The sequence below is a fragment of the Prenolepis imparis genome, unplaced genomic scaffold (genome assembly GCF_030444845.1).
Source record: "Prenolepis imparis isolate NDT839.2.m4 unplaced genomic scaffold, iyPreImpa1.0 SCAF_14, whole genome shotgun sequence".
Classification (NCBI taxonomy): Eukaryota; Metazoa; Arthropoda; class Insecta; order Hymenoptera; family Formicidae; genus Prenolepis; species Prenolepis imparis.
The window spans coordinates 9719968-9864146 of record NW_028141172.1 but is presented as its reverse complement, the minus strand read 5'-3'; the positions used below and the strand labels follow the sequence as shown (position 1 = coordinate 9864146).

Genomic DNA, 144179 nt, shown 5'->3' with positions numbered 1-144179 from the left:
AATCCAATCGTTGCTGCCAGAACAGAAATACTTAGTGTATGTACGTGTGTATCCAACCAACTACACCAATCTCTATAATGACAGTTTGAGCAAAACCGTGTACACGTACTCGGAACCGAACAATATAACTTTGAGCGAAGTTAGCATAAACAATATGAATATTTCGTGGATTCCTAGCGTTAATCTGACGATACATTACATACTGGAATACAGAAATGATGCGATGCAAAAGTGGCAAATCGCAGATAATTTTGAGACGAATAATAAGAAAGTAACGTATTATATAGAAAACTTGCTACCGGCAACTTTATACAAGTTTCGTTTGATACTGACATATCCTGAGTACGAAAACTTTACATGGCCATCTGATGAAAGATTTATTTTTCAAACACTTGGTAAGCAAATATGATAATATGTAGATATTTTAATATGATCTGTTTATTTGACATGCATATAAATGTATTACAGAATTTTAAGAATTAAATATTTTTAATGATAAAATTATAAGTAGAAATATTCAAATAAGACAAGAAAATTAAAACTATATTTTTATGTAACAAAGGTGATAATTCGATAATTCGAGCTACGCAATATAATCTAATATTGATGTTAAGCCTTGGTGCTATCGTTATTGTAACCTGCATCTATCTTATTTATTGTTGTAAGTATTTGATACACATTTTTTTAATTACAAATTATGATTAATGTAGTAAGTAGAGAGATTTTCTAAAAAAAAGTTAACTTACTTGTTAAAAGAGCAAAATTTAAAATTTGCAATGCATAATATAATTTAAATATATCATAACTTATAATAGTATACCGACAACGCAAAGAAGATAACGAGCAGGCTTTGACTAGGATTCTACATGAGGTACCTATCGGAAACGTTCAGTTCAATGCGCTATACAGTCCTGCGTTGCAATTTAATCCAAATAAATTTATGCTGACTAAAATCAAACGTGAGCAAATCACACTAACAAAACACCTTGGAAGGGGCGCATTCGGAATAGTAAAATTTTCGTAATGTCATATTTTAAGTCATTAATATTTAGATGTAGAAATGAAAAATACACATTTCTTAGTAAATTATACACCAAAAAAAATTGTTTTCTTGAAATGCGTTAATAAGTCCTCTTAATAGATATTCTTAATGAATAAGAATATTTCCATCTTTTATATTAAATTCAGAATATATTCTTATTTTTTTTGCAATTTCAGCGCCGCAATAAATAAATATAATAAATTAATAATAAATGTAAGATAAAAATTAATAAAATATTATTTAAATTTATAAGTTTACAATTAATATTAAAAATAATAACATAATAAGCAAAAATGTGTATTTAACTATGTCAAACACATAAAAAATATTTAATTATATGTGTAATTAATATTTAAATATACATGTAATAAGTAACAAATGTCCATTTGTAAGACTGTTTTTTGTTATATCGATTAATAATTTTAATAATACACGGATAGAAAAACATCTCATTAAGTATATATTCTTGCATGTTAAGAATATCTCTTTAGAGAATTTTCCTCCTAAATTAAGAGGATCCTTTTGGCGCCTATTTTAGTGGAAGATATTATAAAGATAAGTGGCATATACTTAAGATGAGAATACAATTTTTTCGGATATATAAATCAACTTTTTAAAAGAATTAGTAATACATTAATTTTTATGAGACATACATGTGCACTTAATATTTTTTCGTTGAATTATTTAAAATAAATTAAAATATATATGTATAATGTTATATAAAATTAAATTATCTTTTCTTGTTTAATAAAAGTTACATTAATTTTCAATATTTTGCAGGTGTATCAAGGGAATGTCAAGGATTTAGAAGAACCGGGATCAGAGACATTCGTTGCCATAAAAATGTTAAAAAAGGGTGCTTCCGTGGAAGAAAAAAAGAATTTCTTGCAAGAGGCTAAGCTTATGAGTCACTTTAGACACGAACATGTGTTAAGATTACTAGCTATCTGCTTAGACGGGGATTCTCCATTACTCGTGTTGGAATTAATGGAAACTGATCTGCAAACATATTTGAGAGAGTGTCAAATATTACAACCTTCTGATTTACACGCTCTGCGTCTACAAGACTTGCTCGCTATGTGCGAAGATGTTGCGCGAGGCTGTTGCTATCTAGAAGAGCTGCGCTTTGTGCATAGAGATCTCGCGTGCCGAAATTGTTTAGTGTCTGCGAGAGATCGTGAGAATCGTATCGTCAAAATCGGTGATTTCGGACTTGCTAGAGATATTTGCAGGGATGACTATTACCGCAAGGTAGATATAATTAATTAAAAAAGATGAAACTTTTTGAAAGTGTTTTTCTATTGTAGCGTTTTTTTATATTATTTTATATTATATCTGTAAGTCAAATAGAATTTAAGAAAAAAGAAGACTATGCATATATTTTCATATGTCTTTCTCCAATATATAGGGTGTCCCATTTTAATCTCCCCAGATAAAGATCTCGAAAAATATCGAAGATACAGAAAAATGTTTCAGACAAAAGTGGTAGAACTTGAAGGGGGACAGATGATGAAAATGTGGACTTGACCTTGAGTGACCTATTGAAGGTCAGGTCAAGATCATCGATGTTTTCTTAAATGGAACCCCCTATTTTTTATTGCATATTCTTGTAGCCCTTGCCGAGACGTTTTCAAAACACTACCTATTGATGTCTCTTACACAAGCCGTTCCCAAGATACGAAGCTTCAAAGTTGACATATCATCGGCATTCGCATTATCCAATGTACACCGCGGGGAGGTTGTTCAAATTGTGTATGTGTGTGTGTGTGTGCTTCTGTAGTTTAACTTTTCTCTAATTATTTTTCTTCTGGTTATTTTAATGTAAGGGAAAGAATAAGAAAATGGTAGAGAAAGAGAGATAAAAGTTTTACTAAAGAAGCACACACACGCACACATACACAATTTGACTGAACAACCTCTCCACGGTGTACATTGGATAATGCAAATGCCGGTGATATGTCAACTTTGAAGCTTCGTATCTTAGGAACGGCTTGCGTAAGAGACATCAATAGGTAGTGTTTTGAAAACGTTTCAACAAGGCCTAAAAGAATATGCAACAACAAATAGGGGGTTCTATTTAAGAAAACAACGAAGACCTTGACCTGACCTTCAATAGGTCATTCAAGGTCAAGTCCATATTTTCATCATCTGTCCCCCTTCAAGTCCAACAACTTTTGTCCGAAACATTTTTTCGTATCTTCCATATTTTTCGAGATGTTTGCCTGGGGAGATTAAAATGGGACATCCTGTATATGTATAATGTATAATGCAAAATATTAGTAAACGTTTTTTGCTTAAGAATACTTATTGCAAAAATGGATAATTAGAATAGAAAATATAACTTTGTTAAAATTATATTTTAGGAAGGAGAAGGTCTGCTTCCTGTTCGTTGGATGGCACAGGAATCCTTAGTGGACGGAATATTTACTTCTTATAGCGATGTTTGGTCATTCGGAGTACTAATGTGGGAGATTACATCGTTAGGTGAGCAACCTTACTCTACCAGAACTAATCTCGAAGTGATGGATTATGTACGCACGGGAGGCAGATTGCAGATGCCTCTGAACTGTCCATCCTCGTTATACCAACTAATGCAGCGTTGCTGGAGTGCAGCGAATGAGAGACCAAACTTTAAACTTTGTCTGAACAATATTATAGCTCTAAGAAGCGACACAGAAGACGCAATAGTGAATCCGACGCATCAATGAATATTATATAGCCGGCAATTAATTAATTGTTTGTATATATATATGTTAAGAAGAAACGATGAGTTTTACATCTATGGGATATTTGAAATTATACTGTCTGTATTATACGTTTATATATATAGGTATATCTGTATGTGAACTTATCATTTTCATTTCATAATTCATTTTTCAAAGATAGGTAATAAACTATATATTTACTAGAAGTTGTATGACTGCTCGAATGCAGATCCATCGTGATCTGTTACAAAGAGAAATCTTAATACGTAAGAGAAAGATATAACTTGCGATTCGTAAATTAGCTTTAAAGAATTTACCGAATGATAAATAAAAAGTATATCATTTTAGAGATTAAAATTTTATATATTATCATATTAATTCAGTATCATAGCACGAAAATGACAAACGCTTTTTAATTAGGCCAAGTCAATGCTTTATTAGAAAGTGGTAGAGAATTCCGTACTCCGTAAATTCGCTAGTTGCATAGATGTTATCTCAGAGAAGAATCAAATGACTTCTTGAAATAAGATTCCAACTTATCTCATTATGGCATTGCATGTTTATTTAAAACTTTAAACAAGTAAGAAACTTTTTTCTCTATTTTTTCTCTAAGTAAGAACTATTTCTCTTAGTAAATAAATCATGGGAGCTTGACTTTCTTCGATTGTTGAAGGAATTTTGTCTCATAATTCAGTTTTTATATTAGTTTCAAAATAATTAATTAATTTCTTCTAATAAGTAACTCTATCTTAACTTGACTTTCTTTTTCACGAGTGCGTTTGTTATCACTAAAATTTCAATAATGTTTATATTTTAACATATATATAAGATATATATATTTTTATTATCATTTTCTTCATGATCATAAAAATTTTATAAATTCCTGTATTTGAAAACATCTTATGAAATATTTTTTAATGCAAACGAATTTTCTCGAGAGCGCAATGCTATAAACTTTAGATTTATATCTGATAAAAATATGTACATACATATATAACATATATATATATATATATATATATATATATATATATATATATATATACATTAAGTGATAAATAGTGTATATAAATTCTCACATATAGCAAAAGTGACAGCTTATTGCGCATATTATTCATAGATTGATTAATTGTCCCCAATTCGAAGTTCAACTTCACCAATCTTTCACTTCGATGTTTAGTAGCCGTTGAGCATGCGAATTATTTTAACTAAAATTTTCTGATTTTCTATATTAATTTCGTTAAATAAAAAATAAATTACCCTGCAAGTTTTAAATAAAAATTAGTAAATTTGAACATATCTAGAGAAATAAAAATGTTTTAGAAATTACAAACAATTTATGTAAATGTGTCACAAACTTATTAAGTAACAAAAAAAATGAAATGAAAATTCTTTCTTTTAAATCTAACAATTATATTATAATAATACATATTGCTTAATAATTTTAATATATCGTCTGAATTAAATTTAATTTTAAGTTTTAATTTGATTACATAACATTGATTTTTGAATGTGTGACGTAAAATTAATAAACTTTATATACATTTTTTTTTAAATTAAAACTCTTTAGTTTTACGTATTATACAGTTTTAATTACACAAATAGTGTATTGTCTGCAATATATAACATTCAATTTTCTTCATGAAAAAATCTATTATTAGCGTAAAGTATATAAATTAGAGTATACCAAAATACTTTTCTTTGTAACTTCTTGGACCGGAGCTTCAAAGATTTTCCAGAATCCCTAGATTTCCTGACGAAAACATTATGGTCATTTTCGTTAGCATTAACAGTTTTAGTAAAACACATAACGTTTGTAACGTTTTTAACATAACAATTTTCTCTTCTTGTAGATATTTTTATACTCGATCGGCTTTCATACGATTCTCGACTATGACCAATGTTCCATGTAATCTTCACAATGATTTAAATACCACTAATCGAATTGATGTTCTCCCTTCCATGTATCTCGATAAATTTTGAGTTTTCTCTTACTTGATAAAACTATTTCAAGATCGATTATAATGATTTATATAATCAAGCTATAAAACTATATAGTATATTTTCTTCGATTAATCCCAATGTACAATGTAACGATTGTAGTATATTCGATTGTATCAAAAACAAAAATATAAACATAATTAAATTTCGCAATTTTTCAAAATTTTTAAGTGGAAAAGCGATCGAATGAAAAAAAATATATATTATTATTTTACAACATATTACTATCTTAATATTTTTAATATATTATTATTTCAAAATTTAACTAACAAATTAATATTTTTTGACAGAAATCTGCTATTTAAGACGTTTATTTGCTAATTAAATATTTATAATAATAATATATGTTACAGAATCAAAAATAATATTTTTAAAATAATGAGTTATAATACTTTAAACTCGATTAATATTTTTGACAGTTATCAGCTAATTTCTAGGAAAAAAATATTATAATCCAGAATAAGATATTATAACATATTATTTACAACATATCACTATTTTAATTTTTTTAACATAATATTTTACAACTTTATTAGCAAATTAACTTTTTAAAGCTTAATTAAGACTTTTTAAAGAAAGCAGCTATTTGAGGCGTTTATTTGCTAATTAAATTTTCATATTAATATATTACATAGGTAAAAGTAATGTTTTAAATAATATGTTACAATATTTTAAACTGGATTAATATTTTTGACAGTTATAAACTGATTTCTGTAAAAAAAATATTATTTGCGAATAAGATATTATAGCGTATCATTTTACAACGTATTACTATTTTAATATTCTTAATATATTATTATTTTAAAATTTAATTAACAAATTAATTTTTCATTAATATTTTTTGACAGAAATCAGCTATTTAAGAAGTTTATACAGATTTAATGAACGTATCAACGACGCATAAAAATCCAATACCTTAATTATTTATTAATTAATTCGTATTGCATAATTCGTATAGATTAATTGATTCGTATTGCATAAAAGTATTCAAATGGGATCTGGAATCAAGAACCTACGCTAATCTCTTTAATCATGATTTTAATACGATGTTCGAATTCGATTGTTCGATACCAGAACACAAAATTTATTGCAATAAAGTAAGCTTGTAGAAGTTTTTGCTTATAATAAATTATTTTTAAATGTCAAGATCTTTTTTTATTTTAAACCGGACCTTACTTTAAAAATGCGCCTCATATAAAATATATATATATATGTATAAATATAGATATATATATGTATAAATATATATATACAGGGTGTCCAGTAATAGTCGCATCAACCGTCGTGTGCAGGTAGAGCTAGTTAAACCGAGTAGAAAAGTCCTCTACCATTTTGTGATATTCTCAATAATAAGAGAGAAATAAATTAAAGAAAATCAGCCAATTCGAGCGATGATAAGCGTTTAGCGAGAAGAGACAGCCCACTCGGGGATCCAGAATTAGCGCTACTCGTATGTAGTTACTGTCTTTTGTAAAGCGCTCCTCCCCGCTTCATCGCGCGCCAAGCAACCGTGTAACATTATACTGTTTCTTTTTGCCGCATGCTTAGTAACGATATGAAACTGGGCTGTCTTTTCTCGCCGTCGTCACGCGAATTGGCTGATCTTCTTTAATTTATTTCTCATTAATTATTGCGAAAATCGCAAAATGGTAGAGGACTTTTCTATTCAGTTCAACATGCTCTACCTGCAACTGACGGGTGGTTCACGAATTATGGGACACCCTGTATATATATAGAATATAATTATTCGTGAAAGCTGTTGGAATAAGTAACTGTTGGAAGAAACACTGACAATGAGTGTCATCGATCAAGCAGAGAGAAGTGAATCATAAACAGAGGGCAGCAAATAAAGCATGATCAGATCGGTCTAGTCTGCGGAGTCAGTTACGATTGCGATTGCCACGAAAAAAGACAATGTTGCGCGTCATTTGATTCAAATACTGTCATATAAATATCACACAACAATATGCACAAATAGTGGATTTTAAAAACGTGCATAGTATACAGTATACAATATGCATAAAAAAAGTAATCATAAGTGTTTATATTTTTAGTGAAACAAAAAATATGACAAATATCAACGTGGATAATATTTTATGCTTGAATAGCGGTGAAAGTGATAAAAAATTAAAAATTCTATCATTTTTGGATTACTTATAAATTGTTCAATTATCTTTTTATTGATTATATTTTTACGAAATATTTAAAAAAAATTAGAAAAAAGATATATTATTATCTTCGATACAATCAGGAGTGAATACGTGTCGCTTTGTATTGTTATTGGTTGTCATCGAAAAATTATAAAAATTACCTTTTACTTACTAGAAGTTCTCATATGATCTAAGATATATATTAATAATAAAAAGATACTTTTAAAAATTGGAAGATAATAATGCGATTCGCAAACTGGATTCTAAAGAATTCATCGAGAACATAATAAAGTATCGATTAGATCTGAATCATCCACAGAATAAAAAGAAAAACAACACTGGTGACTAAAAATTGAGCGCCATCATTCACCGAAATTATTATGTTTAAGTTGAAATTATACGTTTTATTGAAAAGTTTAATGCTGGTGAAGGCAGCTATCGCGATTTTGACACAGAATCATACCGTTCTGGACAATCCTCACACTGCAAAAAATGGGCGTGTTCGATGTGTGTTCAACGTGTGTAGAAATAAGACATAACACACTTTGCTCACGTGTACTGAACGGCTGCTGTGTTGATACTACACACTCTGAATAGAATAATACGTGTACAATACACGTAAATGTGTAGTTTTAATATGGTTAGGTGTTATACACACTTCTCGATTACAATTCGTTAACAACACGTTAATTCAAACACACTTAAAGCGTGTTGATATAATACAGAAAGTACTATCACTGCAAAAACAAGTGTGTTACTTTTACACATTTTAAGCGTGTTATTCTGTAGACACTTTTTACACGTTTCATCGTGTGTAAAATAAGAACACACGTGTGTTGAATGTATGCATCTATGCGTGTTGTTTTTACACGTTTTACGCGTATTCGTTGCATTATGTGTATACGATGTACATGATGCAACATTTTGCACGTTACTTCTACGGCCGTCGAACACCCCTAAAATTGTTTTACAGCGGGATTTCTAATTTTTTTGATTAATTTTTCGTATGGATTTTCCATAGGATTAATTTATTTATATGTTTATATTAAATTTTTATTTCTTTTATACGAATTTAAACACAAAATACAAACTTTTAATACTGATCTGATCAATTATTAATGATTTTATAAATTATAATATTTTGTTATACATATATTTGTATAGAGTTGTGTTTACATATATATATTTTAGTTAGGTAGCATGTTATATAGATAGGTCTATATATTAGTTAGCTTATATATTATACATTTTTATTACATGGTTAGTCACCCATTACAGAGTTAGTCATTATATATTTTCTTTAGTTCTTTGTATTTTTTTTCAATTAATTTTTTTACACACTTATAAATGTGTTTCTTTTTTCCGTGTTAGTTTCGCTCGTGCGTTATTATCAACGTGTGTTGTACCGTACAATATGTGTAACATAGTACTTTCTGTATTATATCAACACGCTTTAAGTGTGTTTGAATTAACGTGTTGTTAACGAATTGTAATCGAGAAGTGTGTATAACACCTAACCATATTAAAACTACACATTTACGTGTATTGTACACGTATTATTCTATTCAAAGTGTGTAGTATCAACACAGCAGCCGTTCAGTACACGTGAGCAAAGTGTGTTATGTCTTATTTCTACACACGTTGAACACACATCGAACACGCCCATTTTTTGCAGTGTGTGTGTCCGGATTTAAATTTCACGCAGGTAAGAGATTTTTTTCGCTTCATTAAAAAACAATTAAATTTTATTACAAGTAACAGTGCAGTTTATTTGAGTAACTAAAACGTGTAATATAATAATATTACATACTGTATAATATAATAAAATAAAACTATACAAAAAACTAAAAAGTATGATGCATTGAGAAAGGATGTATAGAACTTGAAAATTTTATTTTGCTTATAAATGGATGTATAATTTGTATTGTAGCAGGTATACTTTGCGGGATGAGGAATGCAGTGATAAATAATAACACTTGGTTAGACTAAAAAATATAATCACAGGGCAACGGACGGAAAATAAGTCAAGACAGGACAAAAAGACATACGCTAAAGCTATATAAGAGAGCGCATACTCGATACATAAGTTACTAGGGGCAGCACTTGATATAGTACTACCTCAAGCGCCATATATGGATTTATAGAGATATAAATTAAATTCTAACAAATATAGTACAAAATTAAACTTAATTAAGACGAAATATTAAAATTTGACTGTATTATGTTTGTGTTTCTATTGCTATTTTTAAGAATAATAATGATTAATATTAAAGAGATTCTCTGTTAATTTTTCACTATTTTGATACATACATACATACTGTATATGACACTTGAATTGAGTTTTATGATTTTTCATCAATTTGTAAAAAGATCTTATTTACTTTATTAAATATTTATAATAATTTAATGATATATATATAATAAGACATGTAAAATAATTTTTATTTAACTAAATTAATTCAAAAAGTCAGCGTCATTTTGATGTGTCAAGTATAGTTACATTTGTGCTATTTACATATAAAGGAATGTCGACTATATTGGTATAATAAAATTCAAATTGTATCAATTAACTTTATAGGGCCAATAGTTAAATGAACAATATACGTAACAGCAATCTATTCCAATCTAACTAGAAAAATGTATATATATATAACATTCATAGTATATCCATTTATATAGCCATATGAATATAGATATCCATTTAAATAGTTATATGTAGAATATGCACATATTCTTATATAACGTGATAATGTCAATCGAAAGTATATGGTATCCTGTTTTCTAGAATTTGTTTGCGTTAAAAGATATAACAATAATCAAAAAGAATTTCGAAAAAATTTTAAGTACAAAAATTAATATAATTTGTATAATCACATATATACACATAAAAGACAATATTTTAAACATTTTTATTCTTGAAATACAAACGTTATTATTGAAATTTTAAGCCTAACTGACGGATTATTAAAAAGTAAACTCGCTTGTTCTAAAAAGTTAACTAACAATCGCTAAAAGACTAAATCATTAGCTCTAACTATCAGCAAAATTGCTTCAGGAATCGAAGAGTGTAACATTTTCATATATCATTTGTTAAAATGGAACCAATTATGAATTCTTATTAAATAATCGTTATTCTGCCTATTCTGCGTGACTTTTTTATTAATACAAGAATCATGTTTGATATATTGCAAGAAAATATGTTGAAAAATAATAGAAATAAATATTTTAGAAATGAAATTACATAATATTTAACACATTATAAATGAGGAATGGAATTATAAATAAAAATATCATGCTTATATTTTTCCAAAACAAAAAATTTTATGCTCATTTTAGTTATTTCGACATATATGTTATTTTTTATGGTAATCTTATTTATATATATTTTTATATTTACTATTTTATTTATCATTAATGATACCGTGGAATTTCTGGTCTAGCTGCCTTACTTATTTCTTTTTTATGTTATGTTTCATTAAGGATATTCCAGTGCCCGAAAACAACAATCATCTCATTTTACAAAATCTCCAGCCGGATCAGAATTATTCTGATAGCGTGACTATAACACTGCAAAAAATGGGCGTGTCCGATGTGTGTTCAACGTGTGTAGAAATAAGCCATAACACACTTTGCTCACGTGTACTGAACGGCTACTGTGTTGATACTACACACTTTGAACAGAATATTCGTTTTACAATACACGTAAATGTGTAGTTTTAATATGGTTACACTGCAAAAACAAGTGTGTTACTTTTACACATTTTAAGCGTGTTATTCTGTAGACACTTTTTACACGTTTCATCGTGTGTAAAATAAGAACACACGTGTGTTGAATGTATGCATCTATGCGTGTTGTTTTTACACGTTTTACGCGTATTCGTTGCATTATGTGTATACGATGTATATGATGCAACATTTTGCACGTTACTTCTACGGCCGTCGAACACCCCTAAAATTGTTTTACAGCGGGATTTCTAATTTTTTTGATTAATTTTTCGTATGGATTTTCCGTAGGATTAATTTATTTATATGTTTATATTAAATTTTTATTTCTTTTATACGAATTTAAACACAAAATACAAACTTTTAATACTGATCTGATCAATTATTAATGATTTTATAAATTATAATATTTTGTTATACATATATTTGTATAGAGTTGTGTTTACATATATATATTTTAGTTAGGTAGCATGTTATATAGATAGGTCTATATATTAGTTAGCTTATATATTATACATTTTTATTACATGATTAGTCACCCATTACAGAGTTAGTCATTATATATTTTCTTTAGTTCTTTGTATTTTTTTTCAATTAATTTTTTTACACACTTATAAATGTGTTTCTTTTTTCCGTGTTAGTTTCGCTCGTGCGTTATTATCAACGTGTGTTGTACTGTACGATATGTGTAACATAGTACTTTCTGTATTATATCAACACGCTTTAAGTGTGTTTGAATTAACGTGTTGTTAACGAGTTGTAATCGAGAAGTGTGTATAACACCTAACCATATTAAAACTACACATTTACGTGTATTGTACACGTATTATTCTATTCAAAGTGTGTAGTATCAACACAGCAGCCGTTCAGTACACGTGAGAAAAGTGTGTTATGTGTTATTTCTACACACGTTGAACACACATCGAACACGGCCATTTTTTGTAGTGTAGGTGTTATACACATTTTCTCGACGCAACTCGTTAACAACACGTTAATTCAAACACACTTAAAGCGTGTTGATATAATACAGAAAGTACTATGTTACACATATTGTACGGTACAACACACGTTGATAATAACGCACGAGCGAAACTAACACGGAAAAAAGAAACACATTTATAAGTGTGTAAAAAAATTAATTGAAAAAAAATACAAAGAACTAAAGAAAATATATAATGACTAACTATGTAATAAAAATGTATAATATATAAGCTAACTAATATATAGACCTACCTATATAACATGCTACCTAACTAAAATATATATATGTAAACACAACTCCATACAAATATATGTATAACAAAATATTATAATTTATAAAATCATTAATAATTGATCAGATCAATATTAAAAGTTTGTATTTTGTGTTTAAATTCGTATAAAAGAAATAAAAATTTAATATAAACATATAAATAAATTAATCCTACGGTTGTCAAAATCGTCATGGGTTTGCTGGCTACATATTATATTTGGGACACAGCGTATCCATTGGCGTACGATAATGTAATGGGTTTTATTGACCATAAGGTACTTGGAACCGACATTAAAAATCACACGATCCACAAATTCATACGAAAAATGAATCAAAAAAATTAGAAATCCCGCTGTAAAACAATTTTAGGGGTGTTCGACGGCTGTAGAAGTAATGTGCAAAATGTTGCATCATGTACATCGTATACACATAATGCAACATTTTGCGCGTTACTTCTACAGCTGTCGAACATCCCTAATTTTGGCGGCAAATATCGTGATAAAAAATTCAGGATTTAGATTAATAGGTGTAAAATATATATTTATCACATAGTTTATCATATTATTCACATAACATAACATCCACAGTGTATATATACATATATATATATACATATATTATTTATCATAGTTCGCTTCATATATGTATATTAATCATTGGCACACGCTAATGTAATAAAATATGTATTAATATAAAGTGTATATATATATATATATATATATATATATATATATATATAAGACCCCAGATAACACCCCTAAAATTTTGGCGGCAATTATCCAACACGAACACGCGTAAAATGTGTAAAAACAACACGCATAGATGCATACATGCAACACACGTGTGTTCTTATTTTACACACGATGAAACGTGTAAAAAGTGTCTACAGAATGACACGCTTAAAATGTGTAAAAGTAACACACTTGTTTTTGCAGTGAAGAAATGAAGTCGATGAAGACGATGAAGTTACATTTGCAAATATGTCCATGAACCCTGAATCTATTGGTAAGATGCAATGAATATATAGAACGTTAATAAAAAATTAACAAAAAATTTAAAAGTTGTAAGTATAATGTAAATTTAAGAGGGAGTAAAAATTAAATTTAAAAAAATATCAAACTATTTTCTAATAACAAAGGTAATATAAAATTTATTTTCGAAAAGAGAGAAAAAAATGTATACACTGTATGTAAAATAAAGCAGAATTTAGATAACACCATCAATTTCATTATTTTTCTTGTTTGTTTTAAATCTGTCGCAAATAATATACTTCTGATTTGTGAATAAATAGGAAATTTTAGAAAAGTATTTAGCACTTTATTGGAAGCTTTTTTGTTTATAACTTAGCAATTACTTCTCTGACATAAATCTTGAAACACATACATACACACACACATTCACAAGGATTGTATGTCATTTCATTATTTTAAAAACTTGCTACGTTAATTTTGTTATATAAGTTTTTTTTTCTTTTTTCTATATTTTCATTGCACGTTAAATTATTATTATTGTTTTTAATTTACCGAGATAATCAACTTAAAGATATTAATATGTACCATCTTAAAATCTGTAGGAAAAATTCCAAGCAAGCCAAGAGCATTCGTAGAGTTCAAAGGATTTCTAAATGAAAAAATCAACATTTCTGTAACATTCAGGTGAAGAATCTAACTTCTTAGTCTATATCCTTTTTCTCTCTAAAATTTAACATATAAAAATATTAATTTTGTTAAAAAATGTTAAATATGAAAAGACTAAAATTTATCTTACAGATGGAATCGACCTAAATTTGGAAACAAAGTGATACAAGGATATACAGTACAATGTTGGTACATCGAAAACCTAAAAAAGATTCAAATCTGTGACGACAAAACTATTTTAACTATAATGGAGCACAGAACATAATCTAAAACCTAATACAACGTACTATTATCGAGTACGAGCGCATACTAAAGCTGGTGCTGGTCCTTACACGGATTTAATGAACGTATCAACCACGCATGAAAATCCGATACCTCAATTATTAATAAAAACAAGGAGAAGTATCAAAATATGGGACCTAGATTCAAGAAACTACGTTAATAACTTTAATATCCCTAATGACAATTTTATTACAAGAGATGTCGCTTATTCTGTAGCAGAACATAAAATTTATTGGCTCCAGTCGATTATTAATGTGCTTGAGTATACAAAAGATTTAATGATATGGGATATGAATACAAATAATATTACAAAAATAACTAGCCTTAAAATAAATTCACGCAATCTCTGCATCGATTGGATAGGAAGAAATCTATATTGGATGGAATATGACGACTCAGCAAAATCCATTATAAAGCTGGACTTAACAATGTGGCAAAATGGCATAGTCAAATATGATAAGATTTTGAGCAGAGAAAATCTTATTTATTTAACTAAACAGCCGTCTATGAGGTACATTAACTTTTATTCACTTGAAAAAATGAACATTTTTGTCTCTTTCAGTTAAGAATTTATATTATTTTCCAATTTTGCAGTAATTCACTATGATTTTGTAATAAAGATAAAGAATCATAAAATTATTAATTATCATAAAATTGTAACAACCTAAGCTTATTATTCTTTTAACTTCATGATTAAAATTATGTTTTATAATACACATTTAGAATAATATATATATTTTCCAGATTTTTATATTGGATAGAAGAGTTTTTAGATATGCAGTTTGTAATAATGAAATCGGATCTTGACGGAAAAAATGTGCAACCTTTTTTAGAAACCAATACGACCTTCTGTGCATACGATGTATCATTCTCAAGATTTTATTATGATATGATACTTGACATCACAAATACAGAGGAGCCGCTAATATACTGGCTAGAAAGACATGAATTATTTGTGGCGAACATTAAAATAAATAAATGCAATTCAATTTCAATCGCTGAAATTGGCACGATGTTTACGTCACATTTGATAATTTATAAAACAAACATTTATGCAAATAGATATAATGTAAATACATCATCAGGTACTTATCTTTATATTTTAAAAAAGAAGTATGCACTTCTCGACAGTGAAAAAAACGCATCTAAACACGTGCAAATAATAAAAAGCACGGATCACTTTGCTCCCATAATATCGTTTGGTAAATCATCCTCCTTACAACCATATCCTCGGACGGAATGCCTTACGCCTGATGAAAAGAATTATAATATTACAATAGTAAAAATAACAGCGCACAGTATTGTTTTGAACTTTACAAAACCAAATCGCAAGCACAAATGCAAAAACAACATACCTACTATTAAATAAATCATCTACGTAAGCTGTTTGAATAATAATCTTCATAACAAGTTCGATGAATTCTATATACAGACATACGAGCAATATTATGATATTCAGAATTTAACACCGTTTACAAAATACAAGCTGAAGCTAGCTGTGAGCAATTTTTACTCTGATCAATTATCGATGGACCTGCAATTCCGATCGGAAGTCATACTAAGAACTAACGAAAGCAAACTCAATGCACCAGAAAATGTGAACGTTCAGGTTCTGACGCCGACTATAGCGGCAGTTTATTGGATGCTACACACGAAACTGAATTGTGCGACAGTAACTTATAGAGTATATTGGGAGTCAATTAACTTGGTGAACAGCACGCAACCGATAGAAGAACCATTTATTAATAATAAAGTAGACAACACATTTTTTACAATATTTTTTATAATCCAACCGTTGCTGCCAGAACAGAAATACTTTGTATATGTACGTGTGTATCCAGCTAACTACAGCAATTTATATAATGACAGTTTGAGCAAAACTGTGTACACGTACTCGGAACCGAACAATATTACTTTGAGCGGAGTTAACAAAAACAATATGAATATTTCGTGGATTCCTAGCGTTAATCTGACGATACATTACATACTGGAATACAAAAATGATGTGATGCAAAAGTGGCAAATCGCAGATAATTTTGAGACGAATTATGATGAAACAGTAATGTATTATATAGAAAACTTGCTACCGGCAACTTTATACAAGTTTCGTTTAATACTGACATATCCTGAATACGAGAACTTTACATGGCCATCTGATGAAAGATTTATTTTTCAAACACATGATAAGCAAATATGATAATATGTAGATATTTTAATATGATCTGTTTATTTTACATACATATAATGAATTACTGAATTTTAAGAATTAAATATTTTTAATGATAAAAATATAAGTAGAAATATTCAAATAAGACAAAAAAATTAAAACTATATTTGTATGTAACAAAGGTGACGATTCGATAATTCGAGCTTCGCAATATAATCTAACATTGATGTTAAGCCTTGCTGCTACCGTTATTGTAATCTGCATCTGCTAATTTATTTATTGTTGTAAGTATATTTAATACAAATTATTTAAATTACAAATTATGATTAATGTAATAAGTGGAGAGATTTTTCAGAAAACATTAACTTATTTGTTTAAAGAGCAAAATTTAAAATTTGCAATGCATAATATTATTTAAATATATTATAACTTTATATAACAGTATACCGACAACGCAGAGAAGATAACGAGCAAGTTTTACTAGGATTCTACATGAGGTACTTATCGGAAACGTTCAGCATAATGCGTTATACAGTCCTGCGTTGCAATATAATCCAAATAAATTTATGCTGACTAAAATCAGACGTGAGCAAATCACACTAACGAAACTCCTTGGCAGCGGCGCATTCGGAATGGTAAATTTTTCGTAATGTCATATTTTAAGTCATTAATGTTTAGATGTAGAAATAAGAAATACACATTTCTTAGTAAATGTTACACCGAAAAAATTGTTTTCTTGAAATGCATTAATAAGTCCTCTTAATAGATATTCTTAATGAATAAGATTATTTCCTTCTTTTAAATTGAGAATATATTCTTATTTTTTATGCAACTTCAGCGTCGCACAAAATAAATATAATAAATTAATAATAAATTTAAAATAAAAATTAATAAAGTAAAATTATTTGAATTTATAATAAATTTATAAGTTTACAATCAATATTAAAAGTAATAACATAATAAGCAAAATGTGTATTTAAGTATGTCAAATACATAAAAAAATATTCAATTATATGTGTAACATTTAAATATACATGTAATAAGTAACAAATGTCCATTTATAAGGCTGTTTTTTGTTATATTGATTAATAATTTTAATAATACACGGATAAAAAAACATCTCATCAAGTATATATTCTTGCATGTTAAGAATATCTCTTTAGAGAATTTTTCTCCTAAATTAAGAGGATCTTTTTACCGCTTATTTTACTGGAAGATATTATAAAGATAAGTGGCATATACTTAAGATGAGAATACAATTTTTTCGGATATATAAATCAACTTTTTAAATTAAAAGAAATAGTAATACACTAATTTTCATGAGATATACATATGCACTTTATTTTTTATCGTTGAATTATTGAAAATAAATTAAAATATATATGTATAATGTTATATAAAATTAAATTATCTTTTCTTGTTTAATAAAAGTTACATTAATTTTTAATATTTCGCAGGTGTACCAAGGGAATGTCAAGGATTTAGAAGAACCGGGATCAGAGACATCCGTTGCCATAAAAATGTTAGAAAAGTGTGCTTCTGTCGAAGAAAAAAAGAAATTCTTGCAAGAAGCTAAACTTATGAGTCACTTTAGACACGAACATGTGTTAAGATTATTAGCTGTCTGCTTAGACGAGGATTCTCCATTACTCGTGTTGGAATTAATGGAAACTGATCTGCTAAAATATTTGAGAGAGTGTCGAATATTACAACCTTCTGATTTACACGCTTTGCGTCTACAAGACTTGCTCGCTATGTGCGAAGATGTTGCGCGAGGCTGTTGCTATTTAGAAGAGCTGCGCTTTGTGCATAGAGATCTCGCGTGCCGAAATTGTTTAGTGTTTGCGAGAGATCGTGAGAATCGTATTGTCAAAATCGGTGATTTCGGACTTGCTAGAGATATTTACAGAAATGACTATTACCGCAAGGTAGATATAATTAATAAAAAAAGATGAAACTTTTTGATAGTGTTTTTCTATTATAGCTTTTTATAATATTATATATATCTTTAATCAAATATATATATATATATATATATATATATATATATAATTTAAGAAAAATGAAGACTATGCATATATTTTTGTATATATTTCTCCAATATATATGTATATGATGTATAATGCAAAATATTAGTAAACAAAATGTATAATGTAAAATATTAGTTTTTTGCTTAAGAATATTTATTGCAAAAATGGATAATTAGAATAAGATATTTATCTTTGTTAAAATTTTATTTTAGGAAGGAGAAGGTCTGCTTCCTGTTCGCTGGATGGCACCGGAATACCTAGTGAACGGAATATTTACTTCTCAGAGCGATGTTTGGTCATTCGGAGTACTAATGTGGGAGATTACATCATTGGGTGAGCAACCTTACTCTACAACAAAATCTAATCTCGAAGTGATAAGTTACGTACGCGAGGGAGGCAAGTTGCAGATGCCTCTCGATTGTCCATCCTCATTATATCAGTTGATGCAGCGTTGCTGGGGTGTAGCAAATGCCAGACCAAATTTTAAACTTTGTCTGAACAATATTATAGATCTAAGAAGTGACGCAGAATTGCATCCAATATGAATATTATCTAGTTGGCACAATTAATTAATTAATTATTTGAACATGTGTATATTAAAGCGAAACAAATTTTTGCACATCTATTTGAGATATTTGAAAATATGTCTGTATTATACGTCTGTATACATATTTGCATAAAAAAAATTTTAAACTTTATATACTTTGTTTACTAACACTGAAAAATAAAAAAAAAACAAGTAGTTATACCAGTGTTCAAATAGATAAATACTTTTGATTTTAGTTATAAATGGCATTTAGAGATAGGTGAAATTACTATAAAATGTGTAATGTACTAAATTCTATACAAATCACATTTTTAAAAAATCTGTTTTTATATATCTGATCAAAATTCTTCATGCATATCAAAAATATTTTGTATGTCAAACAGGAAATAAAGAAGGACGCGAGAATGGGTTAATAAAGGTTAATAAAAATTTACATATATCTGTTTCTCTTAGCAAATAAGTCATGGAAAGCCTGACTCTTTTGTTGGATTAGCTTAGTCTAATAATTCGTCTAATAATTATAATTTATATTCTAATAATTTGGTTTACGTATTAGTTTCAGATTACTCAGTTAATTTCTTTAAGTAAAAGTGGCTCTATCTTTATTCAACTTCTTTTTCCATGAATGCGTTTATTATCACTGACACTTTTAACAATATTTATATTTCAACATTAAACGTTTTTATTATCATTTTCTTTATAATCATAAAAATTTTATTTTTCCTGTATTTAAAAACATCTTATAAATATATTTTAATGTAAACAAATGTTCTGGAGAGCACAATGCTATGAACTTTTGACAATGTTATGACTTTCGATTTATGTCTGATGAAAATATGTACATACATATATGACATATATATGTATATGTATATGAATTAAATCAGAGCTGTCCACGTTTTGCACTTTTCGGCCGATTTCCGAGGCTCACCGCCTAGCGGCCCTCACTATGGTTATCGGGCGACGCGTTGCTAAGGTCTCGAGCGTTAGTGGGGGCCGCTAGGCGGTCAGCCTCGGAAATCGGCCGAAAAGTGCAAAACGTGGACAGCTCTGAATTAAATATACGAGGGCGGTCCGATAAGTACTTAGCCTACAAAAGAAAAACGAAAATTTTGGAAAAGTGGCGATTTATTTCTCAACATAGTCTCCTTTTAGCTCGATACACTTGACCCAGCGATGCTCCAACTTCTTTAACCCATCTGAAAAATACGTTTTCTCGAAGTCTGCAAAGTAGGCCTCCGTCGCGGCGATGACCTCCTCATTCGACTCAAATTTCTGCCCGGCGAGTGACTTTTTCAAGTTTGGAAACAAAAAAAAGTCGCACGGGGCCAAATCTGGAGAATACGGTGGATGGGGCAGCAGTTCGTAGTGCAATTCGACCAATTTGGCCGTGGCGACGGCGGAGGTGTGAGCCGGTGCGTTGTCATGGTGGAAGAGCACTTTTTTCTTCGCCAAATGGGGCCGTTTTTTCTGCAATTCGGCGTCGAATCGGCCCAATAATTCGGCATAGTAGAGCCCTGTGACCGTTTTGCCCTTCTCCAGGTAGTCGATGTAGATCACACCTTGTGAATCCCAGAAAACTGTGGCCATCACCTTTCCGGCCGATAGGACGGTCTTCGCCTTCTTCGGAGCACGGTCGCCGGGTGAAGTCCACTGTTTCGACTGTTCCTTGGTCTCTGGTGTGTACCAGTGGATCCATGTTTCGTCGACGGTCACGAAACGACGCAGAAACTCCTTCGGATTGCGCTTAAACAGCGTCAAACACTGCTCTGAAATGGTCTCACGGTTGCGCTTGTTGTCCGGAGTGAGCAAACGCGGCACCCATCGCGCCGACAGCTTTCTCATGCCCAAAATTTCATGCAGGATATGACCCACGCGGTCTTTTGAGATGCCCACTGTTTCAGCTATCTCGCGCACCTTCAATCGGCGGTCTGCCAATACGAGATCGTGGATTTTTGTCACGTTATCCTCCGTGGTAGCCATTTTCGGGGCACCTGAGCGTGGCTCATCAAAAACCGACGTGCGACCACGTTGAAACTCGTTAAACCAATTTTTGACGGTCGCCATCGAAGGAGAAGAGTCACCGTACACAGCATCCAAGCGCTCTTTGATTTCGCTGCGCGATTTCCCTTCCAAAAACAAGAATCGAATCACCGACCGATATTGCTCTTTTTCCATTTTTCTAAAATCCGTGGACACGCTCGCTCCCACACGCGGTCAAAACAAAACTACGAGTCCGATTCGGTTGAAATTTTGACAGTAGCCGTCTACGAGAATGTACTACACGATAGTAAATCTCTCTTGTGATACTGGCACCATCGGGCGGTGAGGCTAAGTACTTATCGGACCGCCCTCGTATATATATATATATATATATATATATATATAATTTTTTTATAGTCAAATCAGTATAGAAGTGGTATTAAATGTGCTTATTAATAATGCATATACTGGTAAACAATTATTTGGCGAGGTAAATTTTATACTTGTTTTATTATAAAATTTTCGTTATAATTACTTATTTTTTATCACAATGTATTACATATCATATATTGTAAATGATGTACGTATTTTTCTGTTTCTTTCGGAGATATCTTGTATATCAATATAATTTATGCTAATTATTTAATAAACTCGTTTTTCGTGATAATTAATTACAAAATTTTGATTGATAAAACAATCAAAATTAAAATAATATTAATTTTAGATACGTGAATTTGCGGGAAAAAATTAAGACCCTCATATTTAAAATATAGTATTCACTACAAGTTAATAACACGTTCTCATGAAATGGACGATCAGATGCAATTTTTTCACCGTTTGTTCGAATCAGAAAATCGAGAAGCTCAATACGTATATAATATAAATGCAGTAAAACACTCATTTTTATTAAATGTTCAATATTATATCATAAATATTTAAAATAATTTTTTACATATTTTAATGTTTTATATATTTATTATTTATTTATAAATTACCTGTTTCTTACGTGAGCACTTGATTTCAATTATTTTCTTGATTATTTCTAATTATATTGTATTATATTGTAAATGTGTTTAAATGTATTTAATGTTAAATTAGTTTTTATATATTATTCAGTTTTATTAATTTTATATAAACATTAATAATTTTTACGTAATGCTTATTATACATATATGCATATGTATGTGTATATGATATTATGTATATTAATTATACTTATAACACTTTATTAAATATTAATATAAAGATATGTCAAATAATATAATATAAATATAAGATAGAAAATTTAATATACATGTAGGATATAAACATTAATATTTGATTTATTATTAATATTTACTTAGTACATTCAATAACGTAATAGTTAATATTAATATTAGCAATACTATTTTATATTACTGTTTACAATAATTAATATTTTATTATTAATATCTTTATAATATTATATATTAATGGTGTTTATTTTTCTTGTAAAATAATGAAAATTTTAATAACGAACTTTAATGTAATTATAATTTCAACATGCCAAAATATATAATTTTACATATATGTTTATTTCGTATCTTTTAAAAAATTTTTCTACGACTTCTTAAATATATGTATGACATTGTGCAATAATATTAATTTTTTAATCATGGAATAAGATAAATAAAGTAAAATCAGAATGTATAAATGAATAAAATATGTATATGTATATTAATTACCATTAGTAATTTTCTTCTATCTTTCCTAAAGAGGAAGGTAAAGTACAAGAAAACAAAGAAAAATAAAATCACACCTTGAAAATATTTTTTAATTATAATTAGGTATATTATTTACTATGCGCGTTTTAATAAGATAATTATAGAAAATAGGAAAAAATCGAGATAATATAAAATAAAAAAATTAATCAAATTGTGTGAGTTACTAATTTAACTACAAACACACATTAAATTTCAAAATTAAAATTGTTTAGGGCTTTAAGAACTAAATGATACTGATTAAATTAAAAGAAAAGCTATTATTTTTTTTAAAGAAATTAAATAATTATGTACAAGTGCATAATTTCTAAAAATTCATTGTATAAACATCTCTTTATGTACATTATGTACATTAATAGAATTGTGAAAAAAATGTTTTATATTGAAGAAAAAAGAAAATCTTTTTTATAAAAGTATTGTGTTTCAAAATATGAATACGATGTTTAAATAGATGTGTTTTTACTATAAAACTTTTGTACTGCGTAAAAAGGTAATTAAATTGTGTTTCTCATATGAAAGCCACATTGATTTAATTTACTTGTAAAAAGTTGAATTTTGCATTACTGATTCCGTATCATTAGAACAAAATTTTTAATTCTTCTCACATTACAGTAGAATAAAAATTCAGAAAAAGATAGAAAAAATGTAAAATAATGTACTTATTTCATACATTATCCAATGAGTTGTAACAAGGAAAGAAATAATTCTTTATAAAAATAAGACAAAAATAAAAATTATAATTCTGTTTGCATATAACATACAATTTTCTTAATTAAATTTCTTGAAAATTATTTTATATGTATTAGACACAAAGTGTTTCTTGAAAACTCTAATTATGTATTGACTTTTATCGATTTACTAACGATCGAATAAGATGATTATTACGTATAACCTTGAGAAGCTTTTGATACATAAGATTATGTATTTCATATGTTATCATACCGCAAACGTCGTCAGTTTTCGGTGATCTTTCGAAGTGGTAACATCGGAATTAAGCAATTCATTTTTGGCTAAAGTGATTCGGCTCGTGATTCTACAAAGATAGATTAAGGTAAGTCAAATACAAAACATTTAGATATTCCTTTTAAATATAATCATGTAAAAATTAGTAAAGAATTCGCTATCTTAAAGTTTTCAATTTCTAAAAGATATTTTATGCAATGTTTAAGTAAACGTTTAAATGTTTTTTTATTTCTTTTAACAATTATCTTTATTATTTTGCATATTGCATATAACATGAAAATAGATTTAGATGTAACATCTTTTTATTTTTTGATCATTTTAATACATAATAAGAAAAATAAAAATAAAAAAATGGATTAAGCCTTGTTATATTCTTTCCCTAATAGATATCTAAAATCGATATTTTCTCATATATTAAATTAAATATGTAATAAATATAAAAAAAATATAAGCCCAATGGATATTAATTTACTTTCTTAGAGAAATGCTTATACAATAATAAAAGTAAAAATGAAAAGTTTGCATTATTTTGTTTGATTTGCTGATGGAACATATATCGACAAAATTTTAATTAAACTTAACATCAACATGTTTATTATCCGTTTCTTCAAAGTATACATTACTTACACGTGACACGTAAACCTGATAATAACTTATTGGTAACAAGCATTATAAACTCCAAAGAAGTGTTGTGTGCCTCGAACAAGGCACTGGGGTTGCGCCGAATTAAGGATGAGGATCTTCGGGTCGACCGGGACGTCGTAGGAAGATAGGAGGATTATTCTCTTTGGTTTTTTCTTTAAATATATTTTTATTTCGGATTGAATATGGTTTCACTTTATTTCTCGTCCTTTCTTTAAATATATATTCGCGTAACATTCGATGAGCGTATATTCGTATTCCTCTCAATAATTCAAGTCTTTATTAGTGAGTCTCGTTCTGATGTTCTTTCTTATTAGCGATTTCGTTACTTCTCATTCAGATCTTAACTTGCGACTGCCCCGCGGGCTGACTCTCGGTCTTTTATAATCTTTGTTTCTTGAATTTCTTTCGGGAGAGGCCCTTGGAAACAGGTCTCTGATTGGTTAGTAATATTCACGCGTTTTTATTCTAACTGCAAGCGAAGCAGGTTGAAGTCGCAGGTCTTCGCTTGCATCTCGCGGTTTCCGGTGCTTCGCGCGTGTCTCGCTGCGTTAGCGTTTTCACGCGACGAGCGTTTGTCGAGAGCGCTCTTTTATACGTAAAAATATCTTATAATATTCTAATAACTACTGGTTATAGTTCGGGCTATAACATTCTTCCCCCGTAAAAAAAAGAAAAACGGAGGTACGAAGTTTTTCGCTTCCTTTCTTATTTTATGTTAAAATTATTTCTAATGCTACGTACAATTATAATTCCCGTTTACAATGTAGTTTTATAATCGTTTCTTATTTCTAAAATCTAGTACTTTGACTCCTTTTTAATATTGATCTTGGTATGCCAAAGTCATCGACTATCCTAACTGATGGTCGTCCTTTGTTTCTATTTCTTTGTCGTATTATTATCCAAAATACTATAATGATTATAATAATTAATATTATTATTATTCCGCTAGATGTCATCGGATAGATAAATTGTTTCGTTGCGTAGAAGTTTTGTTCGTTGTTTTGTAAGTCGTTATCTATATCTGTTAATTTGGCTTTGAGGTTTGTTAATTCTAAACGATGTTGTGAGATATTTTCTAGCGTGTCTTCGTTATGTCTTGTTATATTTCCGTCTCCTGGAATTGTTATATTGATACTAGGTAGAAAGGTTTCTAGAACGGTTTCGTATGTTTTTTCTTCTGTTTCTATTATTGTGTCTGGTGTTGTCAGTTTACAATTTCCGTTTAGCGTAATTTCGCCGGTATTTCTTATTATTTTATTTTCGAGCTGACCGTCACATTGTATGGTTATCGTTTGTTCGGCGTCCGTCGAGTATAACCAAGTGTGCTCTTGGTGTAATGCTATCCATGTGGGTCGAGACATAGTGTCTTACATTACATTTGCTCTGATAATGTTGTCGCTGCGTATACATTTGAATTTCGCATGGTGCGTCTAAATCTACGCGGTGTATAGGTGAATTGCGTTTACATACATATTGTGTATTAATTTTATTACAATTTCGCAATTCGCTTTCCGTCATTGTCGCATATGTTAATTTTTCTTTATCTATAACAATTATTTGATTATCTATTTTGATATAATTGTATACATTATTATAGGATGGTGTGGGGAATTTTATTACTTTTACAATATCATAGGTCGGTTGCGCAATTAAAGGGAAACGCAAAATAGTATATATTGTTGTCGGATCACAGTACGCTGTTATCGCGGTGTTTTCTTCTATCGCTGACCAGTCGTCTGTGCGGACTTTAAAAGGAAAATATAATCCTTCAGGCAGTTGCGCTGCCGCTTCTTTTAAATGGATTACAATGTCATTAATTGGCATTAATTGAGGGTGCATTTCGCCTTTTCGTATATATGTTAAATATTCCATTATATTTTCTGCGTCCTTTACTAATTCGCTTATAATTGTATCTATGGCCCTGAAATGGTCACGTATTTCCTCTAAAGAAATAGATTCGGTTATGGTTTTTCGCAATATTTTTTCGTTATGTTCAATTATATTTTTTAATTTATCTAAATGCGCTACAGTAGCATTTACTAATTTTAATTGGTTTCTAATCGCGTGTTCTGTTACTTGTCGATTATTTTCTAATAATTCTAGCTGTTCGTTTATGCGTTTTTCGTCATTTGCGTCCATGGTCCCAAATAATGTTTTCGCTATTGAGCCTATTCCGTCTATTAGTCCTCGACGTTTGTTTATAGGTCTTTTGTATATAGTGTTGATTTGATTCATTATGTTATTTAAATATTTTAATTTTCGTTTCGCGATATTATTTGAATTGATACATATGTTCTTATAATAAGGAAGTCGCAAAATAGTTGAATCGCACATTATTTCTGTTTGTTTTAGATAACTTTTTATTTGTTCTTGTCTGTAGTTTAGGGGTGCTAGGTCTAATTTTACTACTAATTTCCATGTTTTCTTGGAATAGTGTAGTTGACCGATTTGCTCAAAGTATATCCCTGGGCTATGCTTGAATTCCGTTATTTTATACGGTCGATTCTTCTCGCGTTGATTCGCGGATGCTGCAGCGTTGCAGATTAAGAGTGTGAGTGTCCTGTAATAATATATTGAGTGTTTATTTTATCTTTAATGGTATTGCTTTGGTTCGCAACTTTTATCAGGTGAGAAAGGTGTTAGTTTCTTATGTGACTCTTGAGTCCTGGGATGCTTCTGCATCTCATCGCTTAGTCTTATGACAACTTTTGTGCCGCAAGGTTTAAAGGGAAAAAAAAAATTATAATGAGGTCCTTCGATCTTTATTTTAATTGCGTGGTTTGTGCCGATTTCACCCCGTGGTGGGAGCCTCTATGCTCCGGGTGTCGGCGTGCGGTGCGTCGTGCACCGGTGGTGGGACCGGAGCTACCCGCCACCCGCCTAGGACGGGCCCGTGCGGCTATCCGCCGGACCGCGGACACCCCATTTTCCCTTCGGGTGTCCGTGGACGTCGCGACGGGAGTGTGTACGGTGCAGGAGGTGGTGCCTGTGCCTCCGGAGGAGGCCTTTATGATTCCGGCCATGCGGACCATTGAGGCCCTTCAGCAGGGGCGGCCTCTACCATACGGTTTCGCTGGCCGTGACACCGACGAGGAAGATGATTAAGTAAGTATTAATTTTCTATAAATAGCTTTAATCTATTCGTATGCATGCGCACTGCTTTTCTTCCTTTTTTAATTGTGTAGTTTACGTCGGAATTCTTTTCGGTTATTACGTAAGGTCCTGCCCATAGTGCATCTAATTTTTTCGATCGTCCCCGTCGGAGCGTCTCGTCGTATACTAGTACTTTGTCGCCTATCTTAAATTTTGTTTCTTTCGCGGATTTATCGTAGTACCCTTTGGCTTTTATTTTGTCTTCTTTAATATTCTCTTTCGCGAGTTGATTTGACGCCCGTATTCTTTCTTTTAATTCTTGCGAGTAGTCGTCGTAACTATACGTTAGTTTGGGCGGTCTCGCTAGAGCTGTCGGTAGGTCCGCTTGATGCCCGTATACTAATTCGAAAGGGGTATGCCCCGTAGCCGTGTGTGGGGTCGTGTTATACGTAAACATTGCGTAGGGAATCCACTCGTCCCAATCTGTTTGGTCGGCATTTATATAGTGTCTTAAATATTCGGCTAACGTACGGTGTGAACGCTCTAATGCTCCGTTGCTTTCGGGGTGATAAGCTGTTGTCTGAATTTTATCGATTTTAAGTAATTTGCACGTATTCTTAAATATTTCACTTACAAAATTTGTTCCTTGGTCGGTTAGAATTTTTTCGGGAATTCCGTATTCGAAGATTATTTTCGTGGCGAATTCTTTCGCGATCGTGTTAGCTTCTTGGTTTGCGATCGGTATCGCTTTGCTAAATTTTGTTAAATTATCTTGGAAAGTTAGTAAATATTTATTTCCGTTATTAGTAATTGTTAACGGTCCAACTATATCTAGCGCGCATTTCTCGAATGGTTTACTCGGCGTGTCCGTAATAATGAGGGGTGCTTTTACTTGTCGCGATAATTTATTTTTCTGGCAGGATTCGCATTTCGAGATATATTTTTCGACGTCTCTTGTTAATCCTGGCCAGTTATGTTTTAATCGAATTCTTTTTATTGTGCGTTCGATTCCCTGATGTCCTCCTGTGGGTGCATCATGATATTCGTAGAGTATTTGTTGTTTCTCCTCTTCGGTATATACTCTTGCGTTATCGGCGAGTTTTTCTTCTCTCTCTTCTTCCTCTTCTTCTACTTTGAAGATTTCTCTCTTTCTTTTCTCGCTTGCATCTCGAGTTACGTGTCGACTTAGCGCGTCGGCGTTCGCGTTTGCTCGTCCGGCCTTGTGAATTATCTCGTTATCGTATTCTTCTAATTTTAATCTCCAGCGGATGAGTCTTGATCCGGGGTCCGTGACGTTAAATAGCCAAATTAGAGGTTTATGGTCGGTTATTATTTTAAATTTTGTTCCATAAACATATGGTCGAAAATGTTTAACTGCCCATACGATTGCTAACAATTCTTTTTCGGTCGTATTATAATTTTGCTCTGCCCGAGATAACACTCGGCTGGCGTAAGCGATAGGTCGGTCATTGCCTACCGGTCCCTGTGACAGCACGGCTCCGATTGCGTAATCGGAGGCATCGGTGGTCACGTTGAATTCTTCGATGAAGTCCGGATATTTTAACACTGGCGCGGTCATTAATTTTTCTTTTAGGGTGTCGCGATTTGTTGTTCGTTTCCCCATACAAAAACTTCCGTCTTTTTTGTTAGTTTTGTTAACGGTTTCGCGATTCGCGAGAAATCTTCAATGAATTTGCGATAGTAGCCCGCTAGTCCGATAAACGATTGTATGTCTTTTATTTTTTGTGGCGTCGGAAAATTTTTTACCGCGTCTAGTTTCGACGGATCGGGTAATATGCCGTTCTCGGAAATAATATGCCCTAAGTATATTACTTCTTTACGTAAAAATTCGCACTTTTCCGGTTGCAATTTTAAATTATGTTTTCGTAATCTCTGTAGTACTTCCACGAGTCTTTTGTTATGATCCTCTAAACTGGATCCGTATATTACGATGTCGTCGAGATAAACGAGACATCTGAGCCCTTGTATCCCTGTTAGTACCGAATTCATTAATCGTTGGAAGGTTGCAGGCGCGTTTTTTAATCCAAACGGCATTCGGTTGAACTCGTAGTGTCCATAAGGGGTTGAAAAGGCAGTTATATTTTTATCGCGCTCAGCCATCGGTATCTGGTGATATCCTGATGCTAGATCAAGCGTCGTAAAATATTTGGCGTTCCCTAACTGGTCCAATATATCGGTAATATTAGGCAGAGGAAATGAGTCGCCTATAGTTAAATCGTTAACTTTTCGGAAGTCTACTACTACCCTGAGTCTTTGTTTTCCTGACGCATCGGCTTTTTTCGGCACTACTAATAATGGAGCATTCCATTGACTCATGCTTGTTCTAATAATTTGGTCTTTTAGCATTCCTTGCACTTGCTTATTTACTTCTGTTTTATGCTTCTCGGGAAGGCGGTATGGTCTTACGTTGACTGGCGAGGTGTCGGCGCGCGTGTTTATCTCGTGCTTTATCGTCGCGATGCATGTCAGTGGTTCTTCATTTAAATGAAATATATCGCTATATTCTTCGCATATCCGTTGTACTGAGCGTTTTTCTTCGACGTTTAGATGATCCGTGCGTAATAATTGTCAGATTCGTTCGTCGCGCGTTGACGAGTTATGAGTGTCGCCCGTGTGTATCGTGTATACTTTGTGTGCGTTATCTTCACATATGTCTTCTACGGTTACGAGCGGCGTACTAATCTCTACGGTCTCGTCGGTCATATTAATTATACTGACGGGGCACACAAAATTTTTTGGTTCTACCAGGCATCGTCCGATATATATTCCCGGTGCTGTTTCTTCGGCCTTTATCACGCCTATCTTATTACGATTCGTTGCCGCTTGTATTATCGTTTCGCTACGCGGTTTTAATTGAATTTTATTGTACGGTCGTAATTTTAATACGGCGTTTCCTATTTGAATCTCCTGTTTTTTGTAATCGCACGTGACTTGTTGCTTTTGTAGAAAATCGATTCCTATGATCCCTTCGTATTCCATTGGGAAGTCGTCCTTTACGACATAAATCGCGTGTTTGATTTTTCGGCTGCCTAGATCGATAGTCGCGTAGAATTTTCCTATTGTTCGCGCTTTATGCCCGGTTATGCCGATCAAAGTAATTTTGTCGTTGTATATCTCGGTTTCACCTTTCAGATGTTTAACTTTTATTAAAGAGACAGTAGCTCCAGAATCGTAGAGCATGTTAATCTTGCCGTTCTTTACTTCGCGTATAGGTAGAGTTATTAAATTCAGGCTCGCTGCTCCACGAGGCGTCTGTCGCACGTGAGTCACCTGATATTCTATCGCGCGTGTCTTTTTATTCTTTTCTTCTTGCCGTTCTTCCTCGTCACTGCTATACTCGGATTCGGTATCTCTTTTTCGCGATTGCGGTTTCTTACGGTTCTCAATTTTATTTATGTTTCGCGATTTTTTATTATCGGTTCCCTTATCGCGGTCCGGTGTATTTGTTTTCGGCCTTCCATTTAGAGTCCAACACTCGTCGCGATTATGTCCGCGTTTTTTGCAATAATTGCAGAATTTCTCTACGGTATTTGCGCGAGGGGGCTTGTCCGGTTTTGGGAGCGCGTATTTACTGCGGCAATCGCGTCCGTAATGTCCCGATTTTCCGTATTTATAACATTGCGTGGTTTTATGTTGACCTTGTCGCGGTTGTTGCCCAGTTTTGCTTTGCGATGCATTTGTCATTCGCGATGCGTTAGATCCTATTAACTTTTCTTCTGCGGTTGCGCCCGTTATCGCTTCTTGGAGTGTTGTGTATCGTTGTGATCGCACGAGTATTTTCAATTCGTTACGTAACCCGAATTGGAAATTGAGTAATGCTTGGCTTTGTATGGTTTCTAAAATAGCACGCTTATATGTGCTCGAACGCTTTTCTCCCTCAATCATTGAGCTATATAATTTCCTGGCAAGTTTGTCGACGCGTTGTCCGAAACTCTGTTCGTTAAAGTTTTGCTTGAGCGAATTGAACTCGATTTGTAAATGTGCTGTACTCCGCTTACTTTGATAAGAATTTTCTAGTTGGTCTTTCAATTCTTCGAACGTTTAAATGTCTCGTGTCTCGAAATCTTGCATGGCTTTTCCCCGTAATTTAGTAAATAATATTCCTTGAATTAACGCTTCCTCGTCAGGGTGAATATTTTTAATTGCGTACGTACAGGAGTTTAAAAATTCTTGTAATCGGGTTCGCGTTGTGCCGTCGAACTCCGGTATCATTATTCGCGCCTCCTTTAGTGACATGTACCGTTGTGAGGCATTCCGCCGATTTCGGATGTCACGCTCGGTTCGTCCGTAAGCCATACGAGGCTCGTGCTCTTCGTCTGAATCTCGATCATAAGCGCGTTCGCGGGATCTAATCTGCCTATTGTCTAAGCGCCTATCCGCTCCCTGTTCGCGTGTGTGTTCGCGTAGATTCCGTCGATCTCCTGCGTCTCGATTTCGAGGGTAGTCGCGGTGATCACGTTGATTATTTCTGTCTCGCTCGGGAGTGAGTTCGCATAGATCTTGCCGACTGTCGCATCTCTCTTCCGCATCTTGATTACGGGTGTGTTCACGGAGATGTCGATTATCGCGGTGCCTATTTGCATCCCGTTTGCGTGCGCGTTCGCGGGAGCTTTGACGACTGTCGTCTGATCTCTCTCCCCGTGACCTCCAATCGTACATTTTATTTATTTCTGTCCGCATTTCGATTCGTAAGTCTCGTAGGCCTTGTAATACGTCGCGCATCAAAGGATTTTCCTCGTTCGCGTTATTTTCGACGGGTGTCCTATGTTCGGCGGGTGTCCTGTGTACGTCGACTTCTACGCGATGTACGTTTCCGCGCTCTATAGTTTCGCGTAGGCGACCAATTTCGCGGTTCACAGCACCCACGGATACGTCCGCTGCACCATTTGGTGGAGTGTGCATTACCGACATGTTATCTTCGTTAGAGTCAAAATCGCTACTATCGTACGTAGTTGACCATCCGCTTTTCTGTGACGCGTTGCTAGGGGTTTTGCTTGCGCGTATTTTAATTTCTTTTATATTTTCGTTATTACCGTCTGTTCGCGTCTTTAGTATACTTTCGTCAAAGCTATCGAAGGGGAACTCGCGCTTAACAATGACGTTCGCGGGTAATTCGTTTTCGCTTTCGCTTGAATATTCGTTCTCTAATTTTCTCGCTCGAGTCTTTCTACAGTTAATGGTAACGCTTGAATCGCTCGTTTGGCTGAGTCGCTATGTAGCCAAGATTTGTTCGTTATCGGTTTCGGGGATGTCTTGTTCCCTTCCGACATTCACGCAGAAATATTATAAGGATCGGACTTACAGTATTACGGTTCGCATCGTTACGCTCTTTATCGCTCGGTACGGCTTGGCTGCTGCTGCTGCAACTCGATCGCTCGTGGGCTGATAACGGCTGGCGGCTCGGTGCTCGTGATTGATACGGCAGGTCGTCGCTCGGTGATGATGCGTTGTCCGTGAGATTGTCGCAGGTCGGCATTGTCCTTGGGACGTTAGCGATCCTACTCGGTTCTCAGCTGCTTGCTTATCGCTCTTCGTATTGCTTGCGTTGTCCGTCCTTCACTTTCACTGCACTGTGACTTCTGCTTATTTCCGTCAGCTGTTTTTCTAACTGACGTGCCTGCTTCCACACGTTGTGTATGTGTGTATTGCGGGTCTTAATTTATTGTATGCTGCTTTCTGTGTTGTCCGTCGATTATTTCGACGTGCCTGATTTTTCTAATACTTTTGTATTGTTTTCAGGTCTTCAGGTTCCTGCTGGTCCTGGCGGTCCGTCGGCGCAATCCCACCGCTGCCACCAATTTGTTGTGTGCCTCGAACAAGGCACTGGAGTTGCGCCGAATTAAGGATGAGGATCCTCGGGTCGACCGGGACGTCGTAGGAAGATAGGAGGATTATTCTCTTTGGTTTTTTCTTTAAATATATTTTTATTTCGGATTGAATATGGTTTCACTTTATTTCTCGTCCTTTCTTTAAATATATATTCGCGTAACATTCGATGAGCGTATATTCGTATTCCTCTCAATAATTCAAGTCTTTATTAGTGAGCCTCGTTCTGATGTTCCGGTTTCTTATTAGCGATTTCGTTACTTCTCATTCAGATCTTAATTTGCGACTGCCCCGCGGGCTGACTCTCGGTCTTTTATAATCTTTGTTTCTTGAATTTCTTTCGGGAGAGGCCCTTGGAAACAGGTCTCTGATTGGTTAGTAATATTCACGCGTTTTTATTCTAACTGCAAGCGAAGCAGGTTGAAGTCGCAGGTCTTCGCTTGCATCTCGCGGTTTCCGGTGCTTCGCGCGTGTCTCGCTGCGTTAGCGTTTTCACGCGACGAGCGTTTGTCGAGAGCGCTCTTTTATACGTAAAAATATCTTATAATATTCTATAAAAATATTTAGTGAATTCTTATTCCTAATAACTACTGGTTATAGTTCGGGCTATAACATCTTATTATCTAGCAGATTCCACAATTTGGAGATTCCGTTTTTGGTCGTCCATCATTGAATCAAATCGCAAATGTCAGTACTGGTAGAGTCCTTTTTCATCTTCCATTTACTTGATTGTGAGTTTAATGAAGCAGGTAGGAACACAAACAGAGAGGTTTTATCGTCGTAGATGAACTCGCTCACGTGCATGCTTAGATCTGGACAGAAGACTAAAAAAGCATTAAGAATATAGCAAAGAACCGAAAGTGGTCAAGATAGATGAATGAAACCCAGAAATATACATTTGTCCTATCCGTATTGTTTTGAGAATCCACATTTTACATTCTCAAGAATGAAAAATCATTTGCGTAAACACATTTTGATCACATGTTGGACAATAAAAAATTAAATAATTTGTAAAGCGGTGAAAATCAGAGTATTTTTTTTCAAAAATTTTAAAAACATTTATCTGCAATTTTTACTAGTCTAAAATTTGACCCTTGAATGCATATTTATTCGCCTTTTCATTAATGTATGGGTACCTGGATACCAATTGTGTTTTTCGTTATATTTTAATAAGTTGTTTTCGTATAACAAAGCTCTGTATATTTTGTTTAAGAAAAATATTCCAACAAATTTTTAATATTTAAAATTTCTTTGGATACCCAGGTACACGTTTACTAGAAATAAAATTTACGCGTTGTGTCTTTTACAAGAAAAAATGTAATTACAAAATATTTTTTTGTTTAGTTTAAGATTAATTGAAAAGATTATAATATAAAAAAATTTATGTAAGTCAGATAAAATAAAGAGATGCTCACAACTATTACGCTTTCGTGTGTCAGGAATAGTCGATACTTTTCGTACGTTAGATGTACGAGTCGTTGGAACTTTCACTTTTTGAACATATATACGCAACGAGGTCATCAAAATAAATTCCATATCTTTCTTGACTACGGCTAATTTCACGGGATCATGAATGTGATAATCTATCGCTTTCTTTAATATTTTATTGATGTCATTTAATTTCTTCACAGAATTGCTGGATACATCTTTTTTGAGTATTTTGTCCAAAATAGAAAGTAATAGACTAGATAAGTATATTTGACGTTTAATCCAACATTTAAACATATAGTGATGGTGGTAATCGCAGAAAGCCACAAATGTATCATTCTAAAACCGAAAATATTGAACCAATATTTGTAAGATTCTTCCTAGATTTCAGATTCCTTTAATTTTAAAATTGCTTCATTCAAGTTTTGAGTCTAGCAGGCATTATTTTTATGTGTGTTTGCTATATTCTTTAAAAATTGTGATTACTTCATTTCTGAATGTAAATCGAGTCAAAATTGTAGAGATATTTCGATAGAAGTTGTTTCTGACATTTATTAAAAGATTTATCATGTTAAAAAAATCCTCACTGACAAATTTAACATATGTGTCAAAGCTTCGCGAATCTTTTTTCGCTAACATATATTTCTTTATTGTTACCACTTTATAAAGGTTGTGATCTGACAGAACTTTTCTTACATAATATGTTTTCATATGTTATTTTATACAGTCTGGCATGCAAATTTTGACTCTTTTACCATTCTAGAATCTGTCATTTAATGTAAAAATGCAACAGGAATATTTACCTTATTTATATATTTATATATGGCAGTAATTTATCAAATTAAATTTGCTGATTCTCGATAAATGAAGAATCTGTCTTAGGCGCTTCTCAATTGTACTTTTGACCATTAAACATATTATAAAAAGTCCATTATATATGCAATACGGATTGAAGGCAAAATTTGTTTTTAGCTTAATCTGCATAGTTTCATGCAGACATTTGATCGCAAACTGGAAACGCCCTTTCTTTATTATATTTTCTAGCGAATGAAAAACATAAAAAAATTAAATTTAAAAAGAAGAATATTAGAAATAAATAGTAATTTAATTATAATAAGTTACAATTTGAATTAATATATAGCTTAAATGAATCTTAACAACTAACAATATATATAATCAAGCATATCTTAAAATCAAAGCATATTGTATGAAATTAAAATTTATATGGTATATGTATATATATTCGACAATTATTTTAAATCCGTAAAGTTAAATTTTATATAGGTATTACATTTCATATTTAATTTTAAAACCAAAATACGGTAAAATCAATAACATACATATAAAAACAATCGAACCAAAAGAAAATAACTGATGTATTGTTACCAATGTTTAATAACATGACTACGTTTAAACATCATTTAATATACGAATTTAAAAACGATATTTTACTTATATTTAGAAAAATAGAATTAATGCAAAATTTTGATATCAATGTATTATATTATTATTGATAAAACTTAAAAGTAATATTTAATCTTTAACAATAAAGAAATTATATTCTGCGATGACTATCTAATTCTAACGTTTTTTGATGTATGTACACTATTTCCCGTGAAAGCTGAGGAAGTAATACTTAAAAATTGAATTTATTATGTATATGTTAAAGGCGAAAAAATGCACTAAAATATAGAAAAGCTTACAAGCTTACGACAAAATGTACGCGAGTCTATAGTATTTCAATCAAATCTTGCAAGACTTGCCATGCGATGGCCATTAAATTACATAGAAATATAAACTCACTTAACAACTATATATAAAATAATAACACAAAAAAAATATTTGCGTAACTAGATATATTTTATCATTATTTATTCAATAAATAGACTGACAATGAGAAATTACATAATTTTATACAATAATCGCTTTGCACTTACTAATTCGACGTGTCTCTCGATCTTGATTTAATACCATTTTATTTATAAAATAGCAAAAGCAAGGCCAAACGTGTGGTTTACGTGAAATTTGCAAGTTTTTTCAATTTAGTAGCAGCTTTAATAGCAATATTATTTAGCAATTGTAATCTGACTCGCGTATTGTTAATTAACGTTCCTATGTAATGTAAATTTTACGCTGGTAGTTGAGCCGAATGTGAATTTAATTTATCTTTTTGGTATACCTTCGTCTAAAATTCTTTTGTATGATTTTTAAATCTTTCCCTCGCTTGATTCTTTGTAGACTGAAAATAACTCTTTTATCAGAATTATAACATGCAGTTATACATACAAATACACACACACACACACATGCACATAAATATATATTTAAAAAAACATCAAAACATTTGATATTATTGTGATGTTCAAAAATTCAAAATTTATTTATAATTATATAAGTATTCGTTATCTCATACATCGTGATACAATTATAAATATATAAAGATATATAGACACCTATTTATATACATAGCGTACAAGTAAAATAATCAAAAATTCATCGATTCTGTTAATGTTGGTCTATAAAGAAAGGATTTAGATATATAATATTTTATCAAAAAAATTAAGTTTGCTATTTGCTACAATATTATAACAAAATTTAAAGAAATTTTAATACATTGCATAATTACAAACATTTTTAAGAAGATAATTTTTTTCCAATTACCATGCCACCGCACAATTAATATATTTAAAAATTTTATATGCATATAATGAATTCGCTGCTTTATCCAAATATAATATTATCATCAGACAATAAAATCGCTTACTAATGTAAATTACGTTTTATGTTTTTCTACTTAATAAAATAAAAGGCAGGAAATTATAAAACAATGAAATTCAAATGCTATAATAAATGAATGAGAATTAAGTAACTAATTATATTTTTAAAGAATACGAGCCTTTTTTCGAAATTTAAAAAATTTATAAATTTAATAGGAGCAAACATAAAAAAAATAACCAAAAGATTAATTCGTTGGCTTCCGAAATTTAAGAGAACTTGCTCATAGAGTATATCGCGCACGAAATATAATGCATATCAACTCAAATCGTCAAAGATTGAATAGCTTAAAAAAGAAAGAAAGCTTCGATAATTACATGTCATTTATCAATAACTACAGATCCGTTATATCAATCGTTTCAAAGTGTATAACCGACTCGTGTATCTTTGAACTAAATCTGTATCCGATTGGGTCTACTTTGAACCGGAAAGAGGTTTGGCGAATTTATTAAAAGCGCCGACGAAGAGGATTTCTTGACGTAGTTTGTCATAAATCAGCCAGACGAACGGATAATTGCAATTCACGTCGACTAGGTTGAGGTTTGGAGAGGACTCTTGTCCGGTGTAAAACATGGTGATTGTACTCGCGATGATGTCTTTTTCCGTGACATTGACATAAGTACGATGCACGGCATTACCGAGGTGCTGGAAAGATATGTAGCCAGGAACTTCTATTTTGTGAATCGCGCCGAATGATATTAATTCCTCGAGACCTAGATCTTGCAGCAGCTCACGGATTTTCAAATTTTGCTCCACTCGAAAAATCGGCCGCTTCGAGAAGTTTGTATCTTCTTGCGATGTCGCATCATGATGTACCAGATGGCGCAATTTGCAAATACCATCCTTGGTCGACAATCGTTGGACCATATTGGAAATGTCAGTGTCGGTAGCATCTTTCTTGATCCTGCAGTCACCTGATTGTGAGTCTATTGAAGCAGGTAACAAGATAAACAATGATATGTTATCATTCTGGTAGGGAAACTCGCTCACGTGCATACTTAATTCTTTACAATAGGCTAAAAAAAAAAAAAAAAAGAAGTTGAGAACATTATATAGAAAAAAAGTGATCAAGATTGATAAATCAATGAATTCGGAAATATATTCGTCTGATTGCATATAAAATATTGTGCATTGTTGAAAATTCCTACAATACTTGACATTTAAAAAAAATTGAAAACCATTTGTGTAAACATATTTTCAACAAATGTTGGAAAATTGAAAGTAAAATGAGTGGCAAATTAGTAAAAATCGGAATCTTGTTTTTCAACAATTTCAAAAACATTTAACAACAGTTTTTATTATTCTAAAATTTAAACCTTCTATCAATGCATATTTATTATTTATTATTTTTTATTAACATCCAGGTACCAATTTCCTGTTTTTTGTTCCGAGACATTTCTTTAGCAGCTGCTGAATATTCTTTTTCGTTATATTTCAGAGGGTTATTTTTAAATACAAAGCTAATTGTATTTTGCTTGGTAAAAGAAAAAGTTCGACATGTTTAACATTTAAAGTTGCTTTGGATATTTGGATTTCCGTTCCTTGACAGAAGGGTTAAAGCGTTGAGTGCTTTAGAATATAAAATATGTTTACAAAATATGTTTCGTTAAACAGCTTTCAATTAGTTTCGTTAAATATGATACAATTAATTCAAAAAATGCAATTATAAAAAGCTTTACATATACATATATATTTTATAAAAACAGATGAAATTACAAGATGATATTTTATGACATATATCAATGAAAGAGAAATTGTCTGTATTTTTCATGGAATTAGCCTGTATCCAAGATCGATACGAAATAGAAATATAATAACTAACAATTGTTATCAAACGATTGTTAATAAAAACGTCAAGATCAAGCAAAGCTTATAATTCTTTTTCCAAGAAAACCATAACAACAACGATATAAACGCATGAGCATTGCGAACAATTGTTAGCCACTAATTTTCTTTCCGCCATCGATTTTGGACACAGGCTCGATGATCAATTCTCTTTCCATTTATAAATGGTCTAAAGATTATATTTGCTCACATTCTCTACGCTTTCGTTTGTCAGGAATTGTCGATACACTTGGTGCATGAGATTGGCAGGCCGTTGAAATTTGGAATTCGACTGACCGAGAACAAAAGGTGTGCATCAAAATAAACTCCATATCTTTTCTGACTACGCTCAATTTGATAGGATGAATCATGTAATTCATTAAGTTATAACTTATATGTCTATTTATGATATTTATTCCCTGGATAGGAGAATAGTTATGATTGAATCCGAAATCTTCGTTCAAAATATGATAACGCGATGATATTAAGAAATTATCCTCCCTAAGCCAAAAGTTAGTATAATAATTGTAGAAGGGGTAAACCATATTACTTTCCTTCCATGACTGAAAATATCAAAGAAAATATTAGTAAGATTTTCACTCATTTCTTGATAAGAGACTTCTGTCATTTTTAAATCGCGTTATTCAAATTTTTATATTAGCAGCCGAAATCGTTTAAGTGCGCGTGTTATGCTCTTTTAAATCTAAAATTAACTCCAAATTGCGCAAAATTACTTTGTTTAAATTAATCAAAATAAAAAAGGTGTTAAAATTATAAAAATATTTCGATAAGTAAACTTTCTGAAATTTATTAAAGGCTCTATCATTAAAATATCGAATAGTGACAAATGTAAGATGTATCCAAGCTTCAAATATTTTAATTATAATTAAAAATATATTCTCTTTTTTTTGTAGCCGCTATTAATCTTTCTGAGTGGCAAAGTGTTTGTGGATAGATTGTTTTTACATTTCAATAGATAAAAAGTCTGCTATACAAATTTTGACACTTTTCTTATTGTTTCCATTGTTTAGTACAAAAATGCTTTATTATTATTTACTTGATATGGAAGTTCTTTGTCTAATTTTAATTTGTAGTATTGTAACAACTCATCTTTCGATAAATTTGTTAAATCAAGAATATCTTTCAGCCGCTCCTCGGTGTTACCATGGATTATTAAATAAATCATCATAAGTCCCTCATATATGCAATACGGACTAAAGGCTAAATTTTTCTTGGGGTTGATTTGGATAACTTTATGCAGACAATTGATCGTGAACTCAAAACGCTTCTCCGCCAATGTATCCTCTGGCAAATAAAAAATACGAGTAAGAAAAAAAACGAGCAAAATATAGAAGAAAAAAATATTCCAATTAAATAGTTACAATAAGTTATAATTGAAATTAATAAATTGATCTTAACAATTAATAACATATATAATTAAAGATATGTTAAATGTATATTGTATTAAAAACTTGTTCGAAAATTATTTTGTATGTTGAATATTTTTATTTATTACAACTCAAATTTAATTCTAGAATCGAGATACAGTATAATAAATTATATATAATAACAATTTGAAGAGAAGAAAGAAGAAATTCACGAATGTATTCTCATCTATGTTTACTAACATGATTATATATTCAAACTTTGTTTAATTTGTAAAAAATTCGAAAAACGGTACTTTATTTGTATTACCATTAATTAGAATAATCACAAAATTCAAAGTCAATTAATAATTATTGATATAAATTAATAATGATATTTATCAATACTGACAATGAAGAAATCCATTTTACAAAAATGCTATTTATACTTTACTCAAGGGTACTTTCTGTCATTTTTACGCTGACGAAGTTACACCTTAAATATAATCTTATTTTGTGTATATTTAAAACTTGAAACAGTTCGCTAAAATATATTAATACCGATTTCTAGCAAACTTTGAGAAAAAGTACTAGGATTTAGCTTATTAAAATTTAACAAATGGCAAAATTCTTCAAGTCATGGCCACTAAATTACATGGAACTATAAATACATTTGACATTAATATATAAAATTATTCCAGATTTTTATCTCTTCAACAAAAAAACTCGAAGAATTATATGGATTTATGCAAGAATATTTTAACTTACCAATTTGTGATATCTGTTCTCGATTCATTTCTATTTATAAAATAGCAAGAGCAGAAACAAACGTGTAGCATAGATGAAACGCAAAAGTCTTATATTTATTAAATATTGCTTTGATCGCAATATTATTTAGCAGCTTTAGTCTCGCACGCAAATTTTTGTAGTTGGCGTTATTATCGGATGAAATTGTTGCATAGATAGTTGAACCGAGTTTGAAATAGCTTTTTCCTCCCCATATACATTCGTTTCAAATTCTATTGAACAACTTTTAAATCTGAAGCCGTTCTCTAGCTTTATACAACCTTGACGGAAAAAAAACATTTCTGTCAGAATCAAAGCATGCGCAAATAAATACTCACACAAACACACACACTGGTACATATCAGAAATATTATTTGATTTTAATGTTAAAAATTTACAATTAATTTATTAAAATATTTATACAAATATGCGTTATCTCATATATCTTGACACATTTATGAAAATATACATAAATAAGTGTAGATATATATACATATATATAATAAATCAAATGAAAAAAGGAGTCAAAAATTTCTCATTAATTCTGTTAATATCTGATACATGAAGAGAATCATAAATAGAAAATTTGAATATTTGATTAAAAAAATAAAATTAATACTATCGGCTATAGCAATATCACAGCAAATTTACAAAAGAGTGAAGCACATTGCATGGTTATTCATATTTGAGATAGAAGAATACTTTAGTCTTTTTTCTTATATATATATTACTACCATGCAATTAAACAATTTTATAAATTTTGTAAACTTTATTTATATACGTATGTACACAATATAATATACAAATAATAAATTTTGACATTGTAAACTCGACTAATGTTTTAAAAGAATTTGCAAAAAATTATTTTTTGGCATTTACAGCAGCTATATTATGCATATTCATACAAACATGCATACACATATATATGTATATATACAAATAAATAAATATGCATATATGTTTCAGGGAACCGGACCAAAACAGAATTAGGGTTTGGTTTCGGTTACGGTTTAATAAAATATTTAACAACTATTCTGTTTCCAGTTTCGGTTTTTTTATCTAAATAAATTTAAATAAAGAAACTGAAACCGTTTAAATTACGATTTCTTCGGTTACGTTTTCGGTTTTTTTAAATTTTTACTTTTCGTTTTTCTAATCAAATTAATTTCTAAATTATATTACTTTAAAAAATTATTATTAATTTTTATGACATATAAATAAACAACACTTCATATTATACATGAAAATGTATTTAGTTATAGGTATATGTAATATAGATATATATATAAATATATTTTATGTATTTATGTAGAATGAAATATTCATGGATATGAAGTGTTGTTTATTTATGTCATAAAAATTAATAAAATAATAATTAGATACTTAAAAAGTCGCTAGTAAAATTTTAAAATAGGAAATTTTAAAATAGGAGAACGAAGTAAAGTCGACCCAACTAGCCAAAATTATATTTATTCAAAAAACACACAACGTTTCGACCATATGGATGTGGTCCTTATCAAGTGTAATACTGAAACAATACAGTTTTAAATCATAAGTGCGAGACGGTTTGATATGTCAAAAGTTAGAGATTTTTTACATACTTCATTAGTAGAGGTGCAGCCAAATTAACGATAACGTCAACTTTTCCATAATATAGTTACAACATATTTAAATAAACATAACATAAATTATTAAGTTTTTTAAAGTAATATAATTTATATATATATACTTTTATAAATAATTTATATATATGTATATATATATATATATATATATATATAAACGTGAAACATAATATCCTCACAGCTATAATTATTGCGATGGTATATTTTTTGTAAAAAATATTTCGACTCACCAATTTTCTTCTTTAGAATTTGTTGCTCCATTATAGCTATACGTAGCAAAACAGTGACAAACTTGCTTACATATTTATATCATATTATGTAGCGCACGAATATATTGTCACCGAATGAAATTTGTGTACGATAATTTAAACCGCGTGTTTTGTACATTATTATCATCGTCCAAAATTTTTTTGTACAAATCTAGAGCTGCCATTTGACTTGGTCTCACCATCCAACATAATTATATTGTAATAGAACAAGTTGTAGATTATTATCATCGCATCAGTAAAAGATAAAGGACAAAATTGTAATATAAGACAAATATGTAAAAATAAAGAACAAAATTAAGTTTTAAAAAAATGAAAATCTAAAGGACTGCTACTTGAAATAAAGGATTGTCTTTTAGAATAAAGAACGTATGATCAGCGTAATTATAGATCGTTATCTATTCGACAAATTGATTACAAAATTACACATAATTTTATAAAAGAATCTTTAAATTTACCAATTAATATTACCTGTTCCCGATTAATTTCCAATGTGTTTATAAAATAGCAAAAGTAGGAACAAACGTGTGGCCCACGTGAAATTCACAAGTATTTTTTCAGAAGCTTTGATCGCAATATTATTTAGCAACTATAATTTTGCTCGCATTATTGTTAATTAACATTTCTATCAGATGTAATTTTTGCTCTGGTAGTAAATTTTTTTTTCTAAGATTTTTATTTGTACAATTTTCAAGTTTGAAACTATTCTTTAGGGTGATTCTTCATTCTAGTCTGAAGGTAACCGTTCCTATCAAAATAATATCATGCACTTATACAAACATACTGATAAATGCACATTAACAAAACATCAAAACGTATTATTTAATATTATTATCAAAAATTCAATATTTATTATTATATAAATATACATTATCTCATACATCGAGATACAATTATAAAAATTTAAAAGAATAGATAGACACCTATTATAAGTATATAGCGTACGCCAAGTGAAAGGATGAGTCAAAAATACAATTCTGTTATTGCTGAACTTTTAAAAAAATAATGTAGATATAATATATTATTAAAAAATAATGTATAATGTAATAACAATATTATAGCAAAATTAAAACAGAATTAAGCACAGCGCACATTACACATATATGAGAAAAAGACAGTTTCATTTTTTTTTATACATTATCTCAGCATAAATAACATTTTTACAAATTTGGTAAACATTACCAAGAATTTAAAAAATGTAAAAATGTATATATATGTATATATATATATATATGTATACATATAATGTATATGTATGTGTATATACATATATTTATCATCGAAATTTAACATTGATATATTATGGGACAATAATATCAGCGCTTTTTAATGTTATAATTATATGTTCTTTTGTTCAGTTATTTAAAACGTCAAGAAAATTTTAACCAATATAATTAAGGCCATGGATGGGAAAAGGGCACATAGGCTTTTGTGCCCTTTTTCCGTAAATCATCTAAATCGACTTAGGTATGTTTCATATATATAATATATATATAACAAAAGACAAAAAAATTTATTATTTAAACCCTTAACAGAGAACAAAATAAAATATAATTTTCTACAAGAATCTTTCGACCAAAATATCTGCGCTTTCATTAGATTCGTGCGTCTGTACGCATCCACCAAACGTCTCGCGCGAGACTGACCGCAAGATTCTGAGAAGCGGTGTCGCCAAGCGCACCCCAAACGTCCTTCACGCTGCGCGTCTCGCGCCAGACTGATTCTCGATTCTCGATCAGTGTTCCGATTCTCGATTCTCGAGATGTTGCGATTGCGAGACTGACGATCAGTCTCGCGCGAAACGCGCAGCGTGAAGGACGTAGGGGGTGCACTTGGCAACACCGCTTCTCAGAGTCTTGCGGTCAATCTCGCGCGAGACGTTCAGCGTGGTGGATGCGTACAGACGCACGAATCTAATGAAAACGCAGATATTTTGATCGAAAGATTCTTGTAGAAAATTATATTTTTTTTTGTTCTCTGTTAAGGGTTTAAATAATAAATTTTTATGCATTGCATAATTAATTCACATATTTTTATGCATGCATTGCAATCAATGCATGAAAAATAATATATAATAATTAATTATGCAATAATGCATAAAAATTTAGTCTTTGAATCTAAAACAGAAAGTGTAAACAAAAAATAGAATTTTCTATAAGAATCTTTTGATAATCGAGATAATCACAACGTCGAGATTAATTAAAATTTTATTGACGAAAGGATTTATTTATATTTTTTGATAGGAATTAGCCACTTTAAATCGGTTAAATTTATTAGCTCAGTTAATATTTTTGACAGTTATCAGGTGATTTTTGTCAAAAAATATTATTCAAGGATAAAGTATCAAGATATTATTTACAACATATTACTATTTTAATTTTTATAACATGTGTGTGTGAGTGTGTGTGTGTGTGTTATTACTTTAAAATTTAATTAGCAAATTAACGCTTTAGTAATATTTTTTGACAGATATTAGCTGATTAAACCGTCAATTTGCTAATTAAATTCTTAAATAATACTATGTTTTAAAAATTAAAATAATAATATGTTTTAAATAATATATTATGGTACTTTAAACTCGATTAATATTTTTTGACAGTTATCAGCTGATTCTGTTAAAAAATATTATTTGTTTAATAATATCATTCTTTTTAATATAAAACCGAAGAATGGCGCGCGTGTAGTTGTTGTTTTAGTTTATATAAAAAAGAAACAAAGTTATATAACTCGATCAGCAAAAGATTACTCAGTGACATATTTAAAGTATCAAGTTTTGAATCTTTATTTTGCTTAAAAATATATATTTTTTGTTACCGCTTAATAAATATTTTAGAGTCTCAGAGTTTTTATTTAATAAGTATCTTTACATGTTATGTGTGTCATTTAACACAATGTGACCTGAAAATTTTGACTTATTTTCCTATATAATTTCCATCATTTAATTTAATGCAAAAATGCTCAAAAATTATTTACCTCTAATTGTAGATCACGGGAGGTTGATGCTTTGTTGATTAAATTTGCAAAATGTTTATCAAAATTAACAGTACCTCTCAAGTCATCTTTCGAGACTGCCGTTAAACAAAGGATTTGTTTTAGGCGATGTTCAATGGCACCACTGGGACGTAAGATAAATCAAAAATAGTGCTTCATATAAGTTATACGGACTGATGGCATAATTGCTCTTCGGCTTGATCTTCATATATTTATATGCAAACATTTTATCGAGAACTTGAAAAGCGCTTCTGTCATTATATTATCTGGCGAAAAAAAAAACCAATATGATGAAAAGGTCAAGCAAAATTGACAAGAGATATATATAGAGATATTAAATAGAAAATCATAATAAATTATTATTAAAATTAATGAATTAATTATAATAATATTTCATAACAATTTGAACATTATTTAAAATAAAAGAAATATTAATAATTACAAAGCATTAAATAATATAATATATTAAAATTTTTCTACAATTATTTTGCGTGTGTATAGATAAATATTTATTATATCTCAAATTTAATATTAAATTCAAAATACTCTTTAAATTCAAAAATATAAGTTTAATGATCTAATCGAAAGAGAAATAAAGAAAAAAAATTCGCAAATGTATTATTATATATGTTTACTGACATGTCTACATTTTAACTTCTATTATACTATTCTTCTATTATCTATCTGTACATAACGATCTCTAATTGTAAGAACAGTATTTTGGTTATATTTTCCGCAAATGTGTGTGTGTGTGTGTGTGTGTGTGTGTGTGTGTGTGTGTGTGTGTGTGTGTGTGTGTGTGTGTGTGTGTGTGTGTGTGGAATAAACGCATAATTGGAGATCGGTGGATTATTGATGATATTTAATAATAATATTTAATACTTAACAATAAAGAAATTGTATTCTGCAATAATACTATTTATCCAAGAAATTCTGATAATTATTTAAATATACTTTCTGTCGTCTACCCTGTGAAAGACGTACGTAAAAATTGTACTTAATTCTTGTATACCTAAAACGCGAAAATATACGCTAGAATATAGTTAATAGCATCAAATTCGAAATAATGTACGCGATTTTACACGAATCTAAGGAATCACGAGACTCGCTATGCAATGGTTACTACATTACATCAAAATAAAATTAGAATAGTAGGTATATTAAAAAATAATATGTGGCACGAAAAAAAAATATTAGCGTTGTATATCTTAATTATCTGTTTGTTAAATCGGCATCAAAATTATTTGATTTTGTAAAAATTCTCGACTCACCAATTTCCTTTAGAAGTCGCTGCTCCATTTTAGCTATATGGTAACAAAACAATGGCAAACTTGCTTCGTCTCTATCTCGATATTATGTAGCTGCTACTTTTATTTATTTATATTATGATAAGGCACACGTGTATATTATCGTTAAATATAATTTGTGCGCGAACAGTTGAATCGGATGTAACTTAAGTTTTTTGTACATTATCGTCGTCTAAAATTTATCTGTACAAATCTAGGAATGCCTTTTGACTTGATTTCATTACCCGACATAAATATTGTAATAGAACAAGTTGTCGACTAGAATCGTCAGCGTAAAGAAAACTGTAAAAAATAATTAACTTTTTTTTTATTCCTTATTCATGAATAATTTAACTCAAGATTAATTACTTTTCTCAGCTGTCTTTTTAAAATCGTTGAAAAATTCGCAGTTTTGTCTTATTGTTTATAGATAATCTTATATTTTATATTATATAATTATGTGTGTGTGTATAAATTCTATTTTATAATATATTTTTAATGCTAATTAAGCATTTAAAAATTTTTTTAATAGTATTTAATAATGAAGTTCTCGACAACTCACAATAAAATAATTATAAATTAATATACTCCATAAACTTTATACAATATAACAGAAATATAGCTGAATGAGATGTCAATGGTGAATATGTCTATATCTGTATTATTCTTTGCTACTGTACATCTGTACTATTGTTTAAATTAATAGTTTATATAAAACACATATATGACGTCTAATCCAATATTTAATGTCATGACTGTAATCGTAAGAAAACACAGAAAAGTTCTGGAAGTGAAAATATCAAATCAATATTTGTAAGATTTTATTCCTTCCATGATAACCGATTCCTATTATTTCTAAATTGCTTCATTCAAGCTCGTATTTTCGCAAGCATTACATTTGTCTGCTATATTTTTCAGAATTGTTCTGGTACTTTATTTAAATTAATCTAAATGAAAAACGAATCAAAATTATAGAAATATTTCGATAAGGGAGGTTTCTGAATTTTATTAAAGGATCTATCATTAAAACACTGTTCACTGAAAAAAGATGTGTCAAAACTACGTATCTTTATTCCGCTAAAAAAAATACATATACATATCTTTCTTCTTTGTCACCGCTATTATCTTTGTCATCCCATATAAATCTATCTAATTAGCAAAATTTTCGTTATATAATTATACTTACATTTCATTTTATACAGCCTGACATGCTAAATTTTGAATCATTTTTATCATGTAATGCAAAAATGCGTCAAAAATAATTATATCTAAATATATGTATATCTTATAAGATTTATTATATCTTATCTATATTATTATATTTAACTCTTAATATCTTATAATATTTAACGACTACGTTGAAACTTTGTTTAATATCTAACGAATTCAAACGGTATTACACTTATATTTTTAACAAGTAAAATTAATGCAAAATTTGAGATCTCGACGGATTATTATTGATCAAACTTAAAAACAATATTTAATGTTTAGTAATAAAAAATTTATATTCTGCAATTATTCTGCCAAATTCTGAGATTCAAGTATACTTACTATCGTGTAAGCTGAGCTATATATGATATACATATATATATATATGTATATACATATAATATACATACGTAAATGTAACGTAAAAGTATATGTAAAATATATGCATCTATATGTATGTATATGTATCTATATGTATTGCAACGGACTTTTCCTTCCAGTGCCGCGCAACTTCGTCACTTTTCTCGGTATCTCTACACACAAAAATTCGACAGATTGCTTGGGCGCCAGGTACGGTCAGGCCGCACCACTCAAAATAACACGATAATTAATTCTACGACAGTGACGGCTTAAGCTCGGTAACTCAGTTTCTTAATTGGCAGAGGGGCGGGATTCTTAATGCGGGGAATCGTACTCGGGGCTTCGGAGAGAAGGAGAGTCATTAAATCGGCACATTGACATAATTAAATAAAAGTTAAATAAATATATTTCATATTAGAAAAATGATTGCGGTTTCACATTACTTATTTACGGCCTCGTGACTCGGTAGATCCTCGTCACTCGAGGTGTTACAACACAATTATGGTTCGATATTTATCGCTACCGAGGGGAACATATCCCAGATTATATTTCAATCGAGGAGGCGGGGGAGAAAGACATTTCCCAAATTACAAGACTCAAATACTCGACACACGACAATCAGAGAGACGAAACTCGATAAATAATTAAACTAACATTTATACACAAAATTCTGGACTGTCGACTCGGTACGGCTCTCCATGGAGAGAGAGAGAGGCTGCGCAGTTCTTACTTTAATGGCGAATCTCGGTACGGGCCTCGCGTTTCGGACACTCCCGAGTGCTCGGTAACGAAAGTAATTAACAATGACATTGATAACAATCTTAACCGTTACTAGAGACGCGAGTCCCCGCCGAGTTCGCTCTTACCGAGACTTTGAAGTGGTGGCCTTACAATAATCTGTCGTCCGTCGGTGTCTCACGTGGTTCGCACGCCGCAGTCTCGTCGAACAGTGTACGACTCTGGGCTCACGGCACGCCGGTAGCCGGCGTCGGTGGCGCTGCGCGCGCCGCCTATAATCGATCCTGGATCCTCTGTCGACGATAGTCGATCCTTGTGGGCCTCGTTGTCCCGGTATTTTCGAAACTGCTCTCGGTATTCCTCGGAATGTTGGTGCGGATAATGTGGCTGCTCGCTGCACGTTCCGAATAATTGCTTCTCTCCTTCTCTACTGGCTGTTGACTTGCGGGGGAACCCGCCGAGAGGTGATCAGTCTCCGACGGTTCCGCTTTCCTCGGGACGGTGCCAGCGGCCCCACTGGAGCAGCCATCCCTGTCTCGAGATGTTGGTACCTTTTGATGTGCTCCTCCGCTTAACTCCGTCCGCTATCCGAGGCTGTAAAACGTATCCGGCAGTAACGGGCCCTTACGTATTTATTCTATTTATGGACAATAAATACCTTACTTCTCCGTGTTACCCGGCGTCCCCGAGCGCACCGCTTCCACCCAGGTCGTCCACTCTTGCTGCAAATTCCGCCATCCCACGATGGCTGCTCCCTTCGATACATCAGGGCCTTCTCTGACCACTCACTTCCACTCGGTAAATCTATGGGACTTATATAACTAAAGGCGAGTCGACGAAGAAAAGTTCGTCGCTCGCCGACCCAAAATTCGTCCTCTCTCTCGACCCTTCCTCGGCTGGGCCGTGCCGGCCCTGTGACGGGCGTTAAAAACGTCACGTCACAGTATATATATGTGTGTATATATATTAACTAGTTTATCGAAATTTAACATTTACATATTATGAGATAATAATATTAATACTTTCTAATGCTCATTATATGGCTTTCTATTCAATTTAATAAAACGACAAATAACTGTAAAACAATTAAATTAAAATGTGAAAATACAATAGGATTACATTTCCGAAATACTTTGAGAAATATTATAATTTTCTTTTTTTTTCAACTTTGAAAAAATTTATAAAAATAGCGAAGATAAATTTGTACGACACAAAGAACTGATTTATTTCATCGGTCTTAAAATTTTTAACAGATATTATAGTATATTTCGCGTTTGAAATACAATTCAAATTAATACAAATCGACAAAAGATTGACTGAGAAAAAAATATAGCTTCGATAATTACAACATTTTCCAATACCTACAAATCAGTATACAGTATACATTGGTTGAGGACGGTCGTGTTTTGGTTCGGCGGCCTGTTTTCGTTAAATCCGTATACCGCCTATTTCGCTGTTGCTGAGTTTTCTCTAGTTGTGATTCTAACGAAATGGATGGAAAAAAAATATGCAAAGGATGCGGTGTAGCCGTGGCAAAGCCTGTAACTTGTGGTGGATGCAATATAGCATCGCATCCAAGTTGTCTCGCACGTAGCGGTCATCCCTTCTTGAATGGTCAGTTCTTGAGTTGCCCTTCCGGAAGTTCGCCTCAAAGTTTGAATGCGAGTCCGCGGCTCTTAGAGGATATCAGAAAGGTAATACATGAAGAGTTTCTCACTTTCCGGAGAGAGATCGTGGAGATGCATCAGGCTGATATGGACAAGGTCAGAAATAAAATTCAGAGCATATCGAATAGAGTGGACTTACTTGAGGGCCGGTCGACAGTAATTCAACCATTGGACCCCTTGCGCTCAGTTGAGACGGATGTTATCGAGGAAATGGAAGATAGAGAGAGAAGATCGACTAATTTGATATTTTTCAATCTGGAGGAGTCCGATAACAATGGCTGTGGAGATGATGATCTGGTGAGGGATATCATTCGGACTATCCAGCCTGGCGTGAATTCCGCAATGCGAACGGAGAGACTGGGAAAGGCGAAGCGAGGTCATTCTAGACCGGTGCGTGTCTCTTTTTCCACAAAACGGGAGGTGCTGGAAATCCTGAGGAATAAATCGCGATACTCTGGTCCTGTCAACATCTCTCAGGATCAAACAATGAAGCAAAGACAATATCTTAGGGACCTGCGGGCCGCTCTGGGGCGCCTGAAGGACGAAGGAGAAACAAATAAAACAATTCGTTATATAAACGGTGTGCCGAAAATCGTCGATGTAAAGTCAAGTTCAAAAAACTAACTCGCTCTCCCCTTATTTATTATCAAAATGTTCGCGGTTTGAGAACGAAGCTTTGTGATCTGCGGTGTGCTGTGGCGTCCGTATCTGTTGACTACGATATAATAGTCTTGGTTGAGACGTGGCTGCATGAGGGTATATCGAGCTTGGAGCTGGGCCTTGATGATTTCACCGTGTTTCGCAATGATAGAAATATTGCTAATAGTGTTTATTCGCGCGGAGGAGGTGTGTTGATTGCTGTGAGAAATTCTATATTTAGTCGTGCTATAAATATCTCAGAGTCACGCGTCGAACAGCTGTTTGTTGACATTCGCCTTGATCATGTACAATTTATTGTCGGCACTGTTTACATGCCTCCTTTATCGGAGCCGTCTCTATACGAGGCTCACTGCCTCTCTGTTGAAGAAGTGTTAGTCGCGTTACCTAATGCTAATTTTCTTATTGCGGGCGATTATAATCTTCCGCATATTCAGTGGCATAATAATAACAATTACTTGCAATATGAATCAGATCGACACTGTAATATGTTACCGCATGCTAACATTATCTCACACTTCTTCAATGAATTTAATTTTTACCAGCACAATAGGATCATTAATGTGAATCGGAATACCTTAGATCTAGTGTTTTCCACACTGCATAGCGCTTCAGTGGAGCTAGCCGTTGTTATTTATGTGCGTGCGATCGTTATCATCCGGCCATCTTGTTGACTTTGCCACTGAAAACATCGCTGTCATCTCACATTGAACATAGGTGGAACTTTAAACGTGCGAACTATGATGCTATTAATGATTACTTGGGCAGTATCTCCTGGGATGAAGAACTAAAATTTCTGGATGCAAATGAAGCTGTGGATTTTTTGTATGGGCATCTTGATTATGTCATCTCTAATTTTGTTCCTACATATATGACCCGCAAATCACAGCATCCTACATGGTTCTCAAATGAACTGAAAACTCTCATCAAGGCCGAAAAGAGTGCTCACATCCAATTTAAGAGAACTAATTGCTTTTCGGATTATATGGAATTTTCGGGTCTGAGGGCTCGATGTAAATCCCTTTCATCGGCGTGTCTGCGGAGCTATGTGCATCGTACGGAGGAGGCTATCTCGAGTAATGTAAATGTTTTCTGGAGCTTCACAAAATCCATGTATACTTCTAATAAACCTCCAATGTCAATTTATCACAATGGCTCGTCTGTCTATGATGGATCAGCCATAGCAAATTGTTTCGCAGACTATTCTGTTTACTCCGGTTCGGATGTGCATGGTGGCAGCGATGTTGATGTATGTGAGCATGATCTGAGCCTATTGAATGTAGATATCTCCATCGGGGATATATTTAATTGCATAAATGCCACGAATTTGGCATCCAACTCTGGCTATGACGGCATTCCTCCGCTCTTTCTTAAAGCAACCAATTTCATACTATCTAGAGTACTTTGGATTATCTTCAATAAGTCTTTAGTAAGTGGCATCTTCCCGGAATCCTGGAAGCTATCCACCGTTACGCCAATATTTAAGGACGGTGATAGAACTTTGGTCTCTAATTATAGACCAATAAGTAAGCAATGCCTCATGCCTAAATTATTCGAAAATATAATAGCGAATAAACTTGCATCATTATTTAAGTATGTTTTGATTGAAGAGCAGCATGGCTTTATTGCCGGTCGTTCCGTCGTGACTAATCTGCTACTTTATCAGAATTTTATTAATTCAGTGGTGGAGGATGGCTCCCAGGTCGATGCAGTTTATACGGACTTTAGAAAGGCTTTTGATAGCGTTGACCATTCCCTGCTACTCACTAAGTTGCGGGCCTTTGGTATTGATGGTACTTTGCTGAAATGGGTATCAAGTTATGTAACAGACAGGTCACAGATTGTAAAGATCAATAATTGCCAATCTAGAATTTTTAAAGCATCGTCTGGCGTGCCCCAGGGTTCTCACCTGGGCCCGCTTCTTTTCAATCTATTTATTAATGACATTAACAAGGTCTTTAATCACTGTAAATTTCTACTATATGCGGACGATTTAAAAGTTTTTCGACGAGTAAATAACCTTGAGGACGCGGATCTGTTGCAGCTTGATCTGTTTCGGCTCGAGCGTTGGTGTAATGTTAATAAACTACAGTTTAATATAGCGAAATGTCATGTAATCCGCTTTAGTCGGAGGAGAAGCGTTTGCATGCATGAGTACTCGATAAACGGGGTGCGTCTCTCTGAGGTAGATTCTGTACGCGATCTTGGGGTCACCTTTTGCCCTGATCTATCGTTTGAGAAGCATATAATGAGTATCACGAACTGCGCGTATAGAAAACTGGGTTTTGTCTTGCGGACTGGCAAATACTTTAATAATGTGCACACCTTAAGATTGTTATACTGTGCGCTAGTACGGCCTCATTTAGAGTACGCCTCCATTGTCTGGGCTCCGTTTTATGCCAAATATGATATTCAGATTGAGGGAATCCAACACCGTTTTTTGCGTAGAGTGAGCTTCATAACGGATAATCCAATGCGCTTTTTCGATCACTCTTATGATGATATGCTGAATAACTTGCGGCTAATTACTTTAGCAAATAGACGCACTTTTCTAGATCTACTGTTTTTTTTCAAATTGATTAATGGGAGTATTACATGTTCGGAGCTCCTAGAGTATGTGGGGCTGCGTGCTCCGGCTAGGCCTCTCAGGAAGGGCGTCACATTTAATGTTGAGTCTCACCGTACCTCTTATGGAAGATACAAGCCCCTGAATCGAATCTGCATGCTGGCGAATGAGTTCTCTGATCGTGTGGATTTCTTTCAATCATCACTCTGCACCTTCAGACGAACGTTATCCCATTGTCTACGATAGACTTGTTATTTCCTTCCTGTGTTTTAGTTTTATTGCGATAGGCTCTTAATGTTATAAATTGTGCGTAATCATATAGCTATAACTTTGTACATTTTCTATGTTCTCAACTTATTTTATTTTAATTTGTTTTTAAAGGGATATCTCCCGTTTACCTGTACATAAATAAATAAAAAATAAAATAAATAAAAATCTGTTTCTAGTAGCCGTTTCGCAGGGCGCGTGTTCGATGTATTTGACTCTGAACTTAATTTCCTTCTCATCCTTATCCCATCTGTTTTTCGTGGCCGTTTTTTAAGTTGTATCATTTTATATAATTCTGAACTAAATTTTTTTGACGGACTATTTCCAGTCCGAAAAACAGATCCTCTGCAAGCGCCGATAAAGAGGATGTCTCGTTGTCGTTTGTCATAAATTAGCCAGACGAACGGAAACTTGGAATTCGTTCTGACCATCTTCGAAACCTTTGAATCAAATTCTTGTCCGGTGAACAAAGTCATCGCACCCGCCCAAGTGTTCTTCTTCGTGATCTTGACGTGAGTACGATGCGCAACATTGCCATAGCGCACAAACTGTTCGTCTCTCGTGAAGTAAGTATCCAGATTGATCGCGTTGGAGGTCAATAATTGCCCGACTAGAGCTTGTAGCAGTTTACGGAATTTCAGATTTTTCTCCATCTCGAAGACTGGCCAATACGAGAAATTATCAATATTATTTTTATTCTTATTATTATTTAGCAATTCGCGTAATTTGCGCATTCCGACGTCGCTCGACAATTGTTCGACCAAGTTGCAAAGTTTAGAGTTAGTACAGTGTATTTTGATATGATCGGTACGTGAGGTCCATGAAACAGGTATCAACATGAACAGCGACGCATTACCATTTTCATAGGGGAATTCGCTTATGAGTGCGTCTAATTCGTCACAGAAAACTAAAAAAAAAAAAAAAATGGCGGTGAAGATAAATGATTGAATAAAATCGTAAAAATTCGTTCTTTGTGTATAAAATAACGAGCATTTATGAGAATCCATATAATATTTCACATTTTCATTGAAAATAAAAATCTTTTCGTTAAAAATTTTAATTAGAAAGAATTTTTATTTTATTAAATTTAATTGTTCTATTAATGTATAATTTTTCCTCGCACATTTTTTGTAAAAGCTTCGAAAATTATTTTACATTATATTTTAGGAAATTTCCGAATACAAAGATCTTTTAAATTTTGTTTCTGGAGGGCAAAGTTACGACACATTTTTAACATTTAATACATCTTTGAGGGTATCCATTCATTTAAAAAATAAAGTGATGTGCTTTTTGCAAAATAAAATAAATCTATCAAATATGTTTTGTTTATAATTAATTTAAAAAATATAACTATGAAAAAATTGTTTGTATGTAAAAGCATATGAAATGAAAAGGTACTCACAGTTTTTACGTTTTTTTTTGTCAGAAACAGTCGATTCGCTTGATGCGCCTGGTTCAGGTGTCGTTGATCTTTGAAAATCTTGTTTATTGAAACGAAGTAAAGACGTCATAACAATATCAATATTGTAATTTCTCGGGGTTAATTGTAGCGGATAATAAATACTTTTTCAACTTCCATAGCTCCTCTTCTATTTTAAGATTTATTCCAAATACATTAACTCTAGTTTCGCCTTCTAAGACTATGAATTCATCTTTGAAAATTTTTTTCATACGTTCAGGGCTTGCGGAAAACTCACTTCCTCTAATCCAACACATACTTTTACCCTCGTAATCGCATGCAGCCTCATTCATCTAGAACCGAAACCATCAAATGTTTGTGAGATCTCATTCGTAAATAAGAGACTTCGGTTATTTCTCTAAATTGTTCTATACATATTTGTATTTATGTAGTCCTTACATTATATTCTAAAATCGCGTCAAGTTGCTTCATTCAAACTAATTTATATGAAAAAGATGCAAAGTTATATAACACGATAAGCAAGATTTCTGGATTTCATAAAAAAATCTATTCTTAAAAGATTGCTCAATGACAAATTTAATAAGTATATACCCATACGGCACAAAAATATTGCAGCATTATTGCAGAAATATTTCTTTGCAAGATTACAACATTGCAGAAATGTTGCAAAATGTTGCTGCAACATTGCTGCAATATTGCAGCAACGGTAAAATGTCCGCTTTCAGCAATATTGCAATACAATATTGTAGCAATATTGCAATGTAATATATATATTTTAATGTGCTTTGTAATGACATAATAATTGGTATTTTTACATTCTAACGATCTATTGTCCTATCTACACCTAATAACACTGAAAAAACAATTTTGTTGACATAACCAAAATTTGGTAAACCGTTCCAAATAATTTGGTTAATATATGATTAACCAAATATTTTATTGTTCCAACTAAAATAAAATAAAAAACATTTCAAAAACGTGTATAGTAACTATATATATATATATATATATATATATATATATATATATGTGTGTGTGTGTGTGTGTGTGTGTGTGTGTGTGTGTGTGTGTGTGTGTGTGTAAGTTGATAATAATTCCTTATTTTAATATTTTATAATTCACAAGCGCCCAGTAAACACAAAGTAACAGTAACATAACATCAATGTTATTATTTCCCACTCAACAATGTAATTGTTACGTACAAGGCATGTTATATTGCAGTTACATTATTGAGTGGGAAATTATAACATTAATGTTATGTTACTTTTACTTTGTGTTTACTGGGCGGTCATCACCCATCCAAGTATTAACCGTGCCAAACGCTGCTTACCTTCAGTGATCGGACGAGAACTGGTGCTGTTGTTGAAGCTGTTTAAGTTGTTTATTATGCCAATTTGAGTAACAATTTTTACAAAATTATATAATAAACAAGTTTTTACATGTATGACTGTTGGCAATATTTTATAATTTAAAATACTTGTATATAATACTTTTTTTTATGAAGGTATTCTAATTTGCACATAATATTATACATATATGCAATTAATAAACTGATTTTTTGAAAATATTTTTTAATAATATTCAAATTTTATATATATATATATATAACTTTACAATGTTGCTGCAACATCATTATCGCATTATTGCAGCAACGTTCCATATTTATATTTCAATAATGTTGCTGCAATATTGCATTGCAATATGCAAGATTGCAATATTGCTGCAAGGTCCTGTGCCTATAAGTTTCGAATCTTTAATTTGCATAAAAATATACATAATTTTTGTTACCGCTTAATTGATAATTTAAAATCGCAAAGTTTTTATTTAATAAGTATCTTCTCGTGGCATGTCATACAATGTGACCTGAAAATTTCGACTTATTTTCCTATATGACTTCCATCATTCAATGCAAAAATGTATCAAATTTATTTACCTCTAAATGTAGATTTTCAAGTGATGCAGTAATATTATCTTCAATCGAAAGTATACTTTCATTCTCGAAATCGTGTGCAGCCAAAGGTTCGGTTGCCTAGAATCAAGAACATCAAATGTTTGTGAGATCTCTATTTATTCTTAATCAAAAAACTTGGGTTATTTCTCTAAATTATTTTATACATATTTTTATTTATGCGGGCTGAATCTTTATTATATTCTAAAATCGCGTCAAGTTACTTTCATTTAAATTAATTTATATGAAAAAGAAACAAAGTTATATTACTCGATAAGCAAGATTTCTGAATTTTATTAAAGAATCCATTCTTTAATAGATTGCTCAATGACATATTTAAAGTATCAAATTTTCAAATCTCTATTTCGCTTATAAATATATATATATTCTTTCTTACCGCTTAATAAGTATTTTAGAGTCTCAAAATTTTTATTTAAATGTACTTTTACATGTTATGTCATTTAATTGTGACTTGAAAATTTCGACTTATTTTCCTATATAATTTTCATCATTTAATGCAAAAAGCATCAGAATTATTTACTTCTAATGGTACATCATGGGAGGTTGATGCTGAATTTGTTGAATTTGAGAAATATTTATCAAAATTAACAGTATCTATCAAGTCATATTTCGAGACATCCGTTAAATAAAGGATATGTTTTAGACGCTGTTCAATGGTACCGCTGGACGTAAGATAAACCGAAAATAGTGCTTCATATATGTTATAGGGACTGAAGACGTAGTTGCCTTTCGGCTTGATGTTCATATATACACGCAGACATTTAATCGAGAACTTGAAAAGCGCCGACATTATTTTATCTGCCAAATAAAGAAAAATTAATATTCTAAAAAAGGTCAAAACTGACAAAAGATATTTATTAAAGTGATATAATCATAATAAAATTAAAATTATATTATTACATTATAATTAAAATTATTAAATCAATTATAACAATGTTTTATAATAATACTTAAAATCTAAAAGTAATTAATAATTACATATTATTAAATAATATAACGTGTTTGAATTTTTCTGTAATGACATGAAATACGTTAAAACAACATATGTATGGAGATAATCAAAAGAGAAAAAAAAAAAGAGATTCGCAAATATATTGTTATCTATGTTTACTAACAAGTCTACATAAAAATTACGTTAAATACATAAATAATTCTAAAAATATTATTTTGCTTATATTTCCAATAAATAGAATAAACGAATAATTTGAAATCGGTGAATTATTGATTAAATTTAATAATAATATTTAATACTTAACAATAATGATATGACATTGTGCAATTATTCTATATATCGAAAAATCTAAATTTTATTCACATATACTTTCTGTCTATGCAGTAAAAGTCGTACGTTAAAATTGAACTTATTTTATTACTTTAATGTAATGAAACATGAGACTCGCTATGCAATGTTCACTAAATTATATCGAAATGTATAAAATTAACTAAAAAAAGTGTGTTATAAAATAATATAACACAAAGGAAATATTAGCATTGTATATCTAAGGCCCTGCGCACAATAGAAAAAATATTAGGAATAAATATTAAATAGTAGGAATAAGAAATATTTTAAAATAATAAAATCGGAAAAACTCTAATATAAAAATACAAATTCGGGTATAAAAGACTCTTAGTAGTTTATTAGCTCTTATTAGTCCTTTATACTCGAATTTGTATTTTTATATTAGAGTTTTTCCGATTTTACTATTTTAAAATAATTCTTATTCCTAATATTTAATATTTATTCCTAATATTTTTCCTATTGTGCGCAGGGCCTTAACTATTTGTTTGTGTGAAAACGGAATCAAAATTGTCTGAACTTGTGAAAGATATTTCGACTCACCAATTTTCTCCTTTGACATTTGTTGCTCCATTTTAGCTCTACGGTAGCAAAACAGTGACAAACTTGCTTTGGCTGTGTCTCGATATCATGTAGCCGTTTTTAAGTATGTATATTATGTAGCGCACGTGTATATATTGTCGTCGAATTTAATTTGAGCGCGAGAAATTAAATGGAATATGACTTAAAGCGTTTGTACATTTTCATCTAAAATTTTTTTTACATTTTTAGGGTCATATCTAATACAAATCTATAAATTTTGACTCATTTTTATCATATAATGCAAAATTATGTTAAAACTAACCTAAATATGTCTTATAACATTTATTCAATGACTATGTTAAAATGTCGTTTAATATATTATGTTTAACAAAAAGAAATTATAATCTGCAGTGTGGTATTATCTAATTCTTACGTTTATTCGAGTCTACTTTTTTAAATAAAAGCTGAAAAAATAATACTTTACAATTAAATATATCTAAAAAAATACTTATATATCAAAACATAAATTTACTTAGATTATGAAAATTATAATATATTAATATGTTATAATGTCTTATCTACGATTAATATTTTTTGACAGAAATCAGCTGACAACTGTCAAAAATATTAAACGAGTTTAAAAACTTTATATTATTTTTTTTTAAATAACATTTTATAAATATAAAATAGAAGAATGGCGCGGCTGGTAACGCGCATTTGTGTTGTTCTAGTGTTGTAATTAAATCTCAAAGTAATAATATATTATAAAAATGAAAATAGTAATATGTTGTAAATAATATATTATAATTCTTTGTTCTCGATTAATATTTTCTGACAGAATTCAACTAATAACTGTTGAATATGTTAGAAAAATATGCTATAAAATATTTCATAAAAATTAAAATAATAATATGTTTTTTAAATAGTATTATAACATATTATTTAAAACATGTTATTATTTTTATTTTTATAAAATATTTTATAACATATTTTTCTAACATATTTAACAGTTATCAGTAGTTATCAGGATTACTTGTGAGCTGTCTTGTTAAAATTGTTGACAAATTCAAAATTTTGTCGTAAAATTTTTAAATATAGTAATAAAGCATAATATTTTTTAAAATAATATTTCTTAATAATTATGTTATTGATAACTCGTAATTATTTATCATTTTTATATTTTTTAAATTGAATATTTATTTTTGCAAACATTTATGTGTGTTTTCTATATTCTTAAATATCATCATGTTACTTTACTTAAATTAATCTAAATTACAGTAATATTTTGATAAAAAAAGGGGGAGTTCTGCATTATAAGTTATCTATCATTAAAAGTCTGTTTACTAACAAATTTAAGACGTGTTGAAGCTTGAATCATTATTTTGTTGAAAAATATATATATTTCCTTTTTGTCATCGCTATATTATCTCTTCATCAATCTTTCAGATTGGGAAAGATTTCGTTTCATAATTGCTTATACATTTTATACAGTCTGTCGTGCAAACGTTGACTCTTTCCATTATAGTAGCCAGCATGTAATGCAAAAATGCGTCAGAAATATTTACATCTAAATTTATCTTTAAATTACTACAATCTATCAAGTCAAATTTGCTGATCTACGATAATTGAAGGATGTTCTTTAAATGCTTTTCAATAACACCACTAAAAACTAAATATATAATGAGAAGTCCGTCATATATGCAACGCGGACTGAAGGCAAAATTCTTTTTCTGTTAAATTATTCTAACCCATAAAGATATTTGATCGCGAACTGGAAACGTCCCTTCTTTATTAGGTTTCCTGATGATCAGAAAAGATAAATAAAAAAAAATCAAATTGACAAAAAGAAATGTTAGATAAGAGATAAGTGTTAATTATAATAAATTACAAAGTATACTTTCTAACGTGAAAGCTGAAAAAGTCATAATTTTAAATTAAATTTATTGAGTATATATATCTAAAACGCGAGAATATATGTATACGTGAAACTAGAGTATTTAAATGTAACAAATTGGAAGACTTGGCCAATAAATTATATCAAAATAAAAATTCACACTTTACGACAATACATAAAATAATAACAGAAAAATCTATAAATCGATGATAAAATTACAGGGACGAAAGTATGGCCCACGTGAAGTGCACAAGTATTTTATTTGAAAACTTTGATCGCAATATTACTTAGCAACTGTAATCTTGTTTTAGTAGAGCTAGTTTATTAGCGTTAATTGCTATCGGAAGGAATTTTTGCACTAAAGCCGAATGTGAGATATCTTTCTCCTCTTAATATATGTATCTTGACCCGAAATTCTTTTACTATTTTCAAATCTGAAATCGTTCTCTCGTTTGATTCTTCGTTTCGGATTGAAGACAAGCGTGCTATCATAACATCACAAATTATAACAAATTATAACATACACATATACACGAATACAAAACACATTCACTTACTGTCCACAAGCAAAACATTAAAACATATCATTTGATATTAATGTATAAAAAATTTCAATTTATTTATACTTATATTAGTATTCGTTATCTCATACATTGTGCTACAATTATGAATCTAAAGAAATACATAGCATCTCTATATATATAGTGTACGTCAAATGAAAAAAGAATCAAAAATTTATCGATTCTGATAATGTTGAACGCTAGAAAAAAAAATGATTTATGTAAATATAATATATATAATATGTTATCAAAGATATAAGATATAATTATATTTACTAACTATAGCAATACTATAACATAATTCAAATAGAGTTAAGCACAGCACATATTTATAAAAGAAAAATAATTTTAACTTTTTTCTTTTACATTACGATAGCACATTTAACGTTTTACAAATTTTGTATGTAATATTTTAATATATATTCTATAAATAATACTGAATTTCGACAGATAATTATCTTTTGGCTTCCAAATGTTTTTTCCATAAAATCCGGAAAAAGTAATTCAATGATGTACATTTATGACAGAAATTTTATTCATATACATGTATACGTGTATATATGTATACACACATATAAATATGAATATGTATACATATATATATGTATATATATATGTACATGAATGTACATGTATGTATATGTATGTACATGAATATGTACGTGGTGTGTGTGTATATAAATATACATATATATACATTCATACATATATTTACTGGTTCATCGAAATTTAGCATTTACATATTATAAGATCATAATATCAAGGCTATTTAATGTTAGTTACATGTTTTTTAGTTCAGTTTATTAAAAACAATTTTTAAACAATGAAATTCAAATACAAGTATAGATTAATGCAAATCATCTAACAGATTATATGTCCAAAATATTTTGGAGAATACAAATTTTCTTTTTTTTTCAATTTTCAGATAAATGATATAAATGCCAAGCGAACATAAATTTGTATGATACACTTGAATAGTATTTCTTCGGTCTCCAAATTTTAAACATAAATTGTTCATAGAGTATATCGCGCACGAGCGATAATGCATATTAACTGAAATTGACAAAAAATTGACTCATAAATAACAAAATATAGTTAGAATAATTACAACATCTTCCAATAACTATACAGATCTGTTACTAGTAGCCGTTCCATAGTCCACGTCCGATTTGTGTACCTCTGCAGTTAATCTGCATTTAACTCTTCCAAATCTCGGAATTGATCTCGTTATGTTCATTAAAAACGCCGACAAAGAGGATGTCTTCGTGCAGTTTGTCATAAATCAGCCAAACAAACGGCACATCGTGATTCACGTCGGTTATCGTGTTGCTCGAAGAGGGCTTTTGTCCGGTGATCAAGGTGATCGCAGCTGCGTTGACGTTCTCCTTCGTGACCTTGATGTGAGCACGATGCACGACATTACCGAAGTGCACACTTTCATCGTCTCTCGTGAAGAAATGATCCACACGAATCGCGTCGGGCATAAATAATTGTTTGGCGTCTAGTGCTCGCAGCAGATCATTCATATTCAAATTTTTCTCCATTTCGAAGATCAATGCAAAGACGAATAACGCGTAGCATGTGAACTCATATCATGTTTTAGTATTTCCCGAAGTTTGTAAATTCCCTCGTCAGTCGACAATCGTTCAATCAATTCCCAAAGGCTAATAGTGCTGCCGTAGTCCAGTCTGCCGTTGGTGTACGATTCAGATAAAGAAGGTGACAACATATACAGCGACGTGCAACCATCATTGATAGGGAACTCGCTTACGTTCATTCCAAATTCATTATTAAAAACTAAAAAAAAATCCATATAACATTTTATATTTTCAAGAATTAGAAATTATTTTGTCTTAATTCCAAAAAAGTAAGAATAAAATAAGTGGCAATAAAATGCGATAAAAATTATTATTTTATTCTTAACAATTTCAAACATTGATGAAAAATTTTTATACTAAAATTTAATTTCAATGCATAATTTTTTCATGCGCCTTTTCGTCAACATATGGATACCAACTGTCTTTGATACATTACACTGCGACAAATTCTTTTTAGCAGCTGTTGAGCATTCGAACATTATTTCCCGTTATATTTTAGAAATTTTTTAAATATAAAGGACCATTGTTTCTGGCGATGGAAAATTTCGACTCATTTTTAACATATAATATATATGGTTATCCGTTAATTGACGAAAGGGATAAGACGGTGTTTTGTACGAAATAAATTAAGTCGACAAAATATGTTTTGTTTACAATTAATTAAAAAAATTTAACAATATAATAAAATTTACGGTATGTAAAAACATGTGAAAAGAAAAGATGGCATGCTCACCGGTTGTACACATCAATTCGGCAGAAATAGTCGATACTCTTGATGGTTGACAAGTCGAGGAAGTTTCGAGTCTTCGACCATAGAAATAGTGTGTGCTCATCAAAACGATGTTCATATTTTTATTTGTTGCCCTTAATTTTACCGGATTACGAATGTGATTCTCTGTCAGACGTTGTATATCTTTATTGATAATTTTATCTGTATTCTCGATATTATTGCTGCTTAAGGATACGAATTCACTGTTGAAAATTTTGTTCATCGGTGAAAGATTTACAGAAGACTTACTGTTTATAATAACACATCTATTTAGAGTCTCGTAATCGGGATTTTGATATGTTTTCTAGAACATCAAAGAAAATGTCTGTAAGATCCCTATTCATTTTTAAATAAAAGACTTATGTCATTTCTCTAAACTGTTTCGTTTACACGTTTATTTAGGTTGATTCTTTATATTATATTTTAAAATCACACAAGTTATTTCAATCAAACTAATCTATATAAAAAAGAGTCAAAATTAGATATTAGGAGAAGCAAGGTTTTTGAATTTTACTAAAAAATTATTTATTAAAAGATTGTGCTCGATAATATATTTAAAATGTATCAAAGTTTTGAAATCATATTTGTCTGATAAAAAAAATTTTTTTAGTTATTATCGCTATTATACTGCTTAATATATTTGTCAGAGTTGCAAAGTTTCTATTTAATAAATATCTTTACATGTTGTTTTATACAATGTAGAATAAAAATTTTGACTCTTTTATTATTATTATTTCCATTATTTAATGCAAGAATGCGTCAAAAGCATTTACATCTGTTTTTGTGCGATAAATATTTCTTACGTATTTATTAAAATTAATATTATTTATCAAGTCATATTTCGAGACGTTCTCCAAATGAAGAATTTGTTTTAGACAATTTTCAATGTCACCACTGGAGATAAGGTAAAACGACAGAAGTCCCTCGTATATGTTATATGGACTAAAAACAAAATCGTTCTTCGGCTTGAGCTTTATATATTTATTCAGACTTGTGATTGCAAACTTAAAAAGTGCTTCCTTCATTATATTCTCTGGCAAATAGAAAAAAAAAGAATATAGAGAAAGATCAAATAAAATTGATTAAAAAATTATATTAGAAATACAAATTCTGAATAAATTATAATTAAAATTTATAAATTAATTATAACAATTAGCAATATTTGAAATTAAATGGATGTAAATACAGTATGTAATAAACTAAAATTTTTTCGACATTTATTTTGAATATATATATAGAAAAATTTTTATAATATTTTAATAATTAAATATTTGACTCAAAATACGATAAAATCAATATACATATAATGATAATCAAAAAAGAAATGGATTTTTACATATGTTTACTAACATATCTATTTTGTTAAATGTAACGAACTTTTTGAATAGTATGTTGATTATATTTCCAGCAAGTAAAATAAACGCAAAATTCAAAATCGGTCGATTATTATTGATGAAATTTAATAGTAATATTTAATACTTAAAAATATATGTATAGAAGAAATGATATATTCTGCAATAATTCTATATATCTAAACATCTGACATTTATTCAAATATATTTTTAATACGAAGTGATATACGAAGTGAAAGTTGTAACCTTAACATTAAACTTATTTCGTGCATATCTAGTATGCAAAACGATTCGCTAAAATATTGTTAATACCGGTAAACATCAAAATAATATACGCGACTCTACTTGAATCTAAAGAATTGCGAGACTTGCTATGCGATGCTCGCGCTATTACATGGAAATATAGTAAATTACCTAAGAATAATTTGTTAAAAAATAATAATATTAGCACAAAAGAAATATTAGCGCTCTATATCTTAATTATCTGTTTATGAAATCGGGAATCAAAATTGTTTAATTTTGTAAAATATCTTTCGACTCACCAAATTCCTCCTGTTCATTTTCCAGTTCCATTTTTGGCTGTACAGTAATAAAACCGTGGCAAACTTTCTTTGTGTATTTGTGCCTCGATGTAACCACTGCTTTTATATATGTATTTATATTACGCTGAGCACGCGTAAATTGTCATCGGATATGTGCGAAAAATTTTGGACTATTATCCATTATGACTATCAGTATCATAACATATAGAGACACACGAATATCAACACACATATTCACATATACACATAAACGGAATTTCAAAATAAATCATTTGAAATTAATGTGCAAAATTCAAAATTTATTATGTTAACATATAAAATTTATCTATAATTATATAAATATTTGTTATCTCATACATCATGATACATATATGAAAATATAAAGAAATAAATAGACATTTATTTATATTGCAAACGTCATGTAAAGAAAAGTCAAAAATCTATCGATTCTGTTAATGTTGAACCATAGAAAAGAAGATTTAGAATTAATATAAATTATCGAAAATATAAAGTATAATGCTATTACCTATAGCAATATTTTAGCAAAATTGAAATAGAGTTAAGTTTATCGCATGGTTACACAAATTTAAGGGAGGGAATCAATTAAAGTTTTTTTTTATTACATTATAACAGCACAATTGACATTTCTACAAATTTTGTAGATTATTAAATATGTTATTTAAATATGTACGCAATAATATATAATGTTAAATTTCGACTACATATATTATTTTATCGCTTCCAAATGTTTCTTATATAGAATTCGAAAAATATAATTTAATAACATTATTAGTTTTATTAGTTTATCGAAATTTAACATTTACATATCATCAAACAGTAATATTAACGCTTTTTAATGTTAGTTATATGTTTTTCTCTACAGATAATTAAAATAAAATAAAATTGTAAAGCAATGAAATTCAAATGCAAGAATAAATTTATGAGAAACATAAAACAGGCTATATTTCCGAAAAACTTTGAAGGATACGAGATCTTCTGTTTTACTCCAACTCTTCAAATAAAATCATAAATTTAGCATAAGAAAACATAAATTTATGTAACCCAAAAGATTGATTTATTTCATCTGTCTCGGAATTTTTAACAGTAGTTGATCATTGAGTTTATCTCGCGTTTGAAATATAATGTATCTTAACTCGAATCGACAAAATGACTTGAAACAAATAGTTTCAAGAATTAAAATACTTTTAAATAATTATTCGTAAACGTTTTATAGTAGTTATATTTTCCAACGAATAAATAAGTTTTATATTATTTAAAATATTTCATTATTTTAATTTTTACAATATATATTATTAATTAAAAATTTAATTAGCAAATTGACGCTTTAGCTGATTTCAGCTGATTCTGAAAAATATTAATCTAGTTTAAACAAAATTTATATTATTTGTAATTAAAAATTTATATTATTTTTTTAAATATAAAATTTTTATAAATATAAAATAGAAGAATGGCGCAGCTGGTAGCGCGCACTTGTGTTGTTCTAGTGTTGTAATTAAATCTCAAAGTAATAATATATTATAAAAATTAAAATAGTAATATATATGTTGTAAATAATATATTATAATTCTTTGTTCTCGATTAATATTTTTTGACAGAATTCAACTGATTTTTTCCTCGGACGCGCCTTTCCTCGAAGGCGGAAACAAATTTTTTCATCAATAAAATCGTAATTAGTCTCGATGTTGTGATTATCACGATTATCAAAAGATTCTTGTAGAAAATTCTATTTTTTTGTTCGCATTTTCTGTTTTAGATTTAAATACTGAATTTTTATGCATTGCATAATTAATTATTATATATTATTTTTTATGCATTGTGATTGCAATGCATGCATAAAAATATGTGAATTAATTATGCAATGCATAAAAATTCTTTATTTAAATCTTAACAGAGAACAAAAAAAATAGAATTTTCTACAAGAATCTTTCGATCAAAATATCTGCGCTTCCATTAGATTCGTGCGTCTGTACACATCTACCACGCTCAACGTCTCGCGCAAGATTGACCGCAAGACTCTGAGAAGCGGTGTCGCCAAGCGCACCCCATACGTCCTTCGCGCTGCGCGTTTCGCGCGAGACGTACAGGCTACGCTTGGCGATACCGCTGCTTACCAGAATCTTGCAGTCAGTCTCACGCGAGATATGCAGCGTGGAGGTGGTGGATAAAGTATTATAGCATATTATTTACAACATATTACTGTTTTAATTTTTATAACAGTATATTTAATTTTTATTACGATGAAATTTAATTATCAAATTTATGCTTTATTAATATTTTTTGACAAAAATTAGCTGATAAAAGCGTTAATTTGATAATTAATTTTTAAAATAATAATATATTATAAGAGTTAAAATATAATAATTTTATAAATAATATGTTATAATAAACTCCAATATTTTTTGATAGAAATCAACTGATAACTGTTAAATACATATATTATAAAAATATGTTATAAAACATTTCATAAAAGTTAAAATAATAATATGTTTCAAATAATGTTATAATATTATAAACTCGATTAATATTTATTACGCAGTTATCAACTGATGTCTGTCGAAAAATATTAATCGAGTTTATAGTGTATAACGTATTATTTAAAACATATTATTATTTTAATTTTTATGAAATATTTCATAACATATTTTTATAACATATTTAAGAGTTATCAGTAGTTATTAGTTCTTGAGTAGGATTACTTGTGAGCTGTCTTTTTAAAATCGTTGAAAGATTCAAAACTTTGTCTTATCGTTTATGAAAAGTTTGGATTTAATTAATAGTATTAATATTGTTTTTACAATAATAAATTTTTAATATATTAATAAAGTATTAATATTTTTTTAATAATATTTTTTAATAATTATGTGATTGATAACTCGTAATGAAGAAATTATATTCTACAATTAATTTTATATAAAACAGAAATATATATATAACAAAATAATATATGTCGATGGTTGAAAAAAACAATTCGATCTTAAATTGAGTATCATCGCGTTAATTATATGTATAAAGCAATTCGTAAAAAAAGCTGACATTATTAACAAAATAAATTAATATTATTACGGTAATGTTAATGTGTGTGTCGAGTGTAATTTATGCGTAGTTGAGCTAAATGTGAAATATTGTTGTTTTTCTTGTATATCCTGACCTGATATTTTTTTCTACAATTCTCAAATCTAAAACCGTCCTCTCGCTTGATTCTTGATTCTGTACTGAATACAACAATTCTATCAGATTCGTATAATTATTATGCACATATACACACAAATACAAACACATTCATATACACATAAACGAAACATTTCATTGAATTTTAATGCCAAAGAATTTTAATTTATTTATAATTATATAAATATATGTCATCTCGTACATCGTGATACAATTATGAAAATGTGAAAAATAGAGAGACACCTATATTCGTACGATATATATATATATATAGCGTACAAACTCTTTCAAATGAAAGAGGAGTCAAATATCAATTATTGCTGGATCATAAATAGGAAGGTTGTAAATATAATATAATATAAAAAAAAAATTAACTATAATGCTATAGCAATATTATAGCAAAATTGAAGCAGATGAGTTAAGCAGATTGCACAATTATTTTAAATACAAAATTAATTAGCAATTTTGAGCCTGGCGTAGACGGTCGAACGCAAAAATAAAAAACAAAAAGAAAATTAAAATTCTTACTTAACTTATATTAGATAATGTGTACAGACTAATTTACATATTAGCGGACGTTTCGGACCCATTTTTGGGCCATCTTCAGCGCAAATGACATAATTCGAAGAAAGTTATAACATAAAAAATAAACGAAAAAACGATTACTGTAAAGTTACACATCGAGATACTTTCTTTCATCGTCTTGTCCGAGAAAAGCTTTCCGTTCTTAAGTTAAATTAAGATCATCCATAATGGGTCTCTAGGCACATTGTTCCAAGGTTCATGAGCCAAGAAACGACTAGACAGAATGAATGCGTGATACCCCTCTGATAAAAAAAATCGATAGAAAACAATAGGAACCGATACGATCTGTAGAAAATCTTATCGTTTCTTATTGTTTTACTTTTTAGATTTCGAAAGAAATGTTATCGTTTTTTATCGTTTTCTTTCATTCTCTGTAAAAAGCGGATTTAGTCGTTAGAATACGATAAAATTCTTATTGTGATATATTGTTTTGCTTCCTCATAGAGGAAGCTTTGTTTTCGTAAAAAATTTTTTTTTTTCGGATTTCTATGCCAATGTGTTTAGAATGTTCCAAAACATCGAAAAATCACATTTTTACAAAATGTCTGTATGTATGTATGTATGTATGTATCCATCTACGAATTTTTCAAACGTCCATAACTCAAGAACTGCTTGAGCTACAGCGCTTTAATTTTGCACACAAGTAAAGTAGTACAACACTTTTATTTACTGTAATTTTTAGAAAAATTCATAAAGTGTTTTAGATTTTAATACAATTTTAATTTTTTTTAAAAATGGCGTGATTTCTCTAACTTCCGTAAATTTTGAGATATCGGGTTAAATTTTTTTATACAAATAAATTATCATTAAAGGTTGGTTGGTATTGAATTTGGCTTGAATCGGCTAAGTGGTTCTTTTTTTATAAAATTTTGAATTTTTTATAAAAAGGGCGTGATTGCTCTAATTTTCGTAAATTTTGAGATATCGGTTTAAATTTTTTTATACGAATAGATTATCATTAAAGGTTGGTTGGTATTGAATTTGACGAAAATCGGTAAAGGGATTTATTTTTTATGAAATTTTAAATTTTTCAAAAAATGAAAATTTTACGAAAGAAACATACTAAAGGAATATACAAAAGGAAGTACATACATACATACACACATATATATACGTGACAAAAAATGTTATTTTATATGAAACAAGTGAGTGCTTCCTCACCATTCTATTTCGCTCATTAATCTTTCTCTATGAGCAAGCTAGTTTTTCAATTTTGGCTTCCTCATAGAGGAAGCTTAATGAGCGAAATAGAATGGTGAGGAAGCAATGTGCAAATTGGAAACTTGCACATTGCTTCCTCACCATTCTATTTCGCTCATTAAGCTTCCTCTATGAGGAAGCCAAAATTGAAAAACTAGCTTGCTCATAGAGAAAGATTAATGAGCGAAATAGAATGGTGAGGAAGCAATGTGCAAGTTTCCAATTTGCACACTTGTTTCATTGTTTTATTGGAATTTATCAAAAATGATTGAAAATCTATTCGTAATCAATTGTATATTTAGAATAAAAAAGTTTTAAGTTTTTTAACGTACAATTACGAAAAAACCTATAATTTTTAATCATGCATCAACCATAAACAATTGAAAACGTATTTTATAAATGTATTATCGTAAAGTTACAACAGAAAACATCCCTGATAAAAAATCGATAGAAAACAATAGGAACCGATACGATTTGCAAAAACAGTACATTGCAATTACATTGCAGTAATATTACAATCTTGCAAGTTGCATTGTAATACTGTAGGGACATTATAGAAACATATAACTGTAATATTTTATGAAAAATCTTACAGCAACATTCCAAAAATATTATAAAAAAATAGTATTCAGTCAAATCGTTAGTTCCTTCATTTACCGCTATGCGACGCGCGATTCACTATCTATCTCGTACTTAAGTTATAGTCAGGAGAATTATATAAAGTTGATGAAATTAGCTCTAAGACTAAAGGTACAATTGTCTCTTAACTTTAAAATGTCGAGTAAATGCTAGATTTAACGCTTGATGTTATAACATCAATGTTTTATAACATCAGCATAAACTAGAATTTACTTAATTTAAAGTTAATAATTATAGAAATATATATATTTTACTACATTAAATTACTATAAGTAAACATAATGATGAAAGCGCGTAATATATCGAAATAAAAAGTTTTATTTAATATTATTTTTAATATATTGCACCGTAATAATACCATAGTATTACATTGTAATTTTTTTAAAAGCGGAAATTTTACTGTTGCCACATTCTTGCAGTAATATTGCATGAATATTTCACAACTCACATGCAATATTATAATGTTAGATCTATGCAATATGTTTCTACAATCATTCAATGCTGTATGGGTTAGCGAAAAGAAATAATAAGAAACGATAACATATTAATAGGATACTTACGAAAGGAAACGCTAGAGAATCAATCATACATTTACGATATTCTTTCGTTAACTTTCGATTCATGTACGTCCATCATATTCATTAGTGTCCGATTTTAAAATTCATCGAACAGGCGATCCAATTAAACGCAGTTTGTTAGATGTATGATTAATGTATATAATTCGGTATGATAAAACGGTCGCAAGAAAGAATGTTAAATTATTCCAAACTGTTTTAACAAAGATCGTCCGTTAACTCAATCAGTCAGTCGGAATTAAAACGTAAATTTATTAATTTAAATTAATTACGAAAGATTCTTATGGTTTATTACGCAATTTGTGTGTAATTATTCTTAATTTATTCAAAACATTTTAGTACTTTCTTTGGACCATCCTCAGCTTATTGTATAAATAGTGAATGTTGTTTTTTATACATCATACCGAACACGTATTATTAAACGATAAGCTAAAGATGATCCAAAGAAACGCCCATGGAAAAATCTATATTCAAAAATATATTCTAAAATATATTTTATACATATATAAATATATATTAATACATATATAAAATATATAAGTGCATATAAGAAATTAAATCATTTTTTGCCGCTTATAATATATTTATAATATATGCAAAAGTATATATGAAATATAAGTCTGCATATACAAAATTATATAATTTTTTGTTATTAAAAAATATAAATAGTATACAGGGTGTCCCATAATTCGCGAACCACCCGTCAGTTGCAGGTAGAGTAGGTTAAACTGAGTAAAAAAGTCCTACCATTTTGCGATTTTCTCAATAATTAATGAGAAATAAATTAAAGAAAATCAGCCAATTCGAGCGATGATAAGCGTGCAGCGAGAAGAGACAGCCCACTCGGGGGTCCAGAGTTAGCGCTACTCGTATGTAGTTACTGTCTTTTATAAAGCGCTCCACCCCGCTTCATCGCGCGCTTAGCAACCGTGTAACATTATACTGTTTCTTTTCGCCGCATGCTTAGTAACGATATGAAACTGGGCTGTCTTTTCTCGGCGTCGTCACGCGAATTGGCTGATCTTCTTTAATTTATTTCTCATTAATTATTGCGAAAATCGCAAAATGGTAGAGGACTTTTCTATTCAGTTCAACATGCTCTACCTGCAACTGACGGGTGGTTCGCGAATTATGGGACACCCTGTATATTTATGTATACAGGGTGTCCGGTAATAGTCGCATCAACCGTCGTGTGCAGGTAGAGCTAGTTAAACCGAGTAGAAAAGTCCTCTACCATTTTGCGATATTCTCAATAATAAGAGAGAAATAAATTAAAGAAAATCAGCCAATTCGCGCGATGATAAGCGTGCGGCGAGAAGAGACAGCCCACTCGGGGGTCCAGAGTTAGCGCTACTCGTATGGAGTTACTGTCTTTTGTAAAGCGCTCCTCCCCGCTTCATCGCGCGCTTAGCAACCGTGTAACATTATACTGTTTCTTTTCGCCGCATGCTTAGTAACGACATAAAACTGGGCTGTCTCTTCTCGCCGTCGTCACGCGAATTGGCCGATCTTTATTAATTAATATCTCTCTTATTATTGAGAATATCGCAAAATGGTAGAGGACTTTTCTACTCGGTTTAACTAGCTCTACCTGCACACGACGGTTGATGCGACTATTACCGGACACCCTGTATATGTAAAAAGATATTTATACATATGCAAAAATATATTTATATATATATGTAAAAATATATTTATAATATATATGAAATATAAGTTTGCATAAACAAAATTTAATCATTGTTTGCCGTTTAGGGTTATATAACAAATATAAGTAAAGAATATAATATTTGTAATATATGCAAAAATATATACATAATATAAATATAATATATATATTTGTATATATATTATATATATATATAATATATATATATATATAATGTAATATATATATATATATATATATAATATAATTCTATTTATAAAGTTAATATATACCATACATATATGCAAGAATCCTATATTAATATATGTATAACTATATAAAGATTATATGTGATATATATATATATATATATGATAGAAATATATACACATATATTACACACACATATATATATATATATATATACAGGGTGTCCGGTAATAGTCGCATCAACCGTCGTGTGCAGGTAGAGCTAGTTAAACCGAGTAGAAAAGTCCTCTACCATTTTGCGATATTCTCAATAATAAGAGAGAAATAAATTAAAGAAAATCAGCCAATTCGCGCGATGATAAGCGTGCGGCGAGAAGAGACAGCCCACTCGGGGGTCCAGAGTTAGCGCTACTCGTATGGAGTTACTGTCTTTTGTAAAGCGCTCCTCCCCGCTTCATCGCGCGCTTAGCAACCGTGTAACATTATACTGTTTCTTTTCGCCGCATGCTTAGTAACGACATAAAACTGGGCTGTCTCTTCTCGCCGTCGTCACGCGAATTGGCCGATCTTTATTAATTAATATCTCTCTTATTATTGAGAATATCGCAAAATGGTAGAGGACTTTTCTACTCGGTTTAACTAGCTCTACCTGCACACGACGGTTGATGCGACTATTACCGGACACCCTGTATATATATCTTTATACAGTTTAAGTGATATCACACATATATGGAAAAATCCAATTATAATAATATATACAAATTATTATTCAAAATATAGAGCATATATATATATATATGCATATAATATTTATTTGTTATAGATTATATTCAAATTCAATATAATAAAACTATATTTTTACTTACATATATTTTTTAAATATATATATAAATTATATTATGCAAATATGTATTTATATTATACATATATTTCAAAATATATATAATATATTACATATATTTTTACATATATATTTTTCCATGGGGAAAGGACAGAAACGTTCTGAATAAATAAAGAATAATTACACACAAAATATTTGTGTATTAAAATGCCGACGCATCGGCTCTTATTAGTTCATTTCCTTCAATCTTATTATATTATATATCTTTTCATATTTTATATATTTTTTTATATTCTAGTTATTTAAACATTATCATAAAACCATGGTACAACCAGCGCAGTACGATTTATTTGATAATATGTGCAGAAACAATGCATCACTTATAATCAACGAGTTCGCCAAAGAGCTAAAAAATATATCTGAAAAATGTATGGATGTTGGTGTGGACCCGGAGATATAACAAAGGATACTCTTCTTCCGGCACTTGATCCAAAAGCAACAATGATTGGTAAGAGAGAATAATAAATTACGAAAGATTATAACACTCGCACGCGCACACAAACAAACACACAATAATGTAATAACAATTAATATTAATTAATGTTAAAATATATATTATAAAGTGTAGCACGCAGGGCCCTATTTATCGTGCGCGGAGCCCTGCGGGCCAGCGTAGTGCGGCGGCGCAGGCGACAGAAAAAAGCGTAGCGACGACACGCGTCAAGCATGTGACGAAAGCTCTGTTTATTTTGTAATAATAAAATAAGATCCTTAGGGACCTTGAGTTATTTCTTGTGCTACAAATTCAGAAGTGGGATCAAGAATCTAGTACTGCTGTGTGCGTGCGGGAAAATGATCCATCGAGATTAGCACTGCTGTGTGCGTGCGGGACAAAGGACCCATTGAGGTTAGAACTGCCGTGTGCGTGGTCCATCGAGGTGACACGAGGAGGAGCGTGAGAAGGGCGTATCCGTGCAATAGAAATAATAGTTTTCTTAACGCAGCTAGGTGCGCGCGATAAAAAGAAATACGCTCATTTGCGAACTATTGTATTTAGGATGGATCCGGAAGCACTTAGCGTGGCACAGCTAAAAAATATTCTGCGGCAACATAAATTGCCTACATATGGACGTAAAGTTGAATTAATTGCAAGGCTACAGCAGGCGGATCCTTCCGAGGCTTGGATTACCGAGGCGGCCCAGCAACAACCGGTTGAAGATGACCTTGAGGACGGCGGCCAGGAAGAGGAGGCGGCGCAGACAAGAGAGGTTATACCGCCGGTAGGTGAAAATTTATCTCAACGAGAAATGGAATTGTTATCTAGAGAACGCGATATAATGCAAAGAGAGATCGAACTTTTACGTCGGGAAAATGACTTGCTACGAGCGTCTCCAAGGAATAGTTTGTCTACGGTTTCTCGAACTACATTAAATATTAAGAACGTCAGTGATCTTCTCAGCGAGTACAATGGCTCAGGCGATGATTTCGAACGATGGAAGGCTCAGGTCAATTTACTGAGGGATACGTATGAGCTTGACGAAAATGCCGCGAAGGTACTGGTCGGTTCGAAACTGCGGGGGAAAGCAGGCGACTGGTATTTTTCTTTAGTCGAGCATTTGTCAATGAGAGTGGATAGGCTGCTGGAGAAAATGGGCACGATGTTTAACCAGCCCCTGAGCAGATTGGAAAGGAAACGTCAGTTTGAGAATCGAGTATGGGAGAAGAAGGAATCATTTAGCGACTACTGTCACGATAAAGTGATCAAGGGAAATAAAGTTCCTATTGCAGAAGAAGAAATAGTCGATTATATCATCGAGGGGATACCATCGAAGGCTTTAAAAAATCAGGCGAGGATGCACTCTTTCTCTACAGTGCAGGAGTTGACGAAAGCGTTTCAACGAATTTCTTTAGAGGACACCTTTCAGACTCGTCGTGAAGGCTCAGGTTTCAAGAGCTTCACGCCCAGCACTGCCTCTCCGAAGTCGGCCTTGAAAGATAGTCCAAAGCCAAGCACCAGAGGTATTATAAGGTGTTATCAGTGTGGTGAGGCGGGTCATTACGCGAAGGACTGCCCTGCTGGAAACAATAAACTCAAGGAGTCGAACGTGACCAAGAAGATTAGTCCGAGTACTAGAAAGGCCGACCGGCAGGTGGGTCTAGTCAATGAAGGCGAACAATTGACATCAGAGGAAAGCAAATCCGACGGTGACGACCATCCCGAGGAGGACGACGAAATCCATTTCGTGGATGTATATGGAGAACATCGAGACGAATTCCAGAGGATGGCTGATCTACGGGTCCAAGGAGGTGCATCACTTTCATGCACAGCCAGGGTTGACACAGGATGCCCCGATTACTCTCATTCAGGAAAGTTTAATAAATAGTAAAGATTTGCAACCCCCGGGACAGGAATGGAATAGATATCGTGGCATCAATAACTCTAAACTCAAGGTAAAAGGAATAGTCAAAGCCAATATTACTATGGATGAATGTAGCAAACCGATAACTATTGGCGTAGTATCAGATAATACGATGTCTGTTCCGTTACTGGTAGGTAGAGACGCGTTAAAGTCTTTTAATTACCGTTTGACAAATAACCCAGATTTTGATAAAGCGGTGAGCGAAATATTACTTGTTTGTAATGAGTCAAATTGCATTGATATTAATGTAAGTTGCAATGTCCCGGTGAGTACTCGTAAATTGTTTGAGGATACATTTCGCGATTATTATGTAAAACCCGCCAGACCAGAGGTTCCCGAGGTACAAATAAAAGCTACCCTAGTTCTGAAAGATGATAAACCTGTGCCATTCGGTCCGCGAAGGCTAGGTTTTTCAGAAAAAGAAAAAGTCCGGCAGATTTTAGATGATCTGTTGCACAGAAATATAATAAGGAAAAGTGTTTCAGAGTATGCTTCCCCAATTGTGCTAACTCGGAAAAAGACAGGAGATATTAGGATGTGCGTAGATTATCGAGCGCTGAACAAGGTTTTAGTACGCGATAATTATCCACTACCTTTGATCGACGACCAGCTGGATGCGCTGCGAGGCAAACGTTTTTATAGCTCACTGGACCTCAAAGATGGTTTTTATCATTGCGATGGCACCGGAATCGGTAAAGTACACGTCATTTGTAACTCCTTTGGGTCAGTTCGAGTTTTTGAGAATGCCATTTGGCCTTAAGATAGGACCTCAATTATTTCAACGATTTGTGAATGAAGTTATGTCGGAATTAATGAGGGATGGCAATATTGTTATTTATATAGACGATATTCTAGTCGCCACCGAAACATTGGAGTCACACATTGAAATTTTAAAAAAAGTTTTTACCGTTTTAGTTAACAACAAGCTCGAGCTGAAACTAGAGAAGTGTGCTTTTATGTATACAGAGGTGGAATATTTAGGATATAAGGTGTCGAAAGAGGGGATACAACCCACAGACAGGGGTGTTATGGCAGTGCAGAATTTCCCCGAACCCAAGACAATTAAGGAAGCCCATTCTTTTGTTGGATTGGCATCGTATTTTCGGAGATTCATCAAAGATTTCTCTATTATCGCGCGACCACTATATGGCCTTCTTAAAAAGGATACCGCTTTCAAATTTGGAGAATGTGAGAGAAACGCATTCGTAACGTTAAAAAATAAACTAGTAGAAGCACCAATTTTAGCCGTATATAATCCAAAAGCCAGTACGGAGTTACACTGCGACGCAAGTATTCATGGGTTCGGAGCAATTCTGATGCAAAAGCAGAGCGACAATATGATGCATCCCGTGTTTTACTTCAGTCGACGGACTACTGAAGTCGAAGCGCGATACCACAGCTTTGAGCTGGAGACCCTAGCTATTGTGTACGCTTTGCGTAGGTTCCATATTTATTTGCAAGATATACCTTTTGTAATTGTTTCAGACTGCAGTGCCGTCACTCAGACATTAGAAAAACGCGATATTAATGCTCGTATAGCGAGATGGAGCCTCGAACTCCAAAACTTTGATTTTAAGGTGATACATAGATCAGGCTCTAAAATGGCTCACGTTGATGCATTGAGTAGATCTTTCGGAGTTTTAGTGATTGATGACAATCCCTTTGAGTGGAACCTCGTCGTCCTACAGAGCCGAGATTCCAAAATCAAGGATATTGCAAAAAGACTCGAATCAGCGGAGGATTAACAATATGAAATGCGTAACGGATTGATTTATAAGAAGCACGGCGTAAACCTTTTATTTCTTGTACCCGAACAGATGGAAAAACACCTTTTGTTTCGCTACCATAACGAGATGGGCCATGTTGGGCCTGGTAAGATGATCAACGCTATTCGACATACGTACTGGTTCCCCCGAATCCGCGAAAAATGCGAGGAACATGTACGATATTGTCTAAAGTGTATATCATTTTCGCCTGTATCTGGTAAACCTGAAGGATATTTACATCCAATTCCGAAAGGAAATCTTCCATTCGAGACCATACACATCGATCATTTTGGACCAGTCGACAACCAAGTGTCGATAAAGAAGCATATTTTACTGATCGTAGATGCTTTTTCTAAATTCGTTAGACTATTTGCCACTAAAACCACCAATACAAAAGAAACTATTTGTTGCTTACAACAGTTTTTCCAAAGTTATAATAAACCCAAAGTAGTTATTTCCGATCGCGGTAGTGCCTTCACCTCGCGAGACTTTGAAGATTTCCTGAAAGAAAAGGATATTCAACACATTAAGATTGCGGTAGGATCACCCCAAGCCAATGGTCAGGCCGAGCGCATCAATAGGATTATAGCCCCCTGCATAGCTAAGTTATCGAATAATAAAGAGAACCGACAATGGTATAAGATATTGCCTGAAGTAGAATACGCTATTAATAATACCATCAACCGGTCCACTAGGAAAAGTCCTAGTCAGTTAATCTTTGGCATCGAGCAACGTGGCCCTTGTACGGACCGCCTCAAAGATTTCTTAGAAATCACTATGGATTCCCCGGCTAGAAATCTCGACGTTATTCGTGATCAGGCGGCTACTCGCACTCGTCTTTCACAGCAGCGCCAAAAATTAGATTATGATCGTCGGCATAAAACACCTAGAAAATATGAGGAGGATGACCTAGTTATGATCCGTAACTTTGATAGTACGCCCGGTAGTAACAAAAAACTGATACCGTAATTCCGTGGTCCATACAAAATTTCGAAAATACTGCGGAACAATCGATATATTATTTCTGATCCCCCGGGGTGCCAAAACACTCAACGACCATATTTCGGCACATGGGATGTTAGTAACATGCGTCCCTGGATGGCTGATAAAGATCCTTAAACGAAAATAATTATTTTACTATATTACTCAGGCATTGTTACCATGATTCATTTAGCCTATCATTATATCATATTGTACTTAGTTATACACCTGTATTTTGAAACGTGCAATCTAATCTAGATCTAAGTTTAGTTTTCGATTTAAGTCTTATTTGTTCGTTTATATTATTATAATTTTTTTCGGTGCGCCGAAGCGTATTTTGATTTCACACGCCACTGTTCTGTTACGCCGCACCTTAAGTTTGAGGGGCCAAACCTTTATCAGAATGGCCGAATTGTAGCACGCAGAGCCCTATTTATCGTGCGCGGAGCCCTGCGGGCCAGCGTAGTGCGGCGGCGCAGGCGAAAAAAAAAGCGTAGCGACGACACGCGTCAAGCATGTGACGAAAGCTCTGTTTATTTTGTAATAATAAAATAAGATCCTTAGGGACCTTGAGTTATTTCTTGTGCTACAAAAGGTATAGATATTATGAAGAATGTGATCGAATACGCAAACAAAACATACGGTGACAAAAAACGACTCAAATTCGAAGTGTTGGATATTCAAACGAAAAAATTGCCCGAGGAGTATATTTCGTAATTCGATCACATATTCTCATTTCATGCTTTGCATTGGTGCCATGACATTCGGTAAGAAAAATTATTGAATAAAAATAAATTAATATTTTTTTTCGTAGAAAATAACTTTTGCATATAATTTTACTAATATATTTTGACATAACTATATTTCAAAAATTAATTCTAATAGATATATATTTTCAAAATTACAATAATTATGCAATATTTTGCAATTTTAATCGAAATGGCATCAACAGGATACACTTGGATAATCAATTTTTAAGTAATAAATATTAAATGAGATATTGAAATATGATATAGAAATAAAATATAGAAGTCAAAGAAAAAAAAAAAATCATTTATTTGTTCTAATAATTATGTTTAATTATCATTCAATTACTATTTATTATGAATTTATTATCAGTTCTAAGATCAAGTACAAACATGTATCATAGATAATTATTAAATATAAAAACGCAATAGAAAATGGTCAAAACAATATATTGTTTATATGCAATAAAAACATACTTGGTGTTATTTAGAATTGTAACCATGTTGGAGAGTAAAAATAATATTTACAAATTTATAAAGTATATACATTGTTTATGGAATCTGTCAATCTATAAAAAATATTTTTTCTTTTATTTAGATACGTTCCATCAATTAAAAAAAAAACTGTATTAAGTATTTTTTACTATATTATATATCCTATATAATATAATTTGTACCTTATGTAATATAAATAAAATATAAAATATTTAGTTCACACACACAATATACTTACCTCAATACATACTTCAATATACTTGTAAAATAAATTTGTTAATATTATTATTTTAGATTAGTCTATAAAGAAATACAAGTAAATATTATTAATACAATCGTTTTGTAAAAAGGGGGTTTCAAGAAAAAAATAGGAAAGAAAAAAATTATACCCATTTTTGCCGTAGATCATGGAGAAATATCTGTACAACTATGGCCGGTATTCATAGTCGGTTCTTATATTTAATAATGTCTTAAGTACAATCTTAAGATGTGATTAACCAATCACAGAGCCGTATTTGCATCTTAAGACATTACTTAAGACGGTCTTGAAATAAGAACGGACTATGAATACCGGCCTATGAAACATTTCTTTGTGCATAAACTATTAGTACAGAATATAAAGTAGGAATATCCGTCTCTTCTTTTCCATTATGCAGCTTAGAATTACCTTGACTATCTCTGTATTTTTTAACTTTTATTTCCGTATATCTACGTGCAAACTCATTCATGAACTCCTCTCTTAGATTATACGACATATTGTCCAAAAATGTAAAAGTATATTGTGAAGTAAGTATGGCTATTGAATTTAAAAAAATATAATTAATTTACAATTACAAATCAAATAAATAAGAAGAAATAATATTAAAAAAATTATATTAATCACATATTCTGGAATTTAATTTTTGCATGCATGTCAAGGAAAATACTTACGTAGAAACTTTTCTGTATTCTTATAAGTGTTATCTCCCGATGACTGCAATGATGAACTTGAAATCCGATATCTTCAAGTATTTCTATTAGCTCTTCGCGAGGTCGGGCCGAATAATGAAATGCTCCAACATACTTTTTTTTGTCCTGTATAAAGATAATTGACAGTCTACAGTTAAAACATTGCAATAGAAGCAATACACACACACATGTAATATTTAAATATTTATATATAAAGAAAGGGATTTTATAGATAATGCCATCTGTTATATATTTGATATTGATATCTTCGCAGATCGATCAGTAAGTAAAACAAAAAAGTGTATCCAAAATTAAATGTTAAATAATACAAGAATGTAAAGCAACTAAATCTATTTTATATGTCAGTCATTTATAAGTGTATGTACACTCGGGGGATTTTAAAATATTGCTAAAGATATTTTTACAATCAGAATTTATGCTACTATATAATTTTACATCATATTTCAATGTAATAATATTCCCCCCCATATATGATGCATATCGCATATCTTGCGCCAAAATTTCTAAGGCCTCAAAGATAATTGTGTTACGTGCTATACTTAATATCAGCATAGTTTTACCAGGTCGAAGCATACGATAAATATTCTCAAACGTTTGGCTGTTAAACAATGAAGATGAATGTTAATTATTGTAATTTTGAAAATATATATCTATTAGAATTAATTTTTGAAATATAGTTATGTAAAAATATATTAGTAAAATTATATGCAAAAGTTCTTTCCTACAAAACAAAATGTTAATTTACGTTTATTTAATAATCTTACTTACCGAATGTTATAGCACCATTGCAAAGCATAAAATGAGAATATGTGATCGAATTTCGAAATATATTTCTTGGGCAATTTTTTCGTTTGAATATCCAACACTTCGAATTTGAGTCGTTTCTTGTCACCACACGTATTGTTCGCGTATTCGATTATATTTTCCATAATATCTGTACCTTTATAATATATAATTGTTATATTAATTAATATTAATTATTATCACAATGTATGTGTGTGTATTTGTGCGCGCGTACGCGAGATGTTATAATAATCTGATTTATTATTTTATAATTTTTTTACCAATCATTGTTGCTTTTGGATCAAGCGCCGGAAGAAGAATATTCTTAATTTGTTATATCCCCGGCTCCACAACCAACATCCATACATTTTCCGGATATATTTTTTAGCTCTTTGGCAAACTCGTTCATTAAAAGTGTTGTAATATTTTTGTTATTATCAAATGAATCGTATTGCGCTGGTTGTATCATGATGTTATGATAATGTGTAAATAACTAGAATTTAAAAAATGTATAAAATATGAAAAGATATATAAAAAGATTGAAGGAAATGAACTAATAAGAGCCGATATCGGCATTTTAATACGCAAATATTTTGTTTGTAATTATTCTTTATTTATTCAGAACGTTTCTGTCTTTTCTTTGGATCATCTTCAGCTTATCGTTTAATAATACAAGTGTTCGGTATAATGTATAAAAACAACACTCACTTTTAACTTTTAATACAATAAGCTGAGGATGGTACAAAAAAGTACTAAAATATTCTAAATAAATTAAGAATAATTACACACAAATTGCGTAATAAACCATAAGAGTTTTTCGTAATTAATTGAAATCAATAAATTTACGTTTTAATTCCGACACACTAGCTTTTATTAGCTCATTTTCTTCAATTCTTTAATATTAATATATATAGTTTTTTTCTTTATCATAATTAAAATATAACAAAAAATTCAATATGATATGGGGAATAAAAAGAATATTTTACAATACTTTATCGGTATATTTAGTTACAAATAAAATTTTTTTCTAAATAATAGTATTCTCTCATTTAAAAGCAAAGATTGATTAAGATTGTTTGTTGTCATACGAGGAAGAGGATTTATTTGAGAAAGGAGGGAAAGGTAGATTCATAACTTGAATTAATTAACAGTCGAAATGTCAGTGGTATTTTTAGACGTTTGGTTAGTGATTATTCAATCAATAAAGTATATTAAAAATAAGTCATTTTTGGGTCCTTCGAGGAACCTAAACTATTTATTGGAAACTGTTTTTAGAATTTTATAGAAACTGAAGCTAAGAATTATTTGTTTATCATGTCCGGGAAATGTTATGAAAATCAAGTTTTATTATCGATTATATTATTGGAACAATCATATATGAGTGTTTTTTAAGTTTTACACTTAATGTATCTTCAAAATAAAATCAATTGTATATTTATTTATTAAAAAATAAGTACTAGATGTAGAGAATTTAATGTTTAGATATACATAATTTACATTACACATACAGTGTGTGTTGAAAGTCTGAAAATGGTTGAATATTTCATAAACTATGCATTTTAGAAAAAAATCTTTCAAACAAAAGTGGTAGGGCTTAAAAATATCTATTTACTAGTTTTGACTGTCTCATTTAAAAGCTAGTTGACTTTCAAATAATGTTGAAAAACGAAAAATGCAAAATTATAATTTACAAGAAACTAAAATTATGTGAAACTCGAGATAATAAGTTCAAATAAATGGTCAAAAGAAGTAGAAAAAAATTAGAAAAGAATCTTTACGAGTTACCTGAGTAAATTTGTCTCCGCCGCGATTCGGATGAAAATAATAAAGAACTTGTGTGAGAACGTGAAAGACATGTCTTAACCCATTTTTATATGATACTCGAGATAATCAATTCATTTTGCGCCGAGTTTAATATTATGATTATGCAAAAGAACTAGTAATAATTATTACGTTATTTGATTAAATTTGCCTACAAAGTAATTGCGACTGGGTTAAACATGCACATTTTTGTAACAGAGATTACGAAAACGTGAAACATATACTTCTAAACTTATTTGTATACGTATCAAGCAAAGCGGTATTAGTGCGAAGCCAAGTATATAAAAAAATGCTAATAAGATTTATATCAGTGCTCGAAATTAGTTGACCTTTTCGGGCCGATATCTGAAGCGACGCCTTCGATCCCCCACCACAAAAATTGTATGACGATTTCGCGGAAATTGCAATCTCAGCATATTTTTTTTGTAGGGACAATCCTGTCAGGAATGTTGCTTGATATGTATACAAATAAGTTTAGAAGTATGTTTCACGTTTTCGTAATCTCTCTTACAAAAAAGTGCATGTTTAACCCAGTCGCAATTAATTTGTAGGCAAATTTATTCAAATAACTCGTAATAATTATTACTAGTTTTTTTGCATAATTATAATATTAAACTCGGCGCAAAATGAATTGATTATCTCGAGGATCATATAAAAATGGAGTAAGACATGTCTTTCACGTTCTCACAAGTTCTTTATTATTTTCATCCGAATCGCGGCGGAGAAAAGTTTACTCAGGTAACTCGTAACGATTCCTTCCTACTAATTCTTGTGACCATTTATTTAAACTTATCTCGTGTTCCACATAAATCTAGATTCATGTAAATTATAATTCTGCATTATTCGTTTTTCAACATTATTTGAAAGTCAACCAGTAGCTTTTGGATAAGACTGACAAGACTATATATAGTAAATAGATATTTTTGAGCCCTACAACTTTTGTTTGAAAGATTTTTTCTAAAATGCCTAGTTTATGAAGTATTCAACCATTTTCAAACTTTTAGCACACACTGTATATGTGTAATGTAAATTATGTATATCAAAACATTAAATTCTCAACATCTACTACTTATTTTTCAATAAATAAATATACAATTGATTTTATTTTGAAGATACATCAAGGGTTAAACTTTAAATACACTTCATATATGACTGTTCCAATAATATAATCGATAATAAATCTTGATTTTAATAACTTTTCCCAGACCTGTTAAACAAATAATTGTTAGTTTCTGCTTCTAAAAAATTCTAGAAACAGTTTCCAATAAATAGTTTAGGTTAGTCGAAGGAACCAAAAATGACTTATTTTTAATATCCTTTTGTAGTATCCGGTAAGTGGGACGGGGGTCACAGGGAGGAGATATAAAGCATTAAAATTTAAACTGTATGTCCTTCGTTCCTCTTTGATATTCACTCAGTGAGTCTTTAATTAACAGATTCACATTTATCTGGCTTCACAACTATAGCAATTACAAAAGAAATAAAGTAAAACGGAAAACTCGGAATGCCCACTGGGGTATATATTCAGGGTAGGTAAACTGTCCTTCGTTCACATACGTCTGATGAGCTAGGCAGTCCTTCGTTAACTGCTGGTTCTGCGCTCCCTGCTCCGAAAGTTCGGCAAGCCGCTATAATATAGATTCCTTACGCTAGATGGAAGATCGATATAGGTTTCGATTTGCATAATTCGCGCTTACACTTTTTTGATTGAATAATCACTAACCAAACGTCTAAAAATAACACTGACATTTTGACTGCTATTTACTTCAAGTTATGTATCTACCTTTCCCTCCTTTCTCAAATACATCCTCTTCCTCGTATGACAACAAAAATCCTGATCAATCTTTGCTTTTAAGTGAGAGAATACTATTATTTAGAACAAAATTTTATTTCTAACTGTATACCGATAAAGTATTGTAAAATATTCTTTTTACTCTACATATCATATTGAATTTTTTGTTATATTCTAGTTATGATAGAGAAAATAAACTCTATATATTAATATTAAAGAATTGAAGGAAATGAGCTAATAAGAGCTAGTGCGTCGGAATTAAAACGTATTATAAATTTATTCATTTAAATTAATTACGAAAAATTCTCATGGTTTATTACGCAATTTGTGTGTTATTATTCTTAATTTATTTAGAATATTTTAGTACTTTTTTGTACCATCCTCAGCTTATTGTATTAAAAGTGAGTGTTGTTTTTATACATTATACCGAACACTTGTATTATTAAACGATAAGCTGAAGATGATATAAAGAAAAGACAGAAACGTTCTGAATAAATAAAGAATAATTACAAACAAAATATTTGCGTATTAAAATGCCGACGCATCGGCTCTTATTATTTCATTTCCTTCAATCTTATTATATATCTTTTCATATTTTATATATTTTTTTATATTCTAGTTATTTAAACATTATCATAAAACCATGGTACAACCAGCGCAGTACGTTTTATTTGATAATATGCTCAAATACAATGCATCACTTATAATCAACGAGTTCGCCAAAGAGCTAAAAAATATATCTGGAAAATGTATGGATGTTGGTAGTGGACCCGGAGATATAACAAAGGATATTCTTCTTCCGGCACTTGATCCAAAAGCAACAATGATTGGTAAGAGAAAATAATAAATTCGAAAGATTATAACACTCGCACGCGCACACAAACATACACACAATAATGTAATAACAATTAATATTAATTATTGTTAAAATATATATTATAAAGGTACAGATATTATGAAGAATGTGATCGAATACGCAAACAAAACATACGGTGACAAGAAACGACTCAAATTCGAAGTGTTGGATATTCAAACGAAGAAATTGCCCGAGGAGTATATTTCGAAATTCGATCATATATTTTCTTTTCATGCTTTGCATTGGTACCATGACATTCGGTAAGAAAAATTATTGAATAAAAATAAATTAATATTTTTTTTTTGTAGAAAAGAACTATTGCATATAATTTTACTAATATATTTTGACATATATGTTTCGAAAAATAATTCTAATAAATGTATATTTTCAAAATTACAATAATTAACATACATTTTTGTTGTTTAATAGCCAAACATTTGAGAATATTTATCGTATGCTTCGACGCTATAAAACTATGCTGATATTAAATATAACTCGCTGCAAAGCCTTCTTTGAAATCTTGGAATGTTTGGCACAAGATGTGCAATATGCATCGTATATGGAGGTGAATATTATTATATTGAACTATGATGTGAAATTGTATTGTAGCATAACTTCTGCGTAATTGTGAAATTTCAATCTTTAGAAATATTTTAAAATAATTCGAGTTCACACTTATAGATGAGTTACATATAAAATAGATATAGTTCTTTACATAAAAACTTGTATTATTCGACATTATTAATTACAGTATCAAGTTTGGATACACTTTTTTGTTTTACACACTGATCGGTCTGCGAAGATATCGATATAAAATATATAGCACAAACGGCATTATCTATGAAATCACTTTTTTTATATATATAAATATGATGTGTGTGTGTGTGTGTGTATTACTTTTATTGCAATTTTTTAACTATGGATTGTCAATTATCTTTATACAGGACAAAAAAAAATATGTTGGGGCACTTCATTATTCGGCCCGACCTCGTGAAGAGGTAATAGAAATACTTGAAGATATCGGATTTCAAATTCATCATTGCAGTCTTCGGGAGATGAAAAATTGTGTGAATACAGAAAAGTTTATATGTAAGTATTTTCCTTGTCATGCGTGCAGAAATAAAATTCTAGGCTATGTGATTAATATAATTTTTTTATATTACTTTTTCTTATTTTGTAATTAATAAATTAATCATATTTTGTTTACTTCGGTAGCCATGGTTACTTCACAATATACTTTTACATTCTTGGACAAGATGCCGCATAATCTAAGGGAGGAATTCAAGAATGAGTTAGCACGTAGGTTTACAGAAATAAAAGTTAAAGAATATAGAGAAAGTAAAGATAAGTCTTAGCTACGTGATGGAAGTGAAGAAACGGATATTCCTGCTCTATATTCTGTACTGATAATTTATGCACAAAAGAATTTTTCATAGTTGTGTAGATATCTCTCCATGATCTACGGTAAAAATAATTATAATTTTTTTCTTTCCTATTTTTTTCTTTCTACCTATTGCTTACAAAACGATTCGATAATATTTACTTGTATTTCTTTATAGAATAATTTAAAAAAATATATATTATCAAATTTATATTACAAAGTACGTTGATTACATATTTTATATTTATTTTATATATGGTACAAAATATATTATATAAGATGTATATAATATATTTTGTATCATATATAAAATAAATATAAAATATATAATCAACGTACTTTGTAATATAAATTTGATAATAGATATTTTTTTAAATTATTCTATAAAGGAATACAAGTAAATATTATCCAATCGTTTTGTAAGCAATAGGTAGAAAGAAAAAAATAGGAAAGAAAAAATTATAATTATTTTTACCGTAGATCATGGAGAGATATCTATACAACTATGAAACATTCTTTTGTGCATAAATTATCAGTACAGAATATAGAGCAGGAATATCAGTTTCTTCACTTCCATCACTAGTAGCTTAGATTTATCTTGACTTTAATATATGGTATTAATCATTTAATACACAATTTTCTTTTTAAAATTAATATGTACATATCGAAAAAAAGAAATATTTTCTATATACATATATAGATCGACAGATTTCATAACCATTGTATATATACTTTGTAAAATAAATATTATTTTTACTCTCCACATAACGTAGTTCAATTTTAAATAACACCATGTATGTTTTCATTGCATACAAACAATGTATTTGTAAATATATTCATAAGATGGACTAATTTCGTTTTCTTTAATAATTATCTGTGATACATGTTTGTACCTTATTTTAATATCGCTTTATATCGTGAGAAAGTGCATTCTACCTTAGACGAAACAATGGGTGCATACTTTAGAGGAATCAATTTTTCCGATTTTTAGTGGCACAACTGGCTTGGTTAAAAAAAAATTGAAGAGCATCGAATACCAAATCCATCCATATATATTAATATTGTTTCCATGATTCAATTTTTGGGAAAATGAGATGACAACGTCGTGATATAGGAGCCACGCTGTTGCATTATTTTTCTTCCGTTGCGCTGATCTGTTAATATACAACATAATATGCGATGGAAGAACATAAAGAAATAGATGTCCGAAGTGCCGTGTGCACAAAACAGAATCAAACAGTGCGTTGAAATAAATTATTAAGCAATGTTCACGAATATATTTTCTGCCTCTTCTTAAGCCTAAAATAAAATCGTTCACATTGTGCTTATTTTTTATAATAATCTGATTTGGCTTTATCAATAGAACTACAAATAACTTTCTCCGGAAGATATACATTATCATCATCTGTGTTAATAGATCAACTCTTTCCGCTTCTGGAATTTCATATGTAAAAATCAAAAGTTTTTTCGTCTTCTAATTGAACTTCTTCGTTTATATATTTCCTCAGCAGTATATTATCAATTTTTTCTTTTACTTCTACTTCTTCCAAAGTTATCGGACTTTCTGGAAGGTTTAAAGCAGTGAAAATTATGTATACATAGAGTAACATTATTACGTTCTACGAATTAAGCTGCGTCATTCTGAAAAATATTAGAATTAAATATTTGTCTCAATCTTTGATTATATAAAAAATAATACGAATTTATAATTAATGTGGAGTGGTTATTTATGTTAGCTCTGACGTCGCTTCTTTCTTTTCTCTATTCCTTGATAATATACAGAATCAAAAATATATCAATTTATCAAAATTGTAATTGTAACATACGTGCTTGGAGCGAAGTAAACTGCACTGCGATCTGATCTGTGATTGTTGATACTACTGAACATAATTAAGGAACTAGTGTATAAATCAATTTTTTTCAATAACATGTATAGAGCGATCTTATTTAATATTCGACTAAACGATTTATCGGTTAATATGATTGCGGTTAATCAATTAATCGCTGAAACTGTTTAATTATTAATCGAATAAATTTTCTCTTCGATTAGGCCCTGCGCACATTAGAGAAATAAATATTAAATATTTGGAATAGGAATTATTTTAAAATAATAAAATGAAATCGAAAATAATTTGATATACAAATACAAATACGAGTATAAAGGGCTCTTACTAGTTTATTAGCCATTATTAGTATTTTATACCTGAATTTGTACTTTTATCAGAGTTTTTTGATTTTATTATTATAAAATAATACCTATTTTTAATATTTAATATTTATTTCTCTATTGTACACAGAGCCTTACTTGTTATTTTTATTAGGATTTTATAATAATATAATAATTGTGTAGTATATATATATATATATATATATATATATATATCTTGAATAAAATTAATTAAAAATACATGATCTTAGCATAACGCAGAAAAAAAATGTAAAATATCAACATATTAATTAAAATTCTAATATTTATTTTAAGAATATATTTTATTTAAAAATTATGTTTTATTTAAGAATTATTTAAAAAAAGCAGTCCTATCAAATAAAGTTTGAATTATAAAAACATAAAAAAAAAAAGAATTTAAAAAAACAACATTATTTAATATGAAACATTTTTAAACACAAAAAATCTTCCTTGTTACTCTACAAATTAATTTTATAAATTAGTTTTCAAGCAATCTTATTAGAAAACTTATATCATTTTATTGCTCCGAACCGGGCACGCCCGAGTTTTTGTCACTTTAATTCTTTCAATGCAGGTCTAAACCATTTTAATTATGCAGATAATCATTCTTAAAAATATAAAAGTAATATTCTTTTGACAAATTTTATATCAGATAATAAGTTAATACATTTATACTTGGCTGAGCTTTGTTTTATATTTATTTTTGAGCTGCATTTTTAAATAATATATTTTTAAATTTTATTTTCAATCTTAGAAAAATTTTTACAAAACCATATTAGCTATACAATGTCGAATTTTTTTATATACTTGGCGTATTTTTTTTTCTGTGAAGATTTTGTTGTAATTTATTATACTTATATACAACCAAAATTAGATCGCTCTATACACGTTATTGAAGAAACTTTACTTATACACTAGTTTCTTAATTATGTTCAGTAGTATCAACAATCAAAAATCGGATCGCGGTGCAGTTTTACTCGCTCCAAGCATGTATGCTAGCGGCCGAACGTGAGAAGCAGTACCGTCCACAGACGTATGTATATATAAACAATACATATAAATATATAAATTATTTGTTAGATTTGTATCAATGAGAGAGTGACAAAATATCAACTTAAATTATTAAATTTTAAATTTTGTCATCTGTCTGTTAATATCATTTTATATCGTGAAAAAGTGCATTCTACCTTAAACAAGACAATGGATGCGTACTTTAGAAGTATCAAAATTGTTGTAATTTCATAGTGACACATCAACTGGCTGTTTATTTTCAGAAATGTTAATTAAAATTTGCAAGCCATTATTTTTGTTAATATTGTAGCTATTTTAATTTCTTATTTTATCCAGAATGTGCCCCCATGGAAAAATATATATTCAAAAATATATTCTAAAATATATTTTATACATATATAAATATATATTAATACATATATAAAATGTATAAGAAATTAAATCATTTTTTGCCGCTTATAATATATTTATAATATATGCAAAAGTATATATGAAATATAAGTCTGCATATACAAAATTATATAATTTTTTGTTATTAAAAAATATAAATAGTATATATTTATGTATATATGTAAAAAGATATTTATACATATGCAAAAATATATTTATATATATATGTAAAAATATATTTATAATATATATGAAATATAAGTTTGCATATACAAAATTTAATCATTGTTTGCCGTTTAGGGTTATATAACAAATATAAGTAAAGAATATATACATATATTTGTAATATATGCAAAAATATATACATAATATAAATATAATATATATATTTGTATATATATTATATATATATATATATAATATATATATATAATGTAAATATAATTCTATTTATAAAGTTAATATATACCATACATATATGCAAGAATCCTATATTAATATATGTATAACTATATAAAGATTATATGTGATATATATATATATATATATATATATATGATAAAAATATATACACATATATTACACACACATATATATATTTCTTTATACAGTTTAAGTGATATCACACATATATGGAAAAATCCAATTATAATAATATATACAAATTATTATTCAAAATATATAGCATATATATATATATATATATATGCATATAATATTTATTTGTTATAGATTATATTCAAATTCAATATAATAAAACTATATTTTTACTTACATATATTTTTTAAATATATATATAAATTATATTATGCAAGTATTTATATTATACATATATTTCAAAATATATATAATATATTACATATATTTCTACATATATTTTTACATATATATTTTTCCATGGGGGTGAGGCTGCTCACTTTCTCATACTTCTGACTAAATGTTATATTCAGAGAATTACATGAAGAAATTCCAGATTTTTCTAATTGTTTTCTTGCCGATATAATGGAAGTAAAATTGTTTTTAACTATATGCAAATTTTCTTCAAGATTACGGTTAAAATATTATTTTGCAATTTTAATCGAAATGGCATCAACAGGATTCACTTGGATAATCAATTTTATTTTTAAGTAATAAATATTAAATGAGATATTGACATATGATATAGAAATAGAATATAGAAGTCAAAGTATAAAAATATAATCATTTATTTGTTCTAATAATTATGTTTAATTATCATTCAATTACTATTTATTATGAATTTATTATCAGTTCTAAGATCAAGTACAAACATATATCATAGATAATTATTAAATATAAAAACACAATAGAAAATGACAAAACAATATACATTGTTTATATGCAATAAAAACATACATGGTGTTATTTAGAATTGTAACCATGTTAGAGACTAAAAATAATATTTACAAATTTATAAAGTATATACATTGTTTATGGAATCAGTCAATCTATAAAAAATATTTTTTCTTTTATTTTCGATACGTTCCATCAATTAAAAAAAAAAAACTGTATTAAGTATTTTTTACTATATTATATATCCTATATAATATATTTTGTACCTTATGTAATATAAATAAAATATAAAATATTTAGTTCACACACACAATATACTTACTTCAATACACTTGTAAAATAAATTTGTTAATATTATTATTTTAGATTAGTCTATAAAGGGAGAAATACAAATAAATATTATCAATTTAACAATCGTTTTGTGAAAAGGGGGTTAAAAAAAAAATAGGAAAGAAAAAAATTATACTAATTTTTGCCGTAGATCATGGAGAGATATCTGTACAACTAAGAAACATTTTTTTGTGCATAAACTATTAGTACAGAATATAAAGTAAGAATATCCGTCTCTTCTTTTCCATTATGCAGCTTAGAATTACCTTGACTATCTCTGTATTCTTTAACTTTTATTTCCGTATATCTACGTGCAAACTCATTCATGAACTCCTCTCGTAGATTATACGACATATTGTCCAAAAATGTAAAAGTATATTGTGAAGTAAGTATGGCTATTGAGAATTTAAAAAAATATGATTAATTTACAATTACAAATCAAATAAATAAGAAGAAATAATATTTAAAAAGTTATATTAATCACATATTCTGGAATTTAATATTTGCATGCATGTCAAGGAAAATACTTACGTAGAAACTTTTCTGTATTCTCATAAGTGTTCCTCTCCCGATTACTGCAATGATGAACTTGAAATCCGATATCTTCAAGTATTTCTATTAGCTCTTCGCGAGGTCGGGCCGAATAATGAAATGCTCCAACATACTTTTTTTTGTCCTGTATAAAGAGAATTGACAGTCTACAGTTAAAACATTGCAATAGAAGCAATACACACACACATGTAATATTTAAATATTTATATATAAAGAAAGTGATTTTATAAATAATGCCGTCTGTTATATATTTGATATTGATATCTTCGCAGACCCGTATCAGTAAGTAAAACAAAAAAGTGTATCCAAAATTAAATGTTAAATAATACAAGAATGTAAAGCAACTAAATCTATTTTATATGTCAGTCATTTATAAGTGTATGTACACTCGGCGGATTTTAAAATATTGCTAAAGATATTTTTACAATCAGAAATTATGCTACAATATAATTTTACATCATATTTCAATGTAATAATATTCACCCCCATATACGATGCATATCGCATATCTTGCGTCAAAATTTCTAAAGCCTCAAAGATAGCTGTGCTACGTGCTATACTTAATATCAGCATAGTTTTACCAGGTCGAAGCATACGATAAATATTCTCAAACGTTTGGCTGTTAAACAATAAAGATGAATGTTAATTATTGTAATTTTGAAAATATATATCTATTAGAATTAATTTTTGAAATATAGTTATGTAAAAATATATTAGTAAAATTATATGCAAAAGTTCTTTCCTACAAAAAAAAATGTTAATTTACGTTTATTTAATAATTTTACTTACCGAATGTCATGGCACCATTGCAAAGCATAAAATGAAAATATGTGATCGAATTTCGAAATATATTTCTTTGGCAATTTTTTTGTTTGAATATCCAACACTTCGAATTTGAGTCGTTCCTTGTCACCATACGTATTGTTCGCGTATTCGATTATATTCTCCATAATATCTGTACCTTTATAATATATAATTGTTATATTAATTAATATTAATTATTATTACAATGTATGTGTTTGTGTTTGTGCGCGCGCGCGCGCGAGATTTTATAATAATCTGTTTATTATTTTTTTATAATTTTTTTTTTTTTTACCAATCATTGTTGCTTTTGGATCAAGCGCCGGAAGAAGAATATTCTTTGTTATATCCCCGGGTCCACAACCAACATCCATACATTTTCCGGATATATTTTTTAGCTCTTTGGCAAACTCGTTCATTAGAAGTGTTGTAATATTTTTATTATTATCAAATGAATCGTATTGCGCTGGTTGTACCATGATTTTATGATAATGTGTAAATAACTAGAATATAAAAAAATATATAAAATATGAAAATATATATAATAAGATTGAAGGAAATGAACTAATAAGAGCCGATGCGTCGGCATTTTAATACGCAAATATTTTGTTTGTAATTATTCTTTATTTATTCAGAACGTTTCTGTCTTTTCTTTGGATCATCTTCAGCTTATCGTTTAATAATACAAGTGTTCGGTATAATGAATAAAAACAACACTCACTTTTAACTTTTAATACAATAAGCTGAGGATGGTACAAAAAAGTACTAAAATATTCTAAATAAATTAAGAATAATTACACACAAATTGCGTAATAAACCATAAGAGTTTTTCGTAATTAATTGAAATCAATAAATTTACGTTTTAATTCCGACACACTAGCTTTTATTAGCTCATTTTCTTCAATTCTTTAATATTAATATATTTAGTCTTTTTTCTCTATCATAATTAGAATATAACAAAAAATTCAATATGATATGGGGAATAAAAAGAATATTTTACAATACTTTATCGGTATATTTAGTTAGAAATAAAATTTTTTTCTAAATAATATTATTATCTCACTTAAAAGCAAAGATTGATTAAGATTGTTTGTTGTCATACGAGGAAGAGGATGTATTTGAGAAAGGAGGGAAAGGTAGATTCATAACTTGAATTAATTAACAGTCGAAATGTCAGTGGTATTTTTAGACGTTTGGTTAGTGATTATTCAATCAATAAAGGATATTAAAAATAAGTCATTTTTGGGTCCTTCGAGGAACCTAATCTATTTATTGGAAACTGTTTTTAGAATTTTATAGAAACTGAAGCTATGAATTATTTGTTTACCATGTCCGGGAAATGTTATGAAAATCAAGTTTTATTATCGATTATATTATTGGAACAGTCATATATGAGTGTTTTTTAAGTTTTACACTTAATGTATCTTCAAAATAAAATCAATTGTATATTTATTTATTAAAAAATAAGTACTAGATGTAGAGAATTTAATGTTTAGATATACATAATTTACATTACACATACAGTGTGTGTTGAAAGTCTGAAAATGGTTGAATATTTCATAAACTATGCATTTTAGAAAAAAATCTTTCAAACAAAAGTGGTAGGGCTTAAAAATATCTATTTACTAGTCTTGTCAGTCTCATTTAAAAGCTACTAGTTGACTTTCAAATAATGTTAAAAAACGAAAAATGCAAAATTATAATTTACATGAAACTAAAATTATGTGAAACTCGAGATAATAAGTTCAAATAAATGGTCAAAAGAAGTAGAAAAAAAGTAGAAAAGAATCTTTACGAGTTACCTGAGTAAACTTGTCTCCGCCGCGATTGGGATGAAAATAATAAAGAACTTGTGAGAACGTGAAAGACATCTCTTAACTCATTTTTATATAATACTACTTTTATATAATAATCAATTCATTTTGCGCCGAGTTTAATATTATGATTATGCAAAAAAACTAGTAATAATTATTACGAGTTATTTGTATAAATTTGCCTACAAAGTAATTGCGACTAAAATAAACATGCACTTTTTTGTAACAGAGATTATGGAAACGTGAAACATATACCTTCTGCTCAAAAAGTATCCGGAATTTGTAAATAAAACATTAAATGGTTAATTATTCTTCTATATTTATTTTGTTTCCTTCAAAATAATCTCCATTCTGAGCTACACACATATACTAGCGGTTAACCCATTCTTGAAAACACTTTTCATATGCCGATTTTGGGATGGCTTTCAGCTCGCTCTGCGAATTCTTTTTCACTGCGTCTCAAAACGTTTACCACGAAGCGGCAATTTGAGTTTTGGAAAGAGAAAAAAATCACACGAGGCCAAATCTGGAGAATACGGTGCTTGTTCGATGATATGGACCGAGTGTTTGGTCAAATAATTGCGTACAAGCTGCGATGTGTGCGATGGCGCGTTATCATGATGCAAAATCCACGAGTTGTCTTTCCACAAATCTGGCCGTTTGCGACAAATATTCTCTCTCAAACGCTGCAAGATCAGCAGCTATCTCTTTTTCACTTACACGACAATTTTCGAGCATCAATTTCTTTACGTTTTCTACGTTTTCGTCGGTAGTTGACGTGGATGGCCGTCCAGAACGAGGCAAATCTTAAACTTCGGTACGGCCCTCTTTAAACGATTTGTACCACTCATATGCCTGTGTTTTTGACATACACGATTCCCCGTAGGCTTTTTGTAGCATTTTAAGCGTATTGGAACAAGAAAATTCGTTGGAAACACAAAATTTGATGCAAATTCATTGCTCAACTGAATTCGACATTTTAAAATTCGCAGACAGTATTAATTATCGATCCACTCAAACACTGCAGTAAACAAACTTATCGACAGATTGATTTGAAAATTGACATACAAGCCGTCAAAAGTGCTACCAATCTGAGAAAAAAACATCTTCGAGATATCTCAAGCGCACGCCGTTTAAATTACAAATTCCGGATACTTTTTGAGCAGAAGGTACTTCTAAACTTATTTGTTTACGTATTCTCGAGGATCATATAAAAATGGGTTAAGACATGTCTTAACCCATTTTTATATGATCCTCGAGATAATCAATTCATTTTGCGCAGAGTTTAATATTATGATTATGCAAAAGAACTAGTAATAATTATTACGAGTTATTTGAATAAATTTGCCTACAAAGTAATTGCGACTGGGTTAAATATGCACTTTTTTGTAAGAGAGATTACGGAAACGTGAAACATATACTTATTTGTATACGTATCAAGCAACACTCCTGACAGGAGTGTCCCTACAAAAAAAATATGCTGAGATTGCAATTTCCGCGAATTCGTGATACAATTTTTGTGGTGGGGGGTCGAAGGCGTCGCTTCAGATATCGGCCCGACAAGGGCAACTAATTACGAGCACTGATGTAAATCATATTAGCATTTTATTGTATACTTGGCTTCGCCTTGATACCGCGTTGCTTGATACGTAAACAAATAAGTTTAGAAGTATATGTTTCACGTTTCCATAATCTCTCTTACAAAAAAGTGCATGTTTATTTTAGTCGCAATTACTTTGTAGGCAAATTTATACAAATAACTCGTAATAATTATTACTAGTTTTTTTGCATAATCATAATATTAAACTCGGCGCAAAATGAATTGATTATCTCGAGTATCATATAAATATAGGTTGAGACATGTCTTTCACGTTCTCACAAGTTCTTTATTATTTTCATCCCAATCGCGGCGGAGACAAGTTTACACAGGTAACTCGTAACGATTCCTTTCCACTAATTCTTGTGACCATTTATTTAAACTTATCTCGAGTTCCACATAATTCTAGATTCATGTATATTATAATTCTGCATTATTCGTTTTTCAACATTATTTGAAAGTCAACCAGTAGCTTTTAAATGAGACTGACAAGACTAGTAAATAGATATTTTTAAGCCCTACAACTTTTGTTTGAAAGATTTTTTCTAAAATGCCTAGCTTATGAAGTATTCAACCATTTTCAAACTTTTAGCACACACTGTATATGTGTAATGTAAATTATGTATATCAAAACATTAAATTCTCTACATCTACTACTTATTTTTCAATAAATAAATATACAATTGATTTTATTTTGAAGATACATCAAGGGTAAAAGTTTAAAACACTTCATATATGACTTGTGTGCCTCGAGAAAAGCACAGGGGTCGCGTCGAATTTGGGATGGAAATCCGTGGGCGTCAGGATGGTCCGGTTCGTGGATATTTATTTAATGAAGAAATTGTAGATCTTCGTATAAATATATTCGATTTTTATTCAAACTGTCTACACTTTTATTTAACTCTTATTTCAGGTAGAGTACTCGCGCTCGCGTCGTATCCTTGAATGGTGTAGGATTACGGTCGTTCCGTGACGTTCGTATAGTTTAGAACGTCCGGTGGGTTGCGTATGTTATAATCTTAGCGACGGCGTTATACTTAATTCGGTTCTTAATTTGCGACTGCTCGAGCGCGTCTATTGTTCGGTTTTATAGCCGAATTTTGGAGTCTTTTGATCGGAGGGGGTGCCTGGTAACAGGCCCTCTTGGTCAAAGTCCCGGGTGCAAGCGAAGGAAATTCGAAGTCTCCTTCGCTTCGCTTGCATTTTTGCAATTTTAAGATTTCGCGCGTGACTCGCTGCGTATGCGGTTTTTCGTAGCCAGCGCGTTGACAAGCGGATGTAACATAAGTAGTTATAGCTATTGAGGGCTATAATAGACTGTTCCAGTAATATAATCGATAATAAATCTTGATTTTAATAACTTTTCCCGTAAACCCCTGGTAAACAAATAATTGTTAGTTTCTGCTTCTATAAAAAATTCTAGAAACAGTTTCCAGTAAATAGTTTAGGTTTAGGTTCCTCGAAGGACCCAAAAATGACTTATTTTTAATATCTTTTGTAGTATCCGGTAATAGGGACGGGGGTCACAGGGAGGAGATATAAAGGATTTAAAATTTAAACTGTATGTCCTTCGTTCCTCTTTGATATTCACTCAGTGAGTCTTTAATTAACAGATTCACTTTTAACTGGCTTCACAACTATAGCCATTACAAAAGAAATAAAGTAAAACGAAAAACTCGGAATGCCCACTGGGGTATATATTCAGGGTAGGTAAACTGTCCTTCGTTCACATACGTCTGACGAGCTAGGCAGTCCTTCGCTAACTGCTGGTTCTGCGCTCCCTGCTCCGAAAGTTCGGCAAGCCGCTATAATATAGATAGATTCCTTATGCTAGATGGAAGATCGATATAGGTTTCGATTCGCATAATTCGCGCTTACACTTTTTTGATTGAATAATCACTAACCAAACGTCTAAAAATAACACTGACATTTCGACTGCTATTTAATTCAAGTTATGTATCTACCTTTCCCTCCTTTCTCAAATACATCCTCTTCCTCGTATGACAACAAACAATCCTAATCAATCTTTGCTTTTAAGTGAGAGAATACTATTATTTAGAAAAAAATTTTATTTCTAACTGTACCGATAAAGTATTGTAAAATAATCTTTTTACTCCATATCATATTGAATTTTTTGTTATATTCTAATTATGATAGAGAAAATAAACTCTATATATTAATATTAAAGAATTGAAGGAAATGAGCTAATAAGAGCTAGTGCGTCGGAATTAAAACGTATTATAAATTTATTAATATAAATTAATTACGCAAAATTCTCAAGGTTTATTACGCAATTTGTGTGTAATTATTCTTAATTTATTTAGAATATTTTAGTACTTTATTGTACCATCCTCAGCTTATTGTATTAAAAGTTAAAAGTGAGTGTTGTTTTTATTCATTATACCGAACACTTGTATTATTAAACGATAAGCTGAAGATGATCCAAAGAAAAGACATAAACGTTCTGAATAAATAAAGAATAATTACAAACAAAATATTTGCGTATTAAAATGCCGACGCATCGGCTCTTATTAGTTCATTTCCTTCAATCTTATTATATATCATTTCATATTTTATATATTTTTTTATATTCTAGTTATTTAAACATTATCATAAAACCATGGTACAACCAGCGCAGTACGTTTTATTTAATAATATGCACAAATACAATGCATCACTTATAATCAACGAGTTCGCCAAAGAGCTAAAAAATATATCTGGAAAATGTATGGATGTTGGTTGTGGACCCGGAGATATAACAAAGGATATTCTTCTTCCGGCACTTGATCCAAAAGCAACAATGATTGGTAAGAGAAAGTAATAAATTACGAAAGATTATAACACTCGCATGTTCACATAAATATACACACAATAATGTAATAACAATTAATATTAATTATTGTTAAAATATATATTATAAAGGTACAGATATTATGAAGAATGTGATCGAATATGCAAACAAAACATACGGTGACAAGGAACGACTCAAATTCGAAGTGTTGGATATTCAAACGAAAAAATTGCCCGAGGAGTATATTTCGAAATTCGATCACATATTCTCATTTCATGCTTTGCATTGGTGCCATGACATTCGGTAAGAAAATTATTGAATAAAAATAATTTAATATTTTTTTTTGTAGAAAAGAACTTTTGCATATAATTTTACTAATATATTTTGACATATATGTTTCGAAAAATAATTCTAATAAATATATATTTTCAAAATTACAATAATTAACATACATTTTTGTTGTTTAACAGCCAAACATTTGAGAATATTTATCGTATCCTTCGACCCGATAAAACTATGCTGATATTAAATATAACGCGCTGCAAAGCCTTCTTTGAAACCTTGGAATGTTTGGCACAAGATGTGCAATATGCATCGTATATGGAGGTGAATATTATTATATTGAACTATGATGTGAAATTGTATTGTAGCATAACTTCTGCGTAATTGTGAAATTTCAATCTTTAGAAATATTTTAAAATAATTCGAGTTCACACTTATAGATGAGTGACATATAAAATAGATTCAGTTCTTTACATAAAAACTTGTATTATTCGACATTATTAATTATAGTATCAAGGGAGGAGGGTCAATAAGGGCGTTTTTGTACCCCCTCTGGATTTTCATAAAACAATTTTTTTTGTCTTGTATGATCATTAGGAATGTCAAAAATAATCATTAGGTGAGAAAAAAATTCGATCCATAAAGCCAAAATTAATTATTAGTTTAGGTGTACCACTATGGTATCTAAGCCCTTTTTATGACTAATAAGTAAACTAATGAAATATTTTCGGTCATTATAATGCTTTGCCATAATTTTTATGTCATTTTAAACTATGACATGCATTGCCTTAAGATGAAGGTGAATATAGCTCATGGTAAACATCATGCGTGAAGTTGTCGCATGACTCGAATGCAGCAACTTCACACACGACATAATTCGTTGTCTTTTATCCATATTATTGTTAACCTCTACCAGGATCTTATATTATTACTTTGTTTAATCAATATTTCAATAATTGAAGTTCAATTGTAATCATGTCAAAAAGAATAAGTGATTCAAGTGATCTGAGTTCTAAAAAGTTAAAAGTCTCGATAAAAAATAATAAAATAAAAAGATAAAAAAATTAAAACCTCTACAATGATCACAACCTTGACGCGGTGTAGAGGCTTCAGTCTGTAGACAACTAATAGTGATCATTTATTTGTTATGAACACCCCATGTCAGGAGTAATCAAAAATTTTTTCACTATGAATTGTATTCACCTTCATCTTGAGGCAATGCATATTGTAGTCTAAAATGACATAAATATTATGGCAAAGCAGTATAATGACCGAAAATATTTCATTAGTTTACTTATTAGTCATAAAAAGGGCTTAGATACCATAATGGTACACCTAAACTAATGATTAATTTTGGCTATATGGATCGAATTTTTTTCTCACCTAATGATTATTTTTGACATTCCTAATGATCATACAAGACAAAAAAAATTGTTTTATGAAAATCCAGAGGGGGCACAAAAACGCCCTTATTGACCCTCCTCCTTTGGATACACTTTTTTGTTTTACACTGATCGGTCTGCGAAGATATCGATATCAAATATATAGCACAAACGGCATTATCTATGAAATCACTTTTTTTTATATATAAATATTATGTGTGTGTGTGTATTACTTTTATTGCAATTTTTTAACTATGGATTGTCAATTATCTTTATACAGGACAAAAAAAAATATGTTGGGGCACTTCATTATTCGGCCCGACCTCGTGAAGAGGTAATAGAAATACTTGAAGATATCGGATTTCAAATTCATCATTGCAGTCTTCGGGAGATGAAAAATTGTGTGAATACAGAAAAGTTTATATGTAAGTATTTTTCTTGTCATACGTGCAGAAATAAAATTCTAGGCTATGTGATTTATATCATTTTTTTATATTACTTTTTCTTATTTTGTAATTAATAAATTAATCATATTTTGTTTACTTCGGTAGCCATGGTTACTTCACAATATACTTTTACATTCTTGGACAAGATGCCGCATAATCTAAGGGAGGAATTCAAGAATGAGTTAGCACGTAGGTTTACGGAAATAAAAGTTAAAGAATATAGAGAAAGTCAAGATAATTCTAAGCTACGTGATGGAAGTGAAGAAACGGATATTCCTGCTCTATATTCTGTACTGATAATTTATGCACAAAAGAATATTTCATAATTGTATAGATATTTCTCCATGATCTACGGTAAAAATAATTATAATTTTTTTCTTTCCTATTTTTTTCTTTCTACCTTTTGCTTACAAAACGATTCGATAATATTTACTTGTATTTCTTTATAGAATAATTTAAAAAAATATATATTATCAAATTTATATTACGAAGTACGTTGATTATATATTTTATATTTATTTTATATATGGTACAAAATATATTATATAAGATGTATATAATATATGGTATTAATCATTTAATACACAATTTTCTTTTTAAAATTAATATGTACGTATCGAAAAAAAGAAATATTTTCAATATACATATATAGATCGACAGATTTCATAACCATTGTATATATACTTTGTAAAATAAATATTATTTTTACTCTCCACACAACGTAGTTCAATTTTAAATAACACCATGTATGTTTTTATTGCATACAAACAATGTATTTGTAAATATATTCATAATATGGACTAATTTCTATTGCGTTTTCTTTAATAATTATCTGTGATACATGTTTGTCCCTCATTTTAATATCGCTTTATATCGTGAGAAAGTGCATTCTACCTTAGACGAAACAATGGGTGCATACTTTAGAGGAATCAATTTTTCCGATTTTTAGTGGCACAACAACTGGCTTGGTTCAAAAAAATTGAAGAGCATCGAATGCCAAATCCATCCATATATATTAATATTGTTTCCATGATTCAATTTTTGGGAAAATGAGATGACAACGTCGTGATATAGGAGCCACGCTGTTGCATTATTTTTCTTCAGTTGCGCTGATCTGTTAATATACAACATAATATTCGGTGGAAGTACATAAAGAAATAGATGTCCGAAGTGCCGTGTGCACAAAACAGAATCAAACAGTGCGTCGAAATAAATCATTAAGCAATGTTCACGAATATATTTTCTGCCTCTTCTTACGCCTAAAATAAAATCGTTCACATTGTGCTTATTTTTTATAATCATCTGATTTGGCTTTATCAATAGAACTACAAATAACTTTCTCCGGAAGATATACATAATCATCATCTGTGTTAATAGATCAACTCTTTCCGCTTCTGGAATTTCATATGTAAAAATCAAAAGTTTTTTCGTCTTCTAATTGAACTTCTTCGTTTTGTATTTCCTCTGCAGTATATTATCAATTTGTTCTTTTACTTCTACTTCTTCCAAAGTTATCGGACTTTGTGGAAGGGGTTTAAAGCAGTGAAAATTATGTATACATAGAGTAAAATTATTACGTTCTACGAATTAAGCTGCGTCATTCTGAAAAATATTAGAATGAAATATTTGTCTCAATCTTTGATTATATAAAAAATAATACGAATTTATAATTAATGTGGAGTGGTTATTTATGTTAGCTCTGACGTCGCTTCTTTCTTTTCTCTATTCCTTGATAATATACAGAATCAAAAATATATCAATTTATCAAAATTGTAATTGTAACATACGTGCTTGGAGCGAAGTAAACTGCACTGCGATCTGATCTGTGATTGTTGATACTACTGAACATAATTAAGGAACTAGTGTATAAATAAAATTTTTTCAATTACACGTATAGAGCGATCTTATTTAATATTCGACTAAACGATTTATCGGTTAATATGATTGCGGTTAATCAATTAATCGCTGAAACTGTTTAATTATTAATCGAATAAATTTTCTCTTCGATTAGGCCCTGCGCACATTAGAGAAATAAATATTAAATATTTGGAATAGGAATTATTTTAAAATAATAAAATGAAATCGAAAATAATTTGATATACAAATACAAATAGGAGTATAAAGGGCTCTTACTAGTTTATTAGCCATTATTAGTATTTTATACCTGAATTTGTACTTTTATCAGAGTTTTTTGATTTTATTATTATAAAATAATACCTATTTTTAATATTTAATATTTATTTCTCTATTGTACACAGAGCCTTACTTGTTATTTTTATTAGGATTTTATAATAATATAATAATTGTGTAGTATATATATATATATATATATATATATATATATCTTGAATAAAATTAATTAAAAATACATGATCTTAGCATAACGCAGAAAAAAAATGTAAAATATCAACATATTAATTAAAATTCTAATATTTATTTTAAGAATATATTTTATTTAAAAATTATGTTTTATTTAAGAATTATTTAAAAAAAGCAGTCCTATCAAATAAAGTTTGAATTATAAAAACATAAAAAAAAAAAAGAATTTAAAAAAACAACATTATTTAATATGAAACATTTTTAAACACAAAAAATCTTCCTTGTTACTCTACAAATTAATTTTATAAATTAGTTTTCAAGCAATCTTATTAGAAAACTTATATCATTTTATTGCTCCGAACCGGGCACGCCCGAGTTTTTGTCACTTTAATTCTTTCAATGCAGGTCTAAACCATTTTAATTATGCAGATAATCATTCTTAAAAATATAAAAGTAATATTCTTTTGACAAATTTTATATCAGATAATAAGTTAATACATTTATACTTGGCTGAGCTTTGTTTTATATTTATTTTTGAGCTGCATTTTTAAATAATATATTTTTAAATTTTATTTTCAATCTTAGAAAAATTTTTACAAAACCATATTAGCTATACAATGTCGAATTTTTTTATATACTTGGCGTATTTTTTTTTCTGTGAAGATTTTGTTGTAATTTATTATACTTATATACAACCAAAATTAGATCGCTCTATACACGTTATTGAAGAAACTTTACTTATACACTAGTTTCTTAATTATGTTCAGTAGTATCAACAATCAAAAATCGGATCGCGGTGCAGTTTTACTCGCTCCAAGCATGTATGCTAGCGGCCGAACGTGAGAAGCAGTACCGTCCACAGACGTATGTATATATAAACAATACATATAAATATATAAATTATTTGTTAGATTTGTATCAATGAGAGAGTGACAAAATATCAACTTAAATTATTAAATTTTAAATTTTGTCATCTGTCTGTTAATATCATTTTATATCGTGAAAAAGTGCATTCTACCTTAAACAAGACAATGGATGCGTACTTTAGAAGTATCAAAATTGTTGTAATTTCATAGTGACACATCAACTGGCTGTTTATTTTCAGAAATGTTAATTAAAATTTGCAAGCCATTATTTTTGTTAATATTGTAGCTATTTTAATTTCTTATTTTATCCAGAATGTGCCCCCATGGAAAAATATATATTCAAAAATATATTCTAAAATATATTTTATACATATATAAATATATATTAATACATATATAAAATGTATAAGAAATTAAATCATTTTTTGCCGCTTATAATATATTTATAATATATGCAAAAGTATATATGAAATATAAGTCTGCATATACAAAATTATATAATTTTTTGTTATTAAAAAATATAAATAGTATATATTTATGTATATATGTAAAAAGATATTTATACATATGCAAAAATATATTTATATATATATGTAAAAATATATTTATAATATATATGAAATATAAGTTTGCATATACAAAATTTAATCATTGTTTGCCGTTTAGGGTTATATAACAAATATAAGTAAAGAATATATACATATATTTGTAATATATGCAAAAATATATACATAATATAAATATAATATATATATTTGTATATATATTATATATATATATATATATGTATATAATATATATATATATAATGTAAATATAATTCTATTTATAAAGTTAATATATACCATACATATATGCAAGAATCCTATATTAATATATGTATAACTATATAAAGATTATATGTGATATATATATATATATATATATATATATATATATGATAAAAATATATACGCATATATTACACACACATATATATATTTCTTTATACAGTTTAAGTGATATCACACATATATGGAAAAATCCAATTATAATAATATATACAAATTATTATTCAAAATATATAGCATATATATATATATATATATATATATATATGCATATAATATTTATTTGTTATAGATTATATTCAAATTCAATATAATAAAACTATATTTTTACTTACATATATTTTTTAAATATATATATAAATTATATTATGCAAGTATTTATATTATACATATATTTCAAAATATATATAATATATTACATATATTTCTACATATATTTTTACATATATATTTTTCCATGGGGGTGAGGCTGCTCACTTTCTCGTACTTCTGACTAAATGTTATATTCAGAGAATTACATGAAGAAATTCCAGATTTTTCTAATTGTTTTCTTGCCGATATAATGGAAGTAAAATTGTTTTTAATTATATGCAAATTTTCTTCAAGATTACGGTTAAAATATTATTTTGCAATTTTAATCGAAATGGCATCAACAGGATTCACTTGGATAATCAATTTTATTTTTAAGTAATAAATATTAAATGAGATATTGACATATGATATATAAATAGAATATAGAAGTCAAAGTATAAAAATATAATCATTTATTTGTTCTAATAATTATGTTTAATTATCATTCATTACTATTTATTAAGAATTTATTATCAGTTCTAAGATCAAGTACAAACATATATCATAGATAATTATTAAATATAAAAACACAATAGAAAATGACAAAACAATATACATTGTTTATATGCAATAAAAACATACATGGTGTTATTTAGAATTGTAACCATGTTAGAGAGTAAAAATAATATTTACAAATTTATAAAGTATATACATTGTTTATGGAATCAGTCAATCTATAAAAAATATTTTTTCTTTTATTTTCGATACGTTCCATCAATTAAAAAAAAAAAACTGTATTAAGTATTTTTTACTATATTATATATCCTATATAATATATTTTGTACCTTATGTAATATAAATAAAATATAAAATATTTAGTTCACACACACAATATACTTACTTCAATACATACTTCAATATACTTGTAAAATAAATTTGTTAATATTATTATTTTAGATTAGTCTATAAAGGGAGAAATACAAATAAATATTATCAATTTAACAATCGTTTTGTGAAAAGGGGGTTAAAAAAAAAATAGGAAAGAAAAAAATTATACTAATTTTTGCCGTAGATCATGGAGAGATATCTGTACAACTAAGAAACATTTTTTTGTGCATAAACTATTAGTACAGAATATAAAGTAAGAATATCCGTCTCTTCTTTTCCATTATGCAGCTTAGAATTACCTTGACTATCTCTGTATTCTTTAACTTTTATTTCCGTATATCTACGTGCAAACTCATTCATGAACTCCTCTCTTAGATTATACGACATATTGTCCAAAAATGTAAAAGTATATTGTGAAGTAAGTATGGCTATTGAATTTAAAAAAATATAATTAATTTACAATTACAAATCAAATAAATAAGAAGAAATAATATTAAAAAAATTATATTAATCACATATTCTGGAATTTAATTTTTGCATGCATGTCAAGGAAAATACTTACGTAGAAACTTTTCTGTATTCTTATAAGTGTTATCTCCCGATGACTGCAATGATGAACTTGAAATCCGATATCTTCAAGTATTTCTATTAGCTCTTCGCGAGGTCGGGCCGAATAATGAAATGCTCCAACATACTTTTTTTTGTCCTGTATAAAGATAATTGACAGTCTACAGTTAAAACATTGCAATAGAAGCAATACACACACACATGTAATATTTAAATATTTATATATAAAGAAAGGGATTTTATAGATAATGCCATCTGTTATATATTTGATATTGATATCTTCGCAGATCGATCAGTAAGTAAAACAAAAAAGTGTATCCAAAATTAAATGTTAAATAATACAAGAATGTAAAGCAACTAAATCTATTTTATATGTCAGTCATTTATAAGTGTATGTACACTCGGGGGATTTTAAAATATTGCTAAAGATATTTTTTCAATCAGAATTTATGCTACTATATAATTTTACATCATATTTCAATGTAATAATATTCCCCCCCATATATGATGCATATCGCATATCTTGCGCCAAAATTTCTAAGGCCTCAAAGATAACTGTGTTACGTGCTATACTTAATATCAGCATAGTTTTACCAGGTCGAAGCATACGATAAATATTCTCAAACGTTTGGCTGTTAAACAATGAAGATGAATGTTAATTATTGTAATTTTGAAAATATATATCTATTAGAATTAATTTTTGAAATATAGTTATGTAAAAATATATTAGTAAAATTATATGCAAAAGTTCTTTCCTACAAAAAAAATGTTAATTTACGTTTATTTAATAATCTTACTTACCGAATGTCATAGCACCATTGCAAAGCATAAAATGAGAATATGTGATCGAATTTCGAAATATATTTCTTGGGCAATTTTTTCGTTTGAATATCCAACACTTCGAATTTGAGTCGTTTCTTGTTACCACACGTATTGTTCGCGTATTCGATTATATTTTGCATAATGTCTGTACCTTTATAATATATAATTGTTATATTAATTAATATTAATTATTATCACAATGTATGTGTGTGTATTTGTGCGCGCGCACGCGAGATGTTATAATAATCTGATTTATTATTTTATAATTTTTTTACCAATCATTGTTGCTTTTGGATCAAGCGCTGGAAGAAGAATATTCTTAATTTGTTATATCCCCGGCTCCACAACCAACATCCATACATTTTCCGGATATATTTTTTAGCTCTTTGGCAAACTCGTTCATTAAAAGTGATGTAATGTTTTTGTTATTATCAAATGAATTGTATTGCGCTGGTTGTATCATGATTTTATGATAATGTGTAAATAACTAGAATATAAAAAAATATATAAAATATAAAAAGATATATAAAAAGATTGAAGGAAATGAACTAATAAGAGCCGATGTCGGCATTTTAATACGCAAATATTTTGTGTGTAATTATTCTATATTTATGCAGAACGTTTCTGTCCTTTCTTTCGATCATCTTCAGCTTATCGTTTAATAATACAAGTTTTCGGTATAATGTATGAAAAACAGCATTCACTGTTTATACAATAAGCTAAGGATGGTCCAAAGAAAGTACTAAAATGTTCTGAATAAATTAAGAATAATTACACACAAATTGCGAAATAAACCATACTGTGAAACTGGAGATAATAAGTTCAAATAAATGGTCAAAAGAAGTAGAAAAAAGTAGAAAAGAATCTTTACGAGTTACCTGAGTAAACTTATCTCCGCCGCGATTCGGATGAAAACAATAAAGAACTTGTGAGAATGTGAAAGACATGTCTTAACCCATTTTTATATGATACTCGAGATAATCAATTCATTTTGCGCCGAGTTTAATATTATGATTATGCAAAAGAACTAGTAATAATTATTACGAGTTATTTGAATAAATTTGCCTACAAATTAATTGCGACTGGGTTAAACATGCACTTTTTTGTGAGAGAGATTACGAAAACGTGAAACATACTTCTAAACTTATTTGTATACATATCAAGCAACATTCCTGACAGGATTGTCCCTACAAAAAAAAAATGCTGAGATTGCAATTTCCGCGAAATCGTGATACAATTTTTGATGGGGGATCGAAGGCGTCGCTTCAGATATCGGCCCGACAAGGGCAACTAATTACGAGCACTGATGTAAATCATATTAGCATTTTATTATATATTTGACTTCGCACTGATACCGCGTTGCTTGATACGTATACAAATAAGTTTAGAAGTATATGTTTCACGTTTTCGTAATCTCTGTTACAATAAAGTGCATGTTTAACCCAGTCGCAATTACTTTATAGGCAAATTTAATCAAATAACTCGTAATAATTATTACTAGTTCTATTGCATAATCATAATATTGAACTCGGCGCAAAATGAATTGATTATCTCGAGTATCATATAAATATAGGTTGAGACATGTCTTTCACGTTCTCACAAGTTCTTTATTATTTTCATCCCAATCGCGGCGGAGACAAGTTTACTAAGGTAACTCGTAAAGATTCTTTTCTACTTTTTTTCTACTTCTTTTGACTATTTATTTGAACTTATTATCTCGAGTATCACATAATTTTAGTTTCATGTAAATTATAATTTTGCATTTTTCGCTTTTTAACATTATTTGAAAGTCAACTAGTAGCTTTTAAATGAGACAGACAAGACTAGTAAATAGATATTTTTAAGCCCTACCACTTTTGTTTGAAAGATTTTTTTCTAAAATGCATAGTTTATGAAATATTCAACCATTTTCAGACTTTCAACACACACTGTATGTGTAATGTAAATTATGTATATCTAAACATTAAATTCTCTACATCTAGTACTTATTTTTTAATAAATAAATATACAATTGATTTTATTTTGAAGATACATTAAGTGTAAAACTTAAAAAACACTCATATATGACTGTTCCAATAATATAATCGATAATAAAACTTAATTTTTATAACATTTCCCGCTAATAAAAGCTAGTGTGTCGGAATTAAAACGTAAATTTATTGATTTCAATTAATTACCAAAAACTCTTATGGTTTATTACGCAATTTGTGTGTAATTATTCTTAATTTATTTAGAATATTTTTGTACTTTTTTGTACCATCCTCAGCTTATTGTATTAAAAGTTAAAAATGAGTGTTGTTTTTATACATTATACCGAACACTTGTATTATTAAACGATAAGCTGAAGATGATCCAAAGAAAAGACAGAAACGTTCTGAATAAATAAAGAATAATTACAAACAAAATATTTGCGTATTAAAATGCCGACGCATCGGCTTTTATTAGTTCATTTCCTTCAATCTTATTATATATCTTTTCATATTTTATATATTTTTTTATATTCTAGTTATTTAAACATTATCATAAAACCATGGTACAACCAGCGCAGTACGTTTTATTTGATAATATGTGCAAAAACAATGCATCACTTATAATCAACGAGTTCGCCAAAGAACTGAAAAATATATCTGGAAAATGTATGGATGTTGGTTGTGGACCCGGAGATATAACAAAGGATATTCTTCTTCCGGCACTTGATCCAAAAGCAACAATGATTGGTAAGAGAAAATAATAAATTACGAAAGATTATAACACTCGCACGCGCACACAAACATACACACAATAATGTAATAACAATTAATATTAATTATTGTTAAAATATATATTATAAAGGTACAGATATTATGAAGAATGTGATCGAATACGCAAACAAAACATACGGTGACAAGGAACGACTCAAATTCGAAGTGTTGGATATTCAAACGAAAAAATTGCCCGAGGAGTATATTTCGAAATTCGATCACATATTCTCATTTCATGCTTTGCATTGGTGCCATGACATTCGGTAAGAAAAATTATTGAATAAAAATAAATTAATATTTTTTTTTGTAGAAAAGAACTTGTAATTTTACTAATATATTTTGACATATATGTTTCGAAAAATAATTCTAATAAATATATATTTTCAAAATTACAATAGTTAACATACATTTTTGTTGTTTAACAGCCAAACATTTGAGAATATTTATCGTATGCTTCGACCCGATAAAACTATGCTGATATTAAATATAACGCGCGACAAAGCCCTCTTTGAAACCTTGGAATGTTTGGCACAAGATGTGCAATATGCATCGTATATGGAGGTGAATATTATTACATTGAACTATGATGTGAAATTGTATTGTAGCATAACTTCTGCGTAATTGTAAAATTTCAATCTTTAGAAATATTTTAAAATAATTCGAGTTCACACTTATAGATGAGTGACATATAAAATAGATTCAGTTCTTTACATAAAAACTTGTATTATTCGACATTATTAATTACAGTATCAAGTTTGGATACACTTTTTTGTTTTACACACTGATCGGTCTGCGAAGATATCGATATCAAATATATAGCACAAATGGCATTATCTATGAAATCACTTTTTTTTATATATAAATATTATGTGTGTGTGTGTATTACTTTTATTGCAATTTTTTAACTATTGATTGTCAATTATCTTTATACAGGACAAAAAAAAATATGTTGGGGCACTTCATTATTCGGCTCGACCTCGTGAAGAGGTAATAGAAATACTTGAAGATATCGGATTTCAAATTCATCATTGCAGTCTTCGGGAGATGAAAAATTGTGTGAATACAGAAAAGTTTATATGTAAGTATTTTCCTTGTCATGCGTGCAGAAATAAAATTCTAGGCTATGTGATTAATATAATTTTTTTATATTACTTTTTCTTATTTTGTAATTAATAAATTAATCTTATTTTGTTCAATTCGATAGCCATGGTTACTTCACAATATACTTTTACATTCTTGGACATGATGCCGCATAATCTAAGGGAGGAATTCAAGAATGAGTTAGCACGTAGGTTTACGGAAATAAAAGTTAAAGAATATAGAGAAAGTCAAAATAATTCTAAGCTACGTGATGGAAGTGAAGAAACGGATATTCCTGCTATATATTCTGTACTGATTATTTATGCACAAAAGAATGTTTCATAGTTGTATAGATATCTCTCCATGATCTACGGAAAAAATAATTATAATTTTTTTCTTTCCTATTTTTTTCTTTCTACCTTCTGCTTACAAAACGATTGGATAATATTTACTTGTATTACTTTATAGACTAATTTAAAAAAATATATATTAACAAATTTATATTACAAAGTACGTTGATTATATATTTCATATTTATTTTATATATGGTACAAAATATGTTATATAAGATGTTTATAATATATGGTATTAATCATTTAATACACAATTTTCTTTTTAAAATTAATATGTACGTATCGAAAAAAAGAAATATTTTCTATATACATATATAGATCGACAGATTTCATAACCATTGCATATATACTTTGTAAAATAAATATTATTTTTACTCTCCACACAACGTAGTTCAATTTTAAATAACACCATGTATGTTTTTATTGCATACAAACAATGTATTTGTAAATATATTCATAAGATGGACTACTTTCTATTGCGTTTTCTTTAATAATTATCTATGATACATGTTTGTACCTCATATTAATATTGCTTTATATCGTGAGAAAGTGCATTCTACCTTAGACGAAACAATGGGTGCATACTTTAGAGGAATCCATTTTTCCGATTTTTAGTGGCACAACAACTGGCTGTTCATGTTCAGAACTGATAATAAATTCATAATAAATAGTAGTTTAATGATAATTAAACATAATTATTAGATCAAACAAATGATTATATTTTTATACTTTGATTTCTATATTTCACATTTCTATATCATATTTTAATATCTTATCTTAATATTTATTACTTGACAATAAAATTGATTTTATCAAAATGTATCCTGTTGTTGCTATTTCGTTTAATATTGCAAAATAATATTTTAACCGTAATCTTGAAGAAAATTTGCATATAGTTAAAAACAATTTTACTTCCATTATATCGCCAATAAAACAATTAGAATAATCTGGAATTTCGTTATGTGATTCTCTTAATATTTTGTCAAAAGTACGAAAATAATATGAAGCAGCCTCACATTCCGGATAACATAAGAAATAAAATGGCCACAATATTAACAAAAAATATAATTGCTTTTATATTTTAATTAACATTTCTGAAAATGAACAGCCAGTTGTTGTGCCACTAAAAATCGGAAAAATTGATACTTTTTAAGTATGCACCCATTGTCTCGTCTAAGGTAGGATGCACTTTCTCACGATATAAAGCGATATTAACAGACAAACAACAAAACTTTAATTTTAATAATATAAATCGATATTTTGTCACTCATTGTTACTTTTGTAAATCCAACAAATAATTTATATATTTATATATATTGTTTATATATACGTGGACGATGAGTCTATTGAACATATGATTAAATAACTAGTGTATTAATAATGCCTTTTCAGTAACACGTATAGAGCAATCTGATTGATTGAAAATGAGATTAATAAATATACATAAAAATAAGTTTAGATTTATATTCACGTTTCACGTTTTCATAATTTCTCTTACAAGGAAGTGTCCCTCACCAATTTTGATACGCTTTGGATATGTTGTAGAGCATAAAAAAATATTTGATCTATATTTTTTTTAGGTACTTATCTCAACGTTTAAGAGCTGAAACAACCCTTTGAAAATAACGGATTTTTATATATTTTCAGCGAATATCTGTAATAATATAAGGAATATAAGAAAATGTTTTATACAAAAGTTTTGTAATATTTTATATTCTTTAGAATGGCTTAATCATATATTTTGGAAACGTCAAATTTTTTAATTTACACTCTTTCCCCCTCCTTATTATTTTACGAAATTTAAGAATTTTGTTCAAACAAAAATTGAAGAGCATCGAATGCCAAATCCATCCATATATATTAATATTATTTCCATGATTCAATTTTTGGGAAAATGAAATGACAACGTCGTGATATAGGAGCCACGCTGTTGCATTATTTTTCTTCAGTTGCGCTGATCTGTTAATATATAACATAATATGCGATGGAAGTACATAAAGAAAAAGATATCCGAAGTGCCGTGTGCACAAAACAGAATCAAACAGTGTGTCGAAATAAATCATTAAGCAATGTTCACGAATATATTTTCTGTTTCTTTTTACGCTTAAAATAAAATCGTTCACATTGTGCTTATTTTTAATAATCATCTGATTTGGCTTTATCAATAGAACTACGAATAACTTTCTCCGGAAGATATACATTATCATCATCTGTGTTAATAGATCAACTCTTTCCGCTTCTGATTTATACTTAATTTTAATTTATCTATCGGGATACTTTTATCTATTTTGAACAAATGTTCGTATCAAAGTTGCTAGGATAACTTTCATCGAAATCATTGCATATCTTGTACCTGCAAAAGTTTAGAAATTACATGCAATTCAATTTTATTGTGATACATGCTGCTGTTTTATGATTTGTCCATATTTACCTATACAATTTCTGGTTCCTATGCTAAATGGCATGTAATTCTTATAAGATGTTCCTATTTTCTCAGGGAGAAATCTGTCCGGGTCAAATACCAACGGATTGGGCCAATATTTTTCGCTTCGATGTAATGTCATAATACTTATAACGACATTAGAATCTTTTTGTAAAATAACCTCTCCTGAAACATATATTTTTGTTTTTAATGTTATTATAATAGAAGCATAACAAACAGCTTATGAAATAAAACAATAGGAAATAGTAATATAAAATCTATTTTTGTTTTATTCTACAAGCGTGTATATTTGATTTACAAAACAATATTTGTTGTTAAAATTAGATATAATTTTTTCAAATTTCTTTTGTATTAAACTTAATGAGCACAATTTCTTGTGATCTTTTTTATATTTGATTTATTATATTCGACTTTTTCGATTTAATAATTTTTTGAAGATACATTATTTATAAAATATAGTTTCTTTAAAAGTAAATTTTTTTACATTTAAGCTATATACATACAATAATAATATGCATATAAAACTATTTATTTTTGAATGTAAACCATTTGTACGTCTTCCGTTAGATATCGCGCAATTATAGGAATAGTAGGAAATATTCTCATAGTTTCTTTTATAACACGATTTAAATAATCCATATGTTGTAAATCTTCGTATTTAACTGGGACAGATTTTAGAGTTTTCGTCCCATAAATTTTCCATAATTCCTTATATACGTTTTCCTATATATATATTATTCTATATTATAAAATTATATAAGATACTTAATATTATATAAATATAAACATATGAAATATCTATCGTAAGAGAAATGTAATCTTATTATGCAATCATATTAATTATATTTATGAGTTATTATGCAATCTTATTAATTACATTTATTTATATATCATTCTGGAATATAAATACTGACAGTGATAAATATTAATGTATACATTTTTCTACGGCTTTATTAAGATTCTTAATTTTATTAAAACATTATACACAAAGTTTTTATTTAAATAAATTTATAATTTTATAACAAATTAAGTTATTTTTATATGAAAAGATACTCTAACAATAAGCGCGTTATTACTTGAAATTTAGATGAAGCATAAAGGAGATCTTGATTTTAATATATATGTTGTCAAAATCATCCTAAATAATCTTCAAAAAGTTTTAACTGTCGACCATTATTTATTCAAAAGTATTAACAAATAATAAATTTTTATGCAAAACAAAATTCTAATCTGAACTGTCACAATAAAAAATTTAATTTTCCTTTAGTATTGTTTTAGAAAAAAAATTTTTTTTCTGTATCCTAAAACTATATCATTTGTAATACTTTTTAAAACAAGTGAATAAATTATTATTGAGTAAATTTTAATTTGTACATACTTGTATATCTGGAAAATTTGCTAACATTAAGATCACAAAATTTAAAGTAACAGCAGTTGTGTCGGCGGCCTGATAAATAAATAATTATATATATTTATTTTTTATATACAATTATAATCATATATGTAAAAATACTTTACATACCCCAAGTAGCATATTAATTAAGTTATCGCGTACCATCTTTCGTGTCAACTTATTTTTATAAAATGCTTCCAATAAAACATGAAGAAGTGACCTATCTATATAATTTAAGGAATATAAGCTTTTTTGTGAATGTTTAAGTGCATGCGTATGTACATTTATAAGTATATATGTATATATGTATATGTAAGTATGTTCATTATTTTCTCAATTTTATGATGAAGATTTTATAATTATTTAAAAATTAATAAAAAAGAAATAAATAAATAAAGCAAGAATGAAAAAAAGACGCTACAATGAATTTACAACAATGAAAAATATTAAATATTTTAATAATAAAACACATTATAATAATATTTTATCTAAAGCTATACATAAAAGAAACTCATTTTGTTATCTGTGCAATATCAAAATGCAAAGAGCTCAAAACGTACAAATAAAATACCAACAAACTTACGACTTGTTTTATCTTTAGTCTTGGTATTCATTTCATTTAATATATACATTTGCTGCTGTATTACCTATGTAATAATAAATTGTGTAGTATATAATATGCTATGCAAGCAAGAGTAATAATATTTGCAATATTTACTTTATCCATAGCTGAATTTGCGATGTTTATAGTTTCTCGCTGTTTTCGTCCCACAGCAGTGAGATTGAATATAAAATTAGGGAATAGAAGTATATTTTTTAATCGTAATTTGAAAGTTTCTTTGAAGCTGAAAAATGTTTTTGTTTAAATAATATTTTGTAAAATATAGAAGCATATTTAACTAATCGTGTTTATTAAGTTCCAACAATAAAATTAAAAATAAATATTAATTTCTATAAATTTATATGTCAATAAATCTATTTATATAACAAAAATTTTATTTAGAATTCAAGTGTTTCCTTTATAAAATATTCTCTTAAAAGAAATTTAATTATCTTTATTTATATCAAACCTTATCTTACCTTTCTGTTGCTTTGAAATATTGGTTTACTATTTGATCCGTTATATATTCCTCTTTGAGGTCCGTCATTGCAACTTTATAATGTCAAATAAAAGTGAACTCATTATTCAAAATAGCTATAGTTATTGACTAATTATATTGAGTTACTTATTAAACATTAAATTTACCAAATAAATGTGATATGTAATTTTAAAATAGCAGATGGATGCTTCTTTAACAAGTATTTGAAAATAACAATCAGCTGTAAAAGACTGTATTTATGTCATTGTAGTTTATTGTAATTTTTGCAACATTAATTTATATTAGTGTCTCAAATATTGGGGAATCTTTTACAGCATATTTTATTATTAGAATTGAATGTCTAAAATGAAAACATAAACTCAAAAACTCATAAATTGACACTTTTATATTATATTTTATACATATTTCAAGCGTATAATTATATTTAACTCGAATAAAATGTATAAATCTGATTCTATTGTTATAAAATTAGTACATAATTTAATAATCTTTAAAATCTTATTTTTAAACAAATAGCGTTTAACATTATTCAATTTATAAAATGTAATTACTGTTGTATACGATATGTAGTTTTTTCATCCTTAGCGAATTTCGTGACTTTGTAAAAATTTTTATGATGCCATTTATGATATGAGATGTTTGACAATTAATTTAAAGTAGATACATGACCTTACCACTTGCAATAGTTGAAGTACATTCTGATAAAGGTTGAAGAAAGAAAACTTCATTCCCGTTTATTCCTTTTTCTAATTTGTCCGTCAATATTAAGGATTGTTCGACAAATATATTAAAATATTTTTGTAACATATTTGTATTAAAACTTGGCGCCATCATTTTTCGATATTCAGTCCATATAGGTGCTGAAATTAATTTTATAAGAAGATAATAAAGAAAGAAAGATAAATTTTACGAAAAAATTAAAAATAAATTAAAAAATAATTTATTAAGTCACCGATCACTCTGATTTTCACATGTATTATAGTTTTGAATCACGCGCACTTTGAATCGCTACAAATTCTTCTAACAATAAGTCATATTACTTTAAAGAATTTTGTACTTTTTAAATCTGTTAAAAATAAATATTTTTCTAAAAGTAACTAATTATGTTTTATCTTTTTAAAAATACATCTTACCAGGAGCTGTCAATATTCCTTTGCCACATATTGGTTCAAATAATTTATATATTGTACTTTTATCCAAGCATCGACTGTTTTGTAAAATTGTCTACAATGTTATATAAAATTTTTAAAAATATTTTTCCAATACACATTTATTTGTGTCATTTCAAACAATTAACATACACTTCAGAAAATCACTTTGATTAGATATTATAAATATAAAAGTTATTTATTTTAAATAGATTTTCTTTCTATAAAAAATATAGATACTAATTTATTTATAAAAGATGTAAGTAATTTATAACAGTAAAACATATGTTATCTTTCTACCTGTATCTGATCTGATTCGTATATTATAAGGAATAACTTGTTGCCCATCCAAAATTGAAATGGAGATGAATAATCTCTTGCTAAATTAACTATAGTATCCAAAATTTCTAAAAAAATAATTTATGCTATATTATGTGAAAGAAATAATTTATCTATATTTCATTATATTCATTATATTTATTACATATTAATGCAAAGTTAACAATAATTTATTGTTATTCTATTGATAGAATATTAATATATTAAAAATTTTATTAATTCCTTCTTCCTATTAATATATTAAAAATTTTATTAATTCCTTCTTCCTTTTTCTATAAATTATAAGCATTTTTCTATAAGTAAGCATATTTTTAATATTACCATCAGAACTCCGCTGCAGAAAATAGTAGGCACTTCCAATAAGCGGAAATGTTTTTGGACCAGGTAGAGTGTTTACTGTTTTAATAGAAGACTGTCGGCGATGGTAATTTAAGATAAAGTAACTTATTGTAGCAATACATGCCAGAATAATTAGTACAACACTTATAAATGTCATTGTACAAACAACGATAACAACAAAATAATAATATAATTTTATATTTATCTTACTACACAAATGTGCCGATATCTTTGACTCATTATTGCTTTTATTATGTTTTCCCCACTCAAACAAATGCGAATAAAAATGTATCTTACGCAATAATCAATACCTACAGTTTTTAGATTGAAAAGTCGTTAATCATTCTTAAAAGGTCAAGTGTAATACGTGGAAGATTGCAAGAATTTCTTAAACATTTAAATAAAATTAAAAATTATATAAATAAATTCTAGTTTAAAATCATCATCGATAAGGATATAGCAAAATCATAATTTTGATGTTATGCGCCACAAAAAATTCCACTTTTCTATTCTTGTTTAAATTATTTTAATGTAATATTAGCTATCATCTTTACAAAAGAATGAAGATATAAAAGAATTCAATCTAACATTGGCATATATGCATATATTATAATGTCCTTATCCGTATTTATTAATATATGTTTTGTATGCTATGTGATCTCGCACTTTTTGTTTTCAAGTAATTCCATAACATTTTTTTGTTAATTGCGTAATTTAATAGATCTTGAGCTAGTCCATAATTACTTGCATCAAGTATTTTGTTCACTTTTTTGTGTCAAGATGAACAATATGCATCACATCAAGAGGCACTCCGTGTCTCTTTACGTAAATCGGACAGTTGAGAGTATCATAGATTTCGCAGTTACGCAATAACGGCTAAAGCAATCGAGTTCTTACTACGCTCATCAATCAATAGATTGAGTTCGAATTATATAAAAAGCGTCTTTATTTTTGCTCTATGTGTTTTATAAATGGAGATATTATCAAGCGACGCGACGCCAAATGTATAAAAAAATTCGATTAACGTCAGAGATATCGCGTTGCTACCAAGTAGCTTATCCGGAGTTTTCCTGTCAAATGATCTTTCTGTCAAAATATTTCCAGAACTAAAGCATTTTGCTTATATAATGTGAATATAAGCTTTCGATTGCGATCAGTTTAAAGATGATTGGTGCAGTCAATCCCGAGAACTCGAAAATTCGTACTTAAAAAAGTAATATTTAAGACTTTCAGTCTTCAGATCTCACATACATAACTTCGCACGCATACACGCAAAGCGAGTTTGTCCCTAATGTATGACTGTTTAGCCAATTGGAGATGTCCTTCAAACAGCCATTTTTTATATATCGGTGCTTCACATTGATTATAAGAAAGCCTCTTATAAGAAAAAGGTATAACCATGAAATGGATATTATTAAATGACATTATTGACGCAACGTAAGTGTCATATTATTATTTTTATTTTATCATATTTCATCATCATCATCATTATTATTATTATAATTGACATTAGAATTAAGTAATCGTTCAGACGCTCAAATTTCTATTATTGTCGGTTTCGTACTGTTTCTGTCGTCACCAATGTTACTGCTTCCGTTCGCATCGCCGCCGATCTTGATTATGAAGATAATATTAGAAAAGGTATTATTTTAATATTTTATACAATATTTAATTTATATTTGATAATAATACATCATATATTTTAATGTAAAGTACATACAGTTAAACAATGCATAGTTAAACAATTACATAATCATTATTAATGTAAAATATATTATATTGTTAATAACAATAATAATAATAATTATTATTAAGTAATAATATTATATATATATATATATATATATATATATATACAGGGTGTCCAATTTTAATCTATCACCCCTCGTAACTTTGCAGGAAGCGATCGTAGAAAAAAATGTTTTATACAAAAATTTTTTGACTTCGAGAGAAACATAAGATAGTCGTTTGAAGATCACATAAAGGTCATCTTCAATTTCTTAAATGGAACCTATTATTTTTCATTGCATATTCTTGTAGCTTATCTCGAGAGCTCTCCAAAACTATAATAAAGTAATTTTTTTAAAATTACTTTTTGTGAGTTATAAGATTTGAAGTTAACAATTTTTTTACATAAAATGGAAAATATCTTGTAAAATATTCAGTTTTCGGTAATGTCACCTTAATACTTTTATGCACGGAATAATAAGACCAATCAATTTGTCTAAAGAAAACACATAGTTGCTTTTAAGAAAAAGTACGCAGTTGCATATTACAAATTACATAAATTTTTAACAGTTAACATTAATAAATAATTCTTAATTATTATTAGTTTGTGTTGGATATATGTATAATCTAGCGAGTTCAAATAGCCCGCGCAACCAATTGAGTTAATGTAACTAAGTTGACGACAGTGATTGGCGGCGCTTCAGCGCTAGATATATTTTTCTTTTGCATGTGATTGCGCTAAGAAACTTTGTTAGTTAGTTCGTTCCTTTTCTCTCACTAAGCGACTTCACCTTTTTTTGTAACGTTTGTTCCGTTTATCAATAAAATAGTTCTGATATATAGAAGACTCTTTATATATAAAAGAAATAACTAATAGGTTATGGGCCCAGGCGCCTCAGGTTTAAGGAGAATAAAATAAATAAGCCAGGTACCTGTTATATTGGAATATTGAAATCGGACTTACAAAAAGGTTCGTCAGTGCTAGCCATAAAAGGAAGTAAATATGGCCGACTCAGCAGTACATTTGGCTTTCGAGAAGCTGGACGGTCGAGAGAGTTACAATAACTGGAAATTCGGCATGAAGATGGCTTTGATCCACGAAAATTTATGGCATACAATTGAAGGTTATCCAGAGAAAGATTCAACGTCGGAGCCAGAAAGACAACGCAAGGACCAGAAGGCTCTAGCAAAGATTTGCTTGATGATCAAGCCATGTGCGTACGCCCATGTTCGATCGGCAGAAAGTGCGAGAGAGGCATGGCTAAATTTGCAAAAGGCATACGAAGACAAAGGACTGTCACGAAGGTTAACCTTATTACGTACACTTGCTGGAATTAAGTTGCAAAGTTTCAAAAATATGGAATCGTACGTAAATGAAATAATATCGGTTTCACAAAAACTAGCTGACATGGATGCTCTCTTAGATGATGAGTTCATTGCGGTTATTATGTTGAGTGGACTCACAGAAGATTATAATCCAATGGTAATGGCCCTGGAAAGTGCAAATGTAAGACTAACAAGTGACTTTGTAAAGGCTAAACTTCTGCAGGACACGAAGCATTCAAATAGTTCAAATTCTGATGACAAAGCCTTTTACTCGAAAGGAAATAAAACACACTATAAAAGAAAGACAGTAGTGTGCTACAAGTGCAATAAAGAAGGTCACTTTAAGAGTGAATGTCCTACCAACAAAAAGGCTAATAAAATGAAGGACAAAGCAGCGGGTGACGCCTGCAAGAAGGACAAAGCGTTGTTTGTATCAAACGCAAAGGACTCAGCAACTGAAGAATGGTACGTAGACTCGGATGCAACTACACACATATCCAATAGGAAGGATTGGTTACAAGACTACAATGAAGACAGAAATCACAACGTAACTGTTGCAAGTGGTCAGGCACTGAGTGCACATGGAACTGGAAAAGTAGTTGTTTCCACAAGAGATGGCCCGAAGAACATTTCCAGTGTAGTTTACGTTCCGGGCTTGAAGACTAACCTGCTTTCTGTAAGTAAAATGATAAAAAATAGTCATGTCATAGTATTCAATTCAACAGGTTGTCAAGTCTATGACGCTGAAGACTGCTCGATAAAGGGAGAAGTTGTTGTCACAGCCTCCAATCACAAAGGCTTATATCGCTTGGACACTATCTCTCAGGAGGCAAATCTTGCAAAGCACGTTGACAGCGAGGATATATGGCACAGAAGACTAGGATATCTTAATAGAGTAAGCATGAATCTACTCAAACAAGGTTTAGCAACAGGAGTCAACTTTGCCGAAGAAAGAGGTGAGCAATGTGTTGCCTGCTTAAAAGGCAAACAAACTAGAAAGCCCTTCGGGAATAAAAATGCAAGAAGAGCTAATAAACTATTAGGTATAGTACACTCAGATTTATGTGGTCCGATGCCAGAGTATTCGTGGAGTGGAAAAAGATATATACTAACCTTCATTGACGATTTTTCTAGAAAAATCCATGTATTCTTCCTTGCGTCAAAAAGTGAAGTGTACTCGACCTTCAAAGATTATCAACGTCTAGTAGAGAACGAAACCGATTACACCATAAAAGTTCTCCGTTCGGACAATGGTCGAGAGTACATAAACAGAGAATTTGAAGAATATCTCAAGTCAAAGGGCATCAGACATCAACTCACGGTTCCGTACACGCCAGAACAAAATGGCGTGGCAGAGAGGACAAATCGGACAATCGTTGAAAGAGCTCGGTGCATGATGCAGGATGCAAATTGCGATCAGAAATTTTGGGCAGAAGCAGTGAACACTGCAGTGTACTTGAAGAATCGTTCTCCTCACAAAGCAATAAAAGGAAGGACACCAGAAGAAGTATGGACAGGCAGAAAAATTGACCTAAGTCACTTGAAAGTATTCGGTTGCGTGGCATACGTACACATTCCGAAGAATTTGAGAAGCAAATGGGACGCAAAAGGAAAACCGTGTATATTCGTCGGATACTGCGAAGACACGAAAGGATACAGACTATTTGATCTCGAAGAAAAAGGAAAGATAATCAGAGCAAGAGATGTAACTTTTCTGGAGAATATTTTTTCGATAAATGATATAGAAGAAAAAAATAAAAGTATTGCTCATACTAAATTATTAAGCGATAAGGAAGAGTCAGAAGATCTCCCAGAGACAGAGGATTCAAAATCAACACAATCGAATGAAATTGGAGATGATTCGGAAGAAGAAGAAGAGAAAGAGAAATATGGAAGTCTCACAGAAACAGAAGAAGAGGCGGCGGATGAATCTCCTGCGGTCCTGGAAACTGAAGAGAAAAACAGAAGATACCCAAAAAGAAACAGAAATCCTAAGGAGTATCCGGACCACATGCTATATCAAACCATGTATGAACCGAATGACCCGATGAATTTTGAAGAAGCTGTCAAACAGGGGGATAGTGCTCGATGGAAGGAGGCAATGAAAGCAGAACTTCAATCAATGGCGATCAATAAAGCTTGGACCCTGGTGGACTGTCCAGAAAGTAAGAAGATAGTCAAAAATAAGTGGGTGTTTCGCACAAAAAGAAACTCAGCCGGTGACACAATAAAATATAAAGCACGTCTAGTGGCAAAGGGCTTCACCCAAGAATTTGGCAGTGACTATTACGAAACATTCTCGCCTGTTGTAAGACATTTTAGTATAAGACTATTAATTGCTCTTTCCGCAGAATTAGACCTAGACATAGATCATCTAGACGTAGACACAGCCTTCTTAAATGGTGAGCTATCAGAAGAAATTTATATGAATCAGCCCGAGGGTTTTATTGATCCCAATATTAAAGATAAGGTATGTCTATTAAAAAAGGCAATCTATGGCCTTAAGCAATCCTCTAGAGTTTGGAATAAAAAGGTAGAAGAAGTATTGCTCAGGTTAGGCTTTCAAAAATCAAAGTTTGAAGCATGTATATTTTTCAAAATAAGCAATAAGTTTATTATAATTATTGCGTTATATGTCGATGATTTTTAAATATTTTCTAATGATAAAACTGAAAAAGTAAAATTAAAAGAACAATTAAAGAAGAATTTTAAGATCAAAGACTTAGGACAAGCCAAAAGATGTTTAGGACTAAATATTGACAGAGATAGAAAGTCAAAAATAATAAGCATAAATCAGAAGGATTATATTCTAGAACTGCTTGTTAGATTCGGTATGTCAGAAGCAAAATGTACTTCAACTCCCATGGAGGCAGGTTTCAAAATTGATTGTAATGACAAACAAAGTATTAATAATGTACCATACCAGCAATTGATAGGTGCGTTAATGTATTTAGCTGTCAACTCTAGGCCTGACATTGCATTTGTAACCAGTTTTTTAAGTCAATTTAATAGAGATCATACTGATCAGAATTGGAAATCAGCAAAAAGAATTCTAAGATATTTAAAAGGTTCCCTCGACCATTCATTAGTTTATAAAGGGATTGGTGACATTAAAATAACAGGCTATGCAGATGCAGATTGGGCGAATGATGTAATTGATCGCAGGTCATACACAGGCTATGTATTTATGTTTGCAAATGGACCGATATCCTGGGAAGCTCGAAAACAGCGTTCGGTAGCTCTATCAAGTACAGAGGCAGAATATATTGCCCTCTCTGAATCTGCCAAAGAAGCTATTCATTTGAAAGGATTGTTAAATGAGCTAATCAAACTTAATAAACCCATAACTTTATATAATGATAATCAAAGTGCTCAAAAACTAGCGTGCAATCCAGTATTTCATAATAGAACCAAACATATTGATATTAGGTATCATTTTGTCAGAGAAACTCTTGAAAGGAATGAGATTACACTTAAATATATGTCCACTGACAGAATGATAGCTGATATTTTTACCAAGCCTTTAAATGGTACAAAACACGCATTTTGTCTTAAAGGTCTAGGCTTAAGCATGCCAAATGTTACACAATAATTTTTTTTGCTCACTAGATTAAGCGGGAGTGTTGGATATATGTATAATCTAGCGAGTTCAAATAGCCCGCGCAACCAATTGAGTTAATGTAACTAAGTTGACGACAGTGATTGGCGGCGCTTCAGCGCTAGATATATTTTTCTTTTGCATGTGATTGCGCTAAGAAACTTTGTTAGTTAGTTCGTTCCTTTTCTCTCACTAAGCGACTTCACCTTTTTTTGTAACGTTTGTTCCGTTTATCAATAAAATAGTTCTGATATATAGAAGACTCTTTATATATAAAAGAAATAACTAATAGTTTGATTATCATCAGTTTAATTAATTATCATTAATATAAATTAAACTAATCGCAAATTTAGCATTTGTTAAACAGCATTATGTTAAGCTCGATAGTAAGATTTCATTTTCATTATCCAAACAATTTTCAGGCTGAACGGATTTAAATAAATGTTTATATATCATTTTACAGTTTAGTATATTTCATTTGCAACTCGCAGTTATATATTGTTTATTAAAAACGACTATGTATTTTTTTTTAAATCGATTGATTTTTTTTACATCTCTTATATTTTTTATATATAAAAGTATAGAAATAACATTATCGAAGACAATAAATATTTTGCGAGATCATAGTTTATGTAAAATTATATTAAATTGAAGTATAAAATATCCCCCCTATAATAAAATAAACTATATACATATATTCACTTCTTGAACATATGAAAGGATTTGTAATCCAGATCCTTAGGCTACTTCGTTCTGATTAGGTAGTATCGACGATTCGTAGTGTAAACATGGGCTTTAAGAAGATATTTACATAACATTATGTACTTCATATGTTATGATATTGTCGTCAGTTTTCGATTGTCGTTCGAAGAGGCAAGATTGAGCGATATACTTTTAGAGCTATATAAAATAACAGCTTGTGATTCAACTAACAGTGTAAGTAAAATACTGAACATTTAGATTTTTTTATTACATATGAATGTAAAAATATGTAGAGAAGGCATTGATTATTTATAGTTTTTTTTTTTTTTTTTAAATACAATTTTACTTAGTTTCGAAGAAAGTATTTACACATATTCCTTTCTCTATTTTAACTGTTGTCTTTATTTTCTGCATATTGCAGTTAACATGAAAACATTTAATTCAGAATAGCTCAGATGGTGAGAGCAGTCGCCCGGCAAGCGAAAGGTCTCGGGTTCGATTCCCGATTCAGCGACTTTCGGATCTATATTTTTCTCGCCTATAATTCTGTAGGGGGGTTAGAGGGGATTCGGGAAATTAAATCTCGAATTGAGATTATTCCCAAATAAAGTCTTGGCATAAGTACCAAGCAAAATTCGTGCCTCGTGCACAATGAATTAAATTCCAACGAAAAAATTAATTTCATTGGAAGCATACGTACTGACATCCACGTTTGGCTCGCATAGCCAATGTAATTTTCATCATTCATATTTGAGATATTTTATAATTATTTGTGCTTTTATATATATATATTTTATTTAATTTAAGATTTTTTTATACTGTGTCTCTCAATCAATTGTTTTGTACGATATTACAATATGCATAAAAAAATATATATATGTACATAATTGCATTAAAAAAATATAAAAAGAAACACATTTCATAAACTTGATAATTAAAAAAAATAAGCTTGCGAATTAAAACATGTTTAGTTTCTTTAATTTGAAGAGAATTTGAGAAGTGTACATACACAATATAATTTACTAGCTGGAATTATAACTAATAATTTGAATACATGGATTTCTATTTATTGGGCAAAATTCCATATTAATTAATAATAATTTTTGCCTTTTCGTTACCATGTAATTTCTAGGAAAAATCTAACTCATTCATTTCCGATCATTTGTATTATCGCTTCTTGAATGGCTTTGGACACAACATGTGCTCGTGCTAATTTTTCTGTGTTGACATCGAGATCACTCTTAGAAACATACATATTGTTCTACACAAATACACATTAAAGTATCGTCAATTTTCGAAATCGATATACATACTTATTGTTAGACATACAAGAAAGCTATACAAGGTTTTTAGTAACTCAAGTAAAAAAAATCAAATATTGCTTTTATTACATAATGAATCAAATAATGTTTAGCGTTTTTAGTATGATAATTACAAAAAGTAGAAAAAAATTTTAATACAACATAAAGATAAAGTATAAACCGTATTGTGAGATATGACTAATAGAAAAAAATATTACTATAAGATATTGAATTTTACAATTTTTTCCCAAAGAATTTACATTGTGTTTTTATAAGACGTATATATCAATATTCTTTACTTTCTAAAAAATTAAATTTATAGAAAACATAAATTTATCGATTTAAGATTAACATACATTGTGTAATACAAGCATATTAAACGCAATGTATATAAAAAAATTTTCATAAAAGTTTACAACTGTTTAAATAGATTGTATATTTTTCTAAATTGTTGCAATTTTTTGATATGTTTCCTTTTCCTCGAACAGAAGTTGACAGTTTTGCATTTTCTGTATAATAACTTGTGGTCCATTTTTGTTTTTTATTCTACTCTTAATAAAAATATTTTACAGATATTGGAAACAAAAACTGACATGTTCCTAAAATTGTCATTAAGTATTTTATTACACATTGTTGTAATGGCAATAGCTTTTTCGTCAAACTGTCTGGTACCATTTCATTATGATTTGAAGCTAAAACTGGAATCAAGACACATGTTAAAGGGCGAATCCAATATCACAGTTTCCATTAATTGTGCAACACAGAACATAACTTTTCATGTATCAACTTATATAACTATAATGAAAATAAATTTAATATCGGTTGAGAGTGGAAAGATCTATACACCAAAGTATATAAAAAATTTTGAAGATGGAACTGTTGTTCTTAATTTCGCCGATCAACTATGGCTTGTAAATAATTTCGAATATGAAGCTTATATTGTGAATATAGAATTTTTAAATTTTATAACCGATCAACACATCTCGAATAAGTTTTCACGAACTTGGTACATAAACAAAAATGAAGATGAAAAGTGGGTAAATAAAAAAGTATAAAAATAAATTATATATATATATATATATGTATAAAAATAATATATAAAAGTATATAAATATATATAATAACAATACATTATACGTATACATATATTTATACATTAATCATATATTAATATTTATATTAATTATAATTTGTATATTATTATTTTTGTAAATATTATTTATTATATTTTACAAATTATTTATATTATCATTGAAAATTTTAATATGCATACTTTTGTTGTGAGTTTTATAATAAAATATATTATTTTACAATGTAAAAAACGTAAAACTTCTTTATCTCTAAGTTATGATTATACTTTACATATAATAAATATTAATAATCGAATTAAATAAATAATTGCTTTAAACGTATTTTCTTTAAGAGAGAAATTTGTGTAAGGGTTAAAAAGGAAGGCTATTTAAAAAAATTTTTTTTCTGAAAATAATTGTTTTTTTTAAATTATGTACTTTGTGATGTTAACACAAAAATTGCTAAAAAGTTGTCTAAAGTATTATGTACTTTGTGATGTTAACACAAAAATTGCTAAAAAGTTGTCTAAAGTATGCCATTAAAATGTCGTAGGTGGATGATCGCGACACTAAACCAGCCGAAAAGAGCTCGAGAATTATTTCCATGTTTGGACGAGCCGGAATTAAGTGCCACTTTTAACATTACTGTAGAACATGAGAGAATATATAGAGCTATGTCGAATATGTTGATACAAGAATTTGAAGATTTGAATACGACAATAATTATTTATTTCCATACGACACCTTCGATTTCTCCAAACGATGTAACAATTATAATATATGAGATTGGCCAAATGTATCCGGTTCTTGATTCGACTGTGATCAGAACCTGGTGTAGAAAGCATTTGACATCACACATGAAATTCATGCAAAGTGTTGCTGAAAATGTAACTATATATTTAATGAAGAATTGGGATATTATAAAAAGCGTTCAAAAAGTTGATTACATCGCTATTCCCAATTTTGAGGACAAAATCTGGCAGACTTGGGGATTCGTATTTTACAAGTATACATTTGAGAAATAATTATAATTATAATTAATTAAAATGTAATATTATTTATAGCTATTAGAATTTCAAAGTACAAAGAATGTGCATTCTCTACGCTTATTGTGAGAATTGGCTTAATTAAAGAAAGATTTATAATAGCATTTACATATATAGAGGGAGTTTTATAATTCAAAAATATAGACTTATATTTATGCTTATAGTAATTTCTATAATTAAGTGATTTTAATAAATCACGATGACACATGTGTAATATTATAATAAAATTACAGCATAATTTACATTTATATATTGTGTAGTAGTTAGATTTATACGTTCAAAAACTATTTTGTTATTATATTATCAAATCAAGATTTAAAATAATTTTTAACTTGCTTTAGCAATTTTAAATTATAATGTTAAGAACATATGTTTAGTATGCCGTTATTATTGAATTCATTATATGAATATAAATTTTACATTTTTGTTTAATCAATTGTTAAAAGATTTATTTTATCACATCGAAAGAAAAATGTGAAGAGAATATTGGAAAGTAAAATTATCGCTTATTTTATATTTGAGAAAGAACGAGAAAGAGATGTGCACATAAAGTTAAACAAAATAATTACATATAATTAACATAATATATTTAATAAATTATTACAGAAAACTATTTTTTTTATTTATCAAAGTTTGACTAATCTATTCTTATAATTAAAATTTTGTTTTTACTTGATAATTTTTGAATTATTTTACACTAATATATGTACAATATATTTAATTTTTCTTTAAATAAATTATACAAGCCTACAACAAAAAGAAGAATTACAGTAATATTTACAATTTTCAGTGAAACAGATCTTATCTACAAGGAAGATAATTTCTATTCTGTTACATATGAAACTACATTCAGGCTCTCAATAGCTCAGAGATAACTAGATATAATATATGAATGGTTTGGTGAGCTCTTCAATCCGTCATGTCGTTGTAACGAGTGGTTAAACAAAGGCTTTATTAAGTTCCTCGAAATATATATCGTCGACAAGGTTGTATTACATTTCTAACGTTAATTATAGGAAAATTTTTTTAATGTTATCCGTGATGATATAAAAAATTTTGAAATTTTCTTCCATTTGTTTAGAATAGAAGAAATATCGATATATTATTTTTCTTTTTAATATCTTACAATAATTACTTAACTATTTAGAAGAAGCATTAGAAAAACATTAGAAAATAAAAAAAACCTTTAAAGAGCGATAACATATATATTTTAATATAATTTTTGTAATATAATTTTAAAAAATTTTGCAAGTATATATTTTGAATAATTTTAATAATATTTTTTAAGTCAAAAAGTTACATATTATATATTAATTTGCTTAAACCAATCTGTCTGCAGGCTTTTCCAGATTCCCGGATGATGGATTTGTTCGTAGTCCAAGCTACATATGAATTTCGTCGTCTAAACAATTATTATGCTAAATCTGCTATAAATAATGATATGAAACATGCAAGAGATATGCTTCAAATTAATCCATTTTTAACTTTTCCTCACATAGATATGTATGTATATATATATACATATATATATATATATATGTCAAGCGCATAGTTTGAGACACCCCATTTTTTTTGCGTTAATGTGTGTAATATTGTCACAGTAACATGTCCAAAGTTATTAAATTTTTTATAAGGCAATAATTTTAAAATTACATAACTTTTTAGTATACAATGCATACTTTGGGGACCTTAATATATATATAATAAACGAATATTTCAAGGACAGTCCTTGAATCATACAATTCACATATACGACGGTCATTTTTATCCTGTCCTTAAAGCATGCGTTTAAATTTGAGGTCTTCCTTATGTTAACCGCATACTTTGAGGACTATTATATATATACGTGTATATAATAAACGAATACTTTGGGGACAGTTCCCGAAATATACAATTTACATACATATGATAAAATATTTACATTGTCCCCAAAACATGCGTTTAAAAAGGTATACTTTATAGTAACCGCATACTTTGAGGACTATTATATATATATATATATAGTATATAATAAACGAATACATTTTGGGAGGAGTTCTTGAATTATACATTTTACATATAAGATGGAAATTTTTACCTTGTCCTCAAAGCATGCGTTAAATTTGAGATTTTCTTTATAATAATCGCATATCTTGAAAACTTTTTTTATATTATTAAAACTAAATTATCCATATATGTTAGTTTAATATTATATTATAAATAACAAATGATGAATTATTATATTTTGCATTTATAAATAAGGAATATGTTTTGAGTATCGTTTTAGATTCTTTGAACAAATAAAATATTTTGAATAATACTTTATTTTATTTAAAAATCAAGGATTAATGAAGTGCAAGTTGCACATATTCCTTTTTTATGTAAATGCAAAATATAATAATTCATTTGCTGTTTATAATAAAACATCAAACTAACAAATATAAATAATTTTAATGGTATAAAAAGAAAAGTCCTCTAACAATAAGTATATGATTATTATAAGAAAGATCTTAAATTTCAGGCATGCTTCGAGGACAAGATAAAAATTTCTATTGTATATGTGAAATATATAATTCAGGAACTCTTCCCGAAATATTCGTTTATTATGTACGAGGTATCTGATAAAGATTGGACCAACGCTCGTGAATGTGTAGATCGCAGTAAACTAAACAGAAATCTTTTATTATGCAACTTTTGAAATAATTATTGGAATATTAATTAAAGGGGTGAAAATGAGCACACATTTTGCGTGGCTAAATCATGAAGTACATGACCGGCAGGAATGATGTCCTGCGATATGTGTGTATATATGTATATGTCGTGAGCATATAACAGGGACAAAATCTCAAGCGTATGCATGCTTTGGGTACATTTGTATACTTTGGGGACAGGCTTCAAACTATACACATATCAAACACGCGTGGTTCGGAGACAATCTCCTATATATATTATACTAAAAAATGTGGTTATTTTAATCTTCGTAGAAAGTTAATATTCTTTTTGTGTGATTTTTGGCTACCTCCGTATCTCTTAACTATCGGATCTATCAGACAAATTATCTATAAATTATACAACGCATACATTGAGGTCACTTTAATATAAATATTTGAAATAATTTTATAACTTCAAATTTATTCAGTGAAGTCATCCATTAGTAATTGATAAAATTTAAGGTGTTGGCAAACTATGAGTGTAATATGTATAGGAGATTGTCTCCGAACCACGCGTGTTTGATATGTGTAGTTTGAGGCCTGTCCCTAAAGTATACAAATGTCCCCAAAGCATGCATACGCTTGAGATTTTGTCCTCGTTACATGCTCACGATATATATATACATATATATGACTTTTTATTCAGTTTAACCCGTTTTATTTCTATGACGGATAGAGCGATTGACTTGAGACATCCTGTATAATAATAAGATTTATGAAAAATGAATTTATTTCTTCAATTATTAGTTATATGTCAAGTTGACCTCCACCTCCGCCTCCAGTGACCAACACCATACATTCCAATTTGGTACCGTGTCGAATATACCGGTGGCCGACGGCAACAAACTTAAGAAAAATGCATAAAATAAATAAATAATATAATTTTAAAAATATAATTAATATTAAAATAATACTTTAAAATAATAAATAAATTTAAGAAATATTTTTATCGGCTCTCAGTATTTAATAAATATAATAAATAAATATGATTTTTTTTTTTAAAACGACCAATAGAGCCAAGCACGAAAATTAATTCTAATTTTTAGAACTGTATCTCTTGGTTTGAGATTACTAAGTTCCATCAATTCACTTTTCGGACCTATATTTTTCTGGCCTATTTTCCCGTTGTAAAGTTCGAGGATTATGAATTGATGGAACTTAGTAATCTCAAACCAAGAGATACAGTTCTAAAAATTAGAATTAATTTTCGTGCTTGGCTCTATTGGTCGTTTTTTAAAAAGAAAAATCATATTTATTTATTATATTTATTAAATACTGAGAACCGATAAAAATATTTCTTAAATTTATTTATTTGCGTCTGGGCCTAATTCATGGCGCTATTTACTAACATCCATTATAAGGCAAATGAAAAATATAGGATCGAAAGGGTCTGAATAGCTTAGTGCTAAGAGCAGTCGCCCGGCAAGCGAAAGACGCGGGTTCAATTCCCGCTTCAGCGACTTTTCGGACCTATATTTTTCTCGCCTATTTTCCCGTTGTAAAGTTCGAGGATTATGAATTGATGGAACTTAGTAATCTTAAACCAAGAGATAAAGTTCTAAAAATTAGAATTAATTTTCGTGCTTGGCTCTATTGGTCGTTTTTTAAAAAAAATCATATTTATTTATTATATTTATTAAATACTGAGAGCCGATAAAAATATTTCTTAAATTCATTTATTTGCGTCTGGGCCTAATTCATGGCGCTATTTACTAACATCCATTATAAGGCAAATGAAAAATATAGGATCGAAAGGGTCTGAATAGCTTAGTGGTAAGAGCAATCGCCCGGCAAGCGAAAGACGCGGGTTCAATTCCCGCTTCAGCGACTTTTCGGACCTATATTTTTCTCGCCTATTTTCCCGTTGTAAAGTTCGAGGATTATGAATTGATGGAACTTAGTAATCTCAAACCAAGAGATACAGTTCTAAAAATTAGAATTAATTTTCGTGCTTGGCTCTATTGGTCGTTTAAAAAAAAAAAATCATATTTATTTAAAATAATAAATTATCTATAAATTATACAACGCATACATTGAGATCACTTTGGTCACAAACCCTGTATAGAGTGTCCCAAGTCAATTGCTCTATCCGTGATAGAAATAGAACGGTTTAAACTGCATAAAAAGTCCTCCATTTTGTTACTTTCACAATAATTAACGAGAAATTAATTTAAAAAGATCGGTCAATCCGCGAATAGAAGCGCGCGGCAAGAAGAAACAGTCCGCTGTAACTTGATACACGGCGCACGGTGAAGCAAAGGAGCGCTCTACGGAAAACAATAGCTATGTACGAGCGATTTCGTTGCAGTCAAAACGGACTTTCTTACTCACGTTTAATTCATTCTATCTCCATATAACAGATGAGAAGGATTGACTTGGAATGCCCTGTAGAATTTTTTATCTATACATATCCGCAATTCCTTTTTTATAAATATATGAAATAAAATCCGAATATTTTTATTAAGTATATATCCTCAAAATATGCGATGCATATATTTAATTTATTATTTAATTATTTATTAAAAAATATAATAAAAATAATAAATTTATTGTAACATTGTAATATTATAATAGTTAGTTATTCTATTTCTTAAGAGCAGTTGACAAAAAATATTGACTGATTCAAATGAAATAAATAATCGAAATTAAAAAGAAAGAAAGCTTTATTCGGATTTTTTCATTTCTTATATTTATAAAAAAAATTATGGATATATGTATATAGATAAAAAGTTCTTCAAGGCATCCCAAGCCAATCCGCCTCATCCGTTATATGGAGATAGAATGGGTAAACATGAGTAAAAAAGTCCATTTTGGAACTGCAACGAAATCGCTCGTACATAGCTATTGTTTTCCGTAGAGCGCTCCTTTGCTTCACCGTGCGCCGTGTATCAAGTTACAGCGGACTGTTTCTTCTTGCCGCGCGCTTCTATTCGCGGATTGACCGATCTTTTTAAATTAATTTCTCGTTAATTATTGTGAAAGTAGCAAAATGGAGGACTTTTTATGCAGTTTAACCCGTTCTATTTCTATGACGGATAAAGCAATTGACTTGGGACACTCTATACAGGGTTTGTGACCAAAGTGACCTCAATGTATGCGTTGTATAATTCATAGATAATTTATTATTTTAGAGTATTATCTTAATATTAATTATATTGTTTATTGATTTTATGCATTTTTCTTGAGTTTGTTGCCGTCGGCCACCGGTATATTCGACACGGTACCAAATTGGAATGTACGGTGTTGGTCACTGGTGGCGGAGGTGGAGGTCAGCTTGACATATAACTGATAATTGAAGAAATAAATTCATTTCATAAATCTTATTATTATAAAGGATGTCTCAAGTTAATCGCTCTATCCGTCATAGAAATAAAACGGGTTAAACTGAATAAAAAGTCATATATGTATATATATCGTGAGAATGTAACGAGGACAAAATCTCAAGCGTATGCATGCTTTGGGGACATTTGTATACTTTGGGGACAGGCCTCAAACTATACACATATCAAACACGCGTGGTTCGGAGACAATCTCCTATATATGTTACACTCGTAGTTTGAACACCTTGAATTTTATCAACTAATGGATGACTTCACTGAATGAATTTGAATACATTTTGTTTGGCGCCGTGTCGAATACCGGTAGCCGACGGCAACAAACTCAATAAAAATGCATATAAAATTAATAAACAATATAATTTTGAAAATATAATTAATATTAAGAAAATAATCTAAAATAATAAGCGCATGTTAATATAAAAATATAATTATTTTTAAAATTATATATAATATGACATGAACAGTGTATAGTTTGTTAAAGCCCGGCAAGCAAAAATATAGTTGTTATCATAGTCTTTGTAGAAAATTAATATTCTTTTTGTGTGATTTTTGGCTACCTCCGTATCTCTTAACTATTGAATCTATCAGACAAATTATCTATAATAATCACACAACATACATTGAGGTCACTTTAATATAAATATTTGAAATATTTTTATAACTTCAAATTTATTCAGTGAAGTCATCATTAGTAATTGATAGGTGTTCAAACTATAAGTTTAATATATATAAGAGATTGTTTCCGAATCACGCGTGTTTGATATGTGTGTAGTTTGAAGCCTGTCCCCAAAGTATACAAATGTACCCAAAGCATGCATACGCTTGAGATTTTGTTCCCCTTATATGCTCACGACATATACAGGGTGTCCGGTAATAGTCGCATCAACCGTCATGTGCAGGTAGAGCTAGTTAAACCGAGTAGAAAAGTCCTCTACCATTTTGCGATATTCTCAATAATAAGAGAGAAATAAATTAAAGAAAATCAGCCAATTCGCGCGATGATAAGCGTGCGACGAGAAGAGACAGCCCACTCGGGGGTCCAGAGTTAGCGCTACTCGTATGGAGTTACTGTCTTTTGTAAAGCGCTCCTCCCCGCTTCATCGCGCGCTTAGCAACCGTGTAACATTATACTGTTTCTTTTCGCCGCATGCTTAGTAACGACATAAAACTGGGCTGTCTCTTCTCGCCGTCGTCACGTGAATTGGCCGATCTTTATTAATTAATATCTCTCTTATTATTGAGAATATCGCAAAATGGTAGAGGACTTTTCTACTCGGTTTAACTAGCTCTACCTGCATACGACGGTTGATGCGACTATTACCGGACACCCTGTATATATAATAAGTATAAGAATAATAAATTATATATAATAATAATAAATAATAAATCAATAATTATTAATTTTAATATTGAGGATGAATGCCGGCACTCGGTGTACGCGCACCGGCAGGAATTGTGTCCGGCGTTAAGATGTGTGTATACGTGTATGACAGCCGAATGACAGCGCAATCCGCGGTGTCCGTATAGCTGTCTCACTCGCACTCCCTCCGTTCGACAGTCGAGTGAGTGAGACAGCTATTGGACACCACTAGCGGTTATCACGTCTTGCATTGCTTTCTCTCTCAATCGTGCGATGTATGAAAGAGATGCAAAATTGGAGTACCCCCTACTATTTTCTCCTTTGCTCCTTGATCTCCGCCGCGCTTCAAGCGACACGTACGTCGCGTTACGTATGTGTGCGTATAACTTTCGGCTGTCATACACGTATTCGCCCATCTAACGCCGGACACCATTCCTGCCGGTGCGTGTACACGTAACACGCAACGACAGGAATGATGTCCGGCGTTAGATATGTGTATTCGTGTATGCAACCGAAAGTCACACGCACACATACGTAACGCGACTGAACGTGTCGTTTGAAGCCTGTCCCCAAAGTATACAAATGTACCCAAAGCATGCATACGCTTGAGATTTTGTTCCCCTTATAGCAAGCGCGGCGAAGATCAAGGAGCGACGGACACTATTCCTGCCGGTCAGCGTACAACATGATTATAAACCGGCAATAAAAGACTTTAGAATATTATTCAAATATAAATAAATAGATTTTTTAATTTGTTTCAGATTGCCTTAAATATTTTAACATTTACTATAATAAAATATATGGTCTCAAATTATACATTTGCCTTATGTTATGACCGTACAGTATGCAATACATTTTTTTACGGATTTATTTTATCAACTGCATACTTTATACGCTATTTTTAAAGAAAGGGACAATATTGATCTAATGATTTTTTTTTAAACATGTTATGTTTTTGCTTATCTTCAATAATACAATTTATGGTATCAAATTATATGTATATTTGATACATGTTATGACTCCAAAATATGCAAATGTTACATGTAGAATACTTTTGAAACTTAAACAGAAAATTTTAGTTTTTGAATGTCAAAATTGATATTTTATATATGAGTATAAATATTTTAGTGTATATGTAAAGCATAATTTGAAGTCACATTATATGTTTTTTATTGACAATAAAAAATAAATATAAATATAGAAGAAAATATAAAGAAAATAGCCGTGAGAACTAGCTTATTGACTCTTTTAATTCGGAACAGGCTGTTATATCCATGTAGGGATCATTAATATCATCTACAATTATTTCTTTACTATTTATTATGTTCTTCATATTTCTGTATTATTGAAGATAAGCAAAAACGTTTTATATATGTTTAAAAAAAAACAAAATCAATATCTCTACTTTGAAAGCAGCGTATAAAGTATGCAAGTTGATGCCAAGTTGCAAAATAAATCCTATATGTTTTATATACTATATGGTCATAAGACAAATGCATCATTTGAGACCATACATTTATGCAACTTATAGCTTAGTCCTTTCTCTTACATTAAATGCTTTATTATTTGTAAATAATTTTCCTAAACTTGATTTTAATCATCTCTTGCAAGACAAGCAGGGAGTATTCTGCATCGTTCCCACGCGGAGGACTCTATTTTCATTATTATAGTATTAGTGGCGCCATCTGTTAGTGACCTCAAATTATGCGTTTAATATATATGCGTAATGTCCCCAAATCATACATTTAATATATGGATACTTTGAGACCTGACCCCAAAGTATACAAAAGTCTCCAAAATATGCATTCGCCCGAAATTTTGTCCCCAAAGCAAACGCTTGACACACATATATATATATATATGTATATATATATATATATATATATATATATATATATATATATATATATCTGTATGTGAATTGGTCATTGTCATTTCATAATTTATATTTATTTTTCAAAGATGCGTAATAAATATTATATTTACTAGAAGTTGTATAACTGCTCGAATGCAGATGTATCTTGATCTGTTACAAAGGGAAATCTTAATACGTAAGAGAAAGATATAACTTGCGATTCGTAAATTAGCTTTAAAGAATTTACCGAATGATAAAGAAAAAGTATATCAATTTGGAGATTAAAGTTTTATTTTCTATTATATTAATTCAGTATCATAGCACGAAAATGACAAACGCTTTTTAATTAGGCCAAGTCAATGCTTTATTAGAAAGTGGTAGTGAATTCCGTACTCCGTAAGTTCGCTAGTTGCATAGATGCTCAGAGAAGAATCAAATGACTTCTTGAAAAACGATTCCAACTTATCTCATTATGGCATTGCATGTTTATTTAAAACTTTAAACAGGTAAGAAATTTTTTTCTCTATTTTTTCTATAAGTAAGAACTATTTTTCTTAGTAAATAAATCATGAGAGCTTGACTTTCTTCGATTGTTGAAGGAATTTCGTCTCATAATTCAGTTTTTATATTAGTTTCAAATTAATTAATTAATTTCTTCTAATAAGTAACTCTATCTTAACTTGACTTTCTTTTTCACGAGTGCGTTTGTTATCACTAAAATTTCAATAATGTTTATATTTTAACATATATATAAGATATATATATTTTTATTATCATTTTCTTCATGATCATAAAAATTTTATAAATTCCTGTATTTAAAAACATCTTATGAAATATTTTTTAATGCAAACGAATTTTCTTTAGAGCACAATGCTATAAACTTTTGATTTATGTCTGATAAAAATATGTACATACATATATAACACATACATATATATATATATATATATATATTAAATGATAAATAGTGTATATAAATTCTCACATATAGCAAAAGTGACAGCTTATTGTGCATATTATTCATAGATTGATTAATTGTCCCCAATTCGAAGTTCAACTGCACCAATCTTTCACTTCGATGCTTAGTAGCCGTTGAGCATGCGAATTATTTTAACTTAAATTTTCTGATTATCTATATAAATTTCGCTCCATAAAAAATAATTTACCCTGCAAGTTTTAAATAAAAATTAGTAAATTTAAACATATCTAGAGAAATAAAAATGTTTTAGAAATTAGAAACAATTTATGTAAATGTGTCAAACTTATTAAGTAACAAAAAAAAATTAAATCAACGAAATCATTAATTTTTTAAATTC

General features: G+C 29.7%; 10 protein-coding genes and 4 pseudogenes across 20 annotated transcripts in view; 8 read left to right on the top strand and 6 right to left on the bottom strand.

Moving 5' to 3' along the window:
• Positions 1-4387, top strand: part of LOC145945011 (proto-oncogene tyrosine-protein kinase ROS-like) — a 9746-nt pseudogene extending 5359 nt beyond the window's left edge. The window contains exons 5-9 of the transcript XR_014426780.1: positions 1-395; positions 563-661; positions 816-1009; positions 1823-2293; positions 3406-4387. The exon at positions 1-395 is cut by the window's left edge and continues 1032 nt beyond it. The product of XR_014426780.1 is annotated as a proto-oncogene tyrosine-protein kinase ROS-like (transcript). The remainder of the gene's footprint in view (positions 396-562; positions 662-815; positions 1010-1822; positions 2294-3405) is intronic.
• Positions 4388-6794: 2407 nt separating this feature from the next.
• On the top strand, positions 6795-19586 carry LOC145945120 (proto-oncogene tyrosine-protein kinase ROS-like; annotated as a pseudogene). The gene is made up of 11 exons (XR_014426796.1): positions 6795-6845; positions 9574-9603; positions 11379-11500; positions 13814-13878; positions 14447-14528; positions 14643-15303; positions 15537-16984; positions 17142-17243; positions 17402-17594; positions 18417-18887; positions 19202-19586. The product of XR_014426796.1 is annotated as a proto-oncogene tyrosine-protein kinase ROS-like (transcript).
• A 32362-nt stretch (positions 19587-51948) lies between these two features.
• On the top strand, positions 51949-55594 carry LOC145945118 (uncharacterized). Its single transcript, XM_083053948.1, has 3 exons — positions 51949-52735; positions 52855-53345; positions 53390-55594. Exons 1-3 carry the CDS (start codon positions 51949-51951, stop codon positions 55592-55594), a joined length of 3483 nt encoding a protein of 1160 aa, XP_082910074.1.
• Positions 55595-55723: 129 nt separating this feature from the next.
• On the bottom strand, positions 55724-57126 carry LOC145945117 (uncharacterized). The gene is made up of 3 exons (XM_083053947.1): positions 57018-57126; positions 55935-56522; positions 55724-55746 (listed from the first exon to the last, which is right to left on the bottom strand). Exons 1-3 carry the CDS (start codon positions 57124-57126, stop codon positions 55724-55726), a joined length of 720 nt encoding a protein of 239 aa, XP_082910073.1.
• A 7347-nt stretch (positions 57127-64473) lies between these two features.
• LOC145945116 (serpin B3-like) lies at positions 64474-64821 on the bottom strand. Its single transcript, XM_083053946.1, has one exon. The coding sequence runs from the start codon at positions 64819-64821 to the stop codon at positions 64474-64476; it is 348 nt and encodes a 115-aa protein (XP_082910072.1).
• A 4185-nt stretch (positions 64822-69006) lies between these two features.
• LOC145945115 (uncharacterized) lies at positions 69007-80590 on the top strand. Its single transcript, XM_083053945.1, has 6 exons — positions 69007-69047; positions 69514-69682; positions 77235-77380; positions 77483-78758; positions 78877-79537; positions 79644-80590. Exons 1-6 carry the CDS (start codon positions 69007-69009, stop codon positions 80588-80590), a joined length of 3240 nt encoding a protein of 1079 aa, XP_082910071.1.
• Positions 80591-83170: 2580 nt separating this feature from the next.
• Positions 83171-85376, bottom strand: LOC145945008 (juvenile hormone acid O-methyltransferase-like; annotated as a pseudogene).
• A 1682-nt stretch (positions 85377-87058) lies between these two features.
• LOC145945001 (juvenile hormone acid O-methyltransferase-like) lies at positions 87059-91708 on the top strand. 4 transcript variants are annotated; one of them, XM_083053760.1, is made up of 7 exons: positions 87059-87144; positions 88818-89028; positions 89143-89314; positions 89484-89619; positions 89999-90143; positions 90270-90353; positions 91427-91708. In XM_083053760.1, exons 1-7 carry the CDS (start codon positions 87076-87078, stop codon positions 91456-91458), a joined length of 849 nt encoding a protein of 282 aa, XP_082909886.1. In that variant the 5' UTR covers positions 87059-87075; the 3' UTR covers positions 91459-91708. The 4 variants fall into 4 exon arrangements, with proteins under 4 accessions (XP_082909886.1, XP_082909885.1, XP_082909889.1 ...); XM_083053763.1 differs by lacking the exon at positions 91427-91708 and adding an exon at positions 87843-87935 and having other exon boundaries at positions 87125-87144; positions 90270-90551; XM_083053762.1 differs by lacking the exon at positions 91427-91708 and adding an exon at positions 87732-87935 and having other exon boundaries at positions 87126-87144; positions 90270-90551.
• A 3801-nt stretch (positions 91709-95509) lies between these two features.
• Positions 95510-100030, bottom strand: LOC145944998 (juvenile hormone acid O-methyltransferase-like). Of its 3 annotated transcripts, none has more exons than XM_083053756.1 (6): positions 98821-100030; positions 97314-97521; positions 97007-97172; positions 96701-96836; positions 96197-96341; positions 95510-96060 (listed from the first exon to the last, which is right to left on the bottom strand). In XM_083053756.1, exons 1-6 carry the CDS (start codon positions 98887-98889, stop codon positions 95840-95842), a joined length of 945 nt encoding a protein of 314 aa, XP_082909882.1. In that variant the 5' UTR covers positions 98890-100030; the 3' UTR covers positions 95510-95839. The 3 variants fall into 3 exon arrangements, with proteins under 3 accessions (XP_082909882.1, XP_082909881.1, XP_082909883.1); XM_083053755.1 differs by having other exon boundaries at positions 95514-96060; positions 97007-97178; XM_083053757.1 differs by having other exon boundaries at positions 95514-96060; positions 97007-97178; positions 99088-100030.
• A 667-nt stretch (positions 100031-100697) lies between these two features.
• LOC145945002 (juvenile hormone acid O-methyltransferase-like) lies at positions 100698-105942 on the top strand. Of its 3 annotated transcripts, XM_083053766.1 has the most exons (7): positions 100698-100761; positions 101130-102135; positions 103026-103236; positions 103352-103523; positions 103691-103826; positions 105165-105309; positions 105436-105942. In XM_083053766.1, exons 3-7 carry the CDS (start codon positions 103050-103052, stop codon positions 105654-105656), a joined length of 861 nt encoding a protein of 286 aa, XP_082909892.1. In that variant the 5' UTR covers positions 100698-100761; positions 101130-102135; positions 103026-103049; the 3' UTR covers positions 105657-105942. The 3 variants fall into 3 exon arrangements, with proteins under 3 accessions (XP_082909892.1, XP_082909890.1, XP_082909891.1); XM_083053764.1 differs by lacking the exon at positions 101130-102135 and having other exon boundaries at positions 100704-100761; positions 105436-105938; XM_083053765.1 differs by having other exon boundaries at positions 100717-102135.
• A 4472-nt stretch (positions 105943-110414) lies between these two features.
• LOC145945005 (juvenile hormone acid O-methyltransferase-like) lies at positions 110415-112376 on the bottom strand (annotated as a pseudogene).
• A 1132-nt stretch (positions 112377-113508) lies between these two features.
• On the top strand, positions 113509-116220 carry LOC145945003 (juvenile hormone acid O-methyltransferase-like). Its single transcript, XM_083053767.1, has 6 exons — positions 113509-113563; positions 114420-114630; positions 114746-114917; positions 115080-115215; positions 115588-115732; positions 115859-116220. Exons 2-6 carry the CDS (start codon positions 114444-114446, stop codon positions 116077-116079), a joined length of 861 nt encoding a protein of 286 aa, XP_082909893.1. The 5' UTR covers positions 113509-113563; positions 114420-114443; the 3' UTR covers positions 116080-116220.
• Positions 116221-119058: 2838 nt separating this feature from the next.
• LOC145945114 (cytochrome P450 4C1-like) lies at positions 119059-123039 on the bottom strand. The gene is made up of 10 exons (XM_083053944.1): positions 122832-123039; positions 122472-122578; positions 122157-122247; positions 121698-121883; positions 121004-121076; positions 120642-120768; positions 120507-120570; positions 120053-120147; positions 119909-119977; positions 119059-119253 (listed from the first exon to the last, which is right to left on the bottom strand). The coding sequence occupies exons 1-10, from the start codon at positions 123004-123006 to the stop codon at positions 119059-119061; spliced, it is 1182 nt and encodes a 393-aa protein (XP_082910070.1). The 5' UTR covers positions 123007-123039.
• A 7345-nt stretch (positions 123040-130384) lies between these two features.
• LOC145945007 (aminopeptidase Q-like) lies at positions 130385-135020 on the top strand. 2 transcript variants are annotated; one of them, XM_083053772.1, is made up of 4 exons: positions 130385-130437; positions 133128-133580; positions 134411-134606; positions 134960-135020. In XM_083053772.1, the coding sequence occupies exons 2-3, from the start codon at positions 133132-133134 to the stop codon at positions 134493-134495; spliced, it is 534 nt and encodes a 177-aa protein (XP_082909898.1). In that variant the 5' UTR covers positions 130385-130437; positions 133128-133131; the 3' UTR covers positions 134496-134606; positions 134960-135020. The 2 variants fall into 2 exon arrangements, with proteins under 2 accessions (XP_082909898.1, XP_082909897.1); XM_083053771.1 differs by lacking the exon at positions 130385-130437 and adding an exon at positions 132178-132541.
• The last annotated feature ends 9159 nt before the right edge of the window (positions 135021-144179 follow it).

What these genes read in the sequence shown, in the direction of transcription:
- LOC145945116 (XM_083053946.1), bottom strand. Translation starts at nt 64,821, where the DNA reads ATGGAGAAAAATTTGAATATGAATGATCTGCTGCGAGCACTAGACGCC.
- LOC145945118 (XM_083053948.1), top strand. Translation starts at nt 51,949, where the DNA reads ATGGATGGAAAAAAAATATGCAAAGGATGCGGTGTAGCCGTGGCAAAG. An exon ending in AATCGTCGATGTAAAGTCAA is followed by an intron (nt 52,736 to 52,854) that starts GTTCAAAAAACT and finishes ACGATATAATAG; the next exon opens with TCTTGGTTGAGACGTGGCTG. An exon ending in AGCACAATAGGATCATTAAT is followed by an intron (nt 53,346 to 53,389) that starts GTGAATCGGAAT and finishes CACACTGCATAG; the next exon opens with CGCTTCAGTGGAGCTAGCCG.
- LOC145945114 (XM_083053944.1), bottom strand. Translation starts at nt 123,006, where the DNA reads ATGACATTTATAAGTGTTGTACTAATTATTCTGGCATGTATTGCTACA. An exon ending in TCTGCAGCGGAGTTCTGATG is followed by an intron (nt 122,579 to 122,831) that starts GTAATATTAAAA and finishes TTATTTTTTTAG; the next exon opens with AAATTTTGGATACTATAGTT. An exon ending in AGGAATATTGACAGCTCCTG is followed by an intron (nt 121,884 to 122,156) that starts GTAAGATGTATT and finishes AATTAATTTCAG; the next exon opens with CACCTATATGGACTGAATAT.
- LOC145944998 (XM_083053755.1), bottom strand. Translation starts at nt 98,889, where the DNA reads ATGTCTTTCACGTTCTCACAAGTTCTTTATTATTTTCATCCCAATCGC. An exon ending in CAATGGTGCCATGACATTCG is followed by an intron (nt 96,837 to 97,006) that starts GTAAGTAAAATT and finishes ATTGTTTAACAG; the next exon opens with CCAAACGTTTGAGAATATTT. An exon ending in GAATACAGAAAAGTTTCTAC is followed by an intron (nt 96,061 to 96,196) that starts GTAAGTATTTTC and finishes AATTCTCAATAG; the next exon opens with CCATACTTACTTCACAATAT.
- LOC145945117 (XM_083053947.1), bottom strand. Translation starts at nt 57,126, where the DNA reads ATGACGTCTTTACTTCGTTTCAATAAACAAGATTTTCAAAGATCAACG. An exon ending in CAAAAAAAAACGTAAAAACT is followed by an intron (nt 56,523 to 57,017) that starts GTGAGTACCTTT and finishes TTTTTTTTTTAG; the next exon opens with TTTTCTGTGACGAATTAGAC. An exon ending in TGTTTTTCGGACTGGAAATA is followed by an intron (nt 55,747 to 55,934) that starts GTCCGTCAAAAA and finishes ATTTATGTACAG; the next exon opens with GTAAACGGGAGATATCCCTT.
- LOC145945003 (XM_083053767.1), top strand. Translation starts at nt 114,444, where the DNA reads ATGGTACAACCAGCGCAGTACGTTTTATTTGATAATATGTGCAAAAAC. An exon ending in AATATGCATCGTATATGGAG is followed by an intron (nt 115,216 to 115,587) that starts GTGAATATTATT and finishes ATCTTTATACAG; the next exon opens with GACAAAAAAAAATATGTTGG. An exon ending in GAATACAGAAAAGTTTATAT is followed by an intron (nt 115,733 to 115,858) that starts GTAAGTATTTTC and finishes TCAATTCGATAG; the next exon opens with CCATGGTTACTTCACAATAT.
- LOC145945115 (XM_083053945.1), top strand. Translation starts at nt 69,007, where the DNA reads ATGGCGCAGCTGGTAGCGCGCACTTGTGTTGTTCTAGTGTT. An exon ending in GAGGTGACACGAGGAGGAGC is followed by an intron (nt 77,381 to 77,482) that starts GTGAGAAGGGCG and finishes TATTGTATTTAG; the next exon opens with GATGGATCCGGAAGCACTTA. An exon ending in TTGCGATGGCACCGGAATCG is followed by an intron (nt 79,538 to 79,643) that starts GTAAAGTACACG and finishes TTGTGAATGAAG; the next exon opens with TTATGTCGGAATTAATGAGG.
- LOC145945001 (XM_083053759.1), top strand. Translation starts at nt 87,076, where the DNA reads ATGTCTTTCACGTTCTCACAAGTTCTTTATTATTTTCATCCGAATCGC. An exon ending in GCGGAGAAAAGTTTACTCAG is followed by an intron (nt 87,145 to 88,817) that starts GTAACTCGTAAC and finishes TTTATATTCTAG; the next exon opens with TTATTTAAACATTATCATAA. An exon ending in CATTGGTACCATGACATTCG is followed by an intron (nt 89,315 to 89,483) that starts GTAAGAAAAATT and finishes GTTGTTTAATAG; the next exon opens with CCAAACATTTGAGAATATTT.
- LOC145945002 (XM_083053766.1), top strand. Translation starts at nt 103,050, where the DNA reads ATGGTACAACCAGCGCAGTACGTTTTATTTAATAATATGCACAAATAC. An exon ending in TCCAAAAGCAACAATGATTG is followed by an intron (nt 103,237 to 103,351) that starts GTAAGAGAAAGT and finishes TATATTATAAAG; the next exon opens with GTACAGATATTATGAAGAAT. An exon ending in CATTGGTGCCATGACATTCG is followed by an intron (nt 103,524 to 103,690) that starts GTAAGAAAATTA and finishes GTTGTTTAACAG; the next exon opens with CCAAACATTTGAGAATATTT.
- LOC145945007 (XM_083053771.1), top strand. An exon ending in TGGGGATTCGTATTTTACAA is followed by an intron (nt 133,581 to 134,410) that starts GTATACATTTGA and finishes TACAATTTTCAG; the next exon opens with TGAAACAGATCTTATCTACA.